At 36.0% G+C, this 144,179-nt stretch overlaps 3 protein-coding genes and 4 long non-coding RNA genes across 13 annotated transcripts in view; 3 read left to right on the forward strand and 4 right to left on the reverse strand.

Annotated features, from left to right (window-relative positions):
• Window positions 1-20,476: 20,476 nt before the first annotated feature.
• Window positions 20,477-23,342, forward strand: LOC145795782 (uncharacterized). Its single transcript, XM_082880686.1, has 4 exons — window positions 20,477-21,153; window positions 21,284-21,536; window positions 23,017-23,184; window positions 23,254-23,342. Exons 1-4 carry the CDS (start codon window positions 20,983-20,985, stop codon window positions 23,340-23,342), a joined length of 681 nt encoding a protein of 226 aa, XP_082736812.1. The 5' UTR covers window positions 20,477-20,982.
• Window positions 23,343-27,159: 3,817 nt separating this feature from the next.
• Window positions 27,160-110,217, reverse strand: LOC145795086 (uncharacterized). The gene is made up of 3 exons (XR_014335298.1): window positions 110,091-110,217; window positions 109,858-109,982; window positions 27,160-27,234 (listed from the first exon to the last, which is right to left on the reverse strand). It is a non-coding gene; the product is annotated as an uncharacterized LOC145795086 (long non-coding RNA).
• On the reverse strand, window positions 68,168-68,919 carry LOC145794643 (uncharacterized). The gene is made up of 2 exons (XR_014334573.1): window positions 68,829-68,919; window positions 68,168-68,442 (listed from the first exon to the last, which is right to left on the reverse strand). It is a non-coding gene; the product is annotated as an uncharacterized LOC145794643 (long non-coding RNA).
• Window positions 91,442-98,258, forward strand: LOC145795085 (uncharacterized). 2 transcript variants are annotated; one of them, XR_014335297.1, is made up of 3 exons: window positions 91,450-92,110; window positions 93,780-94,765; window positions 97,417-98,258. It is a non-coding gene; the product is annotated as an uncharacterized LOC145795085 (long non-coding RNA). The 2 variants fall into 2 exon arrangements; XR_014335296.1 differs by lacking the exon at window positions 97,417-98,258 and having other exon boundaries at window positions 91,442-92,110; window positions 93,780-95,292.
• On the reverse strand, window positions 99,692-102,428 carry LOC114307622 (uncharacterized). Of its 2 annotated transcripts, none has more exons than XM_082877883.1 (4): window positions 101,830-102,428; window positions 101,581-101,745; window positions 101,345-101,511; window positions 99,692-101,069 (listed from the first exon to the last, which is right to left on the reverse strand). In XM_082877883.1, exons 1-4 carry the CDS (start codon window positions 101,927-101,929, stop codon window positions 101,055-101,057), a joined length of 447 nt encoding a protein of 148 aa, XP_082734009.1. In that variant the 5' UTR covers window positions 101,930-102,428; the 3' UTR covers window positions 99,692-101,054. The 2 variants fall into 2 exon arrangements, with proteins under 2 accessions (XP_082734009.1, XP_082734008.1); XM_082877882.1 differs by having other exon boundaries at window positions 101,815-102,428.
• Window positions 104,303-109,259, reverse strand: LOC145794897 (cysteine-rich receptor-like protein kinase 43). The gene is made up of 5 exons (XM_082877229.1): window positions 109,203-109,259; window positions 108,877-109,093; window positions 105,050-105,293; window positions 104,677-104,827; window positions 104,303-104,546 (listed from the first exon to the last, which is right to left on the reverse strand). Exons 1-5 carry the CDS (start codon window positions 109,257-109,259, stop codon window positions 104,499-104,501), a joined length of 717 nt encoding a protein of 238 aa, XP_082733355.1. The 3' UTR covers window positions 104,303-104,498.
• A 29,592-nt stretch (window positions 110,218-139,809) lies between the features above and the next one.
• LOC145795084 (uncharacterized) overlaps window positions 139,810-144,179 on the forward strand; it is a 15,574-nt gene continuing 11,204 nt past the window's right edge. For all 5 annotated transcript variants that reach the window (XR_014335295.1, XR_014335289.1, XR_014335294.1 and 2 more), the window contains exon 1: window positions 139,810-139,964. This is a non-coding gene — a long non-coding RNA (uncharacterized LOC145795084). The remainder of the gene's footprint in view (window positions 139,965-144,179) is intronic.

Genomic DNA, 144,179 nt, shown 5'->3' on the forward strand with positions numbered 1-144,179 from the left:
TTTGATTTAGTACACAATTTCACAACACTTCATATTGGGACATTACTCAACAAATCTTTCAGAACATTTGTAGATGGAAATAAAGGCATACTTCAATAGGCTCATATTGACATTATGAGCAGCATTAAGAGTTCCACAAAGTCACTTGCAATAACATTCCAGGCTCTCAAAATAATCAACTAAACGTTCATTATTGTTGTGAGAACTACTTTTGCACAAGACTAAGTATATGTTAATAAGCGTGTTACTATTCTAGTGATACTAGTATACATGCAGACTCCGATCGCCACAACTTCTTCGTTATCTCCTTCACCTTGTCCCCAATCTCAACTCTCATCCCCATCAACATCTCTAACAAACGGAAAGAATTCGGCACATAGTACCCAACCACCGTGTTCAAACCGGCACCCACAAAGTATCGCTTCACTTAAATAAAGTTCATGCGATCTTGGAGTTTCTGAATCGGTAAGCCAACCAAAATTCACTATTCTCATAGGTATTCTCATAGGTTGCACATCTAGTACATCCAATCCAACTCAACAAAAATTCATGTATCCATGTATAGCTTAAAAGAGTTAAAATAACTTCCAAAAACACTCAAACATCCGCCCTTACAATTACATTCTACATCTTTCTGTTGGAATTCACCACGATTGCATGTGCTTTTCTAAGCAATAAATGCATCCTAGTTGCCCATGGTTTCAAACTTAAACTAAGTTACCTCCAAAACCATCAACGTAAAAAGATTTAGTAAAGTCATTTTAATACTTGGAAAAGGCCAAAAAAGAAACTGCGCCGAATATGTCTACACTTAGAAAATACAACCACCATTATGGTTGCAATTTAAAACATAAGCCAAGTTACACCTTAAATTGAGAATGTCACAAGAGAATGTAATCCTCTACCTGCTTTTGGTGCCCCTTCTATGCCCCATTAATCCTATTGGTGCATTGTGATTACATGGATAACAACATTAATTAGTATTTTATTTTTAATATTAGATAGTTATTATCCATGATAAGTAACTAAACTAAACAACAAACAATTCCCTAGTCTGTTATGACTCCTTCAAAAATATAATGCTCAATTAGGAAATCAAAATAAAAAGGGAGTCGCTATTCCCACTCCACTTTACTCTAAATATATTTATTTCTTTATCCTTATTATACATAGTTACATTAATAACCTTTCACATAAAACATACTCTCTGAAAAAATCAAAATTTCAAGGGTATTAATGTAACTATGTATAATAAGGATAAAACAAAAAAAAAAAGATATATTTGGAATAAAATAGAGTGAGAATAACGGCTTCCGATAAAAATTCAATTTAATAGGTAACCCTTAGACACCACAGTAGTTGCCTCATTAGTGAAACCACAAAAAGTAGGTGCCAAGTTAATATTAGGGTGTTCAAATTATTCAGTAAAAAAAAAAAAAAAAAAATTGAACAAAATTGACTTTTTTGGATTGGGTTGGATTGATTTTCTAGTGTATTGTTTGGTTTTGGATTTTCAAATTATCAAATTGATGGAATTGAGTTGATTTTTAGTTTAGACCTTACTTAAATCGAACCAACCAGATAACCAAACGTATATATATTTTCAAAATTTTATTTATATTGACATGGTTTTCACTTTATGGGTGTATTACAATGGACTTGATTTCAACTAGTAATTTTTCATATACAATAATTAATTAAGTGAATGAAGGAAGTAATAAGTGTTTGAGTTGGATTTCTCACTTGATTTTAAATTGTATTGATTGTATTAATGAATTTAATTTGTATTGGTTAGGTTTAAGTTTAAGTTAGATTTATAGGAAATATCATTTTGTCCTCAAACTTTTACGCATTTTTCAATTTGATCCAGACTTCAAGTAATATCAATTTTGCATCCAAACTTTTAAAATTTTGATCAATTTGGTCTATATCGTCACAATCCGTCTACAATTTGACAGAATGTGCTAACGTGACACCAAAATTCATTTAAAATTTCATTTTACCTCCCAAACTATATCTTAAAAATTAATTTGCCTCCCAAATATAAAAAAAAATTAAATTTAAATATTATTAAATAATTTTTTATCCCAATAATGAAAAAAATTAAATTTTAAATAATATATACTTTGCACAAAAAAAAAGTAATAATAAAAAATATAAAAATCATCATTTAGAATTATCTTAAGACTATGAAGCATGGATAATTCAACAAACATATCGTACACGTACCAGGTACTTACCAATGTATGGTATTTTTATATACATACCGGGTACACAAAATATGTACTAAGATTTTTCCTTCTTAATTTTTGACGTACCCAGACATATCTAGTATATACCCAAGCCATGCCGTACCTCAGTCAAAATAATATTTTCTTCTACTATAAAGATAAAATTCTTTTTACTAAACTTCTTTTTCATTTTTAATTTTGTACTTAGCATGGTTTTAAAATTAAGTTATGGTTTTTAAGTTATTTAATATAATGATATTTAATTTTGATTTATCTTATATCTATACTTTTGGCATTAAATGTCAATTGTAGGCTGGATTTTACAAATTAAACCATTTAATCTATTTTTATATTATTCCAAACTAAAAATAAATATTTTTTTTACAATCGTATTAAGCCGTACCCGTATATTACTTTTTTTTGAATTTTACTGTGCCAACATACCTCGTATAGTACCAATATTAGTACTCATACATGTACCTGTGCTTCATAGGTCTCAAATTATCTCGAATCAATCTTAGAGAAACTTATTGAGCCGAAAATTTCTTGGCTACTCTATGTATGTGTGTGTGCGAATTGTAACTAGCTTATTACCCAAATTAATTTCAATATAATTGATCGTAACTAATAGTAATTTTAAAATTGAGTGGGAAAAAAATTTCAAAATTCGATAAGTGCCTGATACGGGTATGACATGTTTGTCAAAGTACCCATGCTTCATAATCTCAAGATAATTCTAAATGAGGATTTTTCTATTTTTTTAATTATTTTTTTTGCAAAGTATATGTTGTTTCAAATTTAATTTTTTCATTATTGAGATAAAAAATTATTTATTATTTATTAAATATTTAAATTTAATTTTTTTAATATTTTGGGGGCAAATTGATTTTTAATGTATAGTTTGGGAGGTAAAATGAAATTTCAAATGAACTTTGGTACCATGTCAGCACAATCCGTCTAATTATAGACAAAATGTGGCGGCATGGGCAAAATTGATCAAAATTTTGAAAGTTTGAGTGTAAAATTGATATTAATTGAAATCTGTGGTCAAATTTAAAAATGCGTAAAAGTTTGAGGGCAAAATGATATTTCCTCTTAGATTTAATTGTATTGGTTTGCATTAAACAATAATTTTTTCTTTGTTTGTGTTATGTTTAAATGTTAAAGACTTATTTATTTTAATTATTTATTATTTATTGATTCACTTATTTTTAATATAGTGGAATTGTGGTTTCAACTTGAACTACATTGGATTTGGTTGGGCTGGATAGTGTGTGATTGTTTTGGTTTTGGATCTAAAAACTTAGAATCAATTATGATTAGGTTGATTCTAAAATTTAATGTCAAACTAAACTAAACCGATCCATGAACACTCCTAATTCATATATTGGGATTCATTAGTTTAATTTCAATTTTTTTTTTTTTAAATACAGTCTTAAGTTTTAATCTTTTCGGTTCAAAAGGATAAAACAATTTGAAAGATTATATTATTTCTATCTATTTTTTCCCATGTGCACTATTCACTTATTTGTTCACATGTCAGTTATCTATCAACCTATTTGTCCACCTATAATTTGCCGCAACCTCTGATGACTTTTGCGGCTATTTTTTTGATGATTGATTGGCGGTCTTCTGACAGTAGTGGCATAAAAATAAAATAAAAGAAAATTATTTAAAATAATAATTTATTTAAAATAATAATTTGTCATTTTTATTAAATAATTTCATTAATCAGGTGTTTATTATTCAAAAAAATTAATCCTCAGACTTTTTTTTTTGGGGTGAATAAGTCATAAAATAAAACAAAAGATTTACAAAATTACAAGGGGCACACCTGTAACAACCCTCGCATTGCCTTAGTCATGCTCACATGCATATATATATAGATATAACTTTGTCATGTTAAGCTGCATTCATGAAATCCTGTTTTGTTTTATCTAAGTGTTGTTGCATGCTTTGTTCCTTGCTTGGTGTATGTTTAGCTGAGGTCATCTTAAGCCTAAGTCACACCTTTGAACCTCTTACACCTAGGACCATCTTGGAACCACTTTGGTTGACCTCCACTTTCACCCTGGCATATTGGCCGAGATGTCATTATCTAGACCGAGGTGTTCATCACCAAGGCCGAGATGTGTATTATCTAGGCCGAGATGTTATACCAAAGTGATCTTGTTTCTGGACTGGAATGACCTAGACCGAGGTGTGGCACATCTAGGCCAAGGTGTGGCACAGCTAGGCCAAGTGTTTGTCCTTCCTAGCCGAGATCATTGTTCCCTTACTTGTCGAAGCCCATGTACTAGCCGAGATCATTACCTGCCGGAGTGCCCATGTCACCTTACTTGTTGCTTACACTTTGTCATGCTCTTGTCTTATCAATCTATCACCTTTTTAGGAGAACCAATCTGGTAGTGCCACGTGTCCCAACAGAGGGTTAAGTCAGCCAGCAGAGAGAGAAAACATATCATTTCTATATCTTTGCCTTTATAGAGAGAGAAGCTCTAGGAAGAGGGAAGAAGAAGTTCTTAGAGAGGGAGTGGATTTCCAAGCTTAATCTTTAGAGTTGAAACCGATTGATTCGTGTTTTGAGGTTAGAATCTTGATCTACTCTTGTTATTCTTTATGTTCATCTAATCGCATTGCATGATCTAGCATGATTTATGAGCCATGCATTGATTTAAAATTGTTTTAGAAAGAGGAAATGATGTTCATGTGTTCTTGAAGAAAAATCATGTTTTGATCCGAAAGTTTGTGTCAAGATCTATGTTTTTGTGTTTGTTTTCTTAAGATCTTCAAGTATGGGTACCAAGGCCAATGTTTTTGAACTGATAGCATGCAATCTCAGATTTTGTAACAAGAAGTTATGATTTTAGCATTCATGTTCTTTATGTTCTTCATGTTCATGTTCTTCATGTGCTTCAAGGAAGGAAACCCAGATTTCCAGACTTCACCTTTCCATAGGTGTAGTCACCGAGACCACTCTTGGCTAGATCTCACACTTAGGCCAAGCATCGTATCTCACCTTGACCTACCTTGCATGATCACTTGCACCATTAGTCCATCTTGCATGAACACCTCGGCAGATAGCCGTTCACCGAAGCTTTGGTAACCACACCTCGGCAAAGACCTGATTGGTACCCAGCATGTTTTACTTTGTCTTGACTTGGTTTCGGAAAGAAATGCCGGGATCATTTACACTCATGAAAAGCTTGTTTTAAGAATGCATTCATATCCATTTTTGAACATCTCTTCTTGTCTTCTTGAAGTGCATTCAGTAGACTCTATTATGTGTTTGTAGGACTTGGACCCTTGCTTTAACCCCGACGTCTGAAGAGCTATGTGAGTGGTATTTTTAATAATGCTATGTTATGACATTTGATAAAGCTTTGCCTTGCTTGTTTTGAAAAAGTATTTGTTAAGCATGAATGACTATCCCTATTTTGTGTATCAAGGATTAGCTTTGGTTTTGATAACATTCTTAGCAAGTCCTTACGTGCTAGAGGACTCTAAGCCTTTGTAGCACAAGTCCTTACGTGCTAGAGGACTCTAAGCCTTTGTAGCACCTTTGTTTAATGTCATCCTTTGGTATTATGTAGATGTTGTTAACATCCAAGAAGCTTTGAAAGATTTGATAGATGAACTTAGTTCATCCCTTTGATTTGTAAAGTTATGATATGTATTGTTTTGGAAAAGATCTCGGATATCATTCATTCAAACCTTTATTACTTATACCATTCACTAAGTATCAAAGCTCACTCTCTCCTTACATATATATGTAGGTGTTGAGCAAGAAGGCAGCGACGCCTAGATGATTATTTGCAACTTGTTTTGGATTTGCATTTTTGTAGCATCTTGAAGATCATGCTTCTTGGCTTGTAGTTTACTCCTTTTGTTTATGCCGGCTTGAGAAGCCTTTTGATCAAGATGTATTACGTACTTATTTTATTGTATTCAAGTTGTAAGACCTTGATAAGATGTATGTCATTTCATTTAATCTATGCACAGCTCTTATGGACTAATTGGATTTATATATATTGCTTCCGCACTTGTAAGCCCCATATGTATACTCTGATTGTGTGTGAACTTTTGTAAGTTGGCCTTTGGTAATCTCGGATTACTGGCCATCACGACACCATTCTACTAGGGGCGGAATGGGGTCGTGACAACACCCCAGGACCTACAACAACTATACACAACCAAAACAAAGCAAACACACAAACGGAACAACCAAAAACAAAAGGAAAGGAAACCATAAAAAAAAAACTGTTCAGAAGCCATATACTAAACAAGGAATAGGGGAGTTGAACAGAATCAAAAGCAAAATGAACCACCCAATGAAGTTTCAGGAAAGAGGAAAGCCCAACCAGCAGGGACCCAGCCAAAAGAATAAGGTCCACCTATACAACCCGTAGGGGTAGGGAAACAAACCCAACTACTACAAGTTATATTAAAATAACCAGATCTAAATAGACCATAGTCAACGTAGAGATCAACTGTTACAAAAAAGTAAAAGAAAGACAAGTATTTGCTATGTGAAGAAGTTCCAATAAGACTGGCGCAGTAGTGCAGCCTAGTCCTGGTGAACAGCTTTCGATTTAATGCTTCAATAGGGACAGCACCGTGCTCACCCCACCACTGACTATCGCAACCTGGGAAAACCAGCAGCACAAATATCAAACAGCATATACAACAATACCTATAACACTGTGTATCACAAATCTCACAAAATATAGGGTCTAAGTCACTCGACACACAAAGATCACACATCTCAACAAAAAATAACAGTGATAGGTAATTAGGAACAATCAAAATAAGATTTAAAAAAAAAAAAATTGTGAAAGACTACTGCAAAAATTTATAGCTCACTACACTCAACCCTCAACAATAACATCCCCTATTAAGAACCAGCCAATAAACAAAGACCTGCAAAAAGATAACATAAGTAACCAATATTAGCACTCCATATATGGCTCACATCACTCAACCCACTTATGGTGAACTCACAACACTCAGCAAATAGCTTTCCCAAGCTATTTCTTTTTTGGATAATGAACTTCATATTGTGCCTACATATAGAAAAACACATTAGGGAATTTAAATTAGACAGAAAAAACCTCACTGTAGTAACTCACCCCACTCAACCCTCAATATGTTGCTCCCAGTCACTCAACCCTTAGCTGGTAACACTCCCCTCAGATTTGAGGATGGTTGGAGGCAACCTCCACTCTTGCAAAAACCAATAATCAGTTGGGGACTGCTTGATAGAGTTGAAAGAGAGAGAGAGCACTTTGTCTGACCATGCAAATAATGGCCTTCAAAATGATCTCCTCAGGTTTCCTCTAATTGCTAAAAATTCTATTATTCCTCTCAAGCCAAACCTGGTACACAGTGCAACAAAAGGCTAATCTTTTGATAATTGTGGCCAGTGATTTACCCTTACAATCTCTTGCCATAACCTCAACAAGACCCAGCCAAGTGGTGCTTTGCCAATTAGCATTACACTTGGTAAGAACATCAGACCACACTTTGGAGGAATAGAAGCAATTGAAGACCAGGTGGTCATGATCCTCCCCAAATAACCCACACAGAAGACAGCTATGGTTAGGATTGATGCCAAAAAAAGCAAGCCTGTCACTTGTATTTAGCCTGCATAAGATGGCCAACCAAACAATAAAACCCACTCTAGGAATAGAATAGGGACTCCACACAAGGTTGGCCCAATGGACAGTGGGCCACTTAGTTCTCAAAGACTGCCAAGCAGACCCAATACTGAAATTACCACCCATGTGAGGGAGCCAAACAGTCCTGTCATTACTCCCAGTGGTAGGAATAAGTTCAGGAGGGGTGTGGGCACGGATCTCCCTCACAACCCAAGATGGAACATTAGGCCAGCACCACCCTCTATTCCCCACAACAGAAGCCACTTTAGCTTGGCCATTTAAGGCAGTATCATACAACAATCTATTCCCATACCTAGCCCATAAGGAACCAAGAGGGTGCTAATTATCATGCCAAAGAAATGTATCAGACCCATTTCCAATCTTGCACTTAATTAAGGGGAAAAAGGATTCCCTTAAAGATAATAGTTTTCTCCACACCCAATAAGCGTCACTGGGGACTTTGACAGCCCAGAAATTATTGCCCTCAACAAGTAGGATTTCACCCATTGACACCACATGGATTGCTCCCCACCAGAGACCATAAACCAAACATACTTAGCTACAGTAGCTCTATTCCAGATAGCCAAGGACTTAAAACCTAACCTGCTTTCAGTCTTAGGAGCACAAACTCTATCCCAAGCAACCTTGGCACTAATAGTTTAAGATCCAGACCAGACCAAAGGAAAGATCTACAAACAGCTTCCATTTCCTTAATGACTTTTTCAGGAAGAATGAAAAGAGGTGAGCAATATACTTGTATCGAAAAGAGAATGGTGCAAATCAATTGGGCCCTCCCAGCATAAGACAAGGTTCTATTAGTCCAAGACTTAATCCTATCAGTGATTCTAGTCACAAGACTCTGAAAATCACTAGCTTTAAGTCTAGTCAGAATGAGTGGGACACCTAGATATCTCACAGGGAGATGACCCTCATGAAATTAGGTGATCCTCAAGATATCATTTCTAAGGGAAATAGCGCACCCAGAGAAAAAGACATGACTCTTCTAAGGGTTAGCAATTAGGCCAGAGAGGGATTGAAACTCCATAAGGCCAGTCTTGATAAGCTTGACAAAAGGGACATGCCCTTTACAGAAAACCATAAGGTCATCAGCAAAGCAAAGGTTGACAATTCTATTTTTACCACATCTCCAATGAAATTTAAAATTAGGATCAAGGGTAAGCTCATTAAGGATCCTAGCAAGGACTTCCATAACAATGACAAACAGGTAGGGAGACATAGGGTCACCTTGTCTCAGACCCCTACCCCCTTGGAAATATCCATGAAGACTCCCATTGATACAAATAGAAAAAGTAACCGAGGTGACACAGGCTTTGATCCAAAGTATCATTGTAGTGGGGAAAGACATTGCCCTGAGCACATCAAACAGAAATTCCCACCTAACATTATCATAGGCTTTCATTAAATCAATTTTCATAGCACACCTAGGAGAGGGTGACTTCTTATGGTACCCCCTCATAAGTTCCTGGGACAGGAAAATATTATCAGCAATTCTCCTCCCTTGAACAAAAGCTGACTGGACAAGGTCAATGATATCAGGGAGAACATCTTTGATCCTATTAGCAATGATTTTAGCAATGCATTTGTAAATGGTGTTGCAACAAGATTTGGGTCTATAATCGCCTACCTTAGTAGGGTTGGGAGCTTTAGGAACCAAGGCAATAGTAGTACTATTAATCTCCTTCAGTAATTCACCAGAGTCAAAGAAAGACTTAATGGCAAGGGTGACTTCAGAACCCACAATATCCCAAGCACTATGGAAAAAACTCGTAGAGAACCTGTCAGGGCCGGGAGCCTTGTTAGGGTTAAGGGATCTAAAAGCTTCCGTAATCTCAGTAACAGTCACATCTCTAGCCATAGAGGTCATTTGAGAAGTAGTCAACCTCTGATTGACTAAGGAGTTGACTCTTTCAAACCCATTGTAATTATCAGTATGAGGAGAACCAAACAGATTAGAGAAATTAGCAACAAAGGCATTCTGAACATCATGAGGATTAGTGAGCCTAACCCCAGTATCCAAAGTAACCCCATGAATGCTACTTCTGTTCTGGTTATTCCTAATAAACCTGAAGAAGAAAGAACTATTCCTGTCACCCAAGCTAAGCCACTGTATTCTAGATTTTTGTTGGGTTAGGCTTTCCTTAGCATTGGACAGGTCAACAAACTTTTTACACAAAGTTCTCTCATTAACTTGACACTCCAGGTTCAAAGGATACTTATCAAGCTTAATTTGGTCATTTTCTAAATCAGATCAAGCATTCTGAACTTTAGTGGACAAGTCACTAAAGTCTCTCTTGTTCAGACCTTTCAATAGAGGTTTTAAAGATCTCAACTTGCTGCAAGTTCTAAACATGGGAGAGCCCTTCACATACTTGCACCAGACACTCCTAACAATAGGGAGAAACTCCTTGTGATCAGCCCAGAATTTGAAAATTTTATAAGGCCTCCTAAAACTAACCCCTTTAGTATCCACATACACTACAGCAGGGGAGTGGTCAAACAAACCAGCAGGACAAAATCTGACATGCGAGAAAGGAAAGGATTGGAACCACTGGTCATTCCCTAAGACTCTATCAAGCTTAGAAGCAATATAGTGGCCATCCAATTGTTTGTTAGCCCAAGTAAACTGACAGCCACTATAAGAAATGTCATCTAAAGAGGCCCTGATAAAAGAGAGGTTGCACAAATCTTTAGCAGAAGACCAGGTTTTGGTACCCCCTAGCTTTTCAGAAGGGTATCTTATAGCATTGAAATCACCCAGCCAAACAGAGAGAGTTTTGGATACATGGGAGGCAAGTTCAACAATTTTCTCAAAAAGAGGGATTCTCAGCACATGTTGATTTTCAGCATAGACAAAACCAGCAGTAAATGAAAAAGCAGAGTTTAACAATTCAGTATTGTAAAAAATAACTTGGCCTGATTGATAGATAGGGTTAACAGAACAAAAATTAGGATCCCAACAAATCCATATTCCCCATAGAAAAGGACTTGCGAATAAAACCCTGGTATATAAAAATTGCCAATGTTTAAATCATAAATTTAAGATAAATTTATTGAGGGGAAAAAAAAATGATGACTAGTGCGTGCAGGAAACGTGACAACCCATGATGTGGATGTTTGGGTTTTGCTTTTTTTGTTTTGCTTTTTGTTTTTATAGATGTTTTGTTGATTAATTTTTGTTTTTGTTTATTTTTGTCCTTTGTTTTATGTAGTAGTATAGATAACACCATACATGTGGGATTGACCAAATTCATTTTGGAAGTTGATTTTATAGTAAAAAATAGTTTGTTTGGTTTTCAAAAAATTGAAATATTTTGTTTTTCATCTTTTTTTTTTATTTTTATTAATTTTTTTTAATATTCTAAGCAATTTTTTTAATTTTTAGATACACTTAACATAAATACATTTAAAAAATATAATATTTGTGAAAAAAATATTTAGAAATTTCACTAAATACCAAAAATATAAAAAAAAAATACGAGAATTCAATACATTTTTCGTATTCTTGTATATTTATTGATTTAAAAAAAATTATAAATATTTTGCTTTGTAGATACATCTAAATAAGTAAAAAAATTATTTAAAATTTTAAAAATATTTATTAAAAAAATTACAAAAAATAAAAATTCAACTGTTAAAAAATTGAATATAAAAAATTAAAACAAAACTTAATAAAAATTATTATAAAGTATCACATCACTTTTTTAACTTTTGGTACCTATCTTTATAAAAAATTAAAATACAACTAAAATAGCTAATTATGCAAATCTTTGGGCGTAAAGCCCCGTTTGTTTTGGGAGATAGAGATGAGAATGAGATTAAGGGATTTGGGGTGATTGCTATGCGGGGTGCACGACAGCTACTGTTGTGCAGCCAAATGGGCCCATTCGATTCCAATTTCGATAATCTAAATCGTTCACATTTTAGAATAAATCAAGTAGAACATATTAGCAAAATATCAAGTTAATCGGATATCGTTTACCCTTTCATCCACTCACATTTGTATTCATTTTAATACTTTAAATCACAATTGTTATTTATTTTTGTAGGTCCAAATGCGAGTGAATGAATGAGTAAACGATATTCGATTAACTTGATTTTTTTACACATATTTACTAATTGATGTATTCAAAAATGTGAACGATTCAGATTATCGAAATGGGCCCCGAAATAGTCCCATTTGGTTGCATAACAGTGGTTCCCCAAATCTGAGATTGAGATGGAGGTGAGACCCACCATATGTTGTATTTGTTTTGGGAAATTGAGAGGGGATTCATAATCCCATAAGATTAGGATGGGCCTTAGTGTTGAGAATGAGATGGAGGAGGTGGATGTGGATGTGGATATGGAGGTGGTATTAGAAAATTAGTCCTCCGACTTAATTTTTTTTTTTATTTATAAATGTTGGGCTCTTTTTTTTTTAACATTAATGTTTAATATTTTTGTATTTTTTGTTAAGCAAAAATCATAATTTTATTTGTTTTAATATTTTATATTTCTTTTATAAGGTAATAATTTAACAATCCTCACACTAATAACTATCATCAAAACAAACACAATTTTACTTAATCGCCTCACTATCAATTCTCTCACTAACAATCTTCTCACTATTAATTCACTTACCATCAATTCCCTTTACTCTATTTCTGAAAACAAACGGAACTTAAGGAACAAGTTGAAAGTTGAACGACGTGACATAATATCTACGTGGAAAATACAAAAACAAACGGAACTTAAGGAACAAGTTGAAAGTTGAACGACGTGACATAATATCTACGTGGAAAATACAAAACAAAAGCCCACGCACTTCCAAACGAGCAAACCAACAACAATAACCCTTGTCCATACCGTTGCTTTTCTGTTTGAAAAGTGCTTTGAGATCCCAAAAGAAATTTTATTAAATTTTTTGTTAAGTATTTTATAGGGCAAATTACATATACACCCCTCCAGGTTTGGTTAAATTACAGATACCCCTTGAGGTTTCGGAAATTACATTCCGCCCCCTGAGGTTTGTATTTTCATAACAATTTACCCCCTGAGGTTTATATTTCATAACAAATTACCCCCTAATTTCTTATGCAAATATAGCATTCAGGGGAGAATTCGTAATTTCTCAAACCTCAGGGGGGTATCTGTAATTTTGTCAAACCTGAAGGGGTGTATATGTAATTTGCCCTATTTTATATGGATGAAGACTCACACCATATCAGCGAATCTCACACCACGTGAGATATTAAATAAATTTATTTATTCTCGAACATTATTCTTTCTCATTTATAATTGGAAAATGATTGGTGGCTCTAAAAACTTTGCCCCTAATGTCCCTAATTTCCATTTTTGGAAACTGTTTTTTTTTTCTTTCTTTTTTTCTTTTTTTTTTTTTTTTTTTACTTGAAATGGAATTTCGGGGCATTCGAGTCCCGAACTCTCGGGCCCTCAAGCATGACCGTTTATAATTATTTTGGATCTATTTTTATATGTGGTTGGAGTTTGGGATTACTACTACGTATGGTACGCAATAACAATTATTACACATCTTATTAGGCCTATTTCAGGACCTAATTAAATAATCTAAACTGTTCATATTTTAGAAGTTATCGAGTAAAATATATCTGTTAAAAATCACGTTGATCAGATGCCGTTATCTCTTTTATTAAATCATATTTGTATTGAATTTTATAATTCAAATTACATTTGTCTTTTTTTTTTAAATACAAATATAATTTAATAAAATGGCCAACAATATCCGATTAATTTGATTTTTTATTAATATATTTTAATAAATAATTTTTAAAATATAAACAATTTAAATTAACAAATTAAGTCCTAAAATAGACCCGATAAAATATGTAACAATTGCTGGTGCGCACCCCCAAGACTTTTCATACTCACTACCTTTGAACATTAGGGTTTTTTCTTTGAAAAAACACCCCAAACAAGCAAACAACCAATAAAAAGAAAAGGAAGCTTCTCACTGTGAATCTCATTCCCTGTCCTTTCTTTCTTTTTGGTAACTCTCTCTCTCTCTGTTTCTCTCTCATACCCATCTTTTAATTTTTTTTCGAAAAATGCTTGAGAGCACTGATTAGTGTTCCCACTAATTAGATGACAATAGGTCCCACCATTAATAATGTGATGTTTTGATCTTGAAATTATATTTTTTTATTTTTTTTAATTACATTAGTGCTATATTAGTAGTGATGTTTTTAGTGAGATGAATCATTGTTGTTTTTTTTCCATGTGCTTTTTGAATCTCGTCTTATTATCTTACCGGAGAAGAAAAGAAGGGTCAAGTTGAGTATTGATTTGTTATTTTTTCCCCTCAGTTTTCTCTAGAAACAAACAAGGGTATATGATTGTAGTGTGCTCATTTTGAATCTTAATTAAGAAATAACAAGGCATTTTGCAGAACCCAAATGGCATGCCAGGCCATTCATTCATGGACATTTAGTGGGTTAGTGGGTGCTTTTCTTGATCTTGCTATTGCTTATCTCTTACTCTCTGCATCCACTCTTGCATTTTTCGCCTCCAGATTTCTGGGTTTTTTTGGGGCTTTTCTTACCATGTCCTTCTAATGGCCTATTTGGCAACGCCAATAGCAATTACTGCTTGAAGAGGCTGTTAATTGATTGCCCAATTGAGACAGTCTCTTCTGTTCAACTGTCTGTGAACACAAGGTCCCCTTTGATTCAATTGGCGCGAAAAACCCAGATTGCCAATTGAATTTGAAGTTACTTAAAGATCAAAACAATTGTGTTGATGGGTTTGTTGAAATGGAAGGAGAAGCGTCTTGTAGCTCAATATCGGGTGCTAGGAAGTTGCAAAATGTGGTTGAGAGGGACTTAATTTTGAGGAATGAATTGGTTAGGGGGTTTGATGTAGTGAATTCATCAGTTCATGTCAAGGAGGGAGGGTTTGATCTCAAGGGTAAGGGGATTGTAAATCAGAGGCCAAGGAATGGTCTTAGGCGACGTTGAAAAGGTCTTGCTGATTATGCAAAAGTTTTGCCTGTTTCTTATGACCCTTCATATGCAAATGATCAGTCACATTTTAGCATTGATCGTAAAGGGAATAATGAGATTGAATGCAGTTCACTCCCAGTCGGCTCTGGAGCTGATGCTAATCACTTTAATTGTGAGTGTTGATTTTGATCTTGGTTTGTATTCTATCCAATTTTTTTTTTCATTTCATCCGAAACTTTGCACCTTAACTGAAAAGAAAAAGAAAAAGAAGAAGAGAGGCATTAGTGTTTCATTTTGTGAACTCATGTATCTGTGTATTTTGTGTATGCACTTACACATTTTTTAAATCAACATAAGTTGTGCTGTAATCTTACACAGCTGAAATAAAGAAATTGAAGAAGCTTGGTGTTGTAAGTTCAATAACTTATAAGAACGGTTTCTTGTATATGCTATACACGAAAAGTCACAATTTCAACTGGCAATGCATATACAATACCCCAGTGAAGACCCTTCTGGTGAAATTATGTCTTATAATTTTTTTAAAAATCTTGGCCATTCTTGACAAAGGGATGGGAAGGGATTTTAAACCATAAAGGGATGTCAAATTCCTTGGTGAGGATTCTTAAATTCTCCTAGGGTTTTCAAGGATAGACTTGGAGGTCCCATATGCACGTAGTAAATGCTTTTAAAAGAGTTATATTTTAAAATTCTTAAAACAAAGAACAAAAAGTGGAAAAGTTCAGGAGCCCTTCAGATGATCGAAATTATTCATCTATGTGTGTGTGTGTAAGACGGCTTGTAAGGGAATTTTTTAATTTTTTTTATTGGTTAAACTCACCCCCTAGGTTAGTGCTTCATGTTTCTTTGATGATACCTACATTTTTATTCTTAATTGATCAAATCCCAAACAACTAGATTTGTAGAATTTGTAGTTTTTCTTTCTCTCTGAGTCGTAGATACATAATACAGCTTTGGCCTCTTTTTTACTTAACGTGGATATAATGCAGATAAACATTGACAATAAAGAAGAAAGAACAAATAAAATGCATTTAAGAAAAGAAAAAGAAAAAGAAAAAAAGAAATGAAGAGGTTCTGGTTTTAAACAAATGGACTACCACCAATACATATATGGCAAGGGTTAAAGTATAATTTTTATGTCTCTTTTTCAATTAGCACTTTAAACTGTTAGTGTGAATGTTTAAACCTCAAGGATTATTCCTTGTGCTCTCCTCAGGGCATAAGCTTTGCACCCATTTCAAAACAATGTTTTGGACATGAGTTGTCATGAATTCTTGGTTGGTGTATCAGATTTTACATGGAATCTTGCAAAACATAAATGGAAGCATTCATAGAACCATGCTTAGGTTATTGCTAATACGACGCATGACAATGCTGTTGTGTGTGGTATGTGATTTAGATGGCGTGGACGCTCCAATTGTTAAGAATTTTGGGGATAGAGCCTTACATGGCTTTCAGTTGGATGGAATTCTTCCTGAAAAGAAAATAGCTTAGAAAAGTGAATCATCCTATGAAGTGATAAAGAGTAATGTGCAGAAGGAACTGGGTTATGAAGGTAATGAGAAAAATGCAATCAGAATCTTGGAACAGGCACTTGGAGAAGAACACGCTGCTCGTGCTGCTCTTTACCTTGAGCTTGAGAACGAGGGAAGTGCTGCTGCTACAGCTGCAGATGAGGCCATGGCTATAATACCGCGTCTACAAGACGAGAAGGTATCCATTGAAATGGAGGCTTGGCAATACCAGAGGATAATAGAAGAAAAATCTACTTGTAATGCTGAAGAAATGAACATCTGTAAAGAAATTCTTGTGAGGAGACAGAAAGAGAAGCATTTCTTGGAAAGGGAAGTTGAAGCTTATAGGCAGATGATTCATATTGGAAATTAGCAGTTACAAGATGACATTCAGTAAATGGTGAACACACAGAGAACAGGCTGATGCTCCAACAGGTAGTGAATCCATTGACAAGAAGGAAATTGTAAAAGATAAAAGTTCAGTTAATGAGGTATTGTCTATTGATAAGCAAAAGTGTACACCCTTGCTCTTGGAGAGGAATTATGAATTTCCGGATGGGATAAAGAAGCTGATTTTCAAGCAAGGATATGTAGAGAAATCTATAGTTTCTGGTCTGCAGAAAAATTTGATGTCAGCAGCTAACAATGAAAGATTGAAAATTGACATGGAAGTTGAGTGACTCGGAGAGAGGTTAAGCATTGTGCAGGAACAAAGACAGAAGCTCAACTTCTCTGTGGACTATCGGGAAGGGAAAAATTTCAACTGCAACTTGTAGAAGATATAGCATAACAACTTCGAGAGATTTGACCGCTAACAGAACCTAGAAAGGCCGTGCACAAAGCTTCTTTGCCCCTGCCATCCTCTAAGGTTTGATGTTAAATTTCTCTTTCATCATTATCTTCATCTATATCAGTAAGACTGTGTTTGGATTATGCATTTAGGTAGGGATTTGGAAAGAGAATGGAAAATGCGAGGAAATGGAGAAAAAAATTATCTTATATTTCATGCAAATTTCCTTCGCCTTTTCCTTTTCGAAGACCTATCCAAATCCATTATCCAGACACAACCTAAGTGCACAAAGTTACAATGCTTACTCTCTTGAAGACCAAAACTTCACCCTCCTCCCAGCTCCCACCACCATACTAATATTCACTTCAAACTTATTCCCACTCCTTTCTAATACCTTTCCAAATATGCCATAAGAAATAGATACTTCTAGAGAGGTCCAATCCCCTAAATAGGAGTACAAATTGAGCCCTAGTCTACCAAATGGTTACTTGAATTCCACCTCCATTCTACCCTACAAAAAGTTGATCCATTGCTTTTCTAATCTCTCGCTCTATTTGGTTCATTGGAAAGAGATGGAATGAAATGGAATGGCCATTCTTTAAGCTCCCCTATGGAACGATCATTTTCTTACTATGGTGATTGACTATTTCAGTTGCAATGCATATTTCATTATGTTTTTCAGTCAACCAAATATGTGAATGGATATTTTGAAGGAATGATTATTCTATTCAACTCCATTCTAGTGGACCAAACACTATCTTAGCAGCAGTGATAGTAACAGCATACGAGGACCTAAAATGTGTTGGAAAACTTGACAAAGCAATGTTGATTGGATTACTTAGTAAAACTCTACAACCAAGTATAACGGCTAGCGAGTCAATGTTAGATACCTCCTCTTTGCAGATGAAGGCTCTCTTTATATCTCCACCAACTAGTTCTTCCCTTCATTTTTTGTTCCTAAAGGTTCTTTTGGCACTATTTATGTTCCCTAATTAACTGTTGTTGGCTACCAGAATTTCTGTTATTAGCATAGTTTTAAAAAGCCTCCGCAACCATTACTGCCAACTGTTACGACCGCTATGGCGGTGTGACAAAAATTCACATCCGTAATGGTCGCCACTGTTGCGTATAGGTCGTAATGGCTGTTACGGTGCCGTTACAATTTCGTTGCCACCATTACAGTCATTATGCTTCTACTTTTATTTTATAGATTAGGTATATAAGGCCATTTTTCTCATTTCTCTTTTTTCTAGTTAGAATCGCACAAAAAGAATATAGAACTCATGTCAAAATGTTAGATCTACAAGTTTTGAATGTCCAATCTTCAAGTTCTACAAGACTTGAGTTGATATTAAAGTTAAATGAGCGTACTTCTCTCTCTCTCTCTCTCTCCAATTACCATTTTATTGAAAATTTTTCATTAATCTCATTTGATTCTTTGAATATTAACTTATATTATATCCATATTTTCTCTTTGGTTAAATTTATTCATTTGACCTTTGCTGCCATTACGATTATATGCTTCTATTTTTTATTTTTTTTATTTTATAGATTTTGTTTATAAGGCCATTTTTCTCTAGTTAAAATCGCACAAAAAGGATATAGAACTTATGCGAATATCTTAGAGCTACACGTTTCGAATGTCCAATATTCAAGTTTTACAAGACTCCAATATTAGTGATTACTCTTTTTCTTTTCCTCTTAACACCAAATGTATTTGCAGTTATGCTTGATAATTTTGGATAAATAGATGCATTTGTTAGCAGAGTTAGGTAAACATAGCGGTGTAAAAATGGCCTGGCCTAGGCCCGCTTGGCTCTTGCCAAAAATTGGACTAGGTTGGGGTAGCCTAATTCCAAAAAATATAGGCCCAGATCCATGGACAATCGGGTTTCGGGCCTTAGGACTGACTCTTCTATTTTTAAATTTTTTTTTTTCTCCAAAATAGCTTGCAAGTGATGTTGGGCGTCAAGGCTTGTCTAGACCAAGCTCGTCGAGCTGGGCCTCAGGCAGGCTTCTGGTTGGCGGACCATTTTTACACTCCTAGGTAAACCTAGGTGAATAGGTGTAAGTCCTCTTGTTTGAGTCCTGTATTATTGAATTTTCTTAGTAGATTTTTATTGGGTGTTGAGACGTACCTTTTGGGTTTTCCACATAAAATCTTGGGCCTTATTTGGTTTGACTTCGGGAGATAAGTTTTCAAAAAATATTTTGGGGAGAGTTTAGAAATTTTTGTAGTTTGTTTGGTTGTATATTTTGAAAATAGTTGTGGAGTTTGAGAGTTTGGGATGATTTGATATTTAGTTGCAATTGAGTTGATGTATGTGAGAAAAAGTGATTGAAAAGGAGAGAGGAGAGAGAAAAAATAATTGATTGATGTGTAAGAAAGAGTGATTTTGGAAATTTTTTGAGAAAAATTACAAACCAAACAAAATTTTCTCCAAAATCTTTTTCTCAAAGCCAAACCAAACAAGGCCTTTTATGTGATTCCTTATCTGTGTGTTTAATCATTTAAAGGCTACAAATTGAGTAATTAATAAGAATTGTTATTAATTGGCTTATTCACCCTCTCTAGGTAAGTTAATAATATATGTCCGGCTTTTTAGATAAGTCCAACATTTATACTAGCCTCAAAAATAAAAATATTTTTCTTAAGACTTGATAAAAAAAAGGAGGGTCCAATACAACTTATCCAAGTCTAAACTTTGAACTTAAGGGCCCAAAATCCCAATTGTAAATATTTGAAAGTAATAGACTGCTGTTTTACAAATGTATGAGTTGTTTATAGAATATTGTTGATTATATTATTATAATTGTTTTCTAAAATTTTTTATTTTCAAAGTTGAGTTGATCAAATCTTACTTTCCAACTATGTCACAAGAAAATTTAATAGATTAATTATGTTAATGATATGTGAAAAATCTTAAATCCCCGAGATATTGATTTGTGATTATGTACCAATTTTAACAAGTAAATAGCAATTCCAATCAAACAATCAAAGACAAATCAACACAACAGTTTTACGTAGAAAAACTACAATTGGAGCGCCTCCAATTATGATAAAAAAATCACGGGCAAAAGTCACAAAACAATCCATTAAGAAGACATAAAGGAATTACAAGTGTAAACGGGATTGCCAATAATAAAAACCTAATAATATGTTAGATAATATAGATTATACAAATTTAATTAGCAATTTCCTCATTAAAATATTATGAACTAGTTTAGTGAGAAAAGTTATAACATGTCTGTTACGGAACTCTAGCGGCTCTCAAATTTGATAAAAGGATTTTTCTTAATATTAAATTAAAGCCTCCATTTGGAGAATCTTTGCTTCCAAACTAACCCAGATTGGTCAATGAACCTTTATCTCTAGGTGCTTGTAGGGCGTTTTTGGATGGATGTGAATTTTTTAATTGCATATATTTGACATTAAGGTCACGTTTGGGAATTTAGCTTTTAATATAATTAAAAATAAAAATTAAAAAAAAATGTCAAAAAATCAAAAGTTTGACCTTACATGGAACTTAGCTTTTAAGTATTAAACTAGCTATTGTTAAAACCACTAATAGGATTCAGTACACAAGAAATGTGAGACTTACAATTTAGAATTCACAATTTAATATTTATCCACAATGACAGGGTAATGATTGAGTTTGTGATAAATTAAAAGTTGACATGTAACACGCCATATCATTGTGGATAAATTATAAGAGTATTATTCAAAAAGATAAATGTGTCATAGTCTCAGGACATGCACCATTATTAGTAAAGTTTTCTTCTTACTGGTTAATGTGGGATCTAACAAACAGCCTCTTGCTATCCACTGGAGTCTGCAACACTTCCTACACCATAGACACTGTCGTCAATAGCTTCTTCAGCAGTGGGGGGTTGCTGCTCAACAAGGCCAGGGATTGGCTTTTCCATGATCGGTCTTCCAGTGGTCAAGATCTATGGGATAGGGTAAGCACACCTGATTCACATTTTTAATTTGAACAGAGTTTGCTTTGCAATTAGCCATTATCATACAAGGGATGTGTCTCTGACTGAGCTTGTTGCTGAGTTGTGACATGATTATTTGTTGTTGATGAAGGCAAATGAGCTCTACAAGGAAGGAAGGGTGTCAGAGTTTGTGGACCGGAAATTGATACCATCAGCTATCCTTGATCAAGTACAATTGTGCGTACATATTGGGGTAATGTGCACCGAATATGATCCAGAACTACGACCCACCATGGGTCGCGTTTACTCAATGCTATCAAAGAACCATAGCAGCAACAGCACCCTAGTTGAAGAATTGATGAGAGATGGATCATCATCAGCATCATCCACAACTCGAAATTCGGGTGAGTCCAATTCTCATATCTATTTTGTTTAAAACTAATCATAGTGCTACTGCTACTTCCAAGGGCCCTTTACGTTCAATGATTTACTAAGAATTTCTTTCCAGTTGACAAAATCGGGACTTACTAGCTTTATCTAGTCCAACTGGTGTTTTTTTGCACGAGTGTTTGTGGAACCCATAGCATAGCAAAATTTTCACCTTTTGAACCTCAAATCAAATTATTTGTAAGCTATCTTGTACTAAATCAAAATATTCCTATATAATTTATTATTTGATTATGCTTTTCCTATAATGTACCCTATACAAAATATATAATTTTGTCACAAAATTTCTAACATCAATCACAAAAAACGTAACCTCGTCACAAATTAGCTTAACAAAATGTCCAAAATTTTGTGATTAATGTTGCAAAAGTTTATAGTTTAGTTATGACATTTTTTGTTACGTCAATTTGTGACGAACTTAGGATTGATGTTATAAAATTTTATGATCAAATTACACATTTAGTACATTTAGTGGTACGATGCATATGATATGTGCACCTAAAGGAGTGCACACAATAACATTTTTGAAAGAATTTTTTTTTTGTTATTTCTTGTGTGGTGTTTTGGTATGACTAATCATTCATTTTTAGCTATAACTGAAAATGATTTATTGATGACATTTGTGGTAATAAACAAAAAATCACAAATGTCATAACTTATATATACATATTCTAGCCTGACCCTATGTATATATATATACACATACATAGACCTCCTATACACACACACATAGGTCTACAAAATAAATAACTACTGTGATGGACTTCACAGACCCAACTAAAGTGGAGAATAGAAGCAAGTTACACACCTATGGGGGTGTATTTTTTGGGGCCTCGTGGGCTCCCGCCAAAAATAGGTCGGGCCAAGCCAATCTTGCAAAATCTCGACCTAGGCACAAGCTCAAGCCCAAGCCTAAGGGAGATTCGGGCCCGACAATTATTTATTTAATTATTTTCATTTTTTTCACCAAAATTGCTTTAAAATAAGGTTGGACCTCGGTTGGGTAGGGCGGGTCGGGCCGAGCCAAATAGTGCATGACCCAATCCCAAGCCCGGGGGTTCGGTTTGGGATCGGGCTCGAGCTTGGTCGGGCAGCTGACAAGCTTTGGGTGGGCTTCAGGCCGGGCGGACCATTTGTACACCACTACACACATTATACACTAGCGATTGACACACACAACGCGTGTGCAATTTAAATAAATGATAAAAAAAATTAAATAATACAATAATACATGTATTGCTCTAGTGTTCAGAGTTTTATTCTTTACACTCAAAGTCAAGGTTTCGAGTCTTATGCATATTTTTTTTTGTTTTTTGTTTTAAATATAAAAACAAGGACACATGACATAAGAAAAAGGCCTAATGTATTGATAATATAATTCCTAAAGTCCTATTTGCGTCATCAACTACAAACATGATATGTATTTTTTTTTTGCAGGCCCAACTGAGCTCGCTAACAATGGATCATCATCTAAGGCAAACATTTACTTGGAGAATGAGGGCCTACCCAAACATAGAGGACTAACCTGTGCTCGACGAATCCAACCAGAGGATGTGCAATCTTACATACCCTCCATTCCAAGCTTCTTATGTAGCAGTATGGATGGTATAGATAATTACTAAAGTCTCGTTTGCATCATCAACGGTAAACATGATCAGTATTATTTTTTTACAGGCCCAATTGAGCTCGCTGACAATGGATCATCATCTGGGGCAGACATTCACTTGGAGAACGAGGGCCTACCCAAACACAGACGACTTTGAATGTTTGCCCCAGATGATGATCCATTGTTAGCAAGCTCAATTGGGCCTGCAAAAAAATAATACTGATCATGTTTGTAGTTGATGATGCAAACGGGACTTTAGTAATTATCTATATCATCCATACTGCTACATGAGGAGCTTGGAATGGACGGTATGTAAGATTGCACATCCTTTGGCTGGATTCGTCGAGCATGGGCTAGTCCTCTGTGTTTGGGTAGGCCCTCATTCTCCAAGTGAATGTCTGCCCTAGATGATGATCCATTGTTAGTGAGTGCAGTTGGGCCTGCAAAAAAATAATATAGATCATGTTTGTAGTTGATAATGCAAATATGATTTTAGGAATTATATTATCAATACATTAGGCCGTTTTCTTATGCCATGTGTCCTTGCTTTTACATTTTAAAAAAATAAAAAAAAAAATTATGCATAAGACTCGTAACCTTGACTTTGAGTGTGAAGAATAAAACTCTGAACACTTGAGCAATATATATATTATTGTATTATTTAAATTTTTTTTTATCATTTATTTAAATTACACATGCATCGTGTGTGTCAATCGCTAGTATATAATGTGTGTTGTGGTGTGAAAATGGTCCGCCCGGCCTGAAGCCCACTCGAAGCTTGTCAAACTGCCCGACCAAGCTCGAGCCCGATCCCAAATTGAACCCTTGGGCTTGAGCTTGGGCTGTGCACTATTTGGCTCGGCCCGACTTGCTCCAAGCCCACCTAAGGCCCGACCCGCCCTACCCAACCAAGGCCCAATTGTATTTTCAAGCGATTTTGGTGAAAAAAATGAAAATAAATAAATAAGCGAGGCCCAAGGACAGGGCCAAAATTACACCCCCATAGGTGTGGAACTAGCTTCTCTTCTCCACTTTAGGTGGGTCTGTGAAGTTCATCACAATAGTTATTTATATATAGGAGGTCTTTGTATGTGTGTGTGTATATATATATAGGGCCAGGCTAGAATATGTATATACAAGTTATGACATTTGTGATTTTTTGTTTATTACCACAAATGTCATCAATAAATCATTTTCAGTAATAGCAAAAAAGGAATGATTAGTCATAACAAAACACCAAACAAGAAATAATAAAAAAAATTTCTTTCAAAAATGTTATGGTGTGCACTCTTTTAGGTGTGCATACCATATGCATCGTACAACTAAATGTGTAATTTTATAACATCTTTCATCACAAATTGACGTAACAAAAAATATCATAACTAAGCTATAAAACTTTTGCAACATTAATCACAAAATTTTGGACATTTTGTTAAGCTAATTTGTGATGAGGTTATGTATTTTGTGATTGATGTTAGAAATTTTGTGACAAAATTATATATTTTGTGTAGGGTACATTATAGGAGAAGCATAATCAAATAATAAATTATATAGAAATATTTTGATTTAGTACAAGATAGCTTACAAATATTTTGATTTGAGGTTCAGAAGGTAAAAATTTTGCTATGCAATGGATTCCACAAACACTCGTGTAAAAAAACACCAATTGGACTAGATAAAGCAAGTCTCGATTTTGTCAATTGGAAAGAAATTCTTAGAGGAAAATTATTGAACATAAAAGGGCCCTTGGAAGTAGTAGTAGCATTGTGATCAGTTTTAAACAGAATAGATATGGGAATTGAGCTCACCCGAATTTCGAGCTATGGATGATGCTGATGATGATCCACCTCTCATCGGTTCTTCAACTAGGGTGTTGTTGCTACTATGGTTCTCTGACAACATTGAGTAAACGCGACCCATGGTGGGTCGTAGTTCTAGATCATATTCGGTGCACATTATCCCAATATGTACGCACAATTGTACTCGATCAAGGATAGCCGATGGTATCGATTTCCAGTCTATAAACTCTGACTCCCTTCCTTCCTTGTAGAGCTCATTTGCCTTCGTCAACAACAAATAATCATGTCACAACTCAGCAACAAGCTCAATTAGAGACACCTCTCTTGTATGATAATGGCTAATTGCAAAGCAAACTTAGTTCAAATTAAAAATGTGAATCAGGTGTGCTTACCCAATCCCGTAGATCTTTACCATTGGAAGATCAATCATGGAAAAGCCAATTCTTTTGATTGCTTATCAACTCACAAAACCACTACCCCAAAGCTGTATGTTTCTGCATTTGGAGAGACGTCTCCACAATTGTACTCGGGAACCAAATACCCATTGATTCCATGTACAAGCATATATTAACAACAAATCCAAAAAGCTTGGTTCGGTTTTAAAAAAAAAATAGAAAAAGGTTTTTGAAAACTCAACAAAACACTGATTGGATGGATTTGATTTTTTTTTTTTTTTTTGAAAAGAATAGGATTCAGTGACAACATATAGAGAATTTAAATTATATCCCAAAATCAAATTGCTAAAAAAAAAGATACTAGGAAAAATAAGAAAAATTAAATGCTTAACACATACAGGGTATCGACAACTTCACTGATATAAGCATGTGTTTATCTTGAGGGAAGAGGCTGGCCTTGCCAAAATCAGCATTGGGACCCAATTTTCATCTATTAGGATGTTGGTGGGTTGGATGTCATAGTGGATAATTACACCGTGTGATTGTTCATGAAGGTAAAGCATGCCTCGGGCAATAGCTACAATTATGTCATATGTTTGCTTCCATTCAAGTGCATCTGACCTGCCAGTCTTTGAATCTAAAGCATCAAAAATAGTACAAAACTTTGAGATTAGTTGCGTGTTGAAAATGGTGACTTAATTCAAAAATTGTAGTATTATTATACAATTATTGTTTTTTGAACGGAGTATTATTATACAATTAATTTATATTATGTTCGATGCAAATTAGAAGAGAACAGATGTATAACTCTTATGAGTATATCCTTCCCAGAACGGAGGGTGTCTTCACTTCATGTGTAATTTTTATTCTTTGATCAAATGAATGATTGTTCCTCATATTTTTTCATTTTTTTTTTAGACAATAAAGAAAGAGAACTCTATTGATAATATGTAAGATACAAAGAGCATAACATACATCAAAAAAGCAAGCGAATGTTACAAGTATCATAACTAGACTAAACGATTCCAACTAGGTTGACACTAGAAAGATAGTGCAATCATATACTAGCAAAGCGCTAAGTTGAGAAACCAACCAACAAAGCAAAGAAGGAAACAAAAAAACATCAACACCAGTCACACCCAATGATCAATGGGAACTAAATAACCCCAAATCCCTGATCATTTTAGATTAAAACAATATTTATTTATTTATTATTTTAATAAATTTAGATTATTTAAAATTGCAAGTCTATGGGAGAGTCTTTTATTGGTTCTCATTAATTGCAATCTTAGCAAGATAATATCAAATGGTGGTCAAACATTAATCAATCATATTGGTTATTTAATAGTTTTATTAACTAATTAAATAAAATTTAGACAAATAAATAAATAAATAAAAAACAAATGAAAAACTTCTCAAAAAGTTATATGAAAGTTAATGTAGGAATTTGAATAGAAATTTCTCAATTACATTGAATTTAATAGTTGGTAAAATAACATTGAGAATTTGTGTGACAGTAAGGCATGTGTAATTTTAAAATAATAAATTTAGAATGAATCTTTTTGATTTTCGAAGACCCTATATGTTATAACTCAACTTACAAATAAAAATACAGTAGGTGATATTAGTACTTACTAAAAAGAAGGTAATCAAGGCTGCCATTTCTTGCAAACTCAAACTCAAATACAAGCAGCATCTCTTCACGGTGTGAACAGAAACCCAGAAACTTAACAATATTTTGGTGGTGTGCAGACCCCAATAGCAGTTACATCTCGTTCAGGACAAGTTCTTTTCTCTTCTCTGAGATTAACAATGGTTTCTTCACCGCGATCTCTCTCCCATCATTCAACTTTCCCTACAAAACATTTTCAGTCAAGGATGGATCCAAGATTCAAATTTCAGGGGAGGGCAAAAATAAATGTATTTTGAAATTATTTTACTAATTACTCATATAATAACTATATATTTTTTCTTTTATAGTTTTTAGATGTGTGACTGTGCCCGCCCCAAGATCCATCATTCCTCTTTGTTGATGTATGTGGTTCATTCTTCGTTTATCAATAAAGTTTATTTTTTCCTAACCAAAACAAAAATATTTTCTTTTTTTGATCTACTTAAGGTTGTGTTTGGATTAACCTTGTACACTTGAGCAAAGCCACCGTGTGTGTTGATTTTTGACCACACAACCAACCGGGGAACTCAGTTGGAGAGCACCGGCAGAATAGATTAAGCTCGAACAACCTATCACAGAAAGATAAGAATCCCGCGATGGTTCGTCCACCCGGGGGCACTCCGACGATCAAGTCAGTAAAATATCTCTCAAAGATAACCAATACTGCTTAACTCACTAGACAGAGCATAAAAGACATACCTTAGACCCATGAGGGTGCCTTTCTTTTATAGCCAACACTGACCTAATCCCAATAGATTCTGGATTACTTCTTATCTTGAACTCCCAGTAGGATTGGGATAAATTCTCTAAGAGTCCTATCTTTATCTAAACTGGAGTCCTCACCCAATCTAGGACTCTTGTCCCTTATCCGCTTATCTCGGATTTCGGTATCTTCGCAAATAACCTCGGCCCAGCCGAGATTACCTCGGTGTCAAGTCAAGGACACGTGGCACCTCGGCTGACACTTCGGTGTCACCTCGGCCACGTGTTGACATTCAAAAATTATGTCCCCACAGCCACGTTTGCCAAGCTTATTTTTGCATTGGAATTCTTCTGTCGCAGAAGAAAGGGTTTTGAAATTGAATTGCTTGGGTTCTTGTTTTGCCACGATCTCCTCTGCATCTTCAATTACAACACAGCCACGGGTTGAGCGCAAGAAGATGAAAATAACTATAAATACATATTTGGTGACTCAGATATAAATCCGATAAAAAAAATCATTTAAGAAGTGTATGATTTGGGAGTTGCGTTGAGAGAGAGACTCTTCATCCTCTGTTTTGTATTTATTTTTGTTGTTTATAGTGAACCTTTCTCTCTTTTCTCCCGTGGACATAGGCATTGGGCCGAACCACGCAAATATTTGTGGCTCATTTGTGTGTGTGATTGTTTGTAGATCATTTTGTATCAAAGCCAAGGTGAGGGAGTTTTAGAAAAACAGAGTGTTTTTCTTTGAAATTGAAATCACGATTTGAGTACACCAGAAGGACCATCTCAACGAGAGAATTCCAGACCCCAAAAAATTAATCCAAGAATAGTATCCGCGTGCCCTCACGCACGTCATCGGAGGATCGCTTGAAAGTTCAATCTGACGAGGAAGTAAAAGTTGAAGACGACCTTTCTGTTTTTATGTAATAAATATTTATTTGTAAAGATATATACCACAAGTTTTGTGTTGGCAGAGTGGGTAAAGCCCAAGTCTTGGAAGTCAAGAGTTTGAAATTCTTTGGCAACAAAATCTATTTTTTTTTAGAAAATTCACTAGAGCCGAGCTGAAGCCTAAGCCGAGCCGAAATTGAGCCTTCTATGCCGATGACGTCAGCAGATCAGGAGTAATCATTCAGTGCTTTGCAAGTGCTTCAGATTCCGCCGATCAACCGTTAAACTATTTTGGCTAGATCTAGGCCATTTGAAGTCCGTTTTTGACGATCCAATAGTTCGTTCCAACTATTTGGAATATTCTGGACACATCTGTATGGTCCGATTTTGCAAATCATATTTTAAAAAGTTACAATTTTTATTTTGGCAATCCAAAGTGCTTTTTGGCTAATTTGACCAGTCCAAACTCAACAGCGAAGTCTGATTTTTCAGATATAGATCATTTTTTTGTAGAGACAGTTATTGATGGAGAAATCAATATCGACTTTGGGACCCATGATCAAGCTAAATGCTTCCAACTATGCAATTTAGAAGCCCAGAATGGAAGATGTCTTGTACTGCCGAGATTTGTTTGACCCCATTGAGCTTAACGGAGTTAAACTAGCTGCAGAGAAGGATGAAGAATGGAAGTGGAAGAACTGAAAGACCATTGGTCAGATCAGACAATGGATCGATCATACTGTTTTCCACCATGTCGCCGAAGAGACTGATGCCTATGCTCTTTGGACAAAATTAGAAGGCATATACCAGTCGAAGACTGCTCGGAATAAAGCCCTCTTAATGAGAAGGCTTGTAAATTTGAAGCTGAAAGGCAGTGTCTTTGTTGCAGAACACACCAGTGAGTTCCAAAATCTGGTGAACCAACTAGCAACTGTCAAAATAGAGTTGGATGATGAGATACAAGCCCTATTGCTGCTTGCTTCTTGCTACATAGTTGGGAGACGTTGGTGGTGTCCCTCAGCAACTCTGCACCTGAAGAAAGACTGACCACGAACATGGTCACCGATGCTTTATTTAGTGAAGAGGCAAGAAAGAAAGATATGGGTGGAGATCAGTCCCATGCCCTCGTCACAGAAAATAAAGGTAAAGGTAGAGGTAGAGGTAGAGGCAAGGGCAGAAGCAAAAGTAGAGGACGCAACAGAGGAAGATCTCAAGACAGAGGAAAGCCTAGAGAAGGTACGAGCCGGCCAAGGTTCAAGTGTTATCATTGTGGCCAAGAAGGTCACATAAAGAAATATTGCTATACTTTGAAGGGAGAACAAAAACAATGCAATAGACAGCCAAAGACTGAAGATTGAAACACTGCAATTACTGTCTCAAAAGATATTGCATTATTCTCTGTTGGAGAAGAAGAATGCCTCCATATGGCAAATAACGACACCAAGTGAGTGGTAGATAAAACAGCTTCCTACCACACCACACCCCAAAAGGAGTTTTTCAGTACGTCCCAAGCTGGAGATTTTGGTACAGTGAAGATAGGTAACTCTAGTTTTTCGAAGATTGTGGGAATCAGTGATGTTCGCATCCAAACCAAAGTTGGGTGCATGATGGTGTTGAAAGATGTCAAGCATGTTCCCGATTTATGCCTGAATCTTATTTTAGGGATAACCTTAGATCGACAAGACTATGAGAACTACTGCGGCAAAGGCATGTGGAAATTGAAGAAGGGATCTCTAGTGGTAGCTAGAGGACAAGCAACTGGTATGTTGTGCAAGACTCATGTGAATGTGATTTCAGATAGCCTCAACGCAGCAGAAGATGAGGCATCACCAAATTTGTGGCACAAAAGGTTGGGTCACATGAGTGAGAAAGGGTTGCAGATTCTAGCAAAGAAGTCTCTTATTCCATTTGCCAAAGATGCAAAAGTGAACCTTTGTGACAACTGCTTATTTGGGAAGCATCATAGAGTCGCTTTCCTCTCATCATCCAAAAGAAAATTAGAGTTGTTGAGTAGAGTATACTCTAATGTATGCTGTCCCATAGAAGTGGAATATTTGGGTGGCAGAAAATGCTTCCTGACGTTTATTGATGTTGCATCACGAAAGGTATGGGTTTACATCCTAAAGACCAAAGCTGAGGTGTTCTAGCATTTTTGGACATTCTATGCTATGGTGGAAAGAGAAACTGGAAAGAAACTGAAGTGTCTCTGAATGGAGGCAAGTACACGTCGAAGGAGTTTGAAGCCTACTGTGCTACTCGCGGTATCCGGCATAAGAAGACTGTTCCTGGAACCCCAAAACACAATGGTGTAGCTGAGAGAATGAATTGGACCATTATGGAGAATGTCAGATGTATGCTTAAAATGGCAAAGATGCCAAAATCATTTTGGGGAGAAGTTGTTTGTGTTGTTTGCTATTTGATCAATAGATCGCCATAAGTTCCACAGAATTTTGAGATTCCAGAAAAGGTATGGTCTGAAGGGAGATTTCTTACTCTCACTTGAGAGTGTTCGTGTGCAAAGCATTTGCATATGTATCTAAGGAGCACAGGCAGAAGTTGGATGATAAAGCTACTCCATGTATTTTTATTAGCTATGGAGATGAATTTGGACACAGATTATGGGATCCGAAAAACAAGAAGGTCATTTGAAGCCGAGATGTGGCGTTTTAAGAAGGTTAGACCTTAGAAGACTTTGGGCAGCTAGCCAAACCCAAAGTTGATGATGTTTTAGAAATTGTTCCAAATCTTGCACCATCATAGCATGCCACTAATGAAGAAGAGCTACCGCAACATGCAACCAAAGATGTAGAGTTGTAGGATGGATTTCTAGAAGATGAAGATCCAAAAGAAGAGGGTGTTGAGCAGGGGAAGCCACAACCCCCTCTGCCAGAGACTATTGGTCCACAGTTACGAAGATCAACAAAAGAGCCTAAGCCATCGTCAAAATACCCTGCTTCTGTGTATGTTTTGCTTACAGATGAAGGAGAGCCAGAAAGTTTTCAAGAAGTTCAGAATCATAAGGAGAAGAGTAACTGGCAGCAAGCTATGCAAGAAGAGATGCAGTCCTTGCAGAAAAACCAGACTTATGATTTGGTAAAACTTCCCCCGGGTCAAAAAGCACTGAAGAACAAATGGGTGTTTAAATTGAAGAAAGATTGGCAGTGGAAAGCTAGTCAAGTATAAGGCTCGATTGGTTGTCAAAGGTTTTAGGTAGAAGAAATGTATTGATTTTGATGAAATCTTCTCGCCAGTTGTGAAAATGGCATCCATTCGATTAGTTTTGGAACTATCAGCCAGTTTGAATTTGGAACTTGAGCAAATAGATGTGAAGATGACATTTCTCCATGGCAATTTGGTGGAAGAAATTTTCATGGAGTAATCAGAAAGTTTTGAAATAAAAGGGAAAGAAAACTTAGTCTGCAAATTGAAAAAGAGTCTCTACGATTTCAATCAAGCTCCGATACAATGGTACAAGAAGTTTGACTCATTTATGGTGGGGCATGAGTACATGAGAATTACTGCAGACCAGTGTGTATATGTTAGGAAATTTCCTGATGGAAACTTCATCATACTTTTGCTCTATGTTGATGGCATGTTGATTGTTGGTCAGGATGCTGCAGCAATTAGATCACTGAAGAAAGAGTTATCATAGTCCTTTAACATGAAGGAACTAGGCCTTGCACAACAAATTTTGAGCATGAAAATTATGTGTGACAGGAAAGCCAAGAAGTTGTGGTTGTCACAAGAGAAGTATGTTGAACAGGTGCTTAAAAAGTTCAACATGAAAGATGCCAAGCCAGTTAGTACTCCACTGGCTAATCATTTCAAGCTGAGCAAGAGTTCTTGTCCCTCCTCTACAAATGAAAGAAAAGAGATGGAGGCAATTCCCTATTCATCTGCAGTAGGGAGTTTGATGTATGCAATGGTGTCCACCTGACCAAATATTGCTCATGCTATTGGAGTAGTGAGCATATTTCTTTCCAATCCAGGGAAAGAGCATTGGAAAGCAGTCAAGTGGATTATGAGGTACCTTAAGGGTAAATTTAAAATGTGTTTGTGCTTTGGAAGAGCTACTCCAATCTTGGAAGGTTATACGGATTCAGATATGGCAGGTGATTTTGATGGTAGAAAATCTATATCAGGATTTTTGTTTACTTTTACAGGGAGAGCTGTGTCTTGGCCGTCCAAGTTACAGAAGTGTGTTGCTTTATCCACAATCGAGGCAGAGTATATTGTCACAGCGGAAGGTGGGAAAGAGATGTTGTGGTTGAAGCGGTTTCTCCAAGAACTAGAACTAAAGCAAGAGAAGTTCACAGTACATTGTGACAACCAGAGTGCCATAGATTTGAGCACGAATTCTATGTACCATTCTCGCACAAAGCACATTGATGTATGATATCATTGGATACATGAAGTGATGGAGAAGTAGTTATTGGAACTAGTCAAGATCCATACAGATAAGAATCCAACCGACATGCTTACAAAAGTGGTCTCGAGAGACAAACTCAAAGTATGCAGGGACATTGCAGGGGTGGACTTCCAGTAAGGATCCTACTTCTCATAGGTGTGGAGGGGGAGAATTGTTGAACATTCCACACCATGTGAAGTTGGCTTTGGAAGTCAAGAATGGAGGATGTGGATTTTGGCCTAGAGATTTTGGAGACATTCAGTCAAGCTATCCTCTTGTAGGGTGGTTGTATTGACAGCTTACCATTTATTTTTTGGTGATTGGTTGTTAGTAGGCAAGCTCTCCCGTTTGTGTATATAAATAGGGAGAGATGTGAGCTAAGTTGATATAGAGATCAAGCGTGAAGAAAAGAGAGAGTTGTGAGAAGTGTATGATCTGTGAGTTGAGTTAAGAGAGTGAGACTCCTCCTCCTCCTCCTCCTCCTCTGTTTTGTATTTGTTTTTGTTTATAGTGAAGCTTTCTTTCATTTCTCCCGTGGACGTAGGCATTGGGCCGAACCACGTAAATATTTGTGTCTCATTTGTGTGTGTGATTATTTGTAGATCATTTTCTGGGGGTCTTTAATCACAACATTTACCTTTCTTAGATTTTGTGGGTTTGAAGAAATTTCGTAACTTGCTTGATTTAGGCATGGTTTAAGAGAGAAATGAATAAAGGTTTAATCGCAATTTCAAATAGAGAGAGAGATAGAGAGAGAACATTTGGATGAAGTAAAAGAAGAATGTGTCTGCTTTTTTAACCGTTTAGATGAAGTAAAAGAAGAATAGAAAGAGTATGTCTGCTCCTTTTCTCTGTTTTTTTAACTATTTAAGTCTCGTTTGGAAATATGTTGTTTTAATAATTTTTTTTATCCTTTTATAAAAAGATATATAAAAAAATAAAGAGAGTGATGCAATAATTTATAGCGACTTTTTGACTAAAATGTTTAGTCCTCAAACCAGATCTTATACCATCTCCAATGGTTTATCAAATCCATCATCAAATTTAAATTTGATGAAAAAACTTACTTTTTGCTCCTCTAACGATTCATCAAATCCAAGATTTCTCAAATCTTTCATCAAATTGAGGATTGATGTGTCTTTCATCAAATCACTGTTCATTGTCATTGAATTTTTACCACCAAATGTCCCTTTGAATGTCTCCCCAAATGACTACCTCAAGGTAAAAATTTGTGAAAATTTACACTGGTCAATCGTCTACCTGGTCAACTGATGGTTTGATGAAGTTTTAAAACTCTAGGTTGGAACAGTTGATATCAAAAAAAAATTATTTAAATTTTTACTCAAATTTAATGGGAAAAAAATTCATCGTTAAAGATGCCCTTAGATAAAGTGAAAGAAGAATAGGTAGAGAACGTTTGCTCTTTTTTTGGGGGGAAATTATTCAGTATTGCAGAGGTTCCATCTCATCTATCCTATGTGGTTTAGAGTGCTATATTTCAATTTAGTGTCAGTGCGCCCACCATGTTGGCAACTCACTTAACCCTTAAGCAAATGTTAATGTTTGTTAACCTAGAGAGAAGAAAATTTGTTAGCTTTTAGAGAGAAGAAAAATATTATTTTATTGTCAAGATGATAACTCCCGCTTGAGATGATATTTTCGTTTTCCTGCTTTTTTAACCATTCAGAGTCTTGATAGTTAGATCCGATCTTGTAAGAATCGTACTATATATATAAAAGGATTTTCATGTATGGTACATAAAAAAAATATAGATTATTAGATTTAGATAAGATAAATACTAGTCATTGGATGAATTAAAAGTAAAGGGTCCGACTATGGTATGCAAAAGTGGTATTTGCGTACCATACATAAAAATGATTTTGAGCCTTTGAATAAGAATCTAGAATCTTGACCATCCAAAAATAAAATGGCAACTGGTAATAACCGGTCAAGCAAAACTCTGCACTGCATTTTCCTCTCTCTTTCATTTTCTCATTCCACAGTTCGTCTCTACCCCATATTCTCTGCATTTTCATGGCTTAATCTCCATCTCTTTGATTCAATGTTTCCGGCGATCAGCCATTCTTATGTTTCCGACGGTCAATGTGACTTAGCTTACTATTCATTGAAACTTGACTTACTACTCCATTTATTATTATTATTATTATTATTATTATTGTTGTTGTTGTTGTTGTTGTTGTTGTTGTTGATAATGATGGTGAGGAAATAAATTGAAACAAATCAGATCTGTTTAAATAGATAAAAAAAAAATTGAATTGTTATTTTAACAGATAAAAAAATTTGCTTGGTATTTCAATAGATTACTTTTTGAATTTCAACAAATAGCTTTGTATTTCAACAGAATACAAAATATTTAAACAGGTGAGGGAAATTTGAATTGAAAATATTAAAAAATTAAACAGATAAGATGGATTGCTCACTAACAAAAAAATATCCACTGGACCTAATGCCTTATACCTTCCTTAACGTACATATATTTGAAATTTATAATGAAACTATAAAAATTTTAAAACCAAATCAAACTAAACAAGTAATTTTATAACATGATCGCAAAATATTACTTGTAACTTACTCGAACATCAAGCAAATAAAAATAATTCGAATAATTATTTAAAACTTAATTATACTACTATTCAATTAAATATAATTTACTACTTAACAAAAGTCCACTTACTATTACATTAAATTATTAAATAAATTATTTGGACATGTTTGGTATTTTTTAAAAATATATGAATCCCACTTAATCCAACTTACTACTCATGTAAAAATACAGATCACGTTTGTAGTTGATGATGCAAATGAGACTTTAGGAATTATCTATACCATCTATATTGTTACATGAGGAGCTTGGAATAGAGGGTATGTAAGATTGCACATCCTCTGGCTGGATTCGTCAAGCACGAGTTAGTCGTTTGTGTTTGGATAGGCCCCCGTTCTCCAAGTGAATGTCTGCCCCAGATGATGATCCATTGTTAGCGAGCTCAGTTGGGCTTGCAAAAAAATAATACAGATCATGTTTGTAGTTGATGATGCAAACAGTACTTTAGGAATTATGTTATCAATACATTAGGCCTTTTTCTTATGCCATGTGTCCTTACTTTTATATTTGAAACAAAAAAATATGCAAACATGCTACGTGTCCTTACTTTTATATTTAAAACAAAAAAAATATACATAAGATTCGAAATCTTGACTTTGAATGTAAAGAAAAAATCCTCTAAACACTAGAGCAATACTTATATTATTGTATTATTTAATTTTTTTATCATTTGTTCAAATTGCACAAACATCATGTGTGTCAACCGCTGGTATATAATGTGTGCAGAGGTGTAAAAATGGTCTGCCCGGCTTGAAGCCCACCCGAAGCTTGTCAGTTGCCCGACTAAGCTCGAGCCCGAACCCCCGGGCTTGGGTTGTGCACTTTTTGACGCGGTCTCACTCGCTCCAAGCCCACTTTGAAGCCCACTTGAGGCCTGACCAGCCTAATCCAACTGAGGTCCAACCTTATTTTGAAGCAATTTTGGTGAAAAAATGAAAAAAAAAATAATAATAATTGTCAGGTCTGGACCCGAATCTCCCTAAGGCTTGGGCTTGAGCTTGGGCCTAGGTTGAGATTTCGCAAGATTGGCTTGGCCTAACCTGATTTTTGGTGGAAGCCCGCAAGGCCTGAGGACAGGGCCAAAATTACACCCCTATAGGTGTGGAACTAGCTTCTCTTCTCCACTTTAGTTGGGTCTATGAAGTTCATCACAATAATTATTTATTTTGTAGGTCTATGTGTGTGTGTGTATATATATATATAAGAGGTCTATGTATATATTTAGGGTTAGGCTAGAATATGTACATACAAGTTATGATATTTGTGATTTTTTTTTTCTTACCATAAATGCCATCAATAAATCATTTTCAGTTATAGCTAAAAATGAATGATGAGTCATACCAAAATACCACACAAGAACTAACAAGTTTTTTTTTTCTTCCCGAAAATGCTATGGTGTGCACTCTTTCAGGTGTGCATACCATATGCATCCTACCACTAAATGTGTAATTTTATCATAAAATTTTATAACATCAAGCCTAAAATGCTAAGCTCGTCACAAATTGACGTAACAAAAAATGTTGTAACTAAACTATAAACTTTTGCAAAATTAACCACAAAATTTTGGACATTTTGTTAAGCTAATTTGTGGTGAGGTTACGCATTTTGTGATTGATGTTAGAAATTTTGTGACAAAATTATATATTTTGTGTGGGGTACATTATAGGAGAAGCAAAACCAAATAATAAATTATGCAGGAATATTTTGATTTATTATAAGATAGCTTACAAATATTTTGATTTGAGGCTCAGAAGGTGAAAATTTTGCTATGCAATGGGTTCCACAAACACTTGTGCAAAAAAACACCAGTTAGACTAGACAAAACTAGTAAGTCCCGATTTTGTCAACTGGAAAGAAATTCTTAGAGGAAAATCATTGAACATAAAAGGGCCCTTGGAAGTAGCAGTAGCACTATGATCAGTTTTAAATAAAATAGATATGGGAATTGGACTCACCCGAATTTCGAGCTGTGGATGATGCTGATGATGATCCATCTCTCATCGATTCTTCAACTAAGGTGCTGCTACTGCTATGGTTCTCTGACAGCATTGAGTAAATGCGACCCATGGTGGGTCGTAGTTTTGGATCATATTCGGTGCACATTATCCCAATATGTACGCACAATTGTATTTGATCAAGGACAACCAATGGTACCAATTTCCGGTCCATAAACTCTGACACCCTTCCTTCCTTGTAGAGCTCATTTGCCTTCGTCAACAACAAGCTCAATCAGAGACACCTCCCCTGTATGATAATGGCTAATTGCAAAGCAAACTCAGTTCAAATTAAAAATGTGAATCAGGTGTGCTTATTCCATCCCGTAGATCTTGACCATTGGAAGACCAATCATGGAAAAGCCAATTCTTCTGACCACTTATCAACTCGAAAACCACTACCCCAAAGCTGTATGTGTCCACCTTTGAAGCGATGTCTCCACAATTTTTCTCGGGATCCAAATACCCATTGATTCCATGCACAAGCATATATTAACAACAAATCCAGTTTCAAAAAGTTTGGTTTAGTTAAAATAAAATAAAAACAGATAAAGGTTTTTGAAAACTCAAAAAAACATTGATCGGATGGATTTTTTTTTTTCTTTGAAAAGAATAGGATTCAGTGACAACATATAGAGAATTTAAATTATATCCTAAATCAAATTGCTAAAAAAAAAAGATACTAGGAAAAATAAGAAAAATTATATACTTAACACAAACAGGGTACCAGTAGCTTCATTGATATTAACATGCGTTTGATCTTGAGGGAAGAGGCTGGCCGTGCCAAAATCAGCAATTTTTGGGACCAAATTTTCATCTATTAGGATGTTGGTGGGTTTGATGTCACAGTGGATAATTACATTGTGTGATTGTTCATGAAGGTAAAGCAAGCCCTGGGCAACACCTACAATTATGTCATATGTTCGCTTCCATTCAAGTGCATCTGACCTGCCAGTCTCTGAATCTAAAGCATCAAAAATAGTACAAAACTTTGAGATTAGTTGCCGTGTTGAAAATGGTGACGTAATTAAAAAATTGTAGTATTATTATACAATTAATTCATATTATGTTCGATGCAAATTAGAAGAGAACAAATGTATAAATCTAATGAGTATATCCTTCCCAGAATGGAGGGTGTCTTCACTTTATGTGTAATTTTTATTCTCTGATCAAATGAATGATTGTTCCTCATTTTTTTTTAGTCAGTAAAGAAAGAGAACTTTACTGATGATATGTAAGATATAAAGAGCATAACATACATCAAAAAAGCAAGCGAAAGTTACAAGTATCATAACTAGACTAAACGATTCCAACTAGGCTGATACCGGAAAGATTGCGCAATCATATACTAGCAAAACCCCAAGTTGATGAGAAACCAGCCAACAAAGCAAAGAAGTAAACAAAAAAACATCAACACTAGTCACACCCAATGATCAATGGCAACTAAATAATCTCAAATCCCTTATCATTTTAGATTAAAACAAATATTTATTTATTTATTATTTTAATAATTTTAGATTATTTAAAATTGCAAGTCTATGGGAGAGTCTTTTATTGGTTCTCATTAATTGCAATCTTAGCAAGATAATATCAAATGGTGGTCAAACATTAATCAATCATATTGGTTATTTAATATTTTTATTAACTAATTAAATAAAATTTAGACAAAAGAATAAATAAAAAAAAAACAGATGAAAAACTTCTCAAAAAGTTATATGAAAGTTAATGTAGGAATTTGAATAGAAATTTCTCAATTACATTGAATTTAATAGTTGGTAAAATAACATTGAGAATTTGTGTGACAGTAAGGCATGTGTAATTGTAAAATAATAAATTTAGAATGAATCTTTTTGATTTTCAAAAACCCTATATGTTATAACTCAACTTACAATTAAAAATACAGTAGGTACTTACTAAAAAGAAGGTAATCAAGGTTGCCATTTCTTGCAAACTCAAATACAAGCAGCATCTCTTCACGGTGTGAACAAAAACCCAGAAACTCAACAATATTTTAGTGGTGTGCAGACCTTAACGGCAGTTTCATCTCCTTCAGGACAAGTTCCTTTCCCTTGTCTGGGATCAACAATGGTTTCTTCACCACGATTTCTCTCCCATCATTCAACATTCCCTACAAAACATTTTCAGTCAAGAATGGATCCAAGATTCAAATTTCGGGGGAGGGCAAAAACACATATATTTTGAAATTATTTTACTAATTACTCATATAATAAATATATTTTTTACAATTTTTAGATGTGTGATAGCCCCGTCCCCAGATCCATCCTTCCTCTTTGTCGATGTATGTGGTTCATTCCGTTCATCTATGAAGGTTATTTTTTCCTGACCAAAAAATATTCTGTTTTTTTGGTCTACTTCAATACACTAAGGTTGTATTTAGATTGTAAGATGATTAACCTTGTACACTTGAGCAAAGCCACCTTTGCCAAGCTTGTTTTTCGCATGGAAACCTTCTGTCGCAGAAGAAAGGGTTTTGAAACTGAATTGCTTCAGTCCTTATTCTGCCACGATCTTCTGTGCATCTTCAATTACAACGTAGACATGAGTTGAGCACAAGAAGATGAAAATAACTATAAACACATATTTGGTGACTCAGATATAAATCCGATAAAAAAAAAATTAAGAAGTGTATGAATTGTGAGTTGAGTTGAGAGAGTGAGACGACTCCTCCTCTGTTTTGTATTTGTTTTTGTTTATAGTGAAACTTTCTCTCCTTTCTCCCGTGGACGTAGGCATTGGGTTGAACCATGTAAATATTTGTGTCTCATTTGTGTGTGTGATTGTTTGTAGATCATTTTCTAGGTGTGTTTAATCACAACAAGTGGTTTCAAAGCCAAGGTGAGAGAGTTTCAGAAAAACAGAGTGTTTTTCTTCAAAATTGAAATTTTCCAGTTGCTCGAAATCACGATTTGAGTACACTAGAAGGACCATCTCGACGAGAGAATTTCAAGCCAAGAAAAATCAATCCAAGAAGAGTATCCACGCGCCCTTAAGCGCGTTGCCGGAGACTCGTCGGAGGATCACCAGAAAGTTCATTCCAACAAGGAAGTAAAAGTTGAAGACGAGCCTTCTATTTTTATGTAATAAATATTTATTTGTGAAGAGTGCTTGAAAAATGTCAGTGTCCAACACAGACATGACATTTGAGCTTCATAGAAAAAGAAAATAGATGAACAGTTACTCTAAAAAAGGTATAAAGAAAACAATTAAATGCTATTTGGAACCGATAAAAATTCGATAATTAATGTAAAGGTAATGTTACCCAATTCCCCATAAAAAAAAAATTAGCCAAGACTAGTGGGAATACCCTAGTGTGAGAGAAAAGATGTATGTCTTGGCCTTTTTGATGTCTATGATACTCTTAACCTGAATTCAAGGTACAATTGATAGCATTCCTCAATATCAAGGTGCCAATGTGCATGAAACTGTAAACCAAAGTATAACACAGCAGGTTAAACAAAATTTCAGATCATACCTTTTAGTAGAACCTGAAGTGAAGAATCTCGTGGGTAAATCACGTGCTTCCAGAATCTGAACCACGAACCCAGCAGTGGAGTGATACTACAAAATGAGTATCACCCACACAAGTTATAGCGATCCCGGTTTTCCCTTTCTGTATCTGTTGTATTCCGGACTTTGGTTCCGTGGAGTTGGTAGTTATATTTATCTTATTGTCATCCTTTGATTCCATTTGTTTGAGTTTTAGGATGTGTTGGGCATGTTTCGAGCAGGTGGGTTGAGCCTTGGTCTAAAATCTTGTTGCCAGGTTTTTGGTCGTTCCGCTCGAGCGGATATTGCACACTCCCAATATTTTTTGGTGCTCTGCAAAACTTCTGCAGGTGTGATTTCTACGCTCGAGCGGATTTCCTGCGCTCGAGCGGGTCGTGCTCGAGCGGGTCGCGCTCGAGCGGGCTTGTTGGGGCTTGAGCGGGTAATACATTTTTGGTGTAAGTTCTAGGAGGGGGAAATCTACGCTCGAGCGGACTGGTTTTTTGCGCTCGAGCGTATGTACTTTATTCTTGTGTCTTGGCGCTCGAGCGGGTCTTCTTGCGCTCGAGCGGGTCTAGATTTTTGTGCGTGACACTCGAACGTCCTTTTCTCCGCTCGAGCGGGAATGTCGTATATCAGAAGGCAGTTAGGCATTTTTGAATCACTTTTTACATTCACTCTCTCTCTCTTACTTTCCCAAAATCGATTTTGAGAGCCTCTCTCTCTAGAAACTCCCTTCTCTCTAGGGTTTGATCTAGTTAGAGTGTTTCCCTTTCCTTTGGCCTTTGTAAAAGTTGTGTTGATCGTTGAGGGCTTCGTTTTGATCCGTGGATCTTGGAGTTTGGAGCATTTTGGTTTTCTTCATCTCCTTCCCTTGGGCTCCGAATTTGAAGTAGGGATTCCTACTCACTTTTATGGGTTTTGACCTAGATATTGAGTTTTTGTATAAATGGATTTAGGTTTTGGAAACTAGGGTTTCAAATGTTTAATTTTGAAAAGAGGGTTTTGTTTATTTTGGACCATAAATACGTATTTGGGTTTCAAAATGAGTATATTGACGTTGTTGATAATATATGGACTCTTGGAGTCAATATTGGGAATCAAGGGGAAAATGCCATGTTTAGGTATTTTTGGGTCACTAGTGTAATTAATGGCAAGTGTTGAGAAAACATGGAATTGAGTTGAATATAATGAAATTGGCTCATTATGAGATGGATTAGTGAAGTTGGATTTATTAATCGCTCACTTTTGGAAATGTGGATAAATTATCTGTTAACGCATTTATTATCTGTTTAGAAATAATTGCCTTGGGCTACCGGTAGAGGGTAGTCGTGATTGTTGTAGACAATGCATGATGATTAGGCAAACTAAAACTAATCAATGGAATATGTCATCGTATATGATAGTTGAAAGAATACATTAACTTTATGTATTGTTTGATGATGTATATGATAATTGTTTATATGCAGTATGTTGTGTGGGAGGAGATAGGGGATGTACTCCACGGTTTAGGGGAAGATATGGGATGGACCTCTAAACCGGTTAATGTTTGGGAGAAGATAGAGGATGGACTCCGGCGATATAGCTCATATGCTTATCCGTTGAAGTGTTGATATAGCTCATATGCTTATCTATGGAAGTGTTGATATAGCTCATATGCTTATCTGTTGAGGTGTTGATATAGCTCGTATGCTTATCTATTGCGAAATGGGAAACGTTTAATATGAATTATTATTTCGTTTAGAGTGTGTGGCTAGGTTCTGAGCCACGGGTATGAATTCAGAAATTGGATAAGAAATGGAAAGTGAAATGAAACATAGACATAGTGGTCATGTAATGGAAATGGTTTTATGAATTGATTTATGGGAGTTAAACATTTATCAATTGCTAATGTCTTAGTTACTACTCATATTGTGTTTAGCATATCTCTACTAGGCGTTGGCTCACCCTATATGGGACATTATTTTCAGGTACAAGTAGCATGCCACCTCCAAGGACATAGCTTGGATGGTTGTGGGAGTTGAAGACTCTTTTTGATTATTGTGTTTGTATTACATGTATATCAAGCCAAGGGCTTATTTTGTATAGAGTTAGTACTCTTCTTTTGTGTAACCAAGTGTTGACTTGGAAAGCTATAAGCCCGTAGGGCATTTGCTTTTGTTGTTAACATGTAATACTGTTGTAAGAACTACTCTGATGAATGGAAAGGCGTTGATTTTCTTATATTACTGCATGTCTGAATGATGGGTATTATGTATTATTTTGAGGGCGTTACAACTTGGTATCAGAGCATACTGGGTTCGAATACTTTGGGTACGTGGGAAGTGATTAGTATCGCAATGGGTTTGTCTCGCTTGTTAGAGACTTAGATGTAATGTTATGTGCTTATGTGATAACATGTTTATGTGATTATTTTGGGTATGGGATTTAGTTTCTAGGATGTTAATTGGATCCTTGGGTTTCTGTGAGTCTTGTTGGAAAAGCACTTGATCAATGCTGTTTCTAACCGGAACTCTAGTAATGCCTCGGGACTATCATTATCTGGAAATGAAATTCGTAAGTGTTTATGTGATTGTGTGCTTACGTAGAATGAATTACAGTTGTCCATGCATTAGGACGCGAGTGTTATAGCTTCGACACATTTATGAATGTGCTAACGTTCTTCGTTACCTTTATTAGGATGTTAGGACGAGGACAAGGTGGTAGACGTGGCAGGCGGGGTAGGCAGGAGATGCCTTTACCAGATAATATTCCGGCACAACAAGAGGGAGTTGGTCAGGCCAATGTGGCCGAGCCAGCGGGTCAGCAGGCTATGAGTGCCTTGGCCCGAGAGATAGCAGGAGCTTTGGGTATTCTCAGAGCTGGGAATCAGGATCAGGCCCACGTTGCTGAGGCAGGGCCTTCTTTTCTGAAGAGGAAATTCTTCTAGTCTAACCCGGACGAGTTTGTTGGGGATCTGAATGAGCCACTTAAGGCTGACGAGTGGTTAGAACAGATGGAGAAAATGTTCGAGATGCTTGGCATCGAGGATGGGGCTTTAAAGGTGACCTTGGCATCCTTCCAACTGAAGGGAGATACGGGTCAGTGGTGGAAGTATGAGAAGGGTAGTGTTGGTGGTGCGTGGGAGCCCTTTGTGAATGCTTTCCAAGAGAAGTTCTTATCTTCAGCAGCTAAGGAGAAGCTGAGGGAGCAGTTTTGCCAGCTTAAACAGTAAGGTTTGTCAGTGGTCGAGTTTGAGGCTACTTTTACTAGCTTGTCCAGGTTTGCACCTGAACTTGTGGTGTCTGAGGAACGTCGTTGCTCAGAATTTGAGCGGAAGTTGAGGCGTGGACTCAAGTTGAGGGTTGGAGGGTCCTTTATTCGAGAGTATAGACGTCTGGTGGATGCTGCAGCTCATATGGAGATTATGATGCAGGAAGAGGATGAGGAGAAGCATAGAGGTTCCAACAGGAGCCAAGAACGCCAGGGTGATGGCAAGAGACAGAGGGGTTTCAACCCTTAGCAGTCTCAGGGTGGTTTGGCTAGATCGACCTTTCCAGTGCCGAGTGTAGGCTCCGGAAGAGGTAATCAGGGAGGCTTGACTTGTTTCACATGTGGCCAGCTGGGTCACAAGTCTTCGGTTTGCCCATAGAAGGGAGAGGGTCAGCGAGCTGCTTCTTCTTCAGCAAGACCTCAGGGCCAGAGTCAGGGCAGGGACCAGCCTTTGTCTTGCTATCAGTGTGGTCAGCCCAGGCACCTGAAGAGGTTTTGCCCACAGTTGAGTGCCATTTCGGGGGCGTCTGGTTCTAGGCAGACGCAAGGTTATCAGCCAGCTCAGTCTGTGCAGGCCTCGAGGGCCAATCCGGGAGCTTCGTCGTCCCAGTCAGTGCAGCAGTCTTTTGCTCCTAGAGGTGAGCAGGTGGATGCGGGGCCTACGGGACGCGTGTATGCTGTTACCGCACAGGACCTAGTACCGGCTCCATCAGTTGTGAGAGGTACCTTTCTGTTTTGCAACTCGGTTGCTAGTGTGTTGATTGATACGGGTGCATCTCATTCTTTTGTATCTGCTGCATTCGCATCTGTGTTGGAGTTGGAGTTGGCACTATTAGCATCTTCTATATGTGTTGTATCACCTGTTGTGGGTAAATTGATTTTGGAACACGGATGTAGAGGTTGTGATATAGAGGTCGCCGACCATAGGCTTCATTTTCCTTTTGTTGTCATGCCCATGAAGGGTTTTGATGTTATTTTGGGTATGGACTGGCTATCGTCATACCGGGCTATTATTGATTGCTACCGCCAGAGGGTCACAGTTTGTACCTGGAGCGGGGAGTGTTTCCATTTCTTGGGAGATCGGGTTGGTAGTGTGTTGCCACCGGTGCATAATCCGCGAGGGCGGAGTGAGCTTAGTGGTCTTTTTGCTAGCCTTTTGAGTAGTGAGTGTGATGAGACCCAGATTGTGTTGCCGAGGGTGGTCTGTGAGTATTCGGATGTCTTTCCTGAGGATCTCGTTAGTTTGCCACCTCACCGAGAGATAGAGTTCTCTATTGATTTAGTGCCCGGCACGGCACCGATTTCTATGGCACCTTACCGTTTTGCCCTAGCCAAGTTGAGTGAGTTGAAGGTTCAGCTCCAGGAATTGTTAGACAAGGGCTTCATTCGCCCTAGTGTTTCGCCGTGAGGAGCACCGGCCCTCTTTGCTAAGAAGAAAGATGGTGCCTTGAGATTGTGTATCGATTACCAGAAGTTGAATCGGGCTACGGTTAAGAATAAGCACCCTATGCCCCATATAGATGATTTGTTTGACCAGTTGAAGGGTTCCCGTTGTTACTCTAAGATAGACTTGAGATCGGGTTACCACATGTTGAGGGTTAGGGAGGAGGATATTTCTAAGACGGCATTCCGTACGCGGTATGGCCATTATGAGTTTCTGGTAATGCCATTTGGGCTTACCAATGCACCGGTAGTCTTTATGAACTTGATGAATTGGATCTTCCAGAAATTCCTAGATCGCTTTGTGGTCGTTTTCGTGGATGACATTCTTATCTATTCACCTTCAGAGGAGGAGCACGAGGAACACTTGAGAGTGGTGCTTGAGTTACTTAGAGCTCACAGGCTATATGCCAAAATTGGGAAGTGTGAGTTCTGGCTAGGAGAGGTCAAATTCTTAGGCCATGTGGTATCCGGAGAAGGGGTGTCAGTTGATACATCCAAGGTTGAGGCAGTGCAAGATTGGGCACAACCTAAGAGTATTTTTGAGATCCGCAGTTTTCTGGGATTAGCTGGGTATTACCGTCGGTTTGTGGAAGATTTCTCCGGGCTAGCTTCGTCGTTGACTAGATTGACGCGGAAAGGGGTCAAGTTTGTGTGGAGTGAAACTTGTGAAAAGTCGTTCCAAGAGTTGAAGGTTAGATTGACCACCGCTCCGGTGTTGATTATTCCGGAGAGAGGGTTGGGTTATGCGGTTTATTGCGATGCCTCACGAGAGGGTTTGGGTTGTGTGTTGATGCAAGAGGGGAAAATGGTAACTTATGGCTCACGTCAATTAAAAATACACAAGAAGAATTACCCTACGCATGACCTAGAGTTAGCAGCAGTAATCTTTGCCTTGAAGATTTGGAGGCACTACCTTTATGGTGAGAAGTTTGAGGTGTTCTCGGACCATAAGAGTTTGAAGTATCTGTTTACACAGAGAGACTTGAATTTGAGGCAGAGAATGTGGATGGAGTTCATTGAGGACTATGACTTTGAATTGCACTATCACCCAGGAAAGGCCAATGTTGTGGCCGATGCCCTTAGTAGGAAATCCATTAGTGATGTAGCTTGTATAGCCATCCGGGAATGGGAGATGTTGGGTGCACTTGGCGAGTTTGATTTGCTTCTGAGCGAATCTGTTGAGGCTACGGCCTTGTTTTCTATTGTTGCGCAGCCTACACTTGTGACTCGAGTGTTACAGGCACAGAGAGGTGACCTTAAGGTAGAATCCCTCCAAGAGATGGGAAGTTTGAAAAGGGTTTGACGGTGTATCCCGACCTGAGTGTGAGATACCGAGACCGTTTGTTTGTGCCGGAGTCTTGCCGAGAGGAAGTACTCCGAGAGTTTCACCATTCACGTCTTGCGGTGCATCCAGGAGGCACTAAGATGTATCGGGATTTGGGTCGCCAATTCTAGTGGCGGGGAATGAAGAGAGGTGTGGCAGTCTTCGTGTCTAAGTGCCTTACTTGTCAGCAAGTGAAGGCCGAACATCAGAGGCCAGCGGGTTTGTTGCAACCCTTGCCTATTGCCGAGTGGAAGTAGGAGCATGTCACTATGGACTTCGTTGTAGGTCTTCCGAAGACTCAGCGGGGTAGTGATGCTATTTGGGTGATTGTAGACTGGTTGACTAAGTCAGCGCACTTCATTCCTATGCGCGTGAGAGATTCGGTAGATCATCTTGCCGACTTGTATATTCGGGACATAGTGAGGTTGCACGGGGTCCCAGTAACGATCGCCTCAAATAGAGATCCTCGTTTTACTGCTAGGTTGTGGCAGAGTTTGCAGAGTGCCTTGGGCACTAAGTTGACCTTTAGTACGGCTTATCATCTTCAGACTGACGGGCAGTCCGAGCGTACTATTCAGATCCTTGAGGATGTGCTTCGAGGTTGTGTCCTTGACTTTAGTGGGACGTAGGAGAGGCATTTGCCCTTAGTAGAGTTTGCCTACAACAACAGCTTTCAATCGAGTATCGGTATGGCACCGTTTGAGGCCTTGTATGGCCGACCGTGTAGGTCTCCAGTTTGTTGGGCCGAGGTGGGTGATGCACCTTTGTTGGGTCTGGAATTGGTTAGGGAGATGACGGAGAAGGTTGAGCTTATCCGCAGGAGGCTTGTTACAGCCCAGAGTCGCCAAAAGAGTTATGCCGACCGTAGGAGGAGGCCTTTGGTGTTTGAGGTAGGTGATCATGTTTTCTTGAAAATATCACCTAGGCGAGGTTTTATGAGGTTTGGGAAGAGGGGGAAGTTATCCCCTCGGTTTATCAGTCCCTTTGAGATCCTTGAGAGGATTGGGGAGGTTGCTTATCATTTGGCTTTGCCACCGCAGTTGTCCGGAGTGCATGACGTGTTTCATGTGAGTATGCTTCGAAAGTATGAGCCGGATCCGTCCCATGTGTTAGATTGGACCGACTTAGAGGTAGATGAGGATGCCTCGTATGAAGAGAGACCAATTCAGGTCTTGGATTGGTGGGATCAAGTCCTACGTGGCAAGACCATTCCCTTGGTGAAGGTTCTGTGGAGACATCACGGAGTGGAGGAAGCCACTTGGGAACGTGAGTTGGAGGTCCGCGAGAAATATCCGGACTTGTTTGTTGATGTGTAACCATGCATTGGAAATTTTGTAATCTTATTGAACCTTAAGAGTATTATATATGTCTTAAGTTGTAAAACATTGTGAATGTTTTGTTTTATGGAAGTATTGTAGAACTTGCCTCAAAATTGGAAGTTTGTTATAACATTGTATATGTTCAATGTATTGTAGAAATGGAGATATATCATAAATGTTGAATATGATATAGAATTATGAAACATGTATGTAGAAATTGTTGAATTTCGGGAAAAGCATGTTGTGGATACATATTGAGATATGTGGTAAATTACCTCTTGAATAGAGATGGAATGACCGGTAATGGGTCGGGTTGTTAAATTTCGCATTTTTATAAGGTTGGGAATTGAGAAATGTACTTAATTTCGAGGACGAAATTCTTTAAGGGGGGAAGGTTATAGCGATCCCGGTTTTCCTTTTCTGTATCTATTGTATTCCAGACTTTGGTTCCGTGGAGTTGGTAGTTATATTTATCTTATTGTCATCCTTTGATTCCATTTGTTTGAGTTTTAGGATGTGTTGGGCATGTTTCGAGCAGGTGGGTTGAGCCTTGGTCTAAAATCTTATTTCCAGGTTTTTGGTCGTTCCACTCGAGCAGGTCGTATAGCGCTCGAGCGGAGATTGCACACTCCCAGTATTTTTTGGTGCTCTGCAAAACTTCTGCAGGTGTAATTTCTACGCTCGAGCGAATTTCCTAGGCTCAAGCGGGTTGCGCTCGAGCAGGCTTGTTGGGGCTCAAGCGGGTAATACATTTTTGGTGTAAGTTCTGGGAGGGGGAAATCTACGCTCGAGCGGACTGGTTTTCGCGCTCGAGTGGATGTACTTTATTATTGTGTCTTGGCGCTCGAGCGGGTCTTCTTACGCTCGAGCGTGTCTAGATTTTTGTGCGTGACGCTCGAGCGTCCTTTTCTCTGCTCGAGCGGGAATGTCGTATATCAGAAGGCAGTTAGGCATTTTTGAATCACTTTTTACATTCACTCTCTCTCTCTTACTTTCCCAAAACCGATTTTGAGAGCCTCTCTCTCTAGAAACTCCCTTTTCTCTAGGGTTTGATCTAGTTAGAGTGCTTCCCTTTCCTTTGGCCTTTGTAAAAGTTATGTTGATCGTCGAGGGCTTCGTTTTGATCCGTGGATCTTGGAGTTTGGAGCATTTTGGTTTTCTTCATCTCCTTCCCTTGGGCTCCGAATTTGAGGTAGGGATTCCTACTCACTTTTATGGGTTTTGACCTAGATATTGAGTTTTTGTATAAATGGTTTTGGATTTTGTAAACTAGGGTTTCAAATGTTTAATTTTGAAAAGAGGGTTTTGTTTATTTTGGACCATAAATATGTATTTGGGTTTCAAAATGAGTATATTGACGTTGTTGGTAATATATGGACTCTTGGAGTCAATATTGGGAATCAAGGGGAAAATGCCATGTTTGGGTATTTTTAGGTCACTAGTGTAATTAATGGCAAGTGTTGAGAAAGCATGGAATTGAGTTGAATATAATGAAATTGGCTCATTATGAGATGGATTAGTGAAGTTGGATTTATTAATCGCTCACTTTTGGAAATGTGGATAAATTATCTGTTAACGCATTTGTTATCTGTTTAGAAATAATTGCCTTGGGCTACCGGTGGAGGGTAGTCGTGATTGTTGTAGACAATGCATGATGATTAGGCAAACTAAAACTAATCAATGGAATGTGTCATCGTATATGATAGTTGAAAGAATACATTAACTTTATGTATTGTTTAATGATGTATATGATAATTGTTTATATGCAGTATGTTGTCTGGGAGGAGATAGGGGATGTACTCCACAGTTTAGGGGAAGATAGGGGATGGACCTCTAAACCGGTTAATGTTTGGGAGAAGATGGGGGATGGACTCCGGCGATATAGCTCATATGCTTATCCGTTGAAGTGTTGATATAGCTCATATGCTTATCTATGGAAGTGTTGATATAACTCATATGCTTATTTATGGAAGTGTTGATATAGCTCATATGCTTATCTGTTGAGGTGTTGATACAGCTCGTATGCTTATCTATTGCGAAATGGGAAATGTTTAATATGAATTATTATTTCGTTTAGAGTGTGTGGCTAGGTTCTGAGCCACGGGTATGAATTCAGAAATTGGATAAGAAATGGAAAGTGAAATGAAACATAGACATAGTGGTCATGTAATGGAAATGGTTTTATGAATTGATTTATGGGAGTTAAACATTTATCAATTGCTAATGTCTTAGTTACTGCTCATATTGTGTTTAGCATATCTCTACTGGGCGTTGGCTCACCCTATATGGGACATTATTTTCAGGTACAAATAGCATGCCACCTCCAAGGGCATAGCTTGGATGGTTGTGGGAGTTGAAGACTCTTTTTGATTATTGTGTTTGTATTACATGTATATCAAGCCAAGGGCTTATTTTTTATAGAGTTAGTACTCTTCTTTTGTGTAACCAAGTGTTGACTTGGAAAGTTGTATGCCCGTAGGGCATTTGCTTTTGTTGTTAATATGTAATACTGTTGTAAGAACTACTCTGATGAATGGAAAGGCGTTGATTTTCTTATATTACTGCATGTCTGAATGATGGGTATTATGTATTATTTTGAGGGCGTTACACAAGTCACAGTGCAGAGGCTGGATCGTTCTCATATGGGAGAGAGTTAGAGAGAGAGTCTGGGAAAAAGGTTATGGGTAAAAAAACCCATAACGTATCTGATATACGTATCTGATATATCAAAATATTATCTAAAATATATAATCAGATATATAACCATATATATCAATCTATCCATATCAGTTGATATGATAGATATAGATATCATGAGTGGTTATCCAAATAAGTTTTGAATTCAAATTCAAACTTACATGGATAAGGTTCAAAAGGTTCAAAGGGTCATGCCACATGGACACCTAATTTCTAACATCTTCTACTGGCACATGAGTTGGCATGACACTGCCACATCTCTATCTCAATCTCCCCAAAAATGAACAATCTCATACTAGCCAATGCACCGTGCGACTGCTGAGAACATCTGCATGTGGGAGCTCTACACTAGAAACTCAAAATGAGCCAGCATAAAGACATCAACCCAAAAAGAACAGAAATAGTGTCTCATATACCCTAGACCCATCTAATTACACTGGTCCAAAAAACATCTCTAATCCCTCAAAAAGAGCATGTTCGACCCTCTCAATTCTTGCAATATATTCACACTCAATCCGCGTCTCATACAGAGCAATGTGAGTTGCCAGCAGTGAATATACGATAGTGGTGTAATACTAGATAATCTTCCCTTTGCTCTCATGCCATTTAGTTTAGGATTGACCGTTTTTCTAGTAATGTCCCTTAAGGCCGAATCATACATGACCGCAGGCAACATACCAAAGTAGCAGAACATCAACCCCTTACCTTATGACATAGTCAAAAGTCACAAAAGGGTACATAAATGAAAGTCATATCAATAATGACACCTAAGACTCACACGGTGAGGAAACAGGGATCCATTCTCTCACCTCATTACTCGGTCGCCAAGCACATATAGTATGAATACATGCTACGGTGGAGTAACTCTTCCAAAAGAGTGACGTCATACTCGATACACCGTACAGATATTAGTCTAGTCACTTTCTAGCGCCTAACCCGAATTCTCTATTTGCTCACCTTCTAGGCGCCAAATGAGATCTCGCATCTGGCTAATCATAACAGGCACAACATGGAAAGTGGGTACTAATATCCATGTTTGGTCCTTAACATGACCTCATCTTGGTTGTAACCAAGGCGACATACATAGTGGATAATTTAAGCCCCTCTTGGCTCCCAATAAAAAATAAACCACTAGTCTCATCCTTGCTCGCTCCCAAACGCCAAGCTCCCAAACACCAAGGGCGATTGCTTGTGTGAGTGAGTCAATCTTGCCTGCTGACATCATCATCTGCAAATCATTATGACACAAACCATAATGGTGTCAACATCCCATCATCTCACAACAAATAAGTGATCGATCTAAAAAAATATGACCACAACTTACGCAATTCTAGATTCCAAACATAAGCCTTATCAACACCTCTTGCGATAAGTGTATACAACGGAATCCACCATATGCGCAACATGACCACAGCTTGCGCAATTCTAGATTCGAGACATAAGCCTTATCAGCACCTCTTGCGATAAGTATATACAATGGAATCCACCATATGCGCAACATGTGAAGTGATTCAAGATCACTACCTCTTGCGCAATAACCTCTCTAAAGATATTTTGGTGACCAATTTGCGTTCATTCTGGATGCGCCCAACTAGCGCATTGAATCTTATAAGGGGCAAATTTATATACTACTAGTAAAGCATTCTATCCACAGTCTAATGAGTAAGGTCAATGTCTAAACTACTCAGTTGGCCATTTACCAAAGATAACACTTATCATGCCGAATACGCCCACATAGCGTACTTTAGGCTCCTACAACAAAGAAAAGATCAAGGAATATAGGTCATCTGTTTCTCCCAAAGACAATTTGAGGATTCACTCAATAGCTAAGGCTCTGACTTTTACCGATAAGTAAGTCAATGGGTTTGCAATTTTGCATCTAGAATCATTCTAGGATATTCCTTATGTGAGTCATCAAAGACAAATCGGGAATTCTCCCAAAACAATCCCTAAGGATCGTACATCCAAGCATATAAATTATATCACCAATGTCCATCAGATCTAAAACAGAGGACTGCCCACCCTAGGTGGCGACAGCCTTATAAATTCCTGGCTCATAATGACTAAGTAAGGAAAAACTTCTTTTGGACCATTGATCATGCCTCAGTGGTCTTCATCGATCATCGTTGGCCTATCATGGCTTGACGAAATCTGAGAACCACTATTTGGATAACTGTTTTAGGCTGTAAAATATTTATTGGAACTAGCAATCTTTTTGCGCTCCTAACTTTTCCCCATAAAAACAAAAGGTAAATCCCTACGGATCTACTTATCCAATTGTCCAACGAAAAGTTAGGTCACAACGTCCATAAATCAATGTTCCGAACTTATGTCAATCATAGCCTAAGTCGAAATAACTTCACTCCCCAGGAGGAAGTCTTCTCATGGTCTTCACTTTCCTTAATGGTGCGACTTTTCGGCATCTAGCAAGCCTTATGCCTCAACAATGACTATCCAAATTACGCATAACTTTAGAACAGTTTCGCATCATAATGGAAAGTCAACCAAATTATAGAAATGGTTAATCGTCAAAGACTTTGTCTTAAACTGTGCAACATTGATCCACTTTCTAAAAACAGGGGACTAGAGCCTTTGGTATTATCCTAGGCTCTTTATCATCTTGTGGAGCAATCATGAATGTTTCCTTCTCAATCACCCAGTGATGACGTGGAAAATTTTCACATTCGCTACTACACAACTAAGAATGTAGAGTATTCTTCTCTAATGGAGTAATCCATTAGTAGGCACATCGCTCCCACTGTCCTAGGATATTGGAAATTTCTTTCCATTCTTAACTAGGCTACATAAAAGCGCTATGCTTAGAATTCTCTATCTTATAGAGTTCCAAAAAACTCTATCCACGTCACCTTTACTAAGAAATCTTTATGTGACTTAGTTACACTCCCACAAAGCTGCTTACCTATATGCACATGACCCGGAGGGTTTACATGACAGCATACAATAATGCGCCACGTGACCGTATGTGTTTACAAGACAACATACAATAATGCGCCATAGAACTCTAGGTCTTAACTTCGCAACCTTATGAGAAGTAAAAATAAAGATAAGCTTCTTAACGGTTGCAGATCGCCCATAGATGGCTCTCCACTAACCCATCACATAAATGGAGTGTAAAAACTGATATGGAGGGCATTTAGTTAGGGATATAGGCAACAAACTAAAGTGCAATTCCCAATTGGGAAACATTTTGTGCCATCATCCACCTAACATTAACAATACTTAATTCCTTACCTCTACTACACCATTGTGTTGTTGAGTACTAGGAATAATCAATTTTCTAAGCATCCATTTCTCTTCATAGAGTTTTCTAAAATAACTCAAATAGATACTCGCCACCTTGGTCAAAACTAAAAGCACGAAAGTTGTTGTCTAATTGATCTCAACCTCATATGTGCAATGTCAAAAATCATCTTAAAACTTTTGACTTATGGGAGATCAAATAGTCTTGACTCAGATGCGTATCGTAATCTATAAATGTGTCGAGATTGAGGCTTAGCTATCATACCCTTACACATATCTAGTCACAAATATCATAGTGGACTAAATGCGCCAATACAAATGACCTTCTACGGCTTTCCTACTTACTTTTGCGCACCCATTGCGAACAAAGTTACACATTCACATGAGAGCAGGATGTCACAAGCGAGTGGGCCCGAGAAAGGCTACTCAAACCATTGTGTCATCATCTCATTAATGTGATTAAGTATAATAAGCCACTGCCTCATGACCTATGTCATAAACTAATTCCAATCATCCTAATGTGTGAGTTCTCGAAGACAAGTTTTAAAGGTTTAGGCCCAACTAGGTAATGACTCACGACTAATTCATATTCACTAGATCATAAAAGGATGTCATGGAGATATCAAGTGCGCCTAAGTCGCAAATTTAACTAGTAAGTGCTAATCCCCTGCACCTTTAAGTCAATTTTATTCTCCATACACTTTACTGCATCTAGTTGAAAGATGACAATACTCCTCTTGCCATCTCTGTTTCTCGCTTCATAGTTACTTGCAATTAATTCTACTATCCACAAGAAGGAGAGAATAACCTATCAATCTATGACAGCTCCTGAAGTAACTTAAGCACGAATTAGGCTAAAGAGTCTAATTCAACACAATGCTCTCACAAGCGATACGTCAAATTCTTAGAGTCATAACAACCTTGTCAGCCTTGACCTTTTCATTGCTATGCTGCAACGTTTACGCTTAGTGGTAAACGTTATTCAAAACAAAACATTAGCCTAGTAAAGGAATCATACAAAGAAACACCTCATCATGTCTCACACCCAAGTGTGGAAACAGTAAGTGTCCAGACTTAGACAAGTTGGCAATGCTAATAGATTCTACAGCCACTTAGCACTAATCTTTTCACTTAGTGTTAATAGATTTTGCTGCTACTAAGCGCTAATCTTTTAACTTCAAGTGATACTTCAATGCACACTATTATAGTGCGTGAAATTTTGCTCCATCCAGTCCCAACAATTGGATAGAGAGCAAAACACTGCTCATACTGGCTACTCATCTTACACTTAGCGACTAATTCATTTAAGCTCGCATTTCTTGGATGACGTGACTCTTGAATGTTACTTCATCCAATGATGCAACATCATTACAAGTCAAAATACAAAGTCAATCCGCGCAGCTCAATAGTCAAGATCATATACAGATCTATTGAGGGCTTACTAATTTCACAACTCCAAAACTCGCCAACCAAAACTATGTAGTGTGCCGCTAACCATAGCGCACACATTAGTTTTTATTGTGCTAAACAAAGAAACAAAACCACAGCGACTTTGAGTCATGTTTCCTTACTTTGGCTCAATTAAGGTCTGACCTAAAGTCTCCAAGACTTTTTCTCATCTAAAGAATAGGATTACATTGTTCATATTTGAACATCTCTACTAAGTCTAGGTCAACCAAATTAACTTCCATAAGCTAAGTCAATTTAGAGAGAAATTCGTATCGGGATTAATTTTGATTAGCATAATATAATTTTGCCACAAAAATCTAAATTAAATAGTGACAATATTACACAAGTCGCAAGATCGAAAATCCGCTATGCTCATAATCATCTCTTGCGCCACAGGTGACAATTATCCAAAATTTAATTTAATTTATGCGCAAAATATTGGTTTTCGGGAGTTAATCTAAAAGATTTCTCTCAACCGAATAACCTTCCACTGACTATGGCATATCTAAAAGCATGATAAAAAATTCTAATTCCAAACAATTGCATCATAATGTAGATTCACAATCAATACATACTATGTTACATTTAATAACGGAATTAAAATAAAAAATAATTAATCATGCTATTCTAATTACAACATATTAGAAATTCTAGGCAAAAAACAACAATATGATGTATTTAATGTTCAAATTATGCCATAACATAAAGTATATCACTTCTGGAATTTTCTGGTATTTTCTGGAATTTTAAATAACTAATAAACAAACATAAAATTAGAAATAAATATTCCAGAATATGGTAAAATGCAATAACCATACCAGTAAATAATAAACTACAACAGTAGTCTATAATCAAAAATTCAGCCCCAGAAACTTAATCATGCAACACCAGATGCAATTTAAAGCAGATATAATGAATTATTATTTCAGGAAAAATATTTTTTATTTTCATAAAATTTTGAAAATTTTACAGAAGATAGAAAATTTAATTTTGAGTATAACAGTACTAACCATGCTTAAAACAAAGCTATAAAGAAGTACTTATGACCATTTAACGCAATTCTGAATTTTAAAAAAAACAAGCAAACCCTTAATATCAGCAGCCAAGCCGGCGAAGAAAAAACGGCGAGGGCTCAGCAGACGGCTCAGCGAGCGGCTCAGCAAGCGGCGCAGCACACGGCTCAGCGAGCGGCGCAACGCCCGGCGCGCGCGTGAAAACGCGGATAGCGCGCGTGGCAGCGCATGAGAGCGCGTGGAAGCGCGTCTCAGCGAGTGAGAGCGCGTGGTGGCGCATGGAAGCTGTTGACGGTGGCAGATGGTGCGTGCGGCCCACGCGCCGCCTTCCAAGGTGTTTTCTGGTTCAATTTCGGTACTACCAGACTCCATTTTCCAAAATAAAAACATTTATCGCATTAAAAATGACATTTAATGAACATAAAAATGAGGTATTTTACGCTCTTCATCTAATGAGAGTGGACATCTTCCTCCTTTATTAATATTCATGCATATATCATATATATATATATATTTATATAAAAATATACACATATTTTAATGCATAAAAATACTCATATTGGCTCTGATACCAATGTAAACCAAAGTATAACGCAGAGGGTTAAACAAAACTTCAGATCATAACTTTTAGCTGAACCTGAAGTGAAGAATCTCGTGGGTAAATCACGTGCTTCCAGAATCTGAACCACGAACCCAGCAGTGGAGTGATACTACAAAATGAGTATCACCCACACAAGTCACAGTGCAGAGGCTGGATCATTCTCATATGGGAGAGAGTTAGAGAGAGAGAGTCTGGGAAAAAGGTTATGGGTAAAAAACCCATAACGTATTTGATATACGTATCTGATATATCAAAATATTATCTAAAATATATAATCAGATATATAACCATATATATCAATCTATCCATATCAGTTGATATGATAGATATAGATATCATGAGTGGTTATCCAAATAAGTTTTGAATTCAAATTCAAACTTATATGGATAAGGTTCAAAAGGTTCAAAGGTCATGCTACATGAGCGCCCAATTTCTAACAGAAAAATTAGCAAGACTTAGTGCCCCAAAAGGAAAGGCAACTTGTTGAATCTACAGGGTCAATGCTAGGTTGTAAATTTTGGATGATCCTACTTTGCATCATAATTTAGTCATTGGAATTGTCTATTATCTGCATAATAGTGTAAATGCAGCATTTTAAATCAGAGAATCATGTAACAAGGCTCAACCCCCTTTTATTTGTTGTGGCATACTTATGAAAGACAATATTTGTACATGTGAGATGAAAGTTCTGAATTGTTTGTTTTCAAATATTTACTTCCACCTAGAACTGTTCTTTGATGTTACTATCCATGTTGTAAGATTTATTTCAAATGATTCATACCCCAAACAAAATCTTAAAAAAGGATTTTGCTCAAGATTCAATTAAACGTACAATTTGGGGGGAATTTTAGCATGCTGGGTTTCTATCCAAATTCAGATTGGTTGAAGAACATTTATATCTAATCTTAACTATCAATGTGTGCAATGCCAACAAAGTCAATCTAGCCTCACTGTCTCCAATAAGGTTTTCTTGTGATGTGCAATAGGAATTCATCGGATCAAGACATTTATGTTTGTTCCAAAGTAAGCTAGATTGGTACCAGAGTCCTTGCCATTTAAGTGGATACCTCAAGCAGGTTGTTTACTAGGCCATTTTTCATGAAGTATCCTTCATTAACTCCAAGAAATTCACTTTTCAGTGAACCCCGATCAGGCGGGCTGTAATTTTCCTTTCAAATTATGCTATGAATGATGTTGGTCTGCATTCATTAGTAGAAATAAAGAGGCCTAGGTAAGATCTCTTTTCCCTTCATTTCTCTTTATATTTCTCTTACTTTTTTTTAAATTACTTCCTTCAATTCTCTTTCAAATCTTTTATCAAATGTCTCTCCCACCAGTGCTCTTGCAAACAGTCCCTGTCTTGGTTTCCAAGGTTGTTCCGCATCAATATTAAAAATTCACTATTCTTCAAATTCTATTTCTAAAAATGCAGGAGCTTCATATATTTGGGACAATATTCAACAAATCTTTCAGAACATTTGTAGATGGAAATAGAGGCATACTTCAATAGGCTCATATTGACATTGTGAGCAGCATTAAGAGTTCCACAAAGTCACTTGCAATAACAGTCCAGGCTCTCAAAATGATCAACTAAACGTTCATGATTGTTGTGAGAACTATTTTTGCACAAGACTAAGCATATGTTAATATGCGTGTTGCTATTCTAGTGATACTAGTATACATGCAGACTCCGACTGCCGAAACTTCTAAGCCATCTCCTTCACCTCGGCCCCAATCTTAACTCTCATCCCCATCAACATCTCTAACAAACCGAAAGAATTCAGCACATAGTACCTAACTGCCGTATCCAAAACCAGCACTGGCACGTTTTCAAACCCAAATCATCCACTTAAATAAAGTTCATGCAATCTTAAGAGTTTCTGAATTGGTAAGCCAACCAAAATTCACTATTTAGTACATCCAACTCAACAAAAATCCATGTATCCATGTATTGCTTAAAAGTGTTAAAATTACTTCCAAAAACACTCAAACATCCGCCCTTACAATTACATTCTACATCTTTCTGTTTTGGAATTCACTATAATTGCATGTGCTTTTCTAAGCAATAAATGCATCCTAGTTGCCCATGGTTTCAAACTTGAACTAAGGTACCTCCAAAACCATCAACGTAATAAGATTTAGTAAAGTCATTTTAATACTTGGAAAAGGCCTAAAAAGAAACTTCGCCAAATCTTTCTACACTTAGAAAATACACCGTCATTATGGTTGCAATTTGTAAGAGGAGCTAATTTCAGTCTGCTAAATTAATTAGGCCCAATAGCCCAAGATTAGTGGGCCCGAATTTATCGCAAGTCCAAGATTGGTGGGCCCGGATTTATCGCCATCAAACGGGCTGAATCACTCTAAGCCTCGAAAGAGTTCGGATCCACGAACTTAGAGACTTACTCAAGTTCGGACTCGAAAGGGTTCGGATCCACGAACTTAGAGATCCGAAGCACCTGGCTTCGAACGGATTCAAACGCAATCTAGAAGTTGCTCCGTTAATGAGTCCCAGAACACTTGCGGGCTCGGAGCTTTCCGGGATCTACGCACCAGAACCATGGGCGTAATGGAGTTCAAACAAAGGACCCGATCCCGAGGATGGTGAGTAGAAATAAATTCACTCTTCAATTAAACTAGCCTATACTCGGGTCAAGGTGGCACGACTCCGGGGGGTCCATGAGACTCGGAAATATTTAGCGGTAGGACGTCCTCTGGGACTACCCCTGACCCTTTGGGATGATTGGGGATCATTGGTTAGGTGTGGCTAAGAAGAACGGTTCGCTGAGGGGTTGATCTCCTCTTCGGGGTTTTCCTCACCCTCGGAGAGGTCACCTCCTCGGACAAGGTGGTTAGAGAGAATATTCCCCATGTGCCTTGCACATGGGCTCCATCCTACATCACGAGGTGCTTATAAATAGCACCCACCCATAGCTTTACAAGGGATGGATTTTGGAGATTTTTAACTCTTGGGAAAGAACTAATTTCCCTTCTCCATTATCAACCTTGAGAGTGAAAGTGGGAGATCTATGGGAGAGCCTTGCCATTATTCTCTCTCTAGCTATTTTGCCTTCTTCTTCACCCAATCTTTTATCTCCATCATCTCCTTTACTCTTGTGTTCTTGAGTTGAGACTATTGAAGAATCTAAGCCTCTCATCATTTTCTAGAGAATTCGAAGTTGTTCTTCAAGGATCTTCGAATTTTCTAACTACTTTCTTGAACCCTCTACTTTCTTGAACCCTCTCCTACATTTTGGCGACTACACTGAGGAGGCAGATTGGTTAATGGTCTCAACGAGATCTGGAATCCACACAACTCCAACAAGGATGGCGGGAGAAGAAAAAGTTCACCAGCAAGGATCCTCTAATGGTGGTGATGACAGAACCACGGCTCCAGATCAACCACTTTTGCTTGAGGCCATTCAAGGACTTCAAAATACTCAGCAGGAGATTCTTACCACTCTTCAGAATCTCACTCACACCATGTTGGTGATGAGTTCTAACTTTGCACCGGCGCCAAACGGAAATCAAACTGGTGGTGGAGTTATTCCCGCCGGTGCACAAAATCAAATCCAATGAGAAGTAGGCCCCAATCAGCCTATGGCTCATGGTAACACGGCCACAGTAACACATGCTCAAACCGCAATAGGCGGCAACAGTTTGCCCATGCCCGGGCTCCATGGCGTGCCAATCCAAGATCCAATGGTGACTAGGGGAGGTTCTTGTGTAATGAATGGCGCTCCGGCGACTGTTGGTGTCTAGGAAAACATAAGGAGCATGATGGCGCAAAAGGGAGCTCTGCCCGTACCTAATCTTGTTACGCCACCAGTAAATGTTACCCAAGCACCAAACGGGCCTCCTTTGGTGCCAACAACAAATTTGCAAGCACAACCCGGTATAGCAGTGCCGTGCGGTGGACTTTACGGGCCTCAATTCAATGTCACATCACCAACTAGATTGTCTATAGGCGCTGATGGCCAGTATCATCAAATGTCCTCACCAATGATGAATTCGTAGCACCAGAATGGCCAAGTCGCCCCTAGCTCAGTCTTTGGGTCCATAAGCCAAGTTCCGGGAATACCACCATCAAACTCTCTCGTTCAACAGTTTCTCGCTCTCGCCGATGTGCAAGCCATGTTCGATCTCGAACGGGGCAAGAGGACTTTTCCCTCTTTGCCTGATCTGGATGTCAAGCCGCCTTACCCCATTGAGATGCTGAGCTATCCATACCCTGAGGGGTATACAGTGCCGAAATTCATCAAGTTCGATGGCAAACAAGGAAATGCTCGAGAACATGTTGTGCGATTCATCGAGACTCTGGGTATTCATGGTTCAAACCACGTCCTCCGGCTGAGAGAATTCTCTAAGTCCCTCACCGACCGAGCATATAGCTGGTATGTTAATTTGGCCCCAAACTCTGTCCGAAGTTGGAAGGAAATGGTTAACAAATTCCACTCTAAGTTCTTTCAAGTGGCGGAGAAGGTGACCACACTTACATTGTGTAAAGAAAAGTAGCAGGAAAGTGAAGACATCCTTGACTACGTCAAAAGGTTTCAGGACAAGGCCGTGGATTGCCATGAAGCAGTGGAGGAGAGTTATCTGGTTCAAATCTGTCTAGAAGGGGCGTTGAGCAGGTACAAAATGTTTCTAGTTAATCACAAGCTACCCACCTTCTCGGTATTAATAGAAGCAGCTCAGAACATTAGCATTCCTCAGGCTCAGGAGTCCGGATTTAAGGCCAGTTATAAGACTAGCTTCAAATCGTCTCGTGGACCTATTGTTGCTGCTGCCTCTGCCCCAGATACCCGAAAGTCACAAGGAGGAAGTCATAGAGGCTAGAAGAGAAAGCAATATAATGGTGAAAAGGGGAATGTTTCTTATCCATGTGGAATCGAGGAAGTGAAAGCTCTAGTTAAGGAATGGATGGCCGACGGAGAGCTAAAATTGCCTTATGTCAAAGAAATGCCATCAAAAAAGGACCGCGAGAGCCCTGAATTTTGTGTCTACCATCGTACATTGAAACATCCGACAGAGATAAAGTTAAGGCAGACGAATTGAGGTTCAAAAAGTAAGGGACTCAAGACATCCGAGAACAACCATGTCCTCAACACCGAGACAAGGGCAAGAATGTTGCTATGATAGCTTATGAAGGCCCGATGATCGAGGCTATCGCCAATCTCGATGACGATGATTGTTATCTGGATGACATCCTCGAGCCAGAGGGTGAGCAAGTTTACTATGGAAGTGTTCTCGATCCAGAGGGCAAAACATTTATGACTCATGGCGAAGATCCCTTTGATCCAGAAGGAGGAGAAGAGTACTATGGAAGAGGAGGACACCATGTTTATGTGGTATCTTATTTTGAAGAGACCGAGGAGATGGTTAACTACGAGCCTCTAAGAGTGGAAAAAGATCCGGATCACTATGCCAAAACCTTGCATGACTGTGTAAAGTTCAAGCAATTCTTCGACCAGCTTGGACTTTCCAGGGAGGCAAGAACAGAAATCACTAAGTCTATCATCAATATAGCTGAGGCACACGATGAGGAATGCATGTCGGCCGAGGGATCTATTCCGAGGAAGGCAAAAGAACAATCTAGTGCCATTACTTTCTCCGAAACTGATCGGAAGTATCCCTTTTCTCACAACCGCCCGCTTTATGTGACTGCTTTTATTAACGGGGTTGAGTTCAAAAGGGCCTTTCTGGACAGTGGAGCCTCTATCAACATTATGACTCGCGCTACCCTAGAAAAGGCCAGAATTCCTGAAGAGCGCATTGTGAAGCAGCCGATAGTCATCACTGGCTTCGGTAGAGAAAGGAGAGTTACTATCGGATGCGTGACAGTTGATTTAGCCGTCGGAGAAATTCGCTCGGCCACCAAGTTCCATATTATTGATTCCGAGGCAAATTATCACATCATTCTAGGAAGGACCTGGATGCATAGATATGGGGCTGTACCATCGAGTTATCATCAGTGTGTTAAGGCTAAATGGGAAAAGAAGACGGTGACAATTCAGGCTACAGAAAGGCCTTTCGAGACTCATGAAGCTTATTATTCTAATGCCATCTACTTCACCGAACTGGCTGTCGAAGAAGTTCCCACCACCTCTAAGTCTTGGGGGATCAAAATTCCTCGTTGGGAGGATATCAAAGATGACAAGGAGCCAAGGGAAGAATCAAGTAAACGGGCGATCTCTAGACCAGAAAGTCAGCCTATTCCTCGGAAGGTGATGAAAGTCCGAGAAGGGGGCAAGATGGTGTACTATTTATGAAGGTGCGGGGAGTCGGTTTCTTCAGTCACCGACTCCGAGTCAAAAGAAGAGCCTCCTGACAATGACATAGTGATAAAGCCTGAAGTGGCTCCAGAATGCATGCAAGATGAGCCTCAGCCTCAGCCCGAACAACTTATTGAAATAGATCTGAGTGATGGACAAGATGCTCCAAGGCCGATATTCATAAGTTTGAGCCTTAGCCCAGAGAAGCGGGAACAGTTGTTAAAATTGATAAGCCGGTACTCAGATGTGTTTGCTTGGTCATATAAAGAAATGCCCAGACTAGATCCTGACCTAGTCTCCCATTATCTTGATGTGTTCCCAAACTCCAAGCCAATTAAGCAAGCTGCTCGAAAATATCATCCAGATCTCAAAGAGAAGATAAAGGAGGAGATTGAAAAACTTCAACAGGCTGGTTTCATCCGGCCAATACAGTACCCCACGTGGTTGGCAAACATAGTGCCAGTAAAGAAGAAGAATGGTCAAATCAAAGTATGTGTAGACTTTCGAGATTTGAACAAATCTTGCCCGAAGGATGAATTCCCTCTTCCTCACATCGACACCCTCGTGGATGCCACCTCGGGACACCAGATGTTCTCATTCATGGATGGATTCAGTGGATACAATCAGATTAAGATGGCTGAAGAGGACGCAGAAAAGACTGCTTTTAGAACACCTCTCGGAAACTTCTTCTATACAGTCATGCCTTTCGGACTCAAGAATGCCGGAGCAACTTACCAAAGGGCTATGACTGCAATTTTTCATGACATGATCCATCATGAGGTGGAAGATTATGTTGATGATCTAGTGGTGAAATCCAAGAAAGAAGAGGACCATCTCCGAGACCTTGAGAAAGTATTCAAGAGATGCCAAAAATTCAAAATAAGGATGAATCCTCTCAAATGTGCTTTCGGGGTGACGGCTGGGAAGTTCCTCAGGTTTCTTGTACACAGACATGGTATTGAGGCAGACGTCAAATCTATCAGAGCAATGCCTCCCCCGCATTCTCAGAAGGAGTTAAAGAAGTTCCTCGGGAAGGTGTCTTATATTCGGAGGTTTATCCCAGCACTTGCAGAGATCTCTGCCCCTTTTGGCTCATTGTTAAAAGAAGATGCCAAGTTCGAGTGGAACCAGGAGCACCAAAAGGCCTTCGAGAGAATCAAGGCGGCCTTGACCTCGCCTCAGACCATGATAGCCCCACAGCCCAGGGTGCCTCTAATGTTGTACTTAACTTCAACCTCCAAGTCCATAGGGGCATTATTGGTCCAAGATATAGATGGAGCAGAACGCCCGGTGTATTACATCAGCCGGAAGATTCGAGAGCAGAAGTTTGATATACTCCGATAGAGAGACATTGCTTAGCTTTGGTACTCACTGCCCAAAAGCTCAGGCATTACTTCTTAGCACATCAGATTCAGATTGTTACTAGAAGTGATCCAATTCGATACCTCCTCAGCAAGCCTGCTCTAACCGGGAAGGTGGCAAGATGGTTGTTAGCACTGGGTGAATTCGAGATCACATGTGTAGCCCCCAAGGCGATCAAAAGCCAAACCTTAGCTGACCTCCTTGCTCAATTTCCAAATGGTGACTATGAACCAGTGAATGAAGAATTAAAAGGAGAGGTGCATGCAGCTATGGCTTCCGAGGAAAGCTTTTGGACATTGAGCTTTGACGGAGCAGCAGCCGGAGGTAAAGGAGGAACCGGGATAGTCCTTACAATCAAAACTAGGGAAAAGTTATATTTGTCATATAAACTGGATTTCCATTGTTCGAATAATGAAGCCGAGTATGAGGCTCTTATTTTAGGCTTGATAGCAGCTGAGAAACACAGTATCAAGAAGATTCGGATTTGGGGGGACTCAAAGTTGATAGTGAAGCAAGTTTCAAGACAGTTCGTCTTAAAGGAGCCTGCCTTGGCCACATATCGAACAACAGTCTAAAGGCTTCTTGACAAATTTCAGAAGGTTGAAATAGAGCATGTGCCTCGTTCCGACAACAAGTTTTCAGATGCCCTCGCAACATTAGAGGCAAGAGTTGATATCCCAGAGGAGGAGGCGACAATTATTATCAAGAAAAGAACAGAGCCTTCAATAATACCCGAAGACAAAGACCTTCCGGAAGGCTGGAGAGGAGAAGCCCTCGAATAACTCAGAAGCAAAGTTGAAAAACTGACTATGGCCAAGCTTGCCCAATTCATAATAATTCAAGGTGAACTTTACTTCCGAGGAGGTACCGGATTCCTAGCCCGGTGTGTTAGCCAACAAGAAGCAAGCTTCCAACTACAACAGATTCATGAAAAATCCTACAGAGATGGGGATATCAGTCTGTACAGAAGGATCCAAAGACATGGCTATGATGGTGCATGATGGCCACAACCCGAGCAACTGGTGAAAGCTTTCCAAATGATCTTGCAACTCTAGGGGCAAATTTCAACATTGCGTAGAGGAAGTCTATCTATGACATTTACAATTTGTATTTACTGCATTGTCCAAGAATTTTCTATCTTTCTTTCTTATGTTATGAAGAAACTTATTTCCTCTATATTATGTATCTCTATTAGAAATTATTTTCTCTACATTGTATATCTTCATTGTGTTATGTTGCTTGAAACAGTTTTCAATTTTTTACTGCCTCTCGAAGAAGAAAGAGGAATAGTAGACTCAGTTACCAACCTGAAAAGACCTTTCTTGACGCAGTAGAAGTATACCCCCACTCGAACCTCCGAAGAGCAGCTATTGCTTCCATCAATGTAAGCTTTGAGGGTCTTTCTTATTGAAACAAAGTGTGTGTTCCCACTCGAACTTCCGAAGAGCAGCCCTCGCTCCCATCAGTGCGAATCTCAAGGATCTTTCTTGCTGAAGTAGAGTGTCTGCTTCCACTCAGACTTTCGAAGAACAGACCTCGTTTCCATCAGTGCAAGCTTCGAGGATCTTTCTTGTTAAAGTAGAGTGGACTCCTACTCAAACTTCCGAAAGATAGCCCTTGGTTCCATTAGCTGCCAAAGTAGAAGTGCACATCCACTCAGACTTCCGAGGGACAGCCTTGTTTCCGCTCGGACTTCTAAGGGAGAGCTTTGTTTTCGCTCGAACATCTAAAGGACAGCCTTGCTTCTGCTTGGAGTTCTGAGAGACAATCTTTACTTCTGTTGGTGCAAGCTTGTTAGACTCGGTTGCCTTAGAGGGATCTTTCTTGCCGAAGTAGGGTGTGTGCTACTATTCGGACTCCTGAGGGACAGCCTCGAACTTCTAAGCAACAGCCTTGCTTCTGCTCGGACTTCCGAGAGACAATCCTTACTTCTGGTGGCGCAAGCTTGGTAGACTTGGTTACCTTCCAGAGGAATCTTTCTTGCCAAAGTAGGATGTGCGCTACTTTCGGACTCCCGAGGGACAGTCTTGCTTCCGTTTGGACTTCCGAGGGACAGCTCTTTCTCTCATTAGTGCGGGTCCGAAGAACAGCCCTTGCTTTCATCAATACGAGCTCCAAGGATCTTTCTTTTCAAAGTAGAGTGGACTCCTGCTCGAACTCCTGAGGGAGAGCCTTTGCTTCCATTAGCTGCCGAAATAGAAGTACGCATCCACTCAGACTTCCGAGGAACAGCCTTGTTTCCGCTCGAACTTCTGAGGGACAACCTTGCTTCTGCTCGGACTTCTGAGAGACAATCTTTACTTCTATTGGTGCAAGCTTGGTAGACTCAGTTGCCTTCCAGAGGGATCTTTCTTGTCGAAGTACACTACAAGAATTAACACTTTTGGCAACAAAAAAATTGGTCGCTAAAAGTCTATTTTTGGTCGGCAAAAGTTATCCGCGACCAATTTTTTTGGTCGCTACTTTGGTCGCCAATTGAGGGTCGGCAAAAGTAATTCGCGACCAAAATTTTGGTTGGTCGGCAAAAGTTGGATTTGCCGACTAAATTTTTGGTCGCTAACGATTTAATTACCGCGACTAATTTCTTTTGTCGCTAAAACACTTTGGTCGCGAAAAGTTGCCTTTTGCCGACCAAATTTCTTAGTCGGCAATTGACACATTTCGCGACCAAAAATTTTGGTCGCCAATTGTGACATTCCGCGACCAAAAATTTTGGTCGCCAATCATGACATTCCGCGACCAAAAAAGGTTTTGGTCGCCATTTGTTACTTTTCGCGACCAAAACTTTTGGTCGGCAAAAGTGAGTTTCCACGACCAAGAGCTGTTTTGGTCGGCAATAGATGTATTTTTTGCGACCAAAACTTTTGGTCGGCAATTGTCATTTTTTGCGAAAAAAAATTATTTATTTGTCGCGATTAATAAATTGGTCGCCAAAACAGGAAAACAATACACCTGTAATTCCTAATAATTCATTCAAATCATAATAAACCTATAATTTTAAAGCATCATTCAAATTAACTAAATCATTAACATTCAATCACAATACATAATTCATTAACATTCGACACAATACAACTATTCTAAGTTTTCATTCACAAGTCACATCCATCTAGCATAACAATTTGAAACATAACTATTTGTTATCCATGCGCAGCTATCAACAAATAAAACTAGTAATATTTGCTATCAACAAGTAAGGTGCTTAGCAGCCGCTTTAGCATCCTTTATGTTCCTAATGCACTCCACTGCCTCCTGATTTGCCATTACCTGATACCAAAAGTCCAGTCTGTTCAGAGTATACATTACAGGAAAAAAGAGAAATATACACACAAAAAAAAACAGGTGCCAATAGAAACCAAACACAGAATGGGACACAAAACTCTGTGTTCCTAGCATGACTGATATGATACAGATCAATTACAACACCAAATTACACAAGCAGCAATAGCTAGAAAATGTTTAATATCAGTTGAATCAACACAGACAGTGAACTGATATGTACCAATGATAACAAATGATTTAGTAAGAGAATTTTAAAATTTGTAGACAAAGTAGAAATGTATGTATATATATATATATAATCACAATCTGCAATATAAACAGAGTAATTAACGCCAAATGACCCATAATACAATGATGACGATAGTTTTTACCTTATCCGCTAGTTGAAAGCTCATGACTGCTTGATATGAACTCATCAACTTAAAAAGGGCAGCTAGTGTTGTCAATAAACATTGCCTAAACATTGCCTTATTCATAAAATGGTGTTAAGATCCATACCATTTCAAGATTCTCATTCAACATGTAAGAGTCTAAACAAAGAGAAAATTTGAGAAGCCTATAACTGATGAACCCACTTTAGAGACTTGTGGCACAAGAGAAGGATAATCATGTGATTTCACCATTAGCGACACTATAGACACTTCTATGAACATTCTTAGAGCATCACACTATGTTCAAATTTTTGTATTTTTCTGTATTTATTGCGGATAATTTTAATGGTCTCACATTTTTGGAAACAAGTACTTTTAATTGATAAGTAAACTAATTTCATCATGAGCATATTGCATTGCTTATTAAAAAAAAAAATCATTATGAGCATCAGAGGGCACTACCCACTAAAATTCCCACCAGCATCTATTTTATTTAGTTTTTAGATAATATTACCAACGGAAGATAGAAGATTAGACATGATAAGTCACAGCAATCTGCAAAACCTGCAATAGATATAGAGCAAGCTACAACAGTTCCATCTATAGCATAAGTCACACATGTGTAATATCCAGCTGTATAGGTTGTTATTTTGTTATAGGTTGTTAGTTTGTTACAGATTAACTGTCCAGTGTTAACTATTGCTTAGTAGTTAGATTCAAGGTTAGGTAGTTATGGTTAAGAGTTATTGAAGTGTATAAATATAATTTCATCCTATAACAATTGATTCGATTCAATAAAAAGTATATTCATTCTCTTTAAGACACAAGTTCACCCATGGCTGTTTCAGTATGATTTTTCCTCTGCCTCCTCATGGTGTGCCAGTCTTTGCCTTTGCAGCTCTTCCTGAAGAAGTAGTTGTGGAATCTCAATCAGCTAGTGAGCTAGCCACTCTTGCCGCAACTAATTTATCTAGGGCACCTCCAAAACCTTAACTCATTTCCTATCCTTCAACCTCTAACCTTCAGACTCCAAAACCAATAATTAATTACTTTCCTAAATTTATAGAAAAAGGAATTCTCAGCATTTCCAATACACATTCACAAATAGTGGAGAAGGACCTATTTGAGGCCAAACTAATAAGGAAGGTTTCCAAATTAAAAACCAATTTTAATTCCTTTAATTTGGTTTATAAATTGTGGACATGCAATCGGTCAACCGCATGTAAATCTCAAAACTAACAAAGAGGAACGCAATCTTTGTCGTGAATAACCTTGAAGAAAACTCTCTTAATTCAACTATCTACCAGCTTAATACTCATCCATACTATGACAGAAAGCAAGTAAAGGACCTATATTTTTAGAAAAATTATTAGACAGACCTTTGATATTCCATATACTATCCTTACTTTTTCTATAAGAACAATCTCTACTCATCCACATTTATTTTCTAACCTGTTTCCATGGCAATAGAATACACAAGGCAAAGCCTTTCCTTCTCGACGAACAACAGGCATGTAATGACTACATTGGAGAACATCTCCTCGACTGTTTGTAACCTGCAGAATGATAAAAGGCCAAAAGCTAGTGAGGAATTTGAAGAATTTGAAGATGAGGAAATAAATTTAACATGATCAAGGATGCGTAGAAATATAATAGACTAATAGTCTTCAATAAAAGAAAAAGAATAATGACAGGAATTTCTCTATAAATTGTTAGCAGGTCTAATGCAATCACAAATTAGTTGATTCGAAAATTGTTGACATAATTAAAATTGAGATTACGTGAATGCAATCAGAAAATTAGTTGATTCGACAAAATTGACCAATTGTGTGATGTGTGATGGCCTTGTTAGCAGGTCTAATTATGATAAAAACATGATATTGATCGCAACAAATAAATAACATTATGGTCACTTATGATTTAACCAAACAAAACAAAAACAAGAGAAATGTATTTCTCACTAACAGTCCAAATAAATTATACTCTGTCAAGTCAAGATGAATATTACACCATGAAGCAGCTCAAGCAAAAATAATAATATTTTCTAAGAAAATTCTAAACACAAGGGCTTTTTATTAGAAGGCCTCTTAACAAAGGACTTCCCATGCAAACCATCCCAAAAGAGGTGCTCCAAATTCAAGATTCCATGTAGAATGGGCCCCATAATTCCTAACGTTCAACAATGACCACACCAACAAAAAAGAAAAGGCAATTAAAAATTACCTACCAACACAATGCCACTAAGATACATGAAGGCGACAAAAACCAAAACCATATATGCCATATAATAGATTTCAATATAATGACTTGCTATGAGTAGAAAACATAAAGCCAAATTCAGTGTTGTCTGTGCACTTGCCTTCAACATCATCTTCATCTTTGTCATCATCTTCATCGTCATCATCCTCATCATCTTCATCTTCAATCACTGGTTTCTCAAGCTGGAACAAATTTACTCAACAATTACCAACCATAGAAATAATTTGGTGAGCATCAAAGCGAGTGGTAGAAGTTCTGGACAAAATCCATTAATCATTGCCAAGTATATGATGCCCCATCACTAGAATAGCATAAGCAGTGAAAGGCAATAGATTAATAATTTTAAACGTTCATAATCCTTCTCATCAATATCTAATATTAACGGAATTTTTCGAAAACCAATTGTAGTGATTGTTAACATTTTCTAAAGGTAACCAAAAAAAATCCTATCACTGAAAGCGCAAGATCCCATTAATAAACAAGCCTAGTGTCATCAGAGAACTGAACCAGGTGGTTGAACTAGTCCAACCACAAACCAAAGAATCCACCAGTTTGGTTGACTTAGTCGGAAGTTGGAACATTTAATGATTTAACCAAAGAATCCCATTAAATATATTTTTTGATAAGTAAATTTTTTTTTAAATCAAATCATGCAATCATAATATGTGACCTTCCGCGACCAAATTTCTGGTTGGTCGGCAAAAGTATACCACTTTCTGCGACCAACACATTTTTTGGTCGCCAAAATATAACCTTTTGCGACCAATAATATATGGTCGGCAAAAATAATGATGATTCGCGACTAATTAATATTTGGTCGCCAAATGTTATTTTTTTGCGACCAAAATTTTTTTGGTCGGCAAAAGTGGTCGCAAAATGTGTAAATTCTTGTAGTGAGTTGACTATAAAAAAGTGGGCCTTATACATTCAAAAATAAAGATGATGATGATAAGTGATTTATTTTGTCCTGGAGTGGAGCCATTTTTTTTTTTTTTAGATATTAAAAAAAAAGCTTGTAAAAAAAAAAAAGATATTTATTTATTTTTTTTTATTATTATTATTATTATTATTTTCTGTAAATTACGGTGAGCCCTCAACTTTATCCATAGACTCTGTAAAGATCAAATATTTTCGAAGACGTAACGCGAAGCATGACCGACAAGGCGAGACTATGCATGTCCGAGAAAACTACAATTTTCTCATACACGCAAGGGGCAAATGTAAGAGGAGCTAATTTTCAGTCTGCTAAATTAATTAGGCCCAATAGCCTAAGATTAGTAGGCCCAAATTTATCGCAAGTCCAAGATTGGTGGGCCCGAATTTATCGCCATCAAACAGGCTGAATCACTCTAAGCCTCGAAAGAGTTCGGATCCACGAACTTAGAGACTTACTCAAGTTCGGACTCGAAAGGATTCGGATCCACGAACTTAGAGATCTGAAGCACCTGGCTTCGAACGGATTCAAACGCAATCTAGAAGTCGCTCCGTTAATGAGTCCCAGAACACTTGCGGGCTCGGAGCTTTCCGGGATCTACGCACCAGAACCATGGGCGTAATGGAGTTCGAAGAAAGGACCCGATCCCGAGGACGGTGAGTAGAAATAAATTCACTCTTCGATTAAACTAACCTATACTCGGGTCAAGGTGGCACGACTCCGGGGGGTCCATGAGACTCGGCAATATTTAGCGGCAGGACATCCTCTAGGACTACCCCTGACCCTTTGGGATGATTGGGGATCATTGGTTAAGTGTGGCTAAGAAGAACGGTTCGCCGAGGGGTTGATCTCCTCTTCGGGGTTTTTCTCACCCTCGGAGAGGTCACCTCCTCCGACAAGGTGGTTAGAGAGAATATTCCCCATGTGCCTTGCATATGGGCTCCATCCTACATCACGAGGTGCTTATAAATAGCACCCACCCATAGCTTTACAAGGGATGGATTTTGGAGATTTTTAACTCTTGGGAAAGAACTAATTTCCCTTCTCCATTATCAACCTTGAGAGTGAAAGTGGGAGATCCATGGGAGAGCCTTGCCATTATTCTCTCTCTAGCCATTTTGCCTTCTTCTTTATAGCGATCCCGGGTTTACCCTTGTTGTATAGTGATCCGGACATGTGTTCGTGGATGTTGGTAGTTGTTTATTATCTTGTTTACATCCTTTCTTACTTTGTATTTGAGTTATAGGATGTGTTGAGCGGGTTTGTTACAGGTTGGTTGAGTTTAGAAACCAAAACTAGTTGCCCAGATTTTTGGCCTGTACGCTCGAGCGGAGGTGTTGGCGCTCGAGCGTAGATTACACCCATTCAGTATTTTCCTGTGCAGCGTTGTACGCTCGAGCGTGGTATTGGCCGCTCGAGCGGGGTTGTCTGAGTGCCGCTCGAGCGTAGGGATTGGGAGCTCGAGCGGAGGCCTGGTTCTGCAAAAGTGCTGGGCGAGTGCATTCTGCGCTCGAGCGGGCGGTTGGCCGCTCGAGCGGAAGTCTGTGAGTGGCCGCTCGAGCGGGGTGTTTTACGCTCGAGGGGAGACCTGGGTTAAAGTCCCGAATTTGTGACTCTTCAAATCACTTTTTCACTTTCTCTTCTCTCTCTTACTTTTCCAAAATCACCATTGTTGAGCCTCTCACTCTAGACTCTACCTTCTCTCTAGGTTTTGATCTAGTAGGAGTGATTTACGCACCTTTGGCCTTTACAAAAAAGTTGTTGATCGTCGAGGGCTTCATTTTAATCTGAAAATCTCGGGTTTTGGAGCACGTTGGGTTTTGTCGTCTTCTCCTTTGGGACTCCGAATTTGAGGTAGGGATAACCTACTCCTCTCTATGGGTTTTGTCTTTAAATTTTGGTATTTTGAGATGTTGGGCTTGGTTTGGTAATTTTGTGAAAGTTTGGGGCTTTTGTGTAAGTTTACAAAAGTTGGGGTTTTATTCATAATAAACCTAGATGCATGTTTGGCATAGAAAAATGGAATGATTGTTGAATCATTGATGAAAATGGGACCTAAGGGTTGAAATGGTAATTATGGAAAATGGCCTAATTACTTTGTTTAATTAATTGGGATAATTAATTGGTGAGAAATGAGGAAATAAAATGTTGATTGAATATCCATTTGTGCATTTATTTTCTGTTTTAGAAATGACTGCTTTGGGCTATCGGTGGAGGATAGTCGAGATTGTTGTAGACAATGCATGATGATTAGGTAAACGGAAACTAATCAATGGAATGTGTCATGGAACTTGACGGTTGATAGAATACATTAATTGTGTGTATTGTGTGATTGTATATAGAACCAATGTGTTTATATACGTTATGTGTAGAGGAGGAGATAGGGGATGTACTCCGCGGTTTAAGGGAAGATAGGGGATGTACCTCTAAACCAGATAGGTATTGGGAGGAGATAGGGGATGAACTCCGTAGACAGAGCTCATATGCTTGTCTAGAGAAGTGAAGATAGAGCTCATATGCTTATCTTTGTGAAGTGTGGATACAGCTTGTATGCTTATCTGTGGATATTGTTGATATACATATCTGTTGTAGAATGTGGATACAGCTTGTATGCTTATCTGTGGATATTGTTGATATACATATCTGTTGAGAATGTGGATATAGTTTTTATGCTTATCTGAATGTGAGATATAGTTTTTATACATATCTGTGGAAATGATGATAGAGCTAGCATGCTTATCTGTTGAAAAAGGGAAAATGAAAAGTAATTAGGACTTGTAAGTCGTTGACATAAATATGTAATTTATGTGATTGTATCAGTGTTGACCAACTATCAATTGCTAATGTTTTAGTCATTGTCCATGGTTGGTTTAGTGTATTTCTACTAGGCTGTGGCTCACCCTATATGGGAATATCATTTTCAGGTACAGGAAGCATGCCACCTCCAAGGACATAGCTTGGGAGGCTAGAGGCGGACATAGCGTAGTTGTTTTACTTTTGATGTATTACATGTAACTTCAAGCCAAGGGCTTAATGTGTAAACGAGTTAGTACTCTTTTGTTGTAACCAAGTGTTAACTTGGAAAGCTGTAAGCCCGTAGGGCATTTTGTTTTGATGTTAACAAGTAATACTTATGTAATGAAACTCAATGAAATAAAGGAATGTGGTTAGTTTATATGTAAATGCATGTCTTATCTGATGGGTTTAATGTTATTATTTGGAGGGCGTTACAACTTGGTATCAGAGCGTACCGGGTTCGAATACTTTGGGTACGTGGGAAGTGATTAGGATCACAATGGGTTTGTCTCGCTTGATAGAGACTTAGATGTAGTATCATATGCTATGTGCTTAATTGATAACATGCTTATGTGACTATGTGGGTATGGGATTTAATTTCTAGGATGTTGATTGGATCCTTGAGTTTCTGGGAGTCTTGTTGGAAAAGCACTTGATCAACGCTGTTTCTAACCGGAACTCTAGTAACGCCTCGGGACTATCATTATCCGGAAATGAAATTCGTAAGTGCTTATGTGTTTATGTGCTTATGTGGAGTGAATTACAGTTGTCCATGCATTAGGACGTGAGTGTTTAGTTTCGGCACATTTATGAATGTGCTAACGTTCTGTGTTGCCTTTATTAGGATGTCAGGACGAGGAAGAGGTGCTAGGCGTAGTAGACCTGCGAGGCAGGAAGTACCGTTACCGGGTGAGATTCCGGCAGTGCAGGAGGGAGTTGGGCAGGCCAATGTGGCCGAGCCAGTAGGTCAGCAGGCTATGGGTGCCTTGGCCAGAGAGATAGCAGGAGCTTTGGGTATTCTTAGAGCTGGGAATCAGGCAGCTGAGACAGGGCCTTCCTTCTTGAAGAGGGAGTTCTTCCGGTGTAATCCGGACGAGTTTATCGGGGATCCTAAAGAGCCGCTTAAGGCAGATGAATGGCTCGAACAGACAACGAAGACGTTTGAGATGCTTGGCATCGAGGACGGAGCACTGAAAGTGACCTTGGCATCCTTCCAACTGAAGGGAGATGCGGGTCAATGGTGGAAGTACGAGAAAGCTCGTGTTGGTGGTACTTGGGAGGCGTTTGTGAATGCTTTTCAGGAGAGGTTTTTATCAGCAGCAGCTAGGGAGAAGCTGAGGGATCAGTTTAGCCGGCTTAATCAGCAGGGCTTGTCAGTGGCCGAGTTTGAGGCTACTTTTACCAATCTGTCTAGGTTTGCACCTGAACTGGTGGCGTCTGAGGAACGCCGTTGCTATGAGTTTGAGCGGAAGTTGAGGCAGGGCCTCAAGTTGAGAATTGGTGGGTCTTATATTCGAGAGTATAGACACCTAGTGGACGCTGCAGCTCATATGGAGCTTATGATGCAGGAGGAGGATGAGGGTCAGAGAGGCTCCAAGAGGAGCCAGGATAGTCAGAGTGATGGCAGGAGACAGAAGGGTTATAACCCTCAGCAGTCGCAGGGTGGTGTTGCTAGATCGACCTTCCCAGTGCCGAGTGCAGGCTCCGGGAGAGGTGGTCAGGGGGATTTCACTTGTTACAAGTGTGGCCAGCTGGGTCACAAGGTTTCTGTTTGCCCGCAGAAGGGTGGGGGTCAGAAAGCTGCTTCTTCTTCAGCTAGACCGCAGAGTCAGAGTTTGGGCAGGGGGCAGCTCTTGACTTGTTATCAGTGTGGACAACCTGGGCACATGAAGAGGTTTTGCCCACAGTTGAGTGCCACTTCGGGAGCGTCTGGTTCTAGGCAGACGCAGGGTTTTCAGCCAGCTCAGTCTGTGCAGGCCTCGAGGGCCAATCCGGGAGCTTCGTCATCCCAGTCTGTGCAGCAGTCTTTTGCTCCGAGAGGTGAGCAGGTAGACCAGGGGCCTACGGGGCGCGTGTATGCTGTTACCGCGCAGGATTTAGTACCGGCTCCATCAGTAGTGAGAGGTACTTTTCTGTTTTGCAACTCAGTTGCTAATGTGTTGATAGACACAGGTGCATCTCATTCTTTTGTATCTGCTGCATTTGCATCTGTTTTGGAATTGGAGTTAGCACAGTTAGCATCTCCTATTTGTGTGGTATCGCCTTTGGGTGGTGAGTTGATTCTGAAACAGGGTGTTAGAGGATGTGATATAAAGGTCGCCGACTATAGGCTTCCTTTTCCGTTTGTTGTCATGCCCATGAAGGGTTTTGATGTTATTTTGGGTATGGACTGGTTATCGTCATACCGGGCTGTTATTGATTGCTACCGCCAGAGGGTTACATTGTGTACCTTGAGCGGGGAGTGGTTCCATTTCTTGGGAGACCGGGTTGGTAGTGTTTTGCCACCGGGGTATGATTCGCGAGGGCGAAGTGAGCTTAGTAGTCTACTTGCCAGCTTTGAGAGTGGTGAGAGTGGTGAGACCCAGGTTGTATTACCGAGGGTGGTTTGTGAGTATTCGGATGTCTTTCCCGAAGATCTTGTTAGTTTGCCACCTCACCGAGAGATAGAGTTCTCTATTGATTTAGTGCCTGGTACGGCGCCGATTTCTATGGCACCTTACCGTTTTGCTCCAGCAGAGTTGGTTGAGTTGAAAGTTCAGCTCCAGGAATTGCTCGATAAGGGCTTTGTTCGCCCTAGTGTTTCACCGTGGGGAGCACCGGCACTCTTTGTTAAAAAGAAAGATGGTGCCTTGAGATTGTGTATAGACTACCGGAAGTTGAATCGGGCTACGGTTAAAAATAAGTACCCTATGCCCCGTATAGATGATTTGTTTGACCAGTTGAAGGGTTCCCGTTGTTTCTCTAAGATAGACTTGAGATCGGGTTACCATCAGTTGAGGGTCAGGGAAGAAGATATTCCTAAGACGGCATTCCGTACGCGGTATGGCCATTACGAGTTTTTGGTGATGCCATTCGGACTTACCAATGCACCGGCAGTCTTTATGGACTTGATGAACCGGATTTTCCGGGAGTTCTTAGACCGATTTGTGGTTGTTTTCGTGGACGATATCCTTATCTATTCGTCTTCTGAGGAGGAGCACGAGGCACACTTGAGAGTGGTGCTTAAGTTACTTAGAGCCCATAGGCTGTATGCCAAGTTTGGGAAGTGTGAGTTCTGGCTGAGGGAAGTCAAATTCTTAGGCCACGTGGTATCCGGGGAAGGGGTGTCTGTTGATACATCCAAGGTTGAGGCAGTGCAAGATTGGGCACAGCCTAAGAGTGTGTTTGAGATCCGCAGTTTTCTGGGATTAGCTGGGTATTACCGTCGGTTTGTGAAAGATTTCTCCAGGTTAGCGTCACCGTTGACTAGACTGACTCAGAAGGGAGTCAAGTTTGTGTGGAGTGAGACTTGTGAAAAATCGTTCCAAGAGTTGAAAATTAGATTGACCACCGCTCCGGTGTTGATTATTCCGGAGAGAGGGTTGGGTTATGCGGTTTATTGTGATGCTTCACGAGAGGGTTTGGGTTGTGTGTTGTTGCAAGAGGGAAAAGTGGTAGCTTATGGCTCACGTCAGTTGAAAATACACGAGAAGAATTACCCCACACACGACCTAGAGTTAGCAGTTGTGATCTTTGCCTTGAAAATCTGGAGGCACTACCTTTATGGTGAGAGGTTCGAGGTATTCTCGGATCACAAGAGTTTGAAGTATCTGTTTACACAGAGAGACTTGAATCTGAGGCAGAGGAGATGGATGGAGTTCATCGAGGATTATGATTTTGAGTTGCATTATCATCCGGGAAAGGCCAATGTTGTGGCCGATGCCCTTAGTAGGAAAACCATTAGTGATGTAGCTTGTATAGCCATCCGGGAATGGGAGATGTTGGGAGCACTGGGCGAGTTTGATTTGCTACTGGGCGAATCTGTTGAGGCTGCGGCCTTGTTTTCTGTTGTTGCGCAGCCTACACTTGTGACTAGAGTGTTAGAGGCACAGAGAGGTGACCTTGAGGTAGAATCCCTCCGAGAGAAGATCTCCAGTGGGAAAGTTGAGAAGGGTTTGACGGTGTATCCCGACCTGAGTGTGAGATACCGAGACCGTTTGTTTGTACCGGAGGCTTGCCGAGAGGAGGTACTCCGAGAGTTTCACCATTCGCGCCTTGCGGTGCATCCGGGAGGTACTAAGATGTATCAGGATTTGGGTCGCCAGTTTTGGTGGCGGGGTATGAAAAGAGATGTGGCTGTTTTCGTATCGAAGTGCCTTACTTGCCAGCAAGTGAAGGCCGAGCATCAGAGGCCAGCGGGTTTGTTGCAACCCTTGCCTATTGCCGAGTGGAAGTGGGAGCATGTCACTATGGACTTCGTTGTAGGTCTTCCGAGGACTCAGCGGGGTAGTGATGCTATTTGGGTGGTTGTAGACCGGTTGACTAAGTCGGCGCACTTTATTCCTATGCGCGTGAGAGATTCGGTAGATCATCTTGCCGATTTGTACATTCGGGATGTAGTGAGATTGCACGGGGTCCCAGTGACGATCGTCTCAGATAGAGATCCTCGTTTTACTGCTAGATTGTGGCAGAGTTTGCAGAGTGCCTTGGGCACTAAGTTGACCTTTAGTACGGCTTATCATCCTCAGACTGACGGGCAGTCCGAGCGTACTATTCAGATCCTCGAGGATATGCTTCGGGGTTGTGTCCGGGACTTCAGTGGGACGTGGGAGAGGCACTTGCCATTGGTAGAGTTTGCCTACAACAACAGTTTTCAGTCTAGCATCGGTATGGCACCGTTTGAGGCCTTGTATGGCCGACCGTGTAGGTCTCCAGTTTGTTGGGCCGAGGTGGGTGATGCACCTTTGTTGGGTCCGGAGTTGGTTAGGGAGACGACGGAGAAAATTGAGCTTATCCGTAGGAGGCTTGTTACAGCCCAGAGTCGACAAAAGAGTTATGCCGACCGTAGGAGGAGGCCTTTGGCGTTTGAGGTAGGTGATCATGTCTTTCTGAAGATATCACCTAGACGAGGCCTGATGAGGTTTGGGAAGAGTGGGAAGTTATCCCCTCGGTTTATTGGTCCTTTTGAGATCCTTGAGAGGATTGGTGAGGTTGCTTATCGATTAGCCTTACCACCGCAGTTGTTCGGAGTGCATGACGTGTTTCATGTGAGTATGCTTCGGAAGTATGAGCCAGATCCATCACATGTGCTGGATTGGAGCGATTTAGAGGTAGATGAGGATGCCTCGTATGAGGAGAGACCGGTTCGGGTCTTGGATAGGCGGGATCAGGTCCTGCGTGGCAAGACCATTCCTTTGGTGAAAGTCTTGTGGAAACATCACGGAGTGGAGGAAGCCACTTGGGAACGTGAGTTGGAAGTCCGTGAGAAATATCCGGACTTGTTTGTTGATGTGTGATCTTGTATTTAAATTTTACATTATGTTGAACTTAAGAGCTTTTATATATGTCTTAAGTTGTAAAACATTGAGAATGTTTTGATTATTGGAAGCATGTCTTGGAACTTGCCTCATATGGTAGTTGGATGTAACACTATATATGTTGAATATATTGTTGACATTGGAAAGTTAGTGCATAATGTTGGTGCATGTTGAAAATACATATGTTGTTTACATATTGTGATATGTCTCTATTTAAAGGGATGGGATGACCGGTAATGGGTCGAATTGTTGAATGTTAAATTGTAACATTGTCTAAAATGAAGGAAAACTTGTTTTGAAAACTTGTGTTTAATTTCGGGGACGAAATTCTTTAAGGGGGGGAGGTTATAGCGATCCCGGGTTTACCCTTGTTGTATAGTGATCCGGACATGTGTTCGTGGATGTTGGTAGTTGTTTATTATCTTGTTTACATCCTTTCTTACTTTGTATTTGAGTTATAGGATGTGTTGAGCGGGTTTGTTACAGGTTGGTTGAGTTTAGAAACCAAAACTAGTTGCCCAGATTTTTGGCCTGTACGCTCGAGCGGAGGTGTTGGCGCTCGAGCGTAGATTACACCCATTCAGTATTTTCCTGTGCAGCGTTGTACGCTCGAGCGTGGTATTGGCCGCTCGAGCGGGGTTGTCTGAGTGCCGCTCGAGCGTAGGGATTGGGAGCTCGAGCGGAGGCCTGGTTCTGCAAAAGTGCTGGGCGAGTGCATTCTGCGCTCGAGCGGGCGGTTGGCCGCTCGAGCGGAAGTCTGTGAGTGGCCGCTCGAGCGGGGTGTTTTACGCTCGAGCGGAGACCTGGGTTAAAGTCCCGAATTTGTGACTCTTCAAATCACTTTTTCACTTTCTCTTCTCTCTCTTACTTTTCCAAAATCACCATTGTTGAGCCTCTCACTCTAGACTCTACCTTCTCTCTAGGTTTTGATCTAGTAGGAGTGATTTACTCACCTTTGGCCTTTACAAAAAAGTTGTTGATCGTCGAGGGCTTCATTTTAATCTGAAAATCTCGGGTTTTGGAGCACGTTGGGTTTTGTCGTCTTCTCCTTTGGGACTCCGAATTTGAGGTAGGGATAACCTACTCCTCTCTATGGGTTTTGTCTTTAAATTTTGGTATTTTGAGATGTTGGGCTTGGTTTGGTAATTTTGTGAAAGTTTGGGGCTTTTGTGTAAGTTTACAAAAGTTGGGGTTTTATTCATAATAAACCTAGATGCATGTTTGGCATAGAAAAATGGAATGATTGTTGAATCATTGATGAAAATGGGACCTAAGGGTTGAAATGGTAATTATGGAAAATGGCCTAATTACTTTGTTTAATTAATTGGGATAATTAATTGGTGAGAAATGAGGAAATGAAATGTTGATTGAATATCCATTTGTGCATTTATTTTCTGTTTTAGAAATGACTGCTTTGGGCTATCGGTGGAGGATAGTCGAGATTGTTGTAGACAATGCATGATGATTAGGTAAACGGAAACTAATCAATGGAATGTGTCATGGAACTTGACGGTTGATAGAATACATTAATTGTGTGTATTGTGTGATTGTATATAGAACCAATGTGTTTATATACGTTATGTGTAGAGGAGGAGATAGGGGATGTACTCCGCGGTTTAAGGGAAGATAGGGGATGTACCTCTAAACCAGATAGGTATTGGGAGGAGATAGGGGATGAACTCCGTAGACAGAGCTCATATGCTTGTCTAGAGAAGTGAAGATAGAGCTCATATGCTTATCTTTGTGAAGTGTGGATACAGCTTGTATGCTTATCTGTGGATATTGTTGATATACATATCTGTTGTAGAATGTGGATACAGCTTGTATGCTTATCTGTGGATATTGTTGATATACATATCTGTTGAGAATGTGGATATAGTTTTTATGCTTATCTGAATGTGAGATATAGTTTTTATACATATCTGTGGAAATGATGATAGAGCTAGCATGCTTATCTGTTGAAAAAGGGAAAATGAAAAGTAATTAGGACTTGTAAGTCGTTGACATAAATATGTAATTTATGTGATTGTATCAGTGTTGACCAACTATCAATTGCTAATGTTTTAGTCATTGTCCATGGTTGGTTTAGTGTATTTCTACTGGGCTGTGGCTCACCCTATATGGGAATATCATTTTCAAGTACAGGAAGCATGCCACCTCCAAGGACATAGCTTGGGAGGCTAGAGGCGGACATAGCGTAGTTGTTTTACTTTTGATGTATTACATGTAACTTCAAGCCAAGGGCTTAATGTGTAAACGAGTTAGTACTCTTTTGTTGTAACCAAGTGTTAACTTGGAAAGCTGTAAGCCCGTAGGGCATTTTGTTTTGATGTTAACAAGTAATACTTATGTAATGAAACTCAATGAAATAAAGGAATGTGGTTAGTTTATATGTAAATGCATGTCTTATCTGATGGGTTTAATGTTATTATTTGGAGGGCGTTACATTCTTCACCCAATCTCTTATCTCCATCATCTCCTTTATTCTTGTGTTCTTGAGTTGAGACTATTGAAGAATCTAAGCCTCTCATCATCTTCTAGAGAATTCGAAATTGTTCTTCAAGGATCTTCGAATTTTCTAACTACTTTCTTGAACCATCTCCTACACAATTTAAAACGTAATCCAAGTTACACATTAAATTGAGAATGTCACATGAGAATGCAATCCTCTACCTGCTTTTGGTGTCCCTTCTAGGCCTCATTAATCCTATTGGTGCATTGTGATGACCTGGATAACAACATTAATTAGTATTTTATTTTTGATATTAGATAGTTATTATCCATGATAAGTAATAAAACTAAACAACAAACAATCCCCTAATTTGTTAGGACTCCTTCATAAATATAATGCACAATTAGAAAATCAAAATAAAAAAGGAGTTGTTTTTCCCACTCCACTTTACGAGAAATTCTATTTCCACACACTTAATTGTCTCAGTATACATTTTCTATCAGTACACACACTTATTAATTTGATTATTAATTAATATTCTCAATCCACACACTAAAAGTTACAATTATACCATTCACTCATAATCATTGTACATACACCACTCAACCCTCCTTTTCACACTTTTTTTTTATTTTTTTATTTTTTTTGGTCTGAAGCTTTTGTTTGGTCTTTTGGTTTTAGGATTTTTATGTTTACACAGTGAAAAACTACACATTCACTGTGTGGAACTGTATTGCCGGGAAGGTTCTTGAGAGGTCTAATACAACATGGTCTATCAAATTGGTTTACATGGAGCTAAGAAACAATATATAGAAATTTTGAATTTTTGCCTGTGAAATTTAATCTCAATGTCAATACTGATCTTCATTTTTTTTTTTCCCCATTAGCATCAGTACTATGAAGAATCGGTGGTACCATTTGAAACATTTGAGGAGGCATTGAAAAATGAAAGCATTCGAGGGTTGTAGTTGACAGACATTAAAATGAAAACATTTGAGGAGGCATTAAAATTTGATAGACCAATTTGATAGTGAGAGACTCCTGTTTAATTTTGTAGGACAAGTGAACCAATTTGATACTATTTTTTCAAAAAAAAAAAAAAAAAAACCTTTGATATTGTAATAAGCATGTTTTTCTAATCCAAATTTGGTCTTACATGAGAGAAACATGGAAAGGGATAATTAAAGCAATATAAGAGATGTTTTGAGAGTAAGCATTAAAGAAGTGTAGAGTGTGTAACAAGTAAAGTGACAATAATGAGTGTTGTTGGATGTCTATTATGATTATTTTTATTTAGGATATAATTGTCATTAAATTAATATTTCATTAAGTGTGTGTCCTAAGCTAATTAGGTGTGTGGAAATAGAATTTCCCCCACTTTACTCTAAATATATTCCTTTTTTTTTATCCTAATTATACATAGTTACATTAATACCCTTTTACACAAAATATACTCCCTGAAAAAATCAAAATTCCAAGGGTATTAATGTAACTATGTATAATAAGGATAAAAAAATATATATATATTTGGAGTAAAGTAGAGTGAGGATAACGACTCCCAATAAAAATCCTTTTAATAAAAATTCAATTTAATAGGTAACCCTTAAGTACAACGATAGTTGCCTCATTAGTGAAACCACAAAAAGTAGGTGCCAAGTTAATATTTGGGTGTTCCAATTATCCAGTAAAATTAAAAAATTTGAACAAAATTGACTTTTTTGGATTGGGTTGGGTTGGATTGATTTTCTAGTGTATTCGTTTGATTTTGGATTTTCAAATCATCAAATCGATAGAATTGAGTTGATTCTTAGTTTAGACCTTACTTAAATTGAACCAACCAGATAACCAAACGTATATATATTTTCAAAATTTTATTTATATTGACATGTTTTTCATTAATGGATGTATTACAATGGACTTGATTTCAAGTAATAATTTCTCATATACAATAATTAATTAAGTGAATGAACGAAGCAATAGGAGTTTGAGTCAGATTTCTAACTTGATTTTAAATTGTATTGATTGTATTAATGAATTTAATTTGTATTGGTTATGTTTAAGTTTGAGTTAGATTTATAGGAAATATCATTTTGCCTCTCAAACTTTTACACATTTTTCAATTTGACCCCCAGACTTCAAGTAATATCAATTTTACACCTAAACTTTTAAAATTTTGATCAATTTGGTCCCCACCGTCACATTCCATCTACAATTTGACAGAATGTGCTGACGTGATATCAAAATTCATTTGAAATTTCATTTTACCTCTCAAACTATACCTTGAAAATTAATTTGCCTCCCAAATATATAAAAATAAATAAATTTAACTATTTAATAAATAATTTTTTTATCTCAATAATGAAAAAAAATTAAATTTTAAATAATATATACTTTACAAAAAAAATAAAAAGTAATAATAAAAAATATAAAAATCGTCATTTAGAATTATCTTGAGACTATGAAGTATGGATAATTCAACAAACATGTCGTACACGTACTGGGTACTTACCGATGCATGATATTTTTGTTTACGTACCGGGTACACAAAACATGTACTCAAATTTTTCCTTATTAATTTTTGACGTATCCAGATATATCTAGTATATACCAAGCCATGTCGTACCTCAGTCGAAATAATATTTTCTTCTACTACAAAGGTAAAATTCTTTTTACTAAACTTCTTTTTCATTTTTAGTTTTGTACTTAGTATGGTTTTAAAATTAAGTTATGGTTTGTAAGTTATTTAATATAATGATATTTAATTCTGATTTATCTTATACCTATACTTTTGGCATTAAATGTCAATTGTAGGTTGGATTTTACAAATTAAACCATTTTATCCATTTTATATTATTCCAAATTAAAAACAAATATTTTTTTACAAATGTATTAAGCTGTATCTGTATCTTACTTTTTTTTGAATTTTACTGTGCCAACATACTCGTATAGTACCAATATTAGTGCTCATACGTGTACCTGTACTTCATAGGTCTCAAATTATCTCGAGTCAATCTTAGAGAAACTTATTGACCTGAAAATTTCTTGGCTACTCTATGTATGTGTGTGTGCGAATTGTAACTAGCTTATTACCCAAATTAATTTCAATATAATTGATCGACTAATAGCAATTTTAAAATTGAGTGGTAAAAAAATTTCAAAATTCGGTAAGTACCTGGTACGGGTACGACATGTTTGTCAAAGTACCCACACGCTTCATAATCTCAAGATAATTCTAAATGAGGATTTTTCTTTTTTTTTTTTTGCAAAGTATATATTGTTTCAAGTTTAATTTTTTCATTATTAAGATAAAAAATTATTTATTATTTATTAAATATTTAAATTTAATTTTTTTAATATTTGGGGGGCAAATTGATTTTTAAGGTATAGTTTGGGGGGTAAAAATGAAATTTCAAATGAACTTTGGCGGTACGTCAGTACAGTCCGTTTAATTATAGACGAAATGTGATGGCATGGGCCAAATTGATCAAAATTTTTGAAAGTTTAGGTGTAAAATTGCTATTAATTGAAATTTGTGGTCAAATTTAAAAATGCATGAAAGTTTGAGGGGCAAAATAATATTTCCTCTTAGATTTAATTGTATTGGTTTGCATTAAACAATATTTTTTTTCTTTATGTGTTATGTTTAAATGTTAAAGACTTATTCATTTTAATTATTTATTATTTATTAATTCACTTATTTTTAATATAGTGGAATTGTGGTTTCAACTTGAACTACATTGGATTTGGTTGGGCTGGATATAATGTGTGATTGGTTTGGTTTTGGATCTAGAAACTTAAAATCGATTATGATTAGGTTGATTCTAATTTGATGTCAAACCAAACTAAACCGATCCATGAACACTCCTAATTCATATATTGGGATTCGTTAATTTAATTTCAATTTTTTTTTTAAATAGAGTCTTAAGTTTTAATCTTTTCAGATCAAAAGGATAACACAATTTGAAAGATTATATTATTTTTATCTATTTTTTCACATGTGCACTATTCACTTATTTGTTCACATGTCAGTTATCTATCAACGTATTTGTCCACCCATAATTTGCAGCAACCTCCAATGACTTTTGCTGCTATTTTTTCGATGATTGATTGGCGATCATCTGACAGTAGTGACATGAAAATTAAAAAAAAAAAAAGAAAATTATCTAAAATAATAATTTATCATTTTTATTAAATAATTTCATTAATCAGGTATTTATTATTAAAAAAATCCTCGGACTTAATGCCATATTCCCCGTAGAAAAGGACTTGCCAATAAAACCCTGGTATATAAAACCTGCCAATGTTTAAATCATAAATTTAAGATAAATTTATTAAGGATAAAAAAAATGATGACCAATGCGTGTAGGAAACATGACAACTCATGATGTGGATGTTTGGGTATTGCTTATTTTATTTTATTTTATTTAACAAGCCGTCCCTATGACGTGAGACTATCTATAGATGTCATAATAGATTTCAAACATAGGACATTCGTTCACGTAAACAAACATCATTTCAAAAATCATGACTTCTCAAATCACATTTGGAACATAATTCATATGAACATATCTTTACAATAACGTTACTCACAGTGGGCTTCCGAAAATGATCAATCAATCTTCGAATGTTGACCTACAAACACAAAAGTATATAACACAAACATATCTTATCATTACACATGCACTTGGCCATTACGGCTTAACTTTCTTTCCATGATTCTTGTTCTTTCTTATCACGTCACATGCTCGAAACACACACTTGTAATCTCTTAACTTATAGTATATTCTTTTCTTAGTTTGTTTTATATAATAGTATAGATAACACGGTAAATGTGGGATTGACCAAATTCATTTCGGAAGTTGATTTTATGGTAAAAAACAGTTTGTTTGGTTTTCAAAAAATTGAAATATTTTATTTTTCATGTTTTTTTATTTTTATTAAATTTTTTTAATATTCTATGTAATTTTTTTAATTTTTAAATACACTTAACATAAATATACTTAAAAAGTATAATATTTATAAAAAAAATATTTAGAAAATTCACTAAATACCAAAAATATAAAAAAAAAAATGAGAATTCAGTACATTTTTCGTATTCTTATATATTTATTGATTTGAAAAAAAAAATTATAAATATTTTGCTTTGTAGATACATCTAAATAAGATGTATTTAAAAAAGTAAAAAAATTATTTTAAATTTTAAAAATATTTATTAAAAAAAATTACGAAAAATAAAAATTATAAAAAATTAAAACAAAACTTAATAAAATTATTATAAAGTATCGCATCACTTTTTTAACTTTCGGTACCTATCTTTATAAAAAATTAAAATACAACTAAAATAGCTAATTATGCAAATCTTTGGACGGAAGGCCATGTTTGTTTTAGGAGATAGAGATGGGAATGAGATTGAGGGATTTGGAGTGTATGCTGTGTAGGGTACACAACAGCTCCTGTTGTGCAGCCAAATGGGCTCATTTCGATAATTTGAATCGTTCACATTTTAGAATACATCAAGTAGAATATACCAGCAAAAAATCAAGTTAATCGGATATCGTTTACCCTTTCATCTACTCACATTTATATTCATTTTAATACTTTAAATCACAATTGTTATTTATTTTTGTAGATACAAATGTGAGTGAATGAATGAATAAACGATATTCGATTTACTTGATTTTTTTGCAAATATGTACTAATTGATGTATTCTAAAATGTGAACAGTTTGAATTATCGAAATGGGCTCATTTGGCTGCACAATAGTGGCTGCTATACACCCTGTGCAACAGCTACCCCAAATCCGAGATTGAGATGGAAGAGGGACCCACTATATGTTGTATTTGTTTTGGGAGATGGAGAGGGAATTCATAATCCCATAGGATTAGGATGTGCGGCCCCGTTTGTTTTTAGAGGTAGAATGGAGGGAATTGTTAGTGAAGAGATTAAGTAAAATTGTGTTTGTTTTAATGATAGTTGTTAGTGTAGGGATTGTTAAATTATCAATCCTCTCTTCATCTCTCAACACAAACACAGTATTAGTGGGTCCCACCTCACTACTAATCACAATCCCCTCTCTAACTCTCCAAATAAACGGGGCCTTAGTGTTGAGATTGAGATGGAGGAGGTGGATGTGGATGCGGAGGTGGTATTAGGAAATTAGTCCTCCGACTTAGTTTTTTTTTTTTTTTAAATGTTGGGGATTTTTTTTAACATTAATGTTTAATATTTTTGTATTTTTTGTTAAGTAAAAATTATAATTTTTTTGTTTTAATATTTTTATATTTCTTTTATAGGGTAATAATTTAACAATTCCTACCTAATAACTATCATCAAAATAAATATAATTTTACTTAATCCCTTCATTATCAATTCTCTCACTAATAATTCTCTCACTATTAATTTATTCACTATCAATCCCTTTTATTCTATCTCTGAAAATAAACAAAACTTAAATAACAGTTAGAGAGTTAAACAAACGAAACTTAAGGAGCAATTAGAGAGTTGAACGACGTGACATAATGTCTACATGGAAAATACAAAACAAAAGCACACGCACTTCCATGAGCATACCAACAACAATAGCCCTTGTCCATACCGTTGCTTTTCTTTTTGAAAAGTGCTCGGAGATTCGAAAAGAAATATTATTAAATTTTTTATTAAGGGTTGGTTTGGGGTGTCTTAAAAAAGTGTACTTTTTGTCTTTTTACGAAAAGATGTGCAGAAAAGTAGAGAGGTGATGTGATGGAAAAAAGATAAAAAGATAAAAAGATGAATTATATAGGTTATGCCAAACAAGGCTTAAGTATTTTATATAGGTGGAGATAAGTATTAGTGAATCTCACACTAAGATATTTGGGGTTGTTGCTATATATGGGTGGTGTTTGGGAAGTTTGTGTGTTGGGTGTTTTTTTATTTTTTATTTTTTATACTAAAAGATAAATTTTTTGTAAAATTAAAAAAAATAAATTTAAACAAAATATCATATCTAATCATAAAAAAATTTAATTATTTTTTCAAACACCAAAAACTTTTTATCCAATAATATTCTACAACTAAAAAAATTTACATAAAAATTTACTTCCCAAACACTCACATGGTACGCAACAGCAATTATTGCACACTTAATTGGGCCTATTTCAGGGCTTAATTTGGCTTATTTCAGGGCTTAATTTGCTAATCTAAATCGTTCACATTTTAAAAATTATCGAGTAGAATACATTTATAAAAAATCACATTGATCAGATATCGTTATCTCTTTCATCAAATTATATTTGCATTGAGTTTTATATTTCAAATTACATATATCTTTTTTTTTAATTGTAAATGTAATTTGATAAAAATGCCAACAATATTCAATTGACGTGATTTTTTATTAGTATATTCTATTCGATAATTTTTAAAATATAATTAATTTAAATTATCAAATTAAATTTTAAAATAGACCCAATAAAATATATAATAATTGCTTTTACGCACCGCCAAAGAATTTTCATACTCTCTACCTTTGAACATTAGGGATTTGAAAAATCACCACAAACAAACAAACAACCAATAACAAGAGAAGGAAGCTTCTCACTGTGAATCTCATTCCCCGTCCTTTCCCCGTCCTTTTCTTTCTTTTTGGTAACTCTCTCTCTCTCTCTCTCTCATATACCCATCTTTTAATTTTTTTTCCCTCTACGTTTTGAATCTCGTCTTATTATCTTACTGGAGAAGAAAAGAAGGGTCAAGTTGTGTATTGATTTTTTATTTTTTTCCCCTCAGTTTTCTCTGGAAACAAACAAGGGTATATGATTGTAGTGTGCTAGTTTTGAATCTTAGGCTGCGTTTGGTAGAGTTTTGTAAATATGATTTGAGAGTATGAGTTGTATTTTGAGTTTATGAGTTGTGAAATTATGATTTGAATGTAGAAAATTTGTTTAGTTATGATTTTTGAATAAAGTGTTGAATTGAGTTTTGAATTGAGGATAGAATTGAGTTTTAAAAGTTTGATTTTTACATGTAAAGTAAGAAAATTTGTTTGGTTATAAGTTTTGGAAAGAGTTTTCAAAATTTAATTCAAATTATTATAACTCGTAACAAAATATACTACTTTCACACTATTGAAAATTCTGATCAACACTCATAATCAAACTCTTTTTAAAATTCAATTAAAAAAATTATTATTAATAGAAAATAACATTAATCAATTTTTTAATTGAAAATACTACAAAAGAAATAATTTTTTTTAAAAATAAATATTCAAAAAATTTAAATCATAAATATTTAATAATTTAAATAATTTAATAAGTAAAAAATTAAAATAAATATTCAAAAAATTTAAATCGTAAAAATTTAAATAATTTAAATATTCAAAAATTTTAAATAATTTTAAATATTAATATTTTAAATTTAAAAACAACTCTACACTCAAATCGTAACCAAACACATAAAACAAAATTCAATTAAGAAATTATTTTTAACACTCGTAACCAAACGCATACCTCGAAACTCCATACTACTTTCACAACTCTGCACTCAAATCGTAATCAAATACATAACAAAAACAAATTAAAATATTTAAAAATATTTTTATAAAATAGAGTTTGAAAATATTTTTATAAAATATTTTAAAATTTCTCAGTGTACTCGTTATGATTGTAGTGGGTTAGTGGGTGTCTTCTTGATCTTGCTATTGCTTATCTCTTACTCTCTGCATCCACTCTTGCATTTTTCGCCTCCAAATTTCTGGGATTTTTGGGCCTTTTCTTACCTTGTCCTTCTAATGGCCTATTTGGCAACGCCAATAGCAATTATTGCTTGAAGAGGCAATTAATTGATTGCCCAATTGAGACAGTCTCTTCTGTTCAACTGTCTGTGAACACAAAATTCCCCTTTGATTCAATTGACGCGAAAAACCCAGATTGCCAATTGAATTTGAAGTTAATTAAAGATCAAAACAATTGTGTTGATGGGTTTGTTGAAATGGAAGGCGAAGCGTCTTGTAGCTCAATAGCGGGTGTTAGGAAGTTGCAAAATGTGGTTGAGAGGGACTTGATTTTGAGGAATGAATTGGTTAGGGGGTTTGATGTAGTGAATTCATCAGTTCATGTCAAGAAGGGAGGGTTTGATCTCAAGGGTAAGGGGATTGAAAATCAGAGGCCAAGGAATGGTCTTAGGCGGCGTCGAAAAGGTCTTGCTGATTATGCCAAAGTTTTGCCTGTTTCTTATGACCCTTCATATGCAAATGATAAGTCACATTTTAGTATTGATCGTAAAGGGAATAATGATATTGAATGAAGTTCACTGCCAGTCGGCTCTGGAGCTGATGCTAATCACTTCAACTGTGAGTGTTGATTTTGATCTTGGTTTGTATTCTATCCATTTTTTTTTTTTCATTTTATCCGAAACTTTGCACCTTAACTGAAAAGAAAAAGAAAAAAAGAAAGAAGAAGAGAGGCATTAGTGTTTCATTTAGTGAACTCATGTATCCTGTGTATTTTGTGTTTGCACTTTCACATTTTTTAAATCAACATAAGTTGTGCTGTAATCTTACACAGCTAAAATAAAGAAATTGAAGAAGTTTGGTGTTGTAAGTGCAATAACTTATAAGAACAGTTTCTTGTATATGCTATACATGAAAAGTCACAATTTCAACTGACAATGCATAGATAATACCCCAGTGAAGACCTTTCTGGAGAAATTATGTCTTATAATTTTTTTAAAAATCTTGGCCATTCTTGGCAAAGGGATGGGAAGGGATTTTAAACAATAAAGGGATGTCAAATTCGTTGGTCTTGAAATCCTTTAGTTATTTTAAAAACAAGGATTCCTAAATTCTCCTAGGGTTTTCAAGGATAGACTCGGAGGTCCCATATGCACGTAGTAAAAGCTTTTAAAAGAGTAATATTTTAAAATCCTTAAAACAAAGAACAAATAGCGGAAAAGTTCAAGAGCCCTTCAGATGATCGAAATTATTCATCTATGTGTGTGTGTGTGTAGGACGGCTTGTAAGGGAATTTTTTTAATTTTTTGTATTGGTTAAACTCACCCCCTAGGTTAGTCCTTCATGTTTCTTTGACGATACCTACATTTTTATTCTTAATTGATCAAATCCCAAACAACTAGATTTGTTGAACTTGTAGTTTTTCTTTCTCTCTGAGTCATAGATACATAATTAGGGCTGCAAACGAACCGAGCGAAGCTGAGCTTCGAGCTCTACTCATTTATTTATCAAGCTCGTTTATTGAGCTCGAGCTCGGCTCGGCTCGGCTCGGCTCAATAAATTTTTTTAAACATTATTTATATTATTTAAATAAAAAATATTATTTACATTATTTGATATATAAATAATGTATTTATAATATTATTTTTATATATTTATATATTATTTAATATATAAATAATATATTTATTATATGATTTAAATAAAGATAAATGGGCTGAGCTTGACGAACCGAGCTTATGCGAGCTCGATCTCAGCTTGTTTACTAAACGAGCCGAGCCGAGCCGAGCTGAGCTGAGCTTGTTCATAAATAGCTCGGTTCATTTGCATCCCCATACATAATACAGCTTTGGCCTCTTTCTTACTTAACGTGGATATAATATAATGCAGATAAACATTGACAATAAAGAAGAAAGAACAAATAAAATGCATTTAAGAAAAGAAAAAGAAAAAGAAAAAAAGAAATGAAGAGGTTCTGGTTTTAAACAAATGGACTACCACCAATACATATATGGCAAGGGTTAAAGTATAATTTTTATGTCTCTTTTTCAATTAGCACTTTAAACTGTTAGTGTGAATGTTTAAACCTCAAGGATTATTCCTTGTGCTCTCCTCAGGGCATAAGCTTTGCTCCCATTTCAAAACAATGTTTTGGACATGAGTTGTCATGAATTCTTGGCTGGTGTATCAGATTTTACGTGGAATCTTACACAACATAAATGAAAGCATTCATAGATCCATGCTTAGGTTATTGCTATGACAATGCTATTGTGTGTGGTATGTGATTTAGATGACGAGGACGCTCCAGTTGTTAATAATTTTGGGGATAGAGCTTCACATGGCTTTCAGTTGGATGGAACTCTTCATGAAAAGAAACTAGCTTAGAAAAGTGAATCATCCTATGAAGAGATAAAGAGTAATGTGCAGAAGGAACTGGGTTATGAAGGTAACGAGAAAAATGCAATCAGAATCTTGGAACAGGCACTTGAAGAAGAACAAGCTGCTCGTGCTGCTCTTTACCTTGAGCTTGAGAAGGAGAGAAGTGCTACTGCTACAGCTGCAGATGAGGCCATGGCTATAATACCGCATCTACAAGACGAGAAGGCATCCATAGAAATGGAGGCTTGGCAATGCTAGAGGATAATAGAAGAAAAATCTGCTTATGATGCTGAAGAAATGAACATCTGTAAAGAAATTCTTGTGAGGAGACAGAAAGAGAAGCATTTCTTGGAAAGGGAAGTCGAAGCTTATGGGCAGATGATTCATATTGGAAATTAACAGTTACAAGATGACATTCAGTAAATGGTGAACACACAGAGAACAGGCTGATGCTCCAACAGCTAGTGAATCCATTGACAAGAAGGAAATTGTAAAAGATAAAAGTTCAGTTAATGAGGTATTGTCTATTGATAAGCAAAAGTGTACACCCTTGCTCTTGGAGAGGAATTATGAATTTCCGGATGGGACGAAGAAGCTGATCTTCAAGCAAGGATATGTAGAGAAATCTATAGTTTCTGGTCTGCAGAAAAATTTGATGTCAGCAGCTGACAATGAAAGACTGAAAATTGACATGGAAGTTGAGTGACTCGGAGAGAGGTTAAGCATTGTGCAGGAACAAAGACAAAAGCTCAACTTCTCTGTGGACTATCGGGAAAGGGAAAAATTTCAACTGCAACTTGTAGAAGATATAGCATAACAACTTCGAGAGATTTGACAGCTAACAGAACCTAGAAAGGCCCTGTGCGCAAAGCTTCTTTGCCCCTGCCATCCTCTAAGGTTTGATGTTAAATTTCTCTTTCATCATTATCTTCATCTATATCAAACACAGTAAGGCTATGTTTGGATTATGCATTTAGGTAGGGATTTGGAAAGAGAAAGGAAAATGGGAGGAAATGGAGAAAAAAATTATCTTATATTTCATGCAAATTTCCTTCACCTTTTCCTTTCCAAAGACCTATCCAAATCCATTATCCAAACACAACTTAAGTGCACAAAGTTACAATGCTTACTCTTTTGAAGCAAGGTTGTTAAAATCGGGATCCTACGTTGGATCGTTGGAAGTGTTTATAGGATCGGATCGTAGAATCGGATCGAGGATCGTAAGATCCTACCGAAAAAGACAAATTACATAATAATTTAATTTAAATAAATATTTCTAATAAAATATACACAAAATGAACTTATATTCTATTAAAAAGAAGTGAAGATATTGTGAAAAATATAATACTCCATGTAAAATGTACATATAATATTATGCAATAGAAAATCCGACGGTAAAAATTCTGTATTTTATCAAAAAAGAAGGTGAAGAAGAAGAAGAATTCTATAACAAAATACTTTACAATGTACAATAATGCATAAAAAGTGAAGAAAAAATATTTAACAATATTGGAAATGAAAATAGATTAAGAACTCAAAAGAATAGCTTAGTCGAATGATAAGGTTTGTCGTTAGCATCCCTAGTGGAGCGGATTCGAGTCACAAAAATAATTTCTCCAGAAATTGGGATAAAGTTGCAATTATCTTACCCTTCTTAGACTCCGCTAAAGCTAAGTTTGTTTTTCCGACTATTTAATTTTCTTAAATTACCGCAATATTTGAATGTTTGTTTCCTAATTTGTTTTTCTTAGTCTATTTGATTCAATACTACTTAATTTTTAATATTTATTTTGACGACATAAATTGGTATTTAGACAACAAACATAAAATTTACAACAAAATATGTCATACAATACAAAACAAGGCTTATAAATTGGATCGGATAGGATCGGATTCGGATCGAGATTCTACGATCCTATAAGATCCCACTACTAGGATCGAAAGATCCTACCTACAAAGAGTTTTTTACATGATCCGGATCGATTGTACTCAAATGGATCGTAAGATCGTAGGATCGTAAGATCCGGATCGGGATTCTGATAACCATGTTTTGAAGACCAAAACTTCACCCTCCTCCCCGCTCCCAGCACCATACTAATATTCACTACAAACTTCATTACCTTTTTATTGAAAAGCTTTCATTAATCCCATTTGATTCTTTGAATATTAATATATCTATATATTTGCTCTTTGGTCAAATTTATTCATCTGACCGTTGTTGCCATTACGATCATATATTTCTTTTTTTTTTTTTTATAGATTTTGTTTATAAGGCCATTTTTCTCTAGTTGTTAAAATCGCACAAAAAGGATCTAGAACTTATGCGAAAATCTTAGAGCTACAATTTTGAATGATCAGTATTCAAGTTTTACAAGACTTGAGTTGCTATCAAAGTTAAATGAGCTTACTTCTCTCTTAAATTGCCATCAAAGTTAAATGAGCTTACTTCTCTCTTAAATTACCATCAAAGTTAAATGAGCTTACTTCTCTCTCTCTCTCTCTCTCTCTCTCTCTCCAAACTTTCATTACTTTTTATTGACATACTTCCATTAATTTCTCATTTGATTCTTTGAATATTAATTTGTTATATCTATATTTGCTCTTGGGTCAAATTTATTGAACAAAATTTGTATATCAAGTATTTTTACATTCGTATGTTGATATTTTGTATTATGTATGAACTTATGTTTATGAGATTATCATTTTTAATATTAAACATGTTTCGTTTTTCTTCTTCTTAACAAGTGGGAAGTTATCTATAAGTATAATTAGTAAAGTAAAGAAAATTAAATACATCCAACAATAGGAAAAATCCCTATAGTGACTTAAACCTAACATAAAAATTAGTACACATATTCGATCATATTTAAAAACTAAACAAAACACACAAAAAATCATTATAAATCTCACTAAATGTGATATTAAAATAATAACATGTTTGTTAGTATGTTTTCCTGAAGTAGTGCAAAGAATCAAAAAATTTATGGCTTTGGTCGATTGCCACCACTATTATGCTATTGTTAGGTAATGTCAAAGAAAAGTTGCTGTAAAAGTGTACCTTTAGGAGTTCACAAACACTCATACAGTATGGATTTTGTTGCTTCATAAATACATATAGGCTCTTTTTTGGTTCCCCAGAACAGTGAGGTAAAAAGAAAAGGAAAGGGAAAGGAAATGAAGAGGGAAAAAGAGGAAGAAAAAGTAAAAACATAAAGAATCCATTTATTAGAAATGTGATTTTGATTTGATTGCGGGTTTCCTGTGTCCTCCTCCTTTGGTGGTTAGTCATGTTTCCCCATTTTCCTTACTGTTTTACAATGAAAACTGGGTTACTTCAAAACAAGAAAATTCCCTCAAAATATTGTCCTTCACAATTTTCCAATACAGCCAAACAAAGAAAAGGTAAAATTCCATTTGATTTCTTTTTCCTTGTAATTTGCAAGTCTCAAAAAGTATTTGAATGCTTGAATATTTTCATCTGCTTGGAAATTAATATTTTAGATAAAAAAAAGTTGGGGTTAATTACCTTGTATTTGTTACTCCTTTAGGGTTAGTCATCTGGGCTCAACATATTGGTTGTCTTTAGACATTCGCTTCATCCATTGATCTGCTGCATTCATTTTAACTGGAATGTGGAATCCTCTCTAACAAAAGACATCATCATCGAAGTCCTCTGAAGTATGCAGTTTGCTGGATCATTTTCTTGGGATCCTAGAATTCCTGCAACAAGTGGATAAGAGGTATGTACTTTCTAGTTTTCTCTCATCAGTGTTGTAAATCCCTTCTAGCCACACAGTACCAATGTAGGGGTACCACTTGACAAATAGGTCTTCATGGATGGCACCAGTTCCATTTGTTGTCTGAAGTTCGTAAAAAGGCAGTGTGTTATGACCAGATAGTATTTATTATTTATTAATTATAATTTCTTAAATTTCATTACATACATTGAATCAAATCATATCAATATTATCAGAAATGTTATACAACAGCAGTTTATGTTTCAATCATTTGGTACTTTCCCCGTCAGTTTTAGGTCTGCCTGTAATCACCTATGTGGCATGATTTTTAGAATCTTGAAAGTAAAAGACTGCTTTGATTTTTGCATTTGGGTGTTGGTTGTATGTTCTCGATTATGTAAAAACATTATGCATTTTTGGTGTAGCAATGCAAATAAAATCCAATATTTGATGGTTGATATATGTGGCTAAAATTAGAATCGCTCCAGGAAATATTGTCGATAATTAAAAGAAAGAAAGACTCCAATATTAGTGATTACTCTTTTTCTTTTCCTCTTAACACCAAATGTATTTGCAGTTATGCTTGATAATTTTGGATAAACAGATGCATTGGTCAGCAGAGTTAGGTAAACATAGTGGTGTAAAAATGGCCTGGCCTAGGCCCACTTGGCTCTCTTCAAAAATTGGACCAGGTCGGGGCAGCTTAATTCCAAAAAATATTGGCCCAGACCCATGGGTAGTCGGGTTTTGGGCCTCAGGATTGACTTTTTTATATAAAAAAAAAATCACCAAAACAGCTTGCAAGTGATGTTGGGCATCGGGGCGGATCTAGACTAGGCTCATCGGGCTGGGCGTCAGGCAAGCTTCAGGCTGGCGAGCCATTTTTACACTCTTAGGTAAATGTAGGTGAATAGTTGTAAGTACTCTTGTCTGAGTCCTTTATTATTAAATTTTCTTAGTAGATTTTTGTTGGGTGTTGAGACCATGATTTTTACCCTTTTGGGTTTTCCACATAAAATCTTTAGTGTTTTTATGTGATTCCTTATGTGTGTTTAATTGTTTAAAGGCTAAAAATTGAGTAATTAATAAGAATTTTTATTAATCGGCTTATTCACCCTCTCTGGGTAAGTTAATATTTCAAAGAACACTAGTGGATGTGGTGCGCGCTATGCGCAAATGATGCCCATTACAAAAATGTATAATTTAAAATGAGTGAGTGAGATAATAGGATATATATTTTTATGTAAGCCTAGAATGGAGCCTAAAAAATGAAGTACGAGAAAGTATGGAGGATAAGAGTATGGAGGAGAGCCATACCCATTACATTCACCACCTTTGAGGTTTAGAAAAAATACAATGTCACACTTTTAACATAATTAAATTAAATATAATTAGCCTCACATTTTTTACATAATTATATTAATCTTCCTTTTTGTATGGTTAAAGCAATCAAAAGTAATGTCAATAGTAGGTAGATAATGAAATAAACAAAGATAATATGATAAAATTATTTTTTTATTCATATGATAAAATTATTATTTTGATTCATATAATTAACGAATTATTGATAATTGATGATAACAAATTATTCGTGATGAGATGATAAAAAATGGCCCAAGTATTAACTAAGTTAAAATTTTAAAAGATATTAGCATAATTATGCCGAAAGTATCTGATTAACTGTACATTTTTCAAACTTATCCCAGTGTAAACTTTGAACTTAAGGGCCCAAAAACCCAATTGTACATATTTGAAAGTAATAGACGTTTTACAACTGTATGAATTTTTTGTAGAATATTGTTGATTATATTAATTATAATTATTTTTTGAAAATTATTATATTCAAAGTTGAGTTGATCAAATCTTACTTTCCGACTATGTCATAAGAAAAATTGAATAGATTAATAATGTTATTGATATGTTAGATAATCTAGATTATACAAATTTAATTAGTAATTTCCTTATTAAAATATTATGAACTAATTTGGTGAGAAAAGTTATAACATGTTTGTTACGGAGCTGCAGCAGCTCTCAAATTTGAAAAAAAAATGATTTTTCTTAATATTAAATTAAAACCTTCATTTGGAGAATCTTTGCATCCAAACTAACCCAGATCGAAAAGAAAAATGTGTCTTAGTCTCAGAACATGCACCATTATTAGTAGAGTTTTCTTATTGGTAAATGTGGGATCTAACTGACGGCCTTTCCCTATCCATTGGAGTCTGCAACACTTCGTCCACCATAGTCACCGTCGTCAACAGCTTCTTCTGCAGTGGGGGGCTGCTGCTCAACAAGGCCAGGGAACGGAACTTCGGAGAAAAGAAGAGAGTCCTCTGCCACCCGAACCTTCCTCAAAATACCTTCCCAATTGTTCGTGAAGATGGCATCTTGTGGGTTGGTCAGTTGATCCTTGAATTTCCCCTCCTCACCTTCCTCAAAGCCTTCCTCACACCAGGAGGATTTGTTTCCTTCATCATTCAAGCTCTTCTTGAAACTGGTTTCTAAGATTTTCAGCTTGGTAATAGCCAGCCAGAAGTCCTCCTTAGCATCATCAGCAGCCAGCCTTTCTTTGTCCACCTTAATTTCTGGCAATAATCTGTTCACAGAGACGATACACAAATATCTGAACTAATAGTATGATGAAAAGAAAGGACAAGGTGCAAAGGCCTATCCACAACCACCCTCTCTTCTGGAGTCGAATTTACTGGTCGCTCCTCAGTATCATTTAAGGTGATGGGGTGTTTTTTATCAGCCTCCTCCACCGTCTACTGCTGTTTGGCTACCTTCTTCGCTGCTTCCTTTGTATGGGTCATATGTGCAGGTGGGGGAGTCTTCTTCTTCTTATTATTATTATTATGCTGCTGCTGCTGCTGCTGCTACTGCTGTTGCTACTTGTAACTTTTTTTGATCAGCAACAACAAAGATATATTATGACCCAAGGCCAAAAGAAGTGAGAATAAGGCATCCTCTACATGAAAGAAAAAACAGTGAAAAGAAACCAAAAAGAAACAAATCAAAACACAAAAAAACACTCAGTGACATCCACAAAAGACAAACTGACACCCAATCTGCAGCAAGCATAAAAAGTGAAACCCGTTGGAACACTAGACTCGCCAAGGGCCAAAAAGACGCCAAGTATCTCATTCTTTCCCATAAAAACTCTATATCACGAGAAATTCCTTCGAAGACACGCCCATTTCTTTCCAACCAAATGACCCAAAAATTGCAAAGACTATACAACTACTTCTTGTGTGGCAGCTCGTACAGGACCTTCTTCAAGTTCAATCTGAATACCATTACATTATTACTACATGAGGAGCTAGGAATGGAGGATACGTAAGATTGCACATCCTCTGACTGGATTCATCGAGAACTGGTTAGTCATCTGTATTTGGGTAGGCCCTCATTCTCCAAGTGAATGTCTACCCCAGATGATGATTCATTGTTAGCTAGTTCAGTTGGCCCTGCAAAAAAAATAAGAACAAATTATATTAAACCCTCTTAAACTATCGACCATTTACACTAACCCAACAATTACCCCCTCAAACTATTTGGATTTGAACATTGAACATTAAGTTCTTCTATCAGTCATCTATTAAATATTTGGATGAAAAATGGTCATGTGTTGTGCACATGATGATTATATGTCTATTTTACAAAAGATAAAATAATTTGCCCAAAAAATAATACAAATCATGTTTGTAGTTGATGCAAATGGGAATTTAGGAATTATCTATACCTCTATAATACTATATGAGGAGCTTGGAATGGAGGGTATGTAAGATTGCACATCCTCTGCCTTGATTCGTCGAGCACGGGTTAGTTGTTTGTTTTTGGATAGGCCCTCATTCTCCACCTGAATGTCTGTCCCAGATGATGATCCATTGTTAGCGAGCTCAGTTGGGCCTGCAAAAAAATAATACAAATCATGCTTGTAGTTGATGATGCAAATGGGACTTTAGGAATTATCTATACAATCCATACTACTACATGAGAAGCTTGGAATGGAGGGTATGTAAGATTGCACATCCTCAGCCTTGATTCGTCGAGCACGGGTTAGTTTGTTTTTGGGTAGGACCTCATTCTCCACGTGAATGTCTGCCCAAGATGATGATCCATTGTTAGCGAGCTCAGTTGGGCCTGCAAAAAAATAATACAAATCATGCTTGTAGTTGATGATGCAAATGGGACTTCAGGAATTATCTATACCATCCATACTACTACATGAGAAGCTTGGAATGGAGGGTATGTAAGATTGCACATCCTCTGCCTTGATTCGTCGAGCACGGGTTAGTTTGCTTTTGGGTAGGCCCTCATTCTCCATGTGAATGTCTGCCCAAGATGATGATCCATTGTTAGCGAGCTCAGTTAGGACTACAAAAAATAATACAGATCATGTTTGCAGTTGATGATGCAAATGGGATTTTAGGAATTATCTATACCATCTATACTACTACATAAGGAGCTTGGAATGGAGGGTATGTAAGATTGCACATCCTCTAGCTAGATTTGTCGAGAACGAGTTAGTCAAGTTAGTCGTCTGTGTATGGGTTGGCCCTCATTCTCTGTCCCAGATGATGATCCATTGTTACTGAGCTCTTTTTGACCAGCAACAGGGGGGGAAAAAAAACTACAAATACAAATACAAATAATGTTTGTAGTTGATGATGCAAACAGGGCTTTAGGAATTTTAGTATCAATACTTTAGGCCTTTTTCTTATGCCATGTGTCCTTTTATATTTGAAACAAAAAAATATGCAAATATGGCACGTGTCCTTTCTTTTATATTTAAAACAAAAAAATATGTATAAGACTCGAAACCTTAACTTTGAGTGTAAAGAAAAAAACTCTCAACACTTGAACAATAAATATAATATTGTACTACTTAATTTTTTTTTATCATTTATTCAAATTGCACACGCATCGTGTGTGCCAACCGTTAATATATAATGTGTAGAGGTGTAAAAATGGCCTACCGGCCTGAAACCCACCTGAAGCTTGCCTGCGGCCCAACCAAGCTCGAGCTCATTCCCAGCCCGAACCCCTGGGCTTGGGCTTGGGCTTGGGCTTGGGCTTGGGCTTGGGTCGTCTACTTTTTGGCTCGACCCAACCCGCCCCAAGCCAGCCCCAAGCTCGCTGTGAAACCCACTTGAGGCCCAACCCGTCCGACCCAATCGAGGTCCAACCTTATTTTAAAGCGATTTTGATGAAAAAAAATGAAAATAAATATATAAATAATTATCGAGCCAAACCCAAACCTAGGTTCAGGCTCAGGCTCAGGCTCAGGCTCGAATCTACCTAAGGCTTGGGCTTGAGCTTGGGCCTAGGTCGAGATTTCGTGAGATTGGTACGACCCGACCTGATTTTTGGCGAGAGCCCGCGAGGCCCGAGGGCAGGGCCAAAATTACACCCCATATGTGTGGAACTAGTTTCTCTTCTCCACGCTAGTTGGGCCAGTGAAGTTCATCACAGTAGTTATTTATTTTGTAGGTTTATATCTGTGTATATATATAGGAGGTCTATGTGTGTGTATATATAGGGTCAGGCTAGAATATGTACATATAGGTTATGACATTTGTGATTTTTTTTTTTTTTATTGCCACAAATGTCATCAATAAATCCTTTTCAGTTATAGCTAAAAAGGAATGATGAGTCATACCAAAACACCACACAAGAAATAATGCTTAATTACAATTTTTCAAAAATACTTTTCAGAAAATTCTACTTTCTTATTTTTCATATTTTTTTGTTTTTGCTAAATTTTTTTAATATTTTAAGCAATTTTTTTTTTTACTTCTGTAGACATACCTAACATAAATATACCTAAAAAGTAAACAATTTGTGAAAAAAACCTTTTAAAAATTCACTAAATGCCAAAAATACAAAAAAAAAAATACGAGAATTCAATACATTTTTTGTATTTTTATGTATTTATTAATTTTTTAAAATAATTTTTCACAAATTTTTTACTTTTTAGATACATATAAGTAAGGTGCGTCTAAAAAAGTAAAAAAGTTTAAAATTTAAAAAATATTCACTAAAAACAAAAAAAACACGAAAACCAGAAAATTCAATTTTTAAAAACCTTAATTCAAAAAACTCAAACTAAACATAATAAATTTTTTTTGGAGGGGAAATGCTATGGTGTGCACTCCTCTAGGTGTGCATACCATATGCATCCTACTACTAAATTTGTAATTTTATCATAAAATTTTGTAACATCAATCCTAAAATGCTAAGTTCGTCACAAATTGACGTAACAAAAAATGTTGCAACTAAATTATAAACTTTTGCAACATTAACCATATAATTTTGAACATTTTGTCAAGTCAATTTGTGGTGAGATTACATATTTTGTGATTGATGTTAGAAATTTTGTGATAAAATTACATATTTTGTGGTAGGGTGCATTATGGGAGAAGCATAACCAAATAATAAATTATATACGTATATTTTGATTTAGTATAAAAGATAGCTTAGAAATATTTTGATTTGAGGTTCAAAATGTGAAAATTTTGCTATGCAAAACACTAGTGCAAAAAAACCAGTTGGACTAGATAAAACTAGTAGTCCTGATTTTGTCAACCGGAAAGAAATTCTTAGAGGAAAATCATTGAACACGAGGGCCCTTGGAAGTAGCAGTAGCACTGTGATCAGTTTTAAACGGAATGGATATGGACTCACTTGAATTTCGAGCTGTGGATGATGATGATGATGATCCATGTCTCATTGGTTCTTCAACTAGGGTGCTGCTGCTGCTATGGTTCTCTGATAGCATTGAGCAAACGTGAGCCATGGTGGGTCGTTCGTAGTTGTGGATTACATTTGGTGCACATTACCCCAATCTGTACACACAATTGTACTTGATCAGGGTCGGCTGATGGTATCAATTTCTAGTCCATAAACTCTGACACCTTTCTTTCCTTGTAGAGCTCCTCCGCCTTCGTCAACAACAAATAATCATGTCACAACTCAGCAACAAGCTTAGTCAAAGACACCTCCCTTGTATGATAATGGTTAATTGCAAATCAAACTCTGTCCAAATTAAAAATGTGAATCAGGTGCGCTTACCCTATCCAGTAGACCTTGAGCATTGGAAGACGAAGCATGGCAACGCCAATTCTTCTGACCGCTTATCAGCTCCAAAACCACTACCCCAAAGCTGTATGTGTCCGCCTTCGGAGAGACGTGTCCATAATTGTACTCGGGAGCGATATACCCACTGATTCCATGTACAAGCATATATTAACAACAAATCAAGTTTCAAAAAGTTTGGTTTGGTTTAAAAAACAAAAAAAGGTTTTCGAAAACTCAACAAAACACTAATCGGATGGATTTGATTTTTTTTTCTTTGAAAAAAGAGTAGGATTCAGTGACAACATAAATCAAATTGCTAAAAAAAATTCCTAGGAAAAATAAGAAAAATTATATGCTTAACACGTACGGGGTACCGGCAACTTCATTGATACTAACATGCGTTTGATCATGAGGGAAGAGTCTGGCCGTGCCAAAATCAGCAATTTTGGGGACCCAATTTTCATCTATTAGGATGTTGGCGGGTTTGATGTCACAGTGGATAATTACAGTGTGTGCTTGTTCATGAAGGTAAAGCAAGCCCCGGGCAACACCTACGAATATGTCATAAGTTCGCTTCCAGTCAAGCGCACCTGCTCTACCAGTCTCTGAATCTAGAGCATCAAAAATAGTACAAAAGTTTGAGATTAGTTGCCCCATTGAAAATGTTGACTTAATTAAAAAATTGTAGTATTATTATACAATTTTTTTTGAACGAAGTATTATTATACAATCAATTTATATTATGCTCAATGCGAATTAGAAGAGAACAGATGTATGAATCTATGAGTATATCCTTCCCAGAAAGGAAGGTGTCTTGACTTTATGTGTAATTTTTATTCTTTGATCAAATGAATAATTGTTATTGTTCCTCATGTTTTGATTGCACATCTACTAACCTTTATCGTTTTAGATTAAAACAATTATTTATTTATTATTTTAATAATTTTAGATTATTTAAAATTGCAAGTCTTTTATTGGTTCTCATTAATTGCAATCTTAGCAAGATAATATCAAATGGTGGTCAAACATTAATCAATCATTAGTGGCAACATCATCATCACTCAAGAAACTATCCGTACCTTTAGCCATAAGAAAGGGAAAGTTGGGGGCATGATCCTAAAAATTGACCTGGAAAAAGCCTATGATAACATTTCATGGGATTTCTAGGAGCAAACTTTACAGGCGCTGAATTTTAAAACTAATTTGATTGAGCTTGTGATGTGTTGTGTTACTTCTGTTACAACTGCTATTCCTTGGAATGGTGAACCTCTTCAAGAGTTTAAGCTTGGAAGAGGGAGGAGGCAGGGAGATCCCTCTCTCCTTATTTGTTTTGTACTTGGAAAGGCTCTCCAATATGATCAGAACTAAGGCTGAGAATAAGAAGTGGAAGGGCATACATGTTGCTAGAGGTGGACCACGCCTAACCGACTTATTCTTTGTTGATGATGTGATGCTCTTTGCTAAGGCTGGCATAATTAATTGTGATACAATCATGACTGTTATGAATGAATTTTGTGATGTCTCTGGATTGAAGATTAATGCCCACAAGTCCAAATTGTATGTTTCTCCTAATATTGACAGGAGAAAGGCTAGAGAGTTGAGTTCTAAATGTGGTATTCCCTTGACTTCTGAGTTAGGGAAGTATCTTGGAGTTCCCCTTATTCATGGTAGAGTGAATAGAGGGCACTTCAACACAATCCTGGAAAAGATGCAAAGAAAGTTAGCTGGTTGGAAAACTAGTGTGCTTTCTCTAGTTGGAAGGACAACTCTCATTCAGTCAGTGAGTTCTGCATTACCTACATACACAAGGCAGACTATGGAAATGCCCATTAAAGTGTGCAATGAGATTGATAGAATCAACAGGAATTTTCTGTGGGGTGATACCCTGGAAAAGAAAAGAATTCATTTAGTAAATTGGGATGATGTTTGCAAATTGAAGAAAGTTGGTCTTGGAATCAGAAAAGCAAGGAATCAGAATTTAGCTCTTCTTACAAGTTGAGCTGGAAACTGATTTGTGAGGAGGAAGCACTGTGCAAGGATGTTCTTAAGAAGAAATATCTTAAGTCATCTAACTTGTATGATTGGCCTAGAAATAGGCCTACTTCTCATGTGTGGAGGGGCATTTTGAAAACCAGAAACACCTTGAGGAAAGGTGTGAAATGGGAGATTGGTAGTGGCAGGGATGTGGGTCTCTGGAAAGATTAGTGGTGTGTAAACAAGCCTCTTGTGGAGTTTGTTCCCAACATACTTCAAACTCAAGTCACTGAGACAAATGGTGTTAAAGTTCATAATTTTATCAATGAACAGGGCTACTGGGGTGTGGTTAAGTTAAATGAACTCCCATCTTGTGTTTCAACACTTATCCTCAATTTACCTTCACCTCAGCTCTCTAATAATGACTTACCTACTTGGAAGGGTTCTTCAGATGGCAAATTTTCTACCTCAAGTGCCTATGATATCCTGTCTGGGAATATGGGCCTCAAGGAGGACTAGAATTGGTTGTGGAAAATGAGACTTCCACAGAAACTGAAAATCTTTCTGTGGACTGCTCTTCATGGCAAACTCTTAACTAACCAAATGAGAGAAAAAAAAGGGGCTTCACTGCTGATCCCAGATGCTCTAGTTGCAGTGAGGTGGAAGACATGAATCATTTATTCAGAACCTGTTACAAAGCCAAAGCTGTTTGGTCTGCTATGTTTGGAAGGAAATGGTATCTGGAAATGCTTCAAAAATTTTGGCTAGATTGGCTCATCTCTAATTCCAGAAATAAGAAACATTTTAGTGATCTTATCAGTTGGTGTACTGTGTTTGTTGTTTGTCTTTGGAAAATTTGGAATAATAGAAATTCAAAATTTTTTGATCAATTGCTAATTAGTAGCCATGACAGTGTGAAGTTTATCTTGACCTACACTAAAGAAATCAACCAGGTTTTCAATATGTACATTATAAATACTAGACCAGCTTTCAAAATAATTAAGTGGTGTCTTCCCCCTGCAGGCAGAATTAAATTGAACACAGATGGCTGCAGGAAGCTAGGAGGAGATGGAGGCTTTGGAGGACTATTTAGAGATGAAGCTGGAGCATGACTGTGTGGATACTATGGCAGAATATACAATGGGACAAGCCTTGAAGCTGAACTTTGGGCTATTTATAAAGGCCTTACAGTGCTTTTACAAAGAGGTGGAACAAAGTCATCATTGACACTGATGCTATGCAAGCTGTGCAGCTACTGGAGGAGGAGACTGAGGCACTCTCTCCATACAAAGGCCTCACAGAAGATGCCAAGATTATTATGCGAGGCTGTGAGTGCATTGTGCAACATGTGTTCAAGGAGGGTAATCTCTATGCAGATGCACTTGCAAAGTTTGGAGCTGAGCAACCAGAGGATATTCTGGTGGTAAATGAGCCACCAGCTGAGAGATTAGGAGTCTGCTAGTTGCAGACATCATTAGCAGATCTAGGGACGGCTTAGACCTTTGGCTTTTTTGTTGTTTTTCCGATGTACGTAAAAAAAAATAATTAATCAATCATATTGGTTATTTAATATTTTTATTAACTAATTAGATAAAATTTAGACAAAAGAATAAATAAATAAATAACAGATGAAAAACTTGTTGAAAAGTTATAAGGCTCGTTTGATAACAGGTTTTTTAGTAATTTTTTTACTTTTGACTAAAATATGATGTAAAAAAAATATATAGTATGTTTAGAATGACTTTTTAATTTTTTTATGAAAAGATGTGTAAAAAATAAAGAGAAAATAAAATTTATCACTTTTTTGTATAAGTTGTCGACTTTTTGGCTTTTAAACTAAAAAGTGATGTTCCTAAGGCCTCGTTTGGGGAGTGGCTATTTTAGCCAAAAAGTCAACTAAAACTAGTCACATCACCTCTCTATTTTTCTGCACATCTTTTCGTAAAAAATCAAAAAGTTACTAAAATAACCTATTTCCAAACGAGGCCAAATGTAAGAATTTGAATAGAAATTTCTCAGTTATAGATGAAAAATTTCATAAAATAATGAATCTTACTAAAACTTCCCTAGTCTTATAGTTGAGAAAATAAGATTGAGAATTTGTGTCACAGTAAGGCATACGTGTAATTTTAAAATAATAAATTTATAATGAATCTTTTTGATTTTCGAACACTTATAACTCAACTTATAATTAAAAATACAGTAGGTGATATTACTTACTAAAAACAAGGTTATCGAGGCTGCCATTACTTGCAAACTCAAATACAAGCAGCGTCTCTTCATCGTGTGAACAAAAACCCAGAAACTTCACAATATTTCGATGGTGTGCAGACCCCAGCAGCAGTTTCATCTCGTTCAGGACAAGTTCTTTTCCCTTGTCTGAGATCAGCAATGGTTTCTTCACCGCGATCTCTCTCCCATCATTCTTCAACTTTCCCTAGAAAACATTTTCAGTAAAGAACGGATCCAAGATTCAAATTTTGAGGGAGGGCAAAAACACATATATTTTGAAATTATTTTACTAATTACTCCTCTAATAAACATACTTTTACAATTTTTAGAGATAGGACCACCCAGCTCCCAGATCCATCCTTGTTTTCCATCAATTTTTTTTTTTTTTTTTTAAAAAAAAAAAAAAATGGGTAAGCCATATATTTTATACCTAAAAATTAGATGTTAAAATGAAATTCATTACATCTCTAAATGGCAACACGCCCTTCAAAAAAGAAAACACTCAACTACTAACTCACCACATAATCTACTAAATAGATTTAAGGCTAAAACAGTGACAAAACAATGTTAATGCGTGTACATCCGTTCTCTTTGTTGATGTATGTTTATATTTTGCTGATCGAAAAATATTTTCTTTTTTGGGTCTAATTCAGTACACTAACGCTGTGTTTGGTTGGGGGATTTGGGAAGGGAAATGGAAAGGGAAATGGAAATGAAAGGAAAAGGAGAAAGAATTAATAGAATTCCAAATCCCAACTATGTTTGGTTGTGTTGGTTATAAAATAGAATTGATTTTTTAAAAGGTCTCCTATTTCTTTATTTATTTCTCACCTCCTTTCTTTTCCCATATATTTTTTATTATAACCAAACATAAATAGGATTACATTTCTCATTCCCTTTCCAAATCCCACCCCAAAAACCCCAACCAAACACAGCATAAGGTTGAGTTTGCATTATCAAATGATTAACCTTGTACACATTAGCAAAGCCGCCTTTGCCAAGCTTGTTTTTGGCATGGAAACCTTCTGTTGCCGAAGAAAGGGTTTCGAAACTGAATCGCTTCGGTCCTTGTTCTGCCAAGATCTCCTCTATACCTTCAATTACAACACAGCCACGAGTTGACCACAAGAAGATGGAAATAGCTATAAACATATATTTGGGGACTCAGACATATATATATATATATATATAAATTCATTTACCTATCTTTTTTGTGGGTTTGAAGATTTTTTTAAGCAAGTTGCTTCTTTTAGCCATGGTTTAAGGAGGAATGAATACAGGTTTAATGGCAAAGTTCAGATGGATAGCGTAGAGAGAGAGAGAGAGAGAGAGAGAGAGAGAGAGAACGAACGGGATTTAGATAGAAGTTAAGAAAAATGGAGGGAATTCCAGAAAGCAAAATAGAGAGAATTGTTACCGAAAAGACGGTTAATAAAAGGATTAAAAAAAAAAAATTGTGGGCATGTTTGATTTGTGTTTCTCAAAAAATTTTGAGAAAAATTCTCTACAAATAAGTTTTCAAAAGTAATCAAATTAAACAAATTTTTTCAAAACTTGTTTGGTTTACAAATTTTTCAAACAAATCTCTCTCTCATACACATCAAATCAATCACTTTTTCCAAAACTCTCTCTCAAAATAATTTTTCAAAACATCTTTTAAAAAAAAACCAAACCAAACAAATTTTCGTACTTTTTATCTCAAAATATGTTTCTCAAATACAAACCAAACAAGCCCTGTGTTTGTTTAATGCCTAATGAACTAATAATAGTTTAAATTTGTTTTGAGAAATAAGAGTGGGATTAACTATGACATATATTGTTATTTTTAAATATACAGTGATTGTGCACAAAGAAAATAAATTTAATGATGAGATTAAGAAAAATAGTGTTTGTTTTACGACTACCGGGATTATTAATAAATGTTGAAGGTGAATATTATATTAACAAATTTAGTAATAAATACAAGGGTAAACTAGTCAATTAACCTATAGTCTCAACGGATTCATTTTTTAATACCACCTCTACTAAGCCACTACTTGTTCCCTCATTCAAGGCCATTGTCGTGAGGAACTATGAATCTCGAGGTCCATTATAAAAACAAATATGATAATTGTTATCCCCTCCTCACTATTAGTCCAGTCCTGACACCTATTTCTCAAAACAAGCAGGCCTAGAGGGTGTATCTACTTATTTAACCTCCCAGCCATGAAGCATGGATACTTTGACAAATATATCGTATCTATATCGGGTATTTACTGGTGTATAGTACTTCTACATACGTATCGGATACACAAAACATATCCTCAAATCTTTTTTTTTTTAATTTTTAACGTATCCAGACGTACCTAGTATATACTTAAGTCATACCGTACCTCAATCGAAACAATATTTTCTTAAACTATAGAGATAAAATTTCTTTCACTGGATTTCTTTGTTATTTTTAGTTTTATACTTAGTGTGATTTTTAAATTAAATTATGATTTGTAAGTTATTTAATATAATAACATTTAATTTTGATTTATACAATTATTTTTGGTATTAAATGTTAATTATAGGTTGGATCTTAACAAATTAATCCATTTAATCAATTTTTACATTACCAGAAATTAAAAATAAATATTTTTTTTACAAACGTACCAAAGTCGCATATGTATCTTATTTTCTTTGAATTTTACTGTATTGACGTACCCGTATCGTACCATTACCGGTATTCGTACCCGTACTCGTGCTTCGTAGTTAGGTAACACCATTTTATAAGGATGTTTTGGGAAGTGGGTTAAGAGACTTGACAACTCAATATTTTAGCTTAAAAATTAAAATGTTATTAAAAAAATTAAAAAGCTAACAATATATATCAAAATTTTAAAAATTCTCTTTTTTTATATTTTTTATATATCTTTTCGTAAAAAATTAAAAAATCATTCCAAACATACTAATTTTTTTTACCTCATATTTTATCTAAAAAAATTAAAAATTTATTAAAATAATATGTTTACAAGCGAAATCTCAATGAAAAAAAAAAGAAAAGAAAAAGCCAAAAAGTATATGCAAACAAGAAAAAGTGCAACCTATGTGCACCAGGTCCACCACGGGAGCTTCTATTTACACACACAACATCCACTCTCTACACATCTCTCCTCGCTATACTTTTCCCACACCTCCTTTATTAAGTGTGTGTATTAAGGGTGTTTGGTGTGTGTATATAGAAGCTCCCGTCCACCACATGGGTTGTGGCATGGCTGCCGGGTACGTAAAAAGATGCTTTTGCCCTTGAAAATTTTTCAAAACCACACCAATCATTCAACCATTAAGGATAATTTTGTCATTTTCCTTCTCATATTGTTTTAAACATATTTTTCAATATAATAATTAAATAAAAAAATTAACCATTCATTTTCAAATACAGAAATTAAAATAATTTACTAAAATAACTAAGTAGTTAAAAAAATCCCAAAAAAGTAGCCGCTATATAATGTGAGATTACCCGTTCAAAGCCTATTACGCTTTGCTCCGTGTCGTTCCCTTTCGTTTCTATATCATGCAATTTCATATTGTATATATTATATAATTAAGGGTAAATTATACAAATAATTTTCATAATTTACATAAAGTGTTAATTTAGTCTAAATTATTTTAATTTGTTTAATTTTGTTCCTTAAATTAACAAATTGTGTCATATTGGTCTAATAAATAATAATCATTAGGTTTGGTAGACAGAAACTCAAACGATATGTCAATTTGGTTCCTATTAAAATCAAGCAAATTAAAATAATAGGGACTAAATTAACACATCGTTTGAGCACGTGATAACTCCCTGTCCACCAAACTTAACCGCCCAATCTGGTAAATTAAATAACAAAATTGATCAAATTAAAATAATAAAGGCCAAATTATCATTTCATATAAATTATATGGACCATTTATATAATTTACCCTACAATTAATTAATCTTTAACTTATCCTTATAATATATTTATATTTCATTTCATTCTATGTATAAAGCACGAATACCTGCGGACGAAAATTTCGGCCTCGCCGAAACTACCGCATTGCCCCTTTGCTCATATATCATAATCACCATCCCTCGTCATAATCATCATTCCATATGCAATGGTCTCATTTTTTTTTTTTTTTATTTGGTTACAGAGAAATGCTCTCACTCTCCTATAGGTTCAAGACAATGCTCCTTGTAGAGATTATAGAAACTATAATCTAAGAACTTGTCATGACCTCCCAAGACAAAGCTCCTTGTAGAGATTATAGAAACTATAATCTAAGAACTTGCCATGACCTCCCAAGACAAATTCCGTTTGAACTCACATGAAGTACGATGAAGCTACTTGAGGCGATCAGGGTGTCCTGTTGTCCGTTCTAAGTTAGGAGATTATAATCTAAGAATTTGCTCCGACCTCCCAAGACAAACTTCGCTTAAGTCAAGACTCGCACAGCAAAGGAGCATTGAACCCGCACCAAGTGTAATGAAACTGTTTAAGGCTAACTTCCTAACCAACTGTGCTACGTTTAGGAGATTGATCCAAAGGAGTTTTGAACCTAGGACCTGAGGGCTTAATCCCTGAACCTTTGCCAAGTTGCCAACCACCTTTGGTCTCATTATACGTCATACATCATCATACATTAGTTTTATCAGAATTGCTCAGCCACCTTTTATATTATAATTTTTTTTATTGATAAATTAAAAATTCAAAAAATATACAATTAATCGGATACTTTTGGCATAATTATATTAATATCTTTTAAAATTTTAACTTGCATAATACTTAGGCCATTTTTTATCATCTCATCATCAATAATTTGTTATCATCAATTATTAATAATTTGTTAATTGTATAAATAAAAAAAATAATTTTATCATATAAATAAAAAAAAAAAATTTATCATATTATCTTTGTTTATTTCATTATTTTCTGTTGACATTATTTTTTATTGCTTTAATAGAAAGAAAAATTAATATAATTATTTAAAAAATGTGAGGCTAATTATACTCGTGGATAGTAAAAAATGCGGAGGTAGTGAACGGCAACATCCTCGTCCTTTGTGAAATTACATATTTATCCTTTCTTTGAATTGTTAATTTCATTTGTTTTGGACTTATAAATGAAAAAACAAAAAAGTGAGGGCATAAATGAAATTTGAGTGTGCTGACAAACCAGTACTTTGTATACGTGGCTGCATGATGTTCACAATTTGAAGGGTAGTTCTGGAAGAAAATTGTCTGCTGCATCATCTCATCGTTACGTTGTATTTATTCCATTGAATAATGCTTTGGACCCCTTTTGGGGGTCATCCCTCACCCCCTTTGCCACGTGACGGGTAGTGATGGAAGGAACAGAAAAAAAAAAAAAAAATGTAACCAATGAGAGAGAGAGGGGGTCAAAGGAGGTGGGAGGAAAAGGGAGATGAATCATTGTTGTTATTCCATTATCTTATGTTGTCTTATAAAACTGCTTGCAACTTTTTTTTTTTTTTTTTTTAAGGCTTCCATAATTTTCTTTCAATTATGCTACAGACCCCCTGGGGTCGCACCCCCAGTGAGGTGGCGAGTTCCCACTGGCTGAAACTTAAAAAAAATAAAAATAAAAATAAAACAGTTTTTTTATTGTTCAATCACGATGCGTCACCTCACTGGGGGTCGACCCCTAGTGGGGGTCCGAAGCATTTTTCATTTTCTTTAGATCTCAACCATTAATATATGTATACGATCTATTCACAAATGTGTGGGACTTGAGTGGATCCTGTACCATCAATGGTTGAGATTTAAAATAAATTATGGGAGTCTCTAAATAAAAGAGGTCTCAATCATACTGTTTTTCTTATCATCATCATTATTATCAATAATGTTTAAAAGTTCTAATTTGAGATCTCTAATGAAGTTCTACCGATATAAAGAGTACCTATGTAATGTGAGGGTTCATGCTACTCTCTCTATCTCTCTGTTTTACCTTATTAACGCGTACTTTGAGAAGTTAGTAAAAAGTTGACTTTTTGATTTTTTTAATCTATTTTTTCTTTTTATGTTTTTGTGAATAAAAAATATGAGAGGTGATATGATTCAAAATAAATAAATAACTAAAAATTGATTTTTTACCCTCTTCCCAAAAGACCCTAAATCTTCCATTATGACATACAATGACAAACTGTCAACACAACACACTATTTCTGAGCAAAAATATTTTAGAGCTCTAATATAGGAGCTCTAATAGCTCTAATGGGAATGTAGGACCCACACTGATGTGATGTTTGTGCCTTGCCTTGTTTTTTTTTAATTTTTTTATTGCTTGGACACATCACTAGAACTCAAATTAGAGCTCTAGATTTAGAGCTCTCTAGCATCTCCCATTTCTGAGAGTTTCTTTCCTTTGCCCTCACTGCTCTCTCTCAAGTCTCTTCAATATTTTCCAGTCATTCAATCGGAGCAACGACTAAACTTCATTTTTGCTTCCTATCGACACTACTGGGTTTGAAATCCGATCACAATCACTGAGATAATTTGAAAAAATACAAATAAAAGAAAAAAATAAACTGTTAAAAAATATCGAAACGGACCACATGATAAACCCTACAACTTAAACAGTACTCTCCACTTATGGACTAGAGACAATCTAATTACAAAAAATTATGATAATCATCATATATATGTATAGTATTAAAAGTAATTTTGATCTCTCTCCCTCCAATGTGGTGTTTACTTGACACTGCATATCGTGTTGGATTTTGATCCTTACCATTCAATATATGTAATGGAAGATTTCATTAAATATTTAATGATTATAATTATTTTAAATTAAAAAAAAATTATTACACTCACCATTAAATAATGTAATAAAACATCGCTATACTTTTAAAATGGCACATTAGGGTATTAAAGTTGGCCAATTCTATTTACTTATCAATAAGTTTTCTATTTATTTAAATATAGCCAATTTTAAAGAATCTTGCAATATTCCTAATGTAACCATCCTGAAGCTTTTTTTCCGTATATTTAATTTTTGTTTAAACATTAATTTCATGAACTAATCAATTGCAAGTTAACAAAACTTACAATGTTATAATTTAATATCATATAAAGTTATCATACATATTCATTTTAGTTATGTTTTCTATAGCATAATGTTTAAGATTTTTCTTTTGAACTATATAAATGTCACAATATATTTTGTATTCAACTTGTTAAATTATTTAATTTTTATATAGTTTCATTTTTTTATAGATCCTTAATTGAAAAATTAAATTAAGTAATTATAATTACTATTGAATTTTAAGTTATTAATTCTCCGACTAACTTAAATATCATATTTATTATCAAAGTGAGTATTCACTTTAAAAATAATTTTAAATTTAACATCATGTGTAGTTATTTAAATTACACTTTCATAGCACAATAGATTAAAAAAAAAATATTCTATTGCATTGTCTACATCGAAACATAAATTTTAAATCATTTTAATTAAAATTATTAATATATTCATTTAATTTAGACTTTCATAGTGTAATACAGTTAAAATTAATTTAATGGTTTATCCACACAATTGTCTCCCCAAATCCTCCCAGAATGTGTTTCTGACCTATAAAAAAATTTCATATTCGGAAGAGATTGAGAAGGAATAATTGTGTGAACATCACATTGCTATTAAAATTATTCTTCTATGTTGCCATATTAAACAAAATATTAAATACTTTAAAAGATCATTGTCACTTTCCTTATAATAATGAACCCAGCCCAATACAGCCCTTCATCACCAAGATGTCAAAATGACAGTGCATATGTGATGAAAGCTTATTTAGTCACATATTTATATGCATTATTGCATATTTTTATTGTTAACTTGCTTTTTCATGCATTGTATGGGTGTTGATTTCCGATCACATAACCAAATAAAGAATTTAGCTGGAGAGCATGCGACAGAATAGATTAAGCCAACCACCTGCCAATAAAAAGATGAGAATACCACGGTGATTCATCTACTTGGGGGCACTCTGACGATCAAGTCAGTCAACCTTATCTCTCAAGATATCAACACAAGTACACAATTCACAATCAAAAGCACACCAAATGAAAGTATACCTTCAACCCACGGGGGTGCCTCACTTTTATAATGATCAGTATCCAACTTTTCCTAGAAGTCTTACTTCATAGGATTTTATCCTTTACAAGGTTAACATCTATCACAACTCACACTATTCATATTAAGATGAACTTCCTCAAGAATCCCATCTCTATCCAAATAGGTAGCTTGATGTCATCTAGGACTCTTGCTCTCTATCCGAATATCTCGGATTCCAGCATTACCGCACCGAACATCGGCAACACCACAATCACCTCGGCAAACATAACTCACCCATGTGGCACCTCGGCCGACATCTTGAAGGCACCTTGGCCACGTGGCATCATTCTCAAAATACTTTTCCACAACTGTCCTCTAGGTTCTATTACCTCTACAACCTGAGGTGATGGAACCTATATCGTTTGATCTTCCAACATGTTAGCTAAACAACATGCTAGAATTACTCCTCCGACCGAGGTCATGACTCGTCGGCTTCAAGAAACAAGGACTCAAGTGTCCACTTTTCAAGAATCAAGAACCAGCATGTTCTTTCATCCAAGATTAACATCTCAATCGAGATCGCACTACTAGCTGAGATCGCAACTCGCTAGTTCAAGAACATCAAGATTCGAAATCTGTCATCTCAACCGTCATACCAACATCATGACGTGTCACCTCTTCACTGGTTCCTAATACGTCCCGTAATTGACACTCGCCGTCCCATTAGACGTTACCTAACATCAACCATCACACATCTCTTAAGAAATTTGAATCATTACAATCTGTCATTTCTTTCCATTCCAACAAAACTGTTTCATTTTCCCATTTCGTTTTTCTTTGTGTCTCCAAACTCTCTCTCTCTCTCTCTCTCTCTCTCTCTCTCTTTCTTTTGGCCTCTGCAAACCATCATCGTTGTTCTTAAAGCATTCATTGCTATGAATACTCTATTCATGCCCAAGGTTCAAACTCTACCAGTTGAACCTGACTAACAGCCAAGTACTTCATCAGCTGCTCCACGTATCAACCCACCATCTTAATGGTAATGCAAATGCTGACATAGTGACAATCTTATAACCAAAACTAGGAGCAGGAAACATTGACGTCCTAAGCTCCCAGCCTTAGACCTTGACAATCCTCCAATCGCCCTATCAGCGAAGAACCATCGAAGTAACCAATGACGACATGTTTTGCCAATCTCTTGTCGTAGAAGACCTTCTTGCTAACATCCCTGATGTCATAACTATGCGATCCACTCCATCTCCTTATAGTCAATCCAACATGCTTATGTCTCCAGCAACTCAATATCTTAGGAGAGAAGTACATGAAGCAAAAGGACCAAGTTACTGCTGCCAAAGCTAAGGCATGGAAAGCCGAGGCCATTATTAAGGCCGCCGAAAAGAAACCTTTCGAAGTTGAGAAGAAACTAGCAGAGGCACTAACCAGTAAGGAGCAGACGCCAAGGCCTATCAAAAAGCCCAAGACTCTGTCCGAGATCAATATAAGGAGCAAGTCAACATCTCGGATAAAACCATCAGATCATGTTTTCTTGTGTATAAGTGTTATCTCGGATACTTTCATCTCACCAAACTTTTTTGAAATTTTTCACCAAGTATCACTTTCAAATCACTGCCTCAGTCTTTATTAACTCATCTTTGCTCTCTGCCCCTAATATGAATATAAATACAACTTAGGTTCATATTAGAAATACATCATCTGAATCTTGTCTAAGTCTGACTTAGACATCCTTGACTAGAGTCATCGTGTTTAGCTCGTCTAAACAGAACACTTAAGGCCTAACCTTAGTGTATCGAGAGTGCTATCTACCTCGGCTTTTTGTACAAATTAGCCAGATCATGGCCGGTTTCGTCTTGTTTCTCATTGAAACATCACTTTAACTTAGTTTAGCTCTGCCTTCCCGACAAGCCTAAGTTAAATGCATAATTCCTCTTTGGAACATCCGTTAGTTTCAACTCTACCTTCTTGGCAAGCCTAAGATAAGTCGCTTAGGGGTCGTTCCTTCGATTTTATTTCAATGGTCATTTCCTCTGATTTATTCTTAATTTCGGCTGAGGTTATTGACATCATTAGAGCTAAGCTCCAAATTTCGTTAAGCCACAGTTCATGGCCTCGACAATCCCACACCGTCAAGACCTTCTAATCTCGGGTAAGCTTTGTTTTATCTCATCTCTGTTTTTCTCCGGTAAGTTCTGATCTTTTCAAAATTGTTCACCTAGGTCGAACTCCTTTCATATTAGATTTGCCAACATAGGCTGAGGCTTTCTCCTCTTGAATCTGTACACTTAAGTTGAGCACTTGTCTTTTCAGACCTACTTATCTAGGCTGAGAACTTGTCTTCTAGGATTTGAGATCTGCTCATTTAAGCTGAACTCTTGTATCTAGGATTTGCTTCACCTAGGCCATGCTCTTCCATCTTGGATCTGCGCCACCTAGGCCATGTTCTTCTATCTTGGATCCGCTTCACCTAAGCCAATGTCTTTCCTTATCTTTCTTCTAAGTGTTGGATATTTGTCTTTCATAACTGCTTTGTGTATGCTTTGCTATATTCTCTGTCTTATATGTTTCCATACTTAGACTTTTTCTTATCCTTAGAAGTCTAACAACCTGGTTACTTACCTCGGATCAAAATACCTCAGGTATAGCACTGGTAAATTATCTCAAACTAATTATCTCGGATTTAGCTTTGTGATCAGCCATCTCGGATAACATATCTCGGATAGTATCTCCATCAATCATCTCGGATAACTTCAACTTGTAAACTTTTTCTATAAGTTGTTTTTACAAGTGTCATACTTATTCATGCTTCCTGCCCCCTAATGTGAACCTAAGGCCTCGTTTGGGAACCTTCTGTTTTAGCCAAAAAGTCAAAAAGTTACTAAATTAGTCAAAAAGCCAACAACCCATACAAAAAAGTCAAAGATTCTCTTTTCTCTCTACTTTTTGCACATCTTTTCGTAAAAAGTCAAAAAGTCATCCCAGACATACTAGTTTTTTTTAGCTCATATTTTAGCCAAATAGCCAAAAAGTTACTAAATTAGCTTGTTCCCAAACGGGGCCTAAGTATCACTTATGTTCTCATTAAAAATGCATCGTCTGATTCTTATCTAAGTTTAACTTAGACATCCATGACCGAGATCATTGCATTTGGCTCGCAAAAAACTAAACACTTGAGGCTTGACCTCAGTGTACAGAGAGTACTTTATATCTCGGCTTTTCGCACAAATTGACCAAAACGTGGCTAGTTTCACTTTGTTTCACATTGAAACATCACCTTATACTTAGTTCAACTCTACCATTACGACAAGTCTAAGTTAATCGCCTTGTTTCACATTGAGACATCGCCTTGTACTTAGTTCAACTCTATCATCACGGCAAGTCTAAGTTAATCACTTTGTTTCACATTGAAACATCGCCTTGTATTTAGTTCAACTCTACCATCAAGGCAAGTCTAAGTTAATCGCCTTGTTTCGCATTGAAACATCGCCTTATACTTAGTTCAACTCTACCATCACGGCAAGTTTAAGTTAATCGCTTTGTTTCACATTGAAACATCACCTTGTACTTAGTTCAACTTTACCATCATGGTAAGTCTAATCGCCTTGTTCACCATGGGAACATCGCCTTAAGACTTACTCAGTCCTGGCATATTTTTTAATCCGCACCATTAGTTCTTCCATATTATTCGGGAGAGTCTTTGTAAATGATTGCGGGAGTGGGCAATCATCATCCAAGTCGTTCTTAAAAGATATGACTACGAGTTTCTGGTTACAAGCCGGAATCCAGTTGTAAACCTCATAGTACCTCTTGGCATAGGCCCTAAGACCTTTGCCATCGCTGATCTTTAATGCTAGTAGGGAGTCTACCCTCAGTGGTTGCAATATGTTTGTAACAAACCTGACCACAAACATCTTAGTCAGGTCTTCCCAACTCTTTACACATCCTTTCGGCAGTTTGTGGAACCAATCTGATGTTATTTCTCCAAATGACGATGGGAACACCTTGCACAATAACTGCTCATTCCACTCCACAAAGCCATTGAATTTAAGTATAATCTGACATGAAAGTCTGGGTCAAACTTACCATCATAGACTTGAAACCTCGACATGCTAAAACTTTTCGTTGCTTGGAACACATCTAACTCCACCGAGAATGGCATCTTCGGTTAGGCATTGGATATGATCCCGACATTGTGTCTCTTTCTTTAGAGGTAATTTCTCAGGTCCTCCTTCGTTCGTCCAGGAGCTCAGTTATCCTTCGACTTCAGCCTTTTCGGCGCACTGCTTCCTATGTTAGAGTGCATTCTCTTGGACTTCTCCATGTCCATTGCATCATCAAAACCGAGGCCATGTCCTTGGATTTGCCGAGATCTCCTAACACAGGTACCTTCAGTTTATGGTGCCCTTTGGGACTCCCCTCGCACTGACTTTGTCCGCCCGGCATCTTGTGATTGTTGATGTGAATGTTCCTGTCCTTTAGCATGCTGTGGAACAGTTAGTGCTGTCTTCTGTCCTCCCTCTTGGACATCGGCCTTGGTTGTTGGTGTCGGTGTGTCTTGCAAGGGAAACGTTGGTTGTATCACATTATTTTGCATCATGAAGTTGACCACTGTCTGCAAGTCTGTCAACTCGTTCACCATATCCTTCAGTTCCTCATCCCTTCTCAAGCATCTATCCTTCCATACCTGAAGATCGCCTTCGTGGTAGTACTCATCTCGACTACCTTTCTTGTTCCTGTTTTGGCCCTAAGCGACATTGTTCCCCTTGGGGTTGACCTCCTATACTTCTTCGTTATTGTTCTGTCCTCCAATATTAGGACCCATGTGCTCCTTCTCCTCACTGTAAATGTCATTCATGATTCTCACTTCATGTCCGTTGTTGGCCATCTATTCTATACAAAGTTCCCACGGGCGGCGCCAAATTGTGGATGTTGATTTTCGACTACATAACCAAACAGGGAACTTAGCTGAAGAGCACGCGGCAAAATAGATTAAGTCAACCACCTGCCAACAAGAAGATAAGAATACCACGGTGGCTCGTCCACTCGGGGGCACTCCGACGATCAAGTCAGTTAACCTTATCTCTCAAGATATCAACACAAGTACACAATTCATAATCAAAAGCATACCAAATAAAAACATACCTTAGACCCACGGGGGTGCCTCACTTTTATAATGATCAATGTCTAACTGTCCCTAAACGTCTTACTTCATGGGACTCTATTCTTTACAAGGATAACATCTATCATAGCTTATACTATTTAGATTAAGATGAACATCCTCAAGAGTCTTATCTCTATCCAAATAGGTAGCTTGATGTCATCTAGGACTCTTGTTCTCTATTCGAATATCTCGGATTCCGGCATTACCACACTTGTAATAACCTCGACCTGTGATTAGTCTATAATCATTAGTTAAGAATGCCTATTAAGTAATTAAGAGGAAATTCTTAGTTAATTGCATGTGTATTATGTTATTTGGGTTTATATATGTCTGTCATAGGAAGATCTGTTTGAATTTCTGTTTCAGTTTGTGAATTGAGGGCCTTATCGGCATCTGATCACGAAATTGATTAAGTTTACGTGTTATTTACAATTTTTGACATTTTATGGTAGGTTTGATTGAAATCTGATTCGGAATCAAATAATTAGAATCAAATAATTATCGTTGCTTAGATTAACTTATACTTAATCAAGTTTCTCTAATTAAGCCTATATAAGGCCTATTTGACTTAAGACTTTCAAATTGCACTTTTATTTCCTCATCTTTTTGACTCAAACATGAGAGAGGAGGAAATGTGAGAGTTGAGAGAGGAACTTCAACAATTTAGAGTGAGATTGAAGGAAATTTACAAGGAAAATAAGGAATTGCTCAACCTTAGCAGGATTAAGGGTCTACACTTGTGAATTCAAGGTATAAGGTAGGAATTCACTCCTCTAATTTGCAATTGAGATAACCAATAATTGTATTCTAGTGGATTAAGCAAGATAATGCATGAATTAAGCTTAAGGAGGTAGAAATGAAGAACATTCATGCATGCATGTGCAATTCATTGCATTTTGAGCATGTTTTCTAATGAATTCTCCCATGCATGTACCAATTCTACTTTAGTTTTGGGAAGTCATCATGTTTTCCATCATTGTACTTTATTAATCATGTTTGGGAAGGTTGAAGTTCATATCAACTCTTGCATGTTATGTTTTTAAAGCTCTAAGCTTGATTGTAAATAATTGGCAAGATTTTGAGCCTTGATTTTGCGAAACGATTTTTAATTCATCATTTTTGCAAGTCATTTCTCAAGTTTTGGGTCCAAAGGAAGTGTTTTGCAGCTTTGAAATTGAGTTTCGACCTTGAAGAGCAAATCTGGAAATTCCAGATTCTACATCATCGCTCGAGCGACCAAAGTTGCGCTCGAGTGACCACTCTTTATTTTGTACCTTAGCTTAAGCGTAGGAAGTTAAACTCAAGCATAAAATTTGAGCTCCTAGAAGTTTTACAGTCAATTACATGGCGGCTCAAGCGACAAAGTGTGCACTCGAGCGAACCCACTTTTACTCAGTCTTTGGCTTGAGTGACCGTCGAGCATAAAAATCAAGCAACCAGTACTTTTGCAGACTTTGCAGACCGCTCAAGCGACCGAAGTTGCGCTCTAGCAAATTGCCCTATTTTTGAAAATTTGACCAAGTGTTTCGAAGTATATTTTGGCATCCTCATTGCATCTTAGGTATTCCTAAGCGCTAATTAAGACATAATAATGAGGATAAAGACTAGAAACACACCAAGATAGAAAAAAAATAAGTCAAGTGTTTTCCGAGCGTATGTTTCAATATGTATCCACTGTGTGTTAGTGTAGGTCACGCGCTATAGGCTGTTTGATCCGTCTGTTCTGATTATTCTACAACTGGAGCTATCTGTGAGTAATAACTCTGTAAAGTTATGTTTGACTTTAATTATTTTCTGATGATATAAAATGATCTGTGTTTTGAAATGCTATTTTCTGTATAGATGAATGATTGTCCAGATTTCTGAAATGTATCTTGGCATCCTTAGCATCATGTGATATCTGTCTATTACCTGTTACCAGAGGTTCGATTATGGAACTGGTTAAGCATAACCATATCTTCTCTGTATATGGGTCTTTATGACCATCTCATGTAATCATAAGCTATCTGTCTGTTAGCATTAATGGATGTATCACGTGTAGTTATCTGTGAACTCTGAATCTGAATATGTATAAGAATCTATTTCTGATCTGAATTTTGATTTTTGAATCTGATGTGGACATTATTCATAAAACCTTTACTCTGTTATGATTCACTAGGCTCCAGTTCATTGTATTATTATTATGTATATAGGTGATCAAGTGTGTGACCAGGCTCTGGGATGATTGATCTGTTCCATCAGCCAACCATTGTGCCTTTCAAAAGAGGTTCCCGTTTTGAAGTGGTTAAGTGTTTGTGATCAATGTTGGAGACTTTTGTATTTCTTATGTTTGCCTGAACAAGTTTTTGTATATTCTGTATATGTGGGTTTTAGTGACGTAAGACTAACGTAAGTATTACGTCACTATTATATATATAAAGTTTTAAATTTTTTTGTCCTATGTATGTCTGTACAGCTCTATGGACATTGTATATTTGTAATTACTTTCGCTAGCCCCTTAATTTGTTTAAATTGTTCATAGGCCTTTGGTAATCCCAAGATTACTAGCCGGTTAAGGCGCTAAACCTATAGGGACGGGTTTGGGTCGTGACAGAGTGTATTAGAGCACTTGTTATACAGCACACACGAGTTCATATGAGCTATAAGATGTCCTAGGAAAGAATTAGAGGCATTACATCTGCATGTGAGTGTGTGACATCATGTGAATGTATTTGAACCAATATGAAATGATTCTGAAATGAAATGAATTGAAACTAAACACTGTGGAAAGAATTATTTGCCTGTGTTTATTAGCATTCTATGTATATATAGCAAATGAAAAATACAAGAAGTAATGATGAAACTGAATCCTCCGAGACCTGAATGAACCGAATGGAACAAATGCTAAAAGCTTTAATAGAAGCAATGATGTAACAACAAAGATAGCAACCTCTGCTATGACACCCTAAATATTTAATTAATACCACAACCAATTATGATGATGATAATAATAATAATAATAGTAAAATAAAATAATTAATTTTATAATAGTATGCAATAAAGGGTAATTTAATTAGGGGTTACAAAACAAAGTGATATAAAGCTAAGAAAAGCATATATATATATATATATATATATAAGATAATTATTAATCTTATTGGATAAAAACAATTTGAGATCATGGATAAGGATTTGGGACCTATGTGTCTTAGAAGGGCAATACCACCTGACACACCTAGTAATTGAGGGAAGTGAGTCATTAGGAAGGGTAATAATGAAATAGGGTGAATCACCATTACCGTCGGCTATATAAGGAGCACATGAGTAATCATCGGAGCAACAACAAAAACAATATATATATATATATATATGTAACATAGGTGCCGCAGAAAAGTAGGGAGAAGGGAAATCAAGAGTAAGAAAATAAAGGTTAAGGGTCAATATTAAGGTGAGTTATATTATACCTTGAGTTACCATAATATACTTTACGTATATTTTGGGTTACCATAAATTATTTTACGCAATCTATGTTTTATAAATTATATTAATATTTTGATTACGTTAATTATTTTTTGAACCCTATTTGCTTAAATTGAAACCCATGGACATGTTTGTTTAACTTTTAGAAATTATTTGACAATGGTTTTATAAACAATTATGTTTTGTAAGTACTACCATGAGAGTCTCATGCCTTGGGGGACTTAAATAACCATTGGCCTCTGTTTGGCCACTTTGTGGTCCTCTGTTTGTCATGAATCCATTGACCACTGTTCTGATTGTCACTCTTGTGACCTCTGTTTTGTTCTGTTCTGTACCGTGATTATGATTATTTATTTACATAATTTCCATATTTCAGTTTCTACTACTTTGAATAATTTTTTATTTCAAATTAAGTTATATAACTATTTTAGCTTAACTAACTATCCATGGTTATTTTGTGTTCCCTATACTTTTGGCATAATATTTCTCACTTTGCTATGTACTAATGGCTGTTACCCTTTCAGGTGATGAGATGTAAGGAAGACTCGTAACCTCGTGTAGTGGAACCCACACAAGAATTTGATGCTAATCTATTATTTTATGTTTTTCTTTTCTTTTCTTCCTTTTGTGTTTACTGATGGTCGGTCACTGAATAATAAAATAATAAAAGCCCTATAAATGTTCAAATAGTATAATGAAGTTCATTTTCTATTTAATTATTTCCTACTTCCATTTTGCCTCCGCTTACGCCATTTAATTTGTTAAGCTTAGGCATATTTAGTAAGTTACGATTCCAGCCCTAAGCTCCTGGGTTTGGGTCGTGACAAATGTGGTATCACAACAATAGTTTTAAAAAGATTAATATTTACCTCTGACGTTAGTCTTTTTTTGTAAAATCTCACGTTTATTCTGGTGATATAGGAATGTCCGAGATTAACCTTGATGAGGCATTTTAGGAGGAGCTTAGGGCCATTAATTTAGAGGATATTTTAGTAGAATACCTCGACCCTGCCTTACCAGAAGGATGGGGAGACTCAGAGGATATAGTTAGGAGACTACACCCAAACCTTGCCCAATTGATGGGTCGGCCAATCTATATACAAGTTGATCCTACTGACGTACCATACTTATTGTGGAGGCAGAGTTGTGCCTATACGTGCGGACGATTTTTCGGACCCACCCATCTCCTCGGCCTTGCCCCAAGATATGACCCCCTGCATTACATCGTTGGCCCTTTGTCCCTTGATTTTGTGGCAAGAAGGGGAAATGTGTACCCCGAGGACTACATTTTTACCACTGTCCCTAACCCGTTGGAAATTATTAATATTCAAAATGTTGAATTTAGTAATGACCAATCTTACATTGAGAAACCGAGATGGATAGTTGTCGAGCATTTTGGGGCTACATACAGTTCGTCCTCGTTTACACCGTTCAGGTAACGTGGATGTGTTTTGGTGTGGTACAGTTAGGATGGGAATTTGAGCTTTTTATGCAATACTATTTTTCGTGGTTGTTTGACCCGTTTGACCCATCACTGTAGATTTGATAGAAGAAAACTTTTTGTAAGCTAACCATGATGAGTTCTGATCTCTCTTTTGTTTTTGTATCACAGAGATGAGACACTAACACAATTTTTTGATATTTGGAACAAAGATGTAATATTATATTTACAAAAATAGTAAAGCTGGTATTTTAGATATGCAATATATATGCTGCGTTATGAATGTAATGTCTCATTTATTACTTTGTAGACTGGCCAATAATGGTAACGAAAGTGAATTATCAGTTAGTGGCACTGAATCAATGGAAAGAATCATGAAAATTGCGGTTACTAGCTTTTTGCAAGCCTTGCAGACCAACATCAACAATGGGATGCCAGAATGGCGAGAAGATCCAGTTACCATAAAACAATTCTAGGATCTGAAACCCACCACATTTACCGGTGGTCCAGATCCAATGGTAACGGACGCTTGGGTTAAAGACATGGAAAAGATTTTTCGCGCTTTACCTTGCACCAAAAGACAGAAGGTACTTTCTCCACTTTCACTTTCAAAGATAATGCACAGGAATGGTGGCTTCTCACCCTACAGAAAAAAAAAATTACGACTTTGGCAAGATTCTTGGAAGTATTTTATGAAAAATACTTCCCAGATTCATTGTGGGAACAAAAGGCATCGTAATTCATATATCTAAAGCAATGAATCATAATGGTGGCCAAATATGAGAGCAAGTTCACACAACTCGCTTGGTGTTCAGAAACTCAGAAAGTTCTACTGGCCACCTATACTTTAAAAGAGGAAGCCCGACGTTGGTGGATGTTGATTAGAAATGACAATGGGACCATGACCTGGGATCAATTTAAAGAAATTTTCTATGAGAAATACTTTCTCCAGTGTTTTAGAGATCGTAAGGTGTCGGAGTTTGAACAGTTAAAGTAAGGTGGCATGTCAGTGGCCGAGTATGAGACCAAGTTCACTGAATTAGCCTGGTTTACTCTACGTATGGTGGACACTGATTATAAGAAAGCTCAACTGAAGGAGGGCTGGACCTAGATGTGTTTGATCGGGTCGGTGTATTAAAACTGCCCAAATACGTGGATGTGCTTGATAGAGCTCTAATGGCTGAATCCAACTTGGCTGTAATGAAACAAACGAAAGCTCCAACAACTGAATAGAAAGGCAAAAGATCTGGGTACAAGTTCAAAAATGGCCAGTCATTTGCAATGAACAAGAAGCAAAACACGGGGTCCACTAGTAGTTCAAGTTAGAGTAATGGATCCATACCTGTTTGCCCTGAATGTGGAAGAAAACATAAGGGTGTCTGTTATCGTGCATCTAGTGCTTGTTTTCGGTGTGACAATATTGGCCATATAGTAAAAGATTGTCCGCTTGGGTCTGACAATGCCAATCGTCCTACGGCAAGTTCAGCTAGGTCCGCTTCTGCATCAAGAACAAATACCAAAACCAACACTGACAATGAAACTTTGAGGCGAAGGACAGCGTTTGCACTTGTTCCCGGGGACGTCCAGAACACCGAGTCTATGGTGTCAAGTATACTCTCTATTTGTGCTCAGAATGCGTATGCGTTGATAGATTTTGGTTCTGTGTATTCTTTTGTGTCGCATGTTTTTTCACGGAAGTTGACTAGACTCTTAGAATCTACAAATCATTTATTATCTGTATCGACACTATCATGACCCAAACTCGCCCCTGCAGGTTTAGTGTCGTAACTGGCTAGTAATCCCTGGATTACCCAAGGCCTCTGAACAGAATAACATTTAATTAGGGGCTGCGGAAGTAGATATATAAAAACATACATAGTCCATCGAGTTGTGCAGACATACATGAGACAAATAATCTTAAATTTATAAGCATACATATGACGTCATAAAGGTACAGTAGTTATACGTCATCCCATGTACATATAAACAAAAATTTTGTTCATAACCCAAAAGAAACTAAATCTTAAACATTCACAAAACAAGGCTACAAGACTTGACTTAATCCGGAACCTCCTCGAGAGGTGCAAAAGGTGGCTGACAAACACAAAATTCTTTGGGCATCATCTTAAGCCTGGTCACAAGCCTGCTCACTTACATACATAATAAATAAATAGTGAGCGGGAGTCCAGTGAATAATAACGGAGTAAAAGGTTAAATAAATGATGTTCCAAAACCAATTCAAAAACCACAGTTTATATTGAAGACAGATTCATATTCGTATTCTTGTTCAGAGTATATACAGAAATCAGAGTTCATGCTTAATTATCCTTAGTACTTACATTAGTTCTAACATATCACTTACAGAGCATCATAGATCATACTTATCAGTTCCATAGAGGAACCTCGGCCCGGGTACGGATAACTTGTCAGTTCCATAGAGGAACCTCTGGACTGGGAACGGATAACTTGTCAGTTCCATAAAGGAACCTCCAGCTGGGTATAGATAACTTGTTAGTTCCATAAGGAACCTCCAGTCCGAGTACAGATAGCATACTTGAATCATAGCATAAATGCCACAAATATTCACTGGGCTCCAACTCATTGTATTATTATTATGTATATAGGTGATCAGGCGCGTAACTAGTCTCTGAGATGATTGCCTGAGATCTGTACCGTCAGCCAGCCACTGTGCCTCCCGAGGAGGTTCCCGTTTTGAAGTGGTCAAGTGTTTGTGATCAATGTTGGAGACTTTTGTATTTCTTATGTTTTGCTTGAACAAGTTTTTGTATATTCTGTACATGTGGGTTTTGGTGACGTAACTAATTGTTTAAATTGTTCAGAGGCCTCTGGTAATCCCAGGATTACTGGTCAGTTACGACGCTATACCTATATTGGCAAGTTTGGGTCGTGCACCGAACCTCCATAATGCCGCAATCACCTTCGCAAACATGACTCGCCCACGTGACACCTCGATCGACATCTTGAAGGCACCTTGGCCATGTGGCATCATTATCAAAATACTTCCCTATACATTGTGTTTGACTATTTGGCATCTTCTATCTACGCCACACAAATGAACCAGAAGATCATAAAGTGGAGGCTTAATGTTCAATATATTATCATTTAATAATTTAAGTCAGTTGATTCTTTGGAAGAACCGAAGCGCTATGGGTTTACAGTGACTTGAACTAGACCTCTGTGAGCAGTTTATTTCCTAACTTTCAAATATATATGTAATGGACTATCATGGCCCCATTTGGGAAGAGGGTTAAAAGTTAAAATCCAGTTTTTAATTCATTTTGCGTCACATCACCTCTCATATTTTATACATATTTAAAAAAAAAAATTAAAAAAAGTATAAAAATCAACTTTTAACCATCTTTCCAAAACACCTTTATATAGTTTTAGATTAAATTGCAAATCAACCATAGTATGAAAAAGACAAGTATACCCTCATTTAAATATTTAACTTTTAGTAGCCATTTTTCACCTAATTGTTTTCTCCGCTTGGGGTTCTACATAACGAAATTTAGGAAAAATATAAGGTTCCAAAAGTGAATGGATTTAGAGTGATCGAGCTAAGATCATTACATAGGTTTGGTAATAGTGAAATCTCATTAGTGATGATTACAATATCTAAAATATTGAAGGGAAAAGGTAAAAATTGTACGTTTATTTTTATCTAGGTTTTGTATGTGCTGTGTGTGACTATTTTATAGTTAGGGTTTGGCTTGTTTCTAGTCGGTGATTAGATTAGAGTGTGTTGTTGAGTTTGTGGGGTCTGCCACAGGTCCTGTTTTGATGATTTGAATCGTTCAATGTGTAGAGTTCATTGAGTATTTTATTCTTGTAAAAAATCACATTTATCGAATATCAATAACTACTTGATCGGATTAGATTTCTATCAACAGTAAATATAATTTTCAAAATAAATTGTTAACAAAAATCTGATCCGATCAAGTAACTATGGATATCCGATCAATGTAATTTTTTACAGAGATAAAGTACTCGACGAACTGTACATATTGAACAATTCGGATTATCAAAACTCCTAGTGGACCCCATGGGCCCAATAGTGCCGTCTAATCCACTTTGTAGATTGAAGGCAAGTTATTTCCTTATAATTATATCTATACGTTTTGCTTGCACCTATTATTACAATTTTTGAGTGCTTGCATCTAGGGTAATCATTTGTCATTTATCATCACTAATAGTTAGATTTTGGCCGCCAAATTGTGTTTTATATTGGTTTTTATGAATATCAGCATATTTTATGAATGTGGTACTGGAATTGTAGTCCCAAGTTTGAATTTTGTTGTTTGGGATTGTTGTCTCCGTTGTGTTTGTTAATGAGAAATTTTTTTTTTTAGGATTATGAGACCCATTTGGTTGGAATTTTTTGTGAAAGTAAGGATTACTGTTAAAATGTTTTTTAGGTTGTGTTTGGAGTATGGATTTAAGTATGAATTTGAAAAAAAAATGAAAAAGGTATGTGAAATGCAATTATATTTTATTCACATTTTACTTACTTTTTTTCTTTTATTTTTCTAAATTTCTACTCAAATCGCTACTCTAAACATAACTTTGCCTCCGTTTGGGAAGTGGGTTGGCTTTTTGGCTTTTTTTGGCTATTTTAGCCTGGGCTTAAAAGTTTGGTTTGGGAAGGGCTTTTTGGCTTTTTGACTTTTTTGAGTTTTTTTGTGAGAGAAGAATGTAATGATTATGAGTTGGATGTGATGTTTTGTTTGTTATGGCTAAAATAGCCTATTTTGTTTTTTGTGGCTAAAATAGCCAAAAAAGCCCAAACCATGGCTTCCCAAACGAAGCCTTTGGAGTGAATGTGTGGTTGGAATTTTGTATTTTACTGTTAATTTATTTTGCTTTGATTAAAATTCATTCAGGATGGTTAATTATTTTAGTATAGAATTGCATCATGGAGGCAAATTCGAGTAGGAACAACATGTTATTTATGAATGTGGTGTGGCCAGCTATATTGACAATTGACATAGATAAGTTCTTTGAATTTTGATATATATATATATATATATAATATGTAGAAGTGGGGGGAAATGGGACCAATGTTGAAATGTTTTACAGGTCGCTGGCTATCCTTTGGACATTTGTTTTTTGAACTGAATATCCTTTGGACATTGGTGTGGTCAAGATGACATCAAATCAAGAAGTTATGAAAATGCTCAAGTTAGAAGAGGATTTGCCAGTAATAGTCATTTATGTAGTAAGAGTGTTTGTTTTGAAAAATTATTTTATGGAATTGGATTATTAGTCCATTCAGATTAATAGTTTATTATTTGATTTTTTTTTTTGCTCCGGATTAATAGTCTATCCGGACTATTAATCTCTCATATGAGAGATTATTGTATTCTAGGGGGAGGTGGGACTATTTTGGGTGATTCTACTTACACCACAAAATTATCTTCTTACACCCTTAAAAATTTTAATTTTAATTTTATTTTTTTACAATTTTTATAATACCATTCTTAGCCTCATCCCTTCTTCACTCTTCTCCTTACACCCAAACCATTCAAACCCTAGTTTCTTCATCTCCAATGGATACAACACTGCCGCTGTCTGCAATTGCCGCCGTCGCCCACCACCATGTAAGCCCTCTCGCCGCTGTCGCCTTCCACCAGCAACCCAACCCAACCCAACCCCGCCGCCATCACTACCCTGTTTGCTATCTTCGTTGTCACAACCCAGCCCCACCGCTCGCTGCTCCACCGTGAATAGAACCACCGCCTCATCGCTCAAAGTCCTGGCCTCACCTTCGCCATCGTGACCCAGCCTGTCGCCCTTTTCCATCGTTGATAAAGCATGAAGAGAGAGACACACACATCATTCTGTTATCCTAATTTGATCCCACTCATGATTTCTCAAATCAAAGGTCATTTGTGTACATCTATTGACAAGTATTATTCGTGGTATTGTTTATCAGTCCTTGAATTTCTTCAGTTTCCTAAGTCAGATTGTTTATCAAAGTTCATTAGGTCAGATTGCATATTATTTCCAAAGCACTGTAACATTACGAATTTGATCTATTTAATGAAGTTGAATTTGGAACAACAGACCATTCTATATAAGACCTTATGTTGATAGTGATGATTTTGGATGATTCATGTGTATGTCACAATTTATTTGTAGCAGAGCCTCAATCAGTGGTTGTTGCTTGTTAGTGGAGTTAAGATTGTTCTGTGTATATTGATAACAGGGGTGATGTTTGTAAGGTGTTGTTTTGCTGCTTTCGTGCCTTCGGTGGCGGTCATGGTGGTGGGCCGGTGGAGGTGGTGGTGATGGGGTAGATGTGAAGAAATTAAGGTTCGAAAGGTTTGGGTGTAAGGAGAAGAGTGAATGGTAGGGATAAGGATAGAAATGGTATTATAAAAATTGTAAAAAAAATTAAAATAAAATTTTAATTTTTTGAGAGTGTAAGGAGATAATTTTGTGGTGTAAGTAGAATGACTCATTATTTTCATGGGATTGGTATCTCATGGGATTAATATGGGAAATATTCATTTTACCCTCATGTTATTACTTAATAAACAATTGAAAAAGGGTAAAATCGTCTTTTGAATATTTATAAATTATTTTTTTAGTGTTGTTCATTTAAATTATATATTAAATAAAAAATATAAATTATAAATTATAAATTTGATTTAATTAAAAATAATAAATTAAAAATTATGGCCTTATAAATTAATTTTTTTTAGTGTTGTTAAAAAATTAAATTTGTATATTAAACAAGATTATTTTTTTAGTGTTGTTAATTTAAAATTATATATTAAACAAAAAAAAATATAAATTATAAATTTAATTTAATTGAAAATAATAAATTAAAAATTATGTATAAATTAAATTTTTTTTAGTGTTGTTAAATTATAAATTATAGATATTAAATAAAAATTATAAATTACAAGGGTAAAATAGTCTTTTGAAGATTTATCCTTATCTAATTCGTCTAACCAAACATTGGATTCACTAAAAATAGTTCAATCCAAACATCTAATCTCATGACTAAACAAACATAGGATATAAATTCACTCCAACCAAATAGTCCGGGGACAATATATCCCAAGACTAACAGTCCAATAGATTACAATCCCTCCTTATCCAGTCCGTCCAAACAAACACACTTTAAAGGGTATGTCAACTCTTAATTTATATGTATTCAATGATATGGGCTTAATTCTCTTGTCATATTATTATAGATGAAAATATAGATCAATAATATTATTAGAATAATAAACTATCACGTGTAATTTTTATTTTTTTATTATATTAAAAAATAAGTTTCATCAACCATCACTTTTAATAGAATAATAATATTTATTTCTATTTTATTTTAGTAAAAGTCACTTCTTAACTATTTAAAGCTTCATTTGGAATGTGAGTTGGTTTTTTGACTTTTTAACTATTAGCTTGAGGTTAAAAAGTCTCGTTTGGGATGAGTTTTTAGATTTTTTTGATTTTTGTGAGAGAAAAAAGTGAAATAACTATGGTTTGAATGTGACATTTTGTCTTATTGACTTTTTACCCTATTTTGCCTATATGTGATTATTTTAGCCCCAACGGTGTATGCCAAACAAGGGCCAAGCCAAATTTTTTTTTATTTTAATTTGTTTAATTGACAATTGAGATAAAAAAAAAAAAAAAACAAAATCCACTATGTGTTGGCAAGTGTTAAAAAAGTCATTCATTTTCTTAATATTTTTATCTTTTTAAAAAAAAAAATATTTGTATTAAAAAAATTTATTGTTTAAGTCCTTATAGTTTAGAAGGATATAAAAAAAAATTTATAAAATTTAAAACCAAAAATGACAAAAAATAAAAATATAAACTTTTAAGGGATTTTTGGCGAAACCCCTCTTTTTGGGCCTTTTTTTTTTTTTTTTTAGGGTAAAGGACAACTTAATAAATTTTCCTTTAAAAAGCCCTAAATAGGAGACACATGGCTCAATAAGGACATTCTATAATTTGTATACTTTTTTTTTTTTACCATATTGCCCTTATATCTATCTATATAAGAATAGCTTTGGTGTTGGTGGCTTGGCTTGGCTTTTTATTCCTATTTTGCCCTTTAATTTGTTTAGAAATTCCCTACTATTTCTATAGACAATTTGATCATTCATTGAATTTGCTAGTAAATTCATGGATGTAAGAATAGCTTTGGTGTTGGTGGCTTGGCTTTTTATTCCTATTTTGCCCTTCAATTTGTTTAGAAATTCCCTACTATTGCTTTAGACAATTTGATCCTTCATTGAATTTGTTGTAAATTCACTTCAGCATGATCTAAGGTTCAATTATTACATTTTAGAGAAATTACTTTCTTAACCTTTCTACTTTGAGAATATTATAACTCCAACTTTATTGTGTTATTGTATTTTTTTGGGTTTTGCATGGTGTGTATAAAATTTCGATAGCTTTAGTTTTATAGAATGTATAATTTCTTGTTGCTTTCTACATTACAATACCAATGATACTACAAATCTACCCTTATCAATTCAAAATTGACCTAGAAAAAAAAAAAAAAAACAATTGTTTAAATTCATATTACTTATGGATCCCACATTTTATCAATTTAATCTTTACCATACAACCCATTCGAGATAAATTATAGGTTTCTAAGGGTGGGTTCATAGCATTTTTTTTTACCAAACAAGTGATTGTCTTTTTGTAAAATATCAATAGTAAAAAATAAGGTTTGGATTTTTTCCAAGTTACAATATGAATTTGAGAGATTATAGTGGGATACATCACAGGTACTATTTTCATAATTTAAATAGTTCATTTTATGGATACCAATATATCATTAATATTCATTAGGTTGATCTGATAACTCTAGCACTTTTTTTTTTAATCACATTTGTCTCTAATTAAGACAAAGACATACATGTCGGTTCCACCACTCAACGTGCTCCTACCTACTATTGTATCTAATTGATGTGTTAATGGATATACTAATTAGTGTTTCTAGCATTACTGTTTTAAAATAGATATTTTTTTAAGACAAACCCAATTAAAACAAAAAAGTCACAATTATTTGATCAACATAATAATTTTTTCATTGATGATATACATGAAAAATCTTACAAAATGAACAATTTAGATCATGAAAATGAGACTTGTTGTTGGCTCCATGACCCCTTCAAGTTCTTCAAGATTAAATTTGAAGTTAAAAAAAGTGCAAGTAATTTCATATTTTTAAATTAAAATATTAAGATGTATGAAATAAATAAACATACCTCATTTAATTTTTTTTTCTATTTGTCCCTTCATTTTGCCAATTAACAGGCTAAAAAAAGTTCATCAAAACAATTATTTTGGTCAAATGGTTTGTCTTTTATCTCTCCATTTTATCATTCAGCTTATCTTCCTATTTTCTGTTTGGCCATTCATTTAGCTAATCATAAAAAGAAAAAACACATATCGACAACGCATTTTATAGTTTTATAAATCAAATTATGAACTTGATCAATTCAATTACTTATTCTTAATCAACAAAACTAACACAAAATTAAGAGTTCAGAATCCCGATTAAGCTATTTAAAATTATAAAGACTAAAATAATAACAAAAAAAAAATATAATTATATTAACCCAAAATATAATTACAGATGTAATTAATCCAAAATATTTTGTAATTATATTAATTATGTACTGATGAAGTCTATAAAATATACATCATTTAAAACATATATATGACAATAATGTCAAAAAAAATTTATCACCAGAACTTATTTATACAGGCTTAAATTCATTTAATATAATCATATTAAACAAAAAGAACCTCCAAAGCAAAACAAAAATTCCACCCAAACATGACTTTAACATTTTTCACTTAAATCAAAGCCTACAGTCTAGCTAAACCAAAAAAAATAAATAATCTGGGCAGTTCTACACTACTAAATATAAAACAACGAACCAACCCAAAAAAAAAAAAAAAAAAAAAAAACCAAACATGACCTTAACACTCATATCAAAATCTATTGTGAAGTCTATCTTAAAAACAGAAGGTCTGCAGATTTCTACAGTTCTAGAACGTATATTTTGATTGATCCAATTGAAGGCGGTGTATTTTGTCGGTGTATTTTGTCTTTTAATACTAGATGGAATATTTTATTATTGTACTCCCTCCGTCCCAAAATAATAGTCCCTTTTGGGGAATCCAACTTTTTTTGGTAGTACAATTATTGTACTTTTAAAAAGTTGGTTTTCTAAAATTACCCTTTGATAGTACACTTTTTTGATAATATCAATGTCATAATTGTACTTTTTATATTATTTATGATTTAAAAGAAGGGCAAAATGGGAAATTTATATTATTTTTGTACTTGATTTTTGAAGAGGGACTAATATTTTGGGACAATGAAAAATGGAATAAGGGACTAATATTATGGGACGGAGGGAGTATATTTTTCTGATTATCATATATCGTGTCATGATATTTTCCTTTTCTTCTTATTTATCGTGTTATTTAGTTATACTTATTTATTTAGTTATATTTTATTTATTTATCGTGAAAAAAAATATATATTTATTTAATTTTTTTTAAAATACTTATTATGTAATGTTTATATAAGAAATTATATTCAATTAGTAATGTATTAAAATTAACTCCAAATTTTTTAAGAAAAATTATTTATAAGTCCTATTAGGGAGACTTATGCTACATATGGTCATACTAAAAAATTTATATTCTCATAAGTCTGTGTGAAGTTTGTTGACACATTTACCCTCAATATTAGTTGTTAATATCATAAATAATGGTAAAATCATATATAGAAAATTGAATGTTACCATAGATTAAGTTTGCGAAACGTAAAGTGACACCTACATAAACGTAACGTAATGTGACACCTACATAAATGTAACGTAACGTGACACCTACATAAACATAACATAATGTGTCACGTTACGTTTCGCAAACTTAGGTTTTTGATTTTTTTAATTGAATGTGAAAATGTTACTTTCTATAGTAACATTCAATTTCCTATATATGATTTTGCCATCATAGTGTATAATAGTATATTAATACTATTTATTTACAACTCATAGGATCTTGTGGAATACATTCTTATCTAAATATGACTTGAGACTCTATAAGAAATTACACGGGACTTAAGAGCATCTCCAACGGTAATAGGCATTTTACCTATCTAAACATTACTATAAAGTATACATTTTATTTTGCCTATCACCTGTTTCATATTTCTGCTCCAACCATGCTGTTTATTTTAACTATCCATCCAAATACTATTAATTTTATAAAATGCCACATCAGCAACAAAGATGGAGGGAAATAATCATAATGATTAAATACATTTTGCCTAGCCTTGAAGGCTAGCTACATGTAGCTAGTGAATATGAGTTGAGCTAAAATGCCTAATTACATGCCTAGTGCATTGGAGTTGAAAAAAGTGAGTCATACTAGGCATTTTACCTAACAAGCATTATATGCCTAGTGCATTGGAGATACTCAACATAGCATAAGTATCCGAAATAGGACTTATAAATAAATCTCCCATTTTTTTTATGTATATACATCGGCTCCTCTTTGACAAAATTTCTAATTGCACTCTTGATTACAACATCATGTAATTATATAAATTAAGTTTCAGTTTTACACTTTAAATTTTACAATTCTAATTATATGATTTTATTTTAAAAATTAGACTGAAATAAAATGACAAAACACTTCAGTTACAACACTGACAAGAATCAATACCACAACATTGACCATAAATTATATGGATACATTTTCTTAACATTTGTATCATCAAATTTGTCTAACTAAACCCACATTAACAACACATTTTATAGTTTTATAAATTAAATTATGAACTTGATCAATTCAGTGATTTATTTTTAATCAACTAAATTAACACGAAATTAAGAGCTTAGAATCACAAATAAACTATTTAAAATTATAAAGATTAAAATAATACAAAAATAAAAATAATACAATTACAGGTGTAATTAATCCAAAATATTTTCTAATTACATTAATTATGTACTGATGAAGTATATAAAATATACATCATTTAGAACGTATATTTGACAATAATGTTGAAAAAAAATTATCAATAAAACTTATCTGTACAGGCTTAAATTCATTTAATATAATCCTATTAAACAAAAAAAAACCCCAAAACCACAAAAAGCCCCACCCAAACACGACGTTAACGTTTTGCGCTTAAATCAAAGTTTGGAGTCTATAGCTAAAAAAAAATCAGCAATCTTAGGTATCATGAAAAATCTTTCATGAAAATAATTATGTAAATTTTGTAACTTTTGGATTACACTTAGAATAAAACATCACACACTAATTAAGGTAATTTAAGAATCATAAATTTTTCATGATCATTTTGATAAAAAAAAATTTCAAAACCCCTAATTTTTCTTAAAAAAAATAAAAAAATCCCATAGTTCTACAACATTATTGTACATTGATATAAAACAACGAACCCAAAAAAAAAAAAAAAAAAAAAAAAAAAAAAAAAAAAAAAAACGGGGAAAAAACCAAACAAACAAGCATGCCCTTAACAGTTAAATCAAAGTGTATTGTGTAGTCTAATCTAAAGAAAATATCTATTCTGCAGATTCCTACAGCACTAGAACCCTATAAATTTATAGAAAAATGCTTGGGAGCACTAATTAGTGTTCCCACTAATTAGGTGAGAGTGAGTCTCGCTATTAATGATGTGATGCTTTGGTCTTGGAGTTGTATTTTTTTTTTTTTTACTTTTTTAATGCATTAGTGCTATTAGTGGTGATGTTTTTAGTGGGATGAATGATTGTTGAAATTTATAAGAACTGTGCAGTACGAGACGGTTGGGGGTTTTATAAGAACTGTGTTGTCAAGGCTCTGCAATTTGTGTTCTTGCTGATCAAATCTGCTCCTCATATATTGGGCTCTTCCATCGGTAAGTTATTATATTACTCTGATTTTTTGCCATTAATTTCCAATTACAGCCCAATTTCTTTGAATCTCAATCGCGATTTCTGTCTTCAGTTGCGATTTCTGATTTCTGTGATTTCTGTGTTTGTTTGTGATTTCCGATTTGTTTGTCTGCGATTTCTGTGTCCTCTCTTCCTTCATTGATATATTCTGGTCAGTTTAGAATTTCAGGAGACAATTGATACAATTTTCTTGATTTTAATTCTATCAAAGGAATATCAAAGGAATTTTTGCGAGTAAATTGTATCTAAGAAAAAAACATTTCACCAAATATAACATTGAAATTTTTTTACTTTACAACCCACCTTCAGCATCAATTTCTAATTTTTATTTTTATTTATTTATTTATTTATTTTTTACAGATCATGTACACGCCTATATTTTACAATATACTTTACAACCCAACTTCAGCATCAATTTCTAAAAACCCAGTACACCCTGCTCAATGTAAAATACCAAAATTGACTAAACCATCCAATGTTCATTTCCATGGCCCCGTTTGGTAGAGCTATGGAAAAGTGATTATAGATTATAATTTAACAGATTATGACTTATAGCTGTAAACATAAGCTATTAACCTGTTTGCTGCAGCTGTGGATTATGAATTTAAGCAGTAGAGTAGTGTTTGGTTAATAAGTTGTAAAATAACTTTTTGTATAATTGTCCTTTCTACCCTTATATGATATAAAAATAATTATTTTGTCATTTTTTATAGTTTTAATTTAAAAAAATATATTTCATTAATAAAAGTTAATATAAGTAGTATTAATTAGTATCAATTAATATAAAAATTGATACATTTGCTAAAAATGTAATGGAAGTATTATTGTCACAATTATTTTTCATTATAAATTAATTAGTATCAATTAATTGCTTAATTAGTATCAATTAATACTAAAATTATTAATTAGTATAAATTAATATTAATATTTAATTTTTATTAGCATCAATTAATATTAATAATCAACAATTGTTATTAATTGGTATCAATTAATAATTAATTTATTACAAAAGTATACAATATTAATTCCTTAATAATGAATACCAATTAATATTGATTTTTTTCTTTTTCTTCAGAAATATACAATTTTTTATTTTTTAATTAATATAAAAATATACAATATGAATTTATTAATAATTAATAACAATTAATATTTATTTTTCAATTTTGAAATTGGGCTGAGAATTATCTAATTAATTCTACAGTTATGCTAATAGGTCTTCAAGCTGTAATATGGCTAGCTTTAAGGCTTCTTGTCTTACAATTATCTATCTATTTATTTGAGAAATTTTTAAACTGTAATTTTCTAAGGATCTGCCAGATGCTAATGATAAAAGAAATTGATATCTTAATTTTTTATCTTCTAATTCTTGTATAAGCTCAGTACTGGTTCTGATTTTAATCCTAAGTTCTTCATCTAAAGGCATACAATTTTGATTTTTTAAATTCTTTTATGAACAATATTTCCTTAATATTTTTACCCGAGTTGCTCTCCTTTTATTCTAAAATTCTTTTTCTTTGGCAAAAACTATTTTTAGGCAATTTTTGTTTTCATTACATGTACTCCCACCTTGAAGCTAAGTCTCGTTCAACATAGTATATTTTTATTTTTCATTTTTTACTTTTCCCTTTCTGCCTACAATTTGCCCTCCAATGCCTAATCACAGCTCACACGGGCTCTTCAGCTAAGGTCACTCAATAATAAAATGGAAAACATCAGATGCTACGAAGGTGCAAAACATGTAATATTAATGAGCAAACAAGCATTCCATAAACTTAATTTTTCTAAAAAGAAAATAAATTTTTAGAATAGAAGAGTTATCCTTTTGAAATATTTAAAGAAAAAGAGAAACTACTCATGTGACAACCTAGATTTTTAATTATTCTGTAGAATTTATACTAATATTATTTAATATCAGTTCGGAAAATATATAATTTATTATATATTATTATGTGTAATTTTGTAAAATAATATAATTATTAAAAATTTAGGGGTCAAAATATAAATAATAATAATATAGATAATATAAATAATAATAATAATGGATGTGGTAGTAAAATCAATAATTTATTTTCTGTTGGTATACGATAACGTATAATTTAATTAAGAATTAATTTACTTATATAATTATATTAAAATATTGGGTCAAAAGGTAATTATCTTAAATATTTATTTAGGATAAGATTGAATCTATATATATTTAGGACGAATCTGGAGGGAGAGAGATGCTCGGCCACGTGTTGGCCAAGGAGTGGCGTCACCTCCCTATAAATAGGGAGAGTGATCAATCTGGAAGAGGGAAAGAAAAGAAAAGGAAAGAAAGAAGGAAAGAAAGGAAAGGAAAAAATAGTGGAAGCTGAAAGAGTCTTTGATAGTAGAAAGAAAGAGTAAGGTATTAAAGATAAGGTAAGTTATATTATACTTTGAGTCACCAAAATATATTTTACGTATATTTTGACTTACCAAAATCTGTTTTGCACAAGTTATGTTTTAATGAAAGTTATGTTTTATAAAGGTTTCAGTTACGTGGTTTATCTTCTGAACCCTATTTCCTTAAAAGGAAACCCATGAATATGTCTGTTTATATTTTATAGAATATTTGGCTATGACCTTATATAAAATTATGTTTTGTAAGTACCACCACGGGAGTCCCACGCCTTGGGGGATTTAAATAACCACTGGCCTCTGTTTGGTTACTTTGTGGCCCTCTGATCCATTGACTTCTGTTCTGTGCGGACCAAAGTGCTGTGCGGAGCTAAGTGCTACACTATTGTGGGAGCCACCTCTAGAATCCGTACGAACCACCTCTTGAATTCGTACCTTTGTTCTGTGCGGACCAAAGTGCTGTGCAGAACTAAGTGCTACACTATTGTGGGAGCCACCTCTAGAATCCGTACGAACCACCTCTTGAATCCGTACCTCTGTTCTGTGCGGACCAAAGTGCTGTGCGGAACTAAGTGCTACACTATTGTGGGAGCCACCCCTAGAATCCGTACGAGCCACCTCTTGAATCCGTACCTCTGTTCTGACTGTCACTTCTGTGACCTCTGTTCTGTACCGTGGTTATGGTTATCTGTTTATATAATATATGTATTTCAGTTTCTGCTACTTAAATGATTTCTGCTACTCAAATGATTTGTTTATGTAAATATTTTGGCTACGTAACTATCCATGGTTATTTCGTGTCCCTTATACTCTTGGTATAATATTTCTCACTCTGCCATGTGCTTATAGTTTTTTACCAATTTTCAGGAAACATGCAATTTAGAAATAGCTTCTGGAAAGTCTTAGACGCGGGGCTGCGGAATAGATACACACAACACTTTTATGATATTATTTATATGTAAATATCGGCCTTTTTGGTCAATATATTTTGTAATAAAAATAGAAACTCCAATGATTATTTTGATACCCTTACTCAAATATTTCTTCCGCTTGCGTTTATTAATTTGTTTATGAATTGGCCGTACGTAACTTCAGTTACTGGCCATCACGATGCTTAATCCTTGAGTACGGGGAGCGGGTCGTGACAACTCACACTTCATATTAATAAGAAATATACTTACAAAGATTATATTACAGATTCTGAAATTCTGAAAAACTTAATACACTTAGAGGTTTTTGAGATGGGTTGGAAATTTTACAACGCAGAGTGAATGGGTATTTTTCATTCTGCCTCTTTCCTTGGCAAGCATGCCAATTTATACAACACTCAAAGAAGAAAAAACAAAACTCAAAAGGTTATGCCCAACATTTCACGTCTAAAACTTTCCTAAGGGTCAAAACCTATGCTAGCCTAGACTTAGGCTTTTTGAAAATTTAGTAAAAACAAGGCTATACATGTATACAATTATATGCCTCTTTTTGCGATGGTTTTTCATATAAAAACAAATAGAGGGTTTGGATAATGATGCCGGGTACTGCTTTGAGCCCCATCGCACATCATTCAATCCTCTATTTTTGATAAAATTTTGACACTATAATTTATTATACGACACGTGTAAAGATTTTCACAGCTTTTCTTTAATGGAGCAAGGTGGGAGTCATCTGCTCTATTAAAGTAGTGAGTGAAGGAAAATCTTTATTACCGACAGACTCAAATAATTACAGATACAAATATTTACAGAATCTTTTGTCTTTACTTGGTGTGCATTTTTCCGATAATTGAAGAGAAGCTT

Source organism: Camellia sinensis, chromosome 7 (genome assembly GCF_055761805.1).
Source record: "Camellia sinensis isolate YWXY chromosome 7, ASM5576180v1, whole genome shotgun sequence".
Classification (NCBI taxonomy): domain Eukaryota; kingdom Viridiplantae; phylum Streptophyta; class Magnoliopsida; order Ericales; family Theaceae; genus Camellia; species Camellia sinensis.

Bases quoted from the DNA above. Each gene is read 5' to 3' on its own strand.
- LOC145795782 (XM_082880686.1), top strand. From the start codon at position 20,983: ATGTGGGATCTAACAAACAGCCTCTTGCTATCCACTGGAGTCTGCAAC. The intron at 21,537-23,016 runs GTGAGTCCAATT...TTTTTTTTGCAG, and splicing joins ATCCACAACTCGAAATTCGG to GCCCAACTGAGCTCGCTAAC. The intron at 23,185-23,253 runs GTATAGATAATT...ATTTTTTTACAG, and splicing joins CTTATGTAGCAGTATGGATG to GCCCAATTGAGCTCGCTGAC.
- LOC114307622 (XM_082877882.1), bottom strand. From the start codon at position 101,929: ATGGAGAATGAGGGCCTACCCAAAAGCAAACTAACCCGTGCTCGACGA. The intron at 101,746-101,814 runs GTATAGATAATT...ATTTTTTTGCAG, and splicing joins CTCATGTAGTAGTATGGATG to GCCCAACTGAGCTCGCTAAC. The intron at 101,512-101,580 runs GTATAGATAATT...ATTTTTTTGCAG, and splicing joins CTCATGTAGTAGTATGGATT to GCCCAACTGAGCTCGCTAAC.
- LOC145794897 (XM_082877229.1), bottom strand. From the start codon at position 109,259: ATGGAAAACAAGGATGGATCTGGGAGCTGGGTGGTCCTATCTCTAAAA. The intron at 104,828-105,049 runs GTACGTGTTAAG...ACATGGAATCAG, and splicing joins AATGAAGTTGCCGGTACCCC to TGGGTATATCGCTCCCGAGT. The intron at 104,547-104,676 runs GTAAGCGCACCT...TTGTTGACGAAG, and splicing joins CTCAAGGTCTACTGGATAGG to GCGGAGGAGCTCTACAAGGA.